This window comes from Nipponia nippon, unplaced genomic scaffold (assembly GCF_047370975.1).
Source record: "Nipponia nippon isolate SJK-2023a ecotype South Korea unplaced genomic scaffold, ASM4737097v1 scaffold_4, whole genome shotgun sequence".
Lineage (NCBI taxonomy): Eukaryota > Metazoa > Chordata > Aves > Pelecaniformes > Threskiornithidae > Nipponia > Nipponia nippon.
In genome coordinates, this window is record NW_028262358.1 from 46,316,755 (window position 1) to 46,460,933 (window position 144,179).

Genomic DNA, 144,179 nt, shown 5'->3' on the forward strand with positions numbered 1-144,179 from the left:
GGAATTTGAGAGCTAACATCGGAGTCCTTTAGCAATCGAGCCTCTTCCCTGGCCAGCCAGCTTGCTGCAGAGAGCCAAGTCCCCGTCCTGCCTTGGGGTTTACACGAGACCCATAGCCACAGCAGAGGTGCGTGGAACGGGAGTTAAGCACAAGAAAACCTGTACGTACGACTGGGCTGGCCCATGGCCACCCAGAGTCTGTTGCAGCACAGTCCCTGTCTCACCACTTCGGCTATAAGGATATTACAGGTGCCTGTGCTGAAAGCCTCGCTAAAATCAAGATGAAGAACAGCAACAGCTCCCCCCTGTCCTATGCGCTAGACCATTTTCTTTCTGCATTGGAGTAAGGCCCCCCTTAAAAGGGGGAAAAGTAACCTCAGAAGTAAGTGCATGTGAAGATGGAGGATTATATAATGTATAAAATATATTAATATATAGGGGTTTGGGCTTCCTGGTCTTTTTTTCTTTTAATCAAGGATCTTGAATTTAAAGCTAGACCTTGCTGCCTTCTCTGACATGAGATGTAGATATGTTCGGCTCTGTACCATTACAGCAGCTATGGCAAATCACTTATGATGCCCTGAAAGCTGTGTGAGCGGTACATTTCCTAATGTGGGTACACACAGACCCTGTTAGCAAGAACTGGCTCATGCTGGGAGCCCTGCCTGTCTGCTAATAGCAACATTAATGGGGAACATAAGAGGCGTTTTTCATAATTATACCACTGGAAAAAAATAAAAATCACTTAGCTACAGAGTTGCAGTCTGAGCATGCTTTCCTACTCCCTCACAGAATCAAAAATCTCTCTTTAAAACCTGCCGCTAACGCCTCAGGACAGATGTTAGCGGGGGCTGGCTGCTGCCCTGGCGCTGGTTGTCTCTCCTCTGCTCCCCTGCTGGTTGTCTCTCCTCCCTCCCAGCAACCTCAGCTCCCCAGGGTGCTGGGCAGTGCTCAGAGACACGGCGCATTTCTGAGTTGAGAGGAACAACATCAGCCAAGGCGAAAGGGAGGGGATTATTTGGAGCTTGTTCCTAGCTCGGCCACCTCCACCACCCTAACCACCCTGATGGTAGATTTGGCAATGGCGTTCTCCTGTCTTGAAAAAGGTTTCCTGCCCAACCTGTTGCTGAGGCCAGAAGGGATATAGTTAGTGAAAACTACTATGAAAAACTGCCATAAAAAATGTAAAGAAACTGAAAAATAGTGAAATTGCATTCTGAAAACTGAAATTTTGCACAAGTGTGGGCAAAAGTATCCCATGCTGCTTCGAAAAGCTCCCAGGGAGTGGCTCAGCAATGCTGTCTTCAGCAGCGATACTTGCCTCAGAAAATCATATTTTTTTCAGAGGCCTATTTTAATCCCTACTAGGTTTTTTTGGGGCCCGTAAACTCATGTGTCAGCACAGGGGGTGCATGAGGCATCGTAGGGGTGGAGAGGGGTGGAAAGCAAGAAAGTGAAGTCTAGCCGTGCCACTGCTGGCAAAGCCTCCATATTGTGGTGCTGTGGTGTGAGGCAGGAGAGTGATGTGGCGGTTCACCCCATTTATAACAGTTGTGGTTGCTTCCAGTCATGGAAATTAAATATTTGTGAATAGATACCAAGTTATCTAAATCATTTTCATTTCAACTACATCATCTCTCCACTTCACCCCCGCCTCTCCCCTGAAATATTTGAGTCTTTCTGCTTTTTGACTCATGGCAGCTTATGTTTTGAAAGTACAGCAGAGTGCTGAGGGCAGTTTATAATGTTCCCAGTAAGGCTGGAACTTCAACATTTTAAAAAAGAATTACAAATACTTGCTGATTGAGGTAAACACACAAGCTGTCAGCAAACACTGACAACTATCTTTTGCACGTCAGCCACTTCTAAGGGCAAGTGTGTTATAAACTGCTCTCCTAAAAACTCTAATTAATTTTCATCCCTTGCCCTTTGCATGGGCCTTCAAGGGAAGTCAGCTCTGCTGAGCAGGGTTTGGCCTCCCTGGTAGCCTGGATACCTCTGTGAGTGTTATCCGCAGAGGCAGAGGAGTCGAACAGGGCAAGGACAGCAGCAGGCACTAGTCACCCGCCTGTTCTTCTGGCCCAGCAAATATATAGCCATAACTCTTCATTGCCATTTTTTCTTTGTTTTTACTTAAAATGCCCTGAACCAACGTAAGACGGTGTATTCACTCCCATCTCCCCCAAATACAGAGTCAGGAATGGTGAATATTTTCATTTTCAGGTACTCCACGAGAATACTCCAAGTGTATTTTTTTCCCTGGTCTTTCAGAGAGGAAAAAGCATTTATCTACTCAGATCCAACAAGGCGTCATGATCAAGAGTGTCCATGTTTCATCTGCCCCCAGGGTGCCGCCTGCTCTGCAGGCAGCCGGCGGGGGGGGGGGAGCTGCCTGCACGCCTTGCCTGCAGTGCAGCGTTCGCCATGCGTGAGGGGCCAAATTCCCTCGCACCTTTGGGACAGCCCACCGCGGGGGACAGGGACAGGGACAGGGATGGGGGTCCTCCATGAGCACCGCGTGCCCACCTCGCCTGGCAGACGGCCCCCCCCAGAGACACAGCCCGGCCCCTGCCCTGGTGAGGAGGGCGCTGCCAGCGTTTTGTGACAATTTTATCCAGTTGCTAAGCAGCTGGGTCCCAGGGACACAAATACAGCGAAAACAAACTGCCCCGAGGGAAAACGGCTGCGCTGCTCTGGGAGGGCACTCCCCACTTCGGACCCCGTGTCTTCCTCTCCCCTCCTCGCCCAGGCGCGCACGGTTTCACGGGGCTGTGCCAGGGTCCGTCCCACGACCTGAGACAGGGTGATTGCGTGTGCAAGGCTTTGGGAAGGGGCTCTGGCAGCCAGGGTCCAAGCTGAGCTGTCACCTCTGCTGGAGGCGGTGGCAGCCCATGCCCGCCTGCAGAAGGCTGAGGGCACAGACGTGGCTCTGCCAGCCTCGCCAGCTGCGGCCGTGTCTGTGCAGGGCAGCATTAAGCACCGCTGGGGCCAGAGAGCAAAGCCGCGTCCAACTCTCCAGCCCAGCACTCAGGGCACCCGCTGCTGGGATGCAGTTTCTGCTCCTCTCGATGGTTAAAAGTGTCTTACGGCAAGTGTTCTCCTTGTCTAACCAGCAGGACCAGCAAATTATTCTTTTAAACACTTATATACTCCCTCCACCATCCCTGACCTCTCAAAGGACTACTTCGTTTCAGTGCGCAGCAGAGTAGCTCCGCACAGGGAGCTGAGAAGACCCCTCCCACCACACCACAGTGTCTCATATCCCAGTGGCTGGAGCAGAAACAGGAGATCTGGGCTCAAAACCCTTGAGTGATTCAAATAACATTTATCTTTCGCCAGTCTCCTCTAGTTGTTAGACACTCGGCCTTTCTGCATCAGTTTAATACCCAAATCAAAGGCTGTCAGCCATCCAGGAATTAATCTGTGGGACCTTTAGAAAGATGCATCCTTTCCATGCAGCGTGCAAGAGTGGGATGTGCCATACCTCAGCACGGCATTTTAGGACACAATACTGTAGAGCAAAACCATTTATTGTACAAGGTGGCACCAACACAAGTCTCCAGGGATGCAGCCACATCGCACTACAACCCCTTTGGTCATCCAGCAGCAGGCTGCCAGGACGGGCACCTCAGCACCTGCTCCAGCTTGAAAACAGATTATCTAGTGCCACAGAGAATGGCTTTATCGTGACTGATCCCATTCGTTTCCTAGAGGACATGCCAAGTGGCTGAAATAGAAATGGGGTCAGCAATTAATAGGGTAGCTCTCAGCCACTGTCACCATATGTTCGTATGATGATGGCTGGTTTACATATTTACCTGATAAATAGCTTACTGAAAGTTTTAGCAGGACACAGGTCAAGGAGAGTGGAGACAAAACTCGAGGGGCCATTGTACAGAAACTGCCATCCTCACAGATTTCTTCTCCAGCGTGAAAGCATGCATAAATGTATCTCCCGTTTCAGGGAGGGTTTCTTCATGTCACTGGGGAAAGGGGAGTGGATGAGTCGCAGCCAGCTGCAGCCTCAGCTCAGCTTTCTGCCCCACCAGGCTCAGCCGAAGTGTCTGACGTTATTCCTCACAAGGACATCATATATGCTATATTTTCTTGAACTGGGGTAGGCAAACTTTTGAGCACAAGGAACAAAGGTTGATAAGTGTCTCTGTGAAGGTGGCAGAGTGGCAGTGACCCACGCTGCGTCTTACGCTGAGGCCAGGAGCTCTGGGACATCTTTAGTACTGCCACCACAAGGGCTGTTTCAGATTCTGATCCTTTTAATAAGTCCAACTTTCTCTGCAGCTCATGGGTAATACCTCTCCAACGGAACCCATGGCGCTCTTTCAGAGAGATGTTATTCCTTCCCGAGGCAGGAAATTTCAAGCTTGTCAAAGCACTTTTCTGAGCCAACAAGAGCTACAGTAGAAAAATTTTGATTGAAAACAGGTGCACAGCTGGCTGGCTGGCTGAAAAAGTCACAGCACAGTTTGCCTAACCCCTGGGGTGAAAGGCATGGACTCCGTGCGAGGAAAAGAAAATGAGCGCTGGGCTGAGTGTGACACGGTGAGCCTGCAAGGAGCCGGGGAGCCATGGCTCCCTCAGCAGCTCGCACTGCAGTCCACAGACATTTCATTGCAAGTCTGGCTTAACTCGGTGGTGATCCAGTTTGCTTAGCCTGCTAGGGAGCAAATGTGCTGCTCCCTTCCGCCAGTGCAATGAAAGCGTGCGAGCCATAAAAAGCCACAATGGTCACGGGTTTAAGGCTTGGGAACCAGAAGCAAAGGCTCCATCCCCACCCCGAAGGGCCTGAGGAGAAGACAACTGTTTGTCAGGGGGCTGAGGTCCCCACAGAGCCCACTGATGTCAAGGAACGATGGATGGGGCAAGTCCTTCTGGGAAAAGGAGGCCGTCTGTATGCAGGTTCTGGACTCTTGTCTTTGTTATTTTAGCCTATAAAGACCTCCAGTAAAACCATTTAACCTGATGAGTCAAACACCTATGGACAGGACTGGAAAGAAACTTTCCCAGTTGTGTAAAAACTTTGCATTTGAGCTGACCTCATGCTCTTCCAGGCATATCCCAGAGGACAGCCATCTAACTTCTGCATTGCCTAAAAACAGATGCCTATTTGGGACTTTAAAAACCTCTTATGGTGTCAAACCCCTCTGAAGAGCTGCGTGCACAGAGCGGCTTTGCTCCCGGGATGCAGCCACGTTGCACCCCAATGCCCTGATGAGGATGGCGTGAGGGGCTGGGTAGGCAGCAGCTGGACCCCGCCACTGCGGGCGGCGGCAGGGATGTACCCGCGACACCCCAGGCACAGGGACAATACGCCTGCGTAAGGCTCCATGGACCACAGCAAATTTCTCCAGCAAGGTGCCATTACTACACAACATCTGGGACCTAAGACGGCCCAGGAGGCCCCAGACAAGGTGCCTCTGCCCTGATTGTGGCGGAAAGACACGGCCCGTGATTTGGGCTCGCTGAAAAGATGCTCTGTGCCTCATGTGGGGTGGAAATCGCTCCACTGCTGCGCAGAATTTCAATCTGCATTAGAAAGGCGCCTTCCTTGCTGGCAGCCTTTACGGTTGTGCTGTCAGTGCCACAGAATTTCATCTTCTCCAGAAGCCTCTGAGAAAGTGAGAATTGCCAGCTTTTTTACTAGAAGTTTCAGCTTTTATGATTACAGAGAATATCTAGAAAATGGCATTTGAGCAGGCCTTAAAGGTTCAGACGGCAGAATACAAATAAAGATCAACCCAATTTATTATTTTTTAAAGTCTAAACCCTGTTGATAATTTTAGTGGCCCTAACTCACGGCTTGTGAATGCTTTGATGTGTTGTTACTGCTCCTGACATGAAATAACCCTACACTGGCTTTGTTACAGGCAGGGATTTCCTTCCCTAATAAATGATTGAAAGTGTTCGGACAATTAAGTCTCCAGAGTTGTTAATTTAGTAGTTTCCCTGATCACTAACAGCCAGCTCTTGAAAAACATTGACACCAAACTGTCCCAGGAGTGGGAATTAGTGGTTTAAAGACCTTTGAAGACCTAGTAGTCTCTCTGCTCTTGAGCATCTCTCAGATGCACAAACAAGGGAGGTACACATGGAAAACTACTGCTTCAGAAGCATATTAATATATGTATTAAGTTAGGTGTATATAGGTTATATAAAATATGTAATATAAATAAGGATTTTTTCTATATATACATGTATTTTATATACACATAGGGCAGCTTGTGTACAAGGCTTCAGTAACAACGCCCAGTAGTGAGGCAGTTGGTCCCCTAAAGGTACTGACAGCCAACTTTTGATTTGCCATGCGTGAATTATCCAGTTTCATAATTAACTGGGAAAGGGTACGAAAGCCCCAAGCCTGCTCTGCACAGATAATTGCTTGTAGTCACAGACCCACCTCTGTCCCAAGGGGAAAATTCAGTTTCTCCAGTTACTCAGTAACACACTGGGCTTGAAAAGCCAACAGAAATATCCCATGGGTTTCATGGATCCCTGAAGGGAAAGACGTAGGCACGTGCGTGTGTGCCCACCGGGGGAACCTGGATGTGGTGGCTGTAAGGAAGAGCCCACTGTGGCCGGTGCCCGCATCGAGTGGGAAGCCGGCTGTTGTGGGTGCTCTCCATCAACAAATCCCATCATGCCAAAGGCCCTATCTTGCATTGCTTGTTTTGCCTCTAAATGGGAGCCAGCCTTCAAAACTCTAAATATTGGCCAAGTGGCTGGGCCAAGCAGGCAATAATGAATGCAGAACTCCCAGCAAAACGCTGGTTTTTTCCAGTTGGTCCCTTTGCTGTGTAGGTTGGTGAAGCCTCTACAATGCAGCTGGTCTTCTTGAAACAAGGAACCAGCTGTCCCTGGTGTTCGTCCATAGACCTGAAGGATGCTCTGCACCCTGCGGGCATTTACTGCTCATTTCCGTGCTTCTAGCTTTCATCCTGCATATACATTGCACACGTAGATTTATTCTCAGTCAAATTTGCATTAGACAGCAAAACAAAAATATCCCAGGCATTTTTGCCTCTTCTTGGTGTCTTTCTTAATTCCCAGTCCCTGCAAGCCTCAGACACCCTGGGTAACTGTATGCTGAAGGCAGACGCCTTCAGCTTTAGTCAAAATTATGTTTAAAATTCAGCACTTAGCCTTTCCTGCCTGAAAGCCAGCTTTAGGCCAAGCAGCATCGATTTAGATGATTTATCAAGGTATGCTGGAACTCAAGAGGGCTTTCAGTGCTCCTGAGCCTAAAATTAGATGTGCCAGCTACGTTTCAGCACTGGCGGTGCACGGTGCCCTCCTCTGTTCCAGCTGGCCCTGCCGGCTGTCGCACGGGGGCAAAATGCTCAGCAGTGGGGTGACTCCCGGAGCCCAGCGGTGCCCCCCTGACCCAAGGAGGCCTGCCCTGCAGATCACCTGGAGAGCTGCAAAACTGACCTTCAGTGGGACATCATCAGTGGAGAGGCCGCCTACCGTCTCTGGGCATGGGGCAGGATATTTAGCTGTGTTTGCGAAGGAGGTTAAAAATAAAATAAACAAAAAGCTATAGATCCATGAGTAGAAAGTGCATCCAAAAGCGGCTCCAAGGCTGGCCCCGGGTGCGCACCGCGGCAGGCGTTTCGGAGGTGCTGCCTCTCTTTCTGCCAGCTGTCAGCACGAGCACGGGTGAAACGCCAGGTCTGCCTTCCCTTGGAGGCACAGTAAGCCGCTGTTTTCCCAGCACAGGATTTCAGGGCAGCAGCCGCCTGCCAGAAACATGATGCACAGAAATATCAGGGAGAGAGGCTCTCTGTTACCGCCCTGGCTGAGAGCTGGGCAGCCCTCCCCCAGAAAGGGCCACCACGTACGCACAACCAGGATGTGTCCTGTCCCCCATTGATCCCGTTCCTTCTATGTGTGAGTGTCCCGAAACACCTGTGGGCTATAGAAAGCCCCTTTTCAAGTGTGTTTGGCAACTGAGAAGACCTTTTCTGTGCATGAGTGTATTCTGAATTTAAGTTTCTCCATAAACCGTACTGAGAATGTCTTGCTCCAGCAAACACTTGCTTTTATTGCATACTGGTGGGTGCCACCTCTGCAGGACACCTCAGTGTGGGAAATGCTTTCGGGTTGCTGGTGGTAAACTGGCTGGCCATGATTTTGTACCGTGGCAGCAACCCTCTGCAGGCCCCAGCATGAAGCCTATCAAAGTGTGGGGACATTTACTCCACTGCTAGCCCGTGCTTTTGGCTAGCGTCCACAAAGACGTCTTTGCCACCGTCTCAAGTGACTTACAAAGGTCTATTTATTGCACTTCCCACCATGAAGCTGCTTCCAAGTGACTTCAGCTGATGCTTTTTGCAGCTTTTCAGGAGGTTAAAATCATGCTTTGAGCTGCGTGTTGGCATTCAGCCTGAGGTGAGTGTTGCCGTTTGATACCAGGATCAGAGCTCCTGCTTTCAGTGGAAGCCTCAGAATACGAGTCTCGATGTCCTTTCCGTTATCAAGAGAATATCCGAAGGATTTCAGTGCAGAAAAGCTCTTTGGAACAACTTCAACACTGGAACAAAATGATGTCCTGTAATAACAAAATTTTCAAGTTCATTCATTGGGCCACAGCTCATACAGTTGCCTGAGAAAGGGGCGTCCTCTTTGGCTCTTCACAGCGAAGAACTGTGGGCTGTGTGATTTGGGAAGGGAAGCTCTGCCATCACTACTCTCACGGAGGCTGAGACGGGGCATGAGCACATGGTCTTTGCCATGGTTATTAGCAACCGCTTTTGCCGAGAAGTTTTCATAATCTATTTCTATTTTCATTTTCTATTTCATATGTAAAGAACTAATTCAAAGGGTCCCGTGGCCTTTATCTGGCTGGTCCTCAAAAGATGACAACAAATGTCAACATTACTGTCCTTAGGCTCGTATGTGCTCTACACACACACGACCAGCATCCCCGCAGGACAACCTGTAAGGGCATCTCGAGGTGAAGCGGGTGATCTGAGGCCACGCCAAGTTTGCGGGCAAAGACTTGAGTGGAGGTATCCCGCAGCAATGCCCCGATCGCTGCAGCTCGGCTGTCCGCGGCTCCCATCCCAGGTCACCCCTTCAGCACCGGAGCAGGAGGAGGCACTTCAGGGTGGGACCCCTGCCCTGCCACCAAAAGGGATGGCAAAGAGCTGGGCTGTGCCGCAATCTGCTCTGGAAACAACGTGACGGATGGAGCTGGCCCCGACCCTCAGAGTTTTGCTGAAAGGGGAAACGCTGGCAGATTTTAAGTGTTTTGATGGCTGTTATCAAGAGTGAGCATTTCTAAGCCCTGATTTCTTGAATTTAAAAATATACGAATATATTTGTTTGCATCCTGTTGACACTTGGTGGCATTCAGAACCGTGAACGCCCCTTCCCTGCAACCACCACTGATTCTGAGTCCTGCTGTCCCTTGCAATGACTGGGCACGGGAAGAAAACACATGTTGTTACACAAAAATGGATCAGCTATAGGTAAAGGCTTTTGAACTGAGCACATTTTGCAGGTAGCTGGTTGCAAGCACTGAGGCTGTTGAACTTAAAAGCAACTTTAAACGTGGCAGAAATAACTTGAAGCCTATGAATTTTTAAACAGCATAGCTCTGGATCAATTAAAAATTTTTCAGTGCACCTCTCCAGTAACAACTTGTTTATATGCCACGTGCTTTTCCTCTCTCTTTAATTGGGTTATAATTGGTCTGTTTACACTGCTATGTGTGGTGAATGCACTTGCAGGTCTTGCCTGCTCTTCTCGAGTCAATCTGGCAGCTCGGATCTGGTTCTCCCCCGTCTCAGGAAAGTCGCTGCCCTCACTGGGGCTGGTTTGCAGCCGCTCAGCCCTGCACAGGCGGCTCAGCTGCGCGAGCAGAGCAGGGAATGGAGACGCATCACCTGCGTGCCAGGAGGATGCTGGAGCTGTTGGCTTCTACCTTGCTTTTGCTGCCTTTTTTTTAATTGAAACTGTGAAATACCTCAGCCCCATCTTGAGGCAGTGGGAAGCTCTGAAATGCTGGAGTGGGAAACCCTTTTGTGAGGCAGGAACCCAGTTTGCTCCCCCACTGGTCACAGTGCCCGACCCGCGTCTCTCCAGGGTGGGTGAGGATGTGGGGTGGGTATGGTGCTGGCCTGGAGGCCGAGACACCGCGGGTGCTGGCAATCACCTCTCCCAGCCTCATGGAAGCCACTGGCAAATGTGGCTCCTCCGGAGCCCCTGTGTTTTGGTTGGGTGCTGGTCAGGCTGGGCTGTGTGTCCTAGGAGTACCCGGAGAGCCCGAGCTCCGGTCCGTCGTGGTCTGTGGGCTGGTGGTGGTACAGAGGCGGGGGGAAGCTGCAGAGGGGACAGGACGGACGGGCGCTGCTGGCTGCGCGGCAGCATGGCTGAGCAGCCGCTCCAGCGTCTCCCTGCGATGGGAGACTGCTTCTGAAACGCTGGGTGCAATGTGTCCAGCAAAAACGGTTTTTTTAGTTGGAAGTTTAATAATTTCTTCCCTAAGTATTTCTACTGCCTGGCCAAAAACGATGTCTAAAATTAGCTTCCCCAGATAAAGACATTTTTGTCATATTTGGTACATTCCTATCCGAACACTGAAAGCCAGCTGTTTGGGCTGGGTTATGGAGACAAATCTGTTTGTGACTATACTGATCTGGCATTGTTAGTCCTGGAATTAATAGCTTTTTAGTCTGTCTACATCCTATGCTCATTTTTTCCATACTAAGAGAGTGCCAGAGGAAGCATTATAAGGGCTATATAATTAAAACCAGAAGTGCCTCCCAGTGAACTTAACAGTAAATGCTAATGGCATTTCTAGCAAAAGTAATGCCCTGGGGGACTCATTGCAAATAAACCAAGAAGGACGCAGCGCTGTTGCTTTTATGGGTTTTAACTGAATCTGTACAGTTGAAAGGAGTCAGGATTTGGATTTTTTTCATGTCAGTTGAAGTCCTCTGTAACTGCGGTCACCGACTGCTGTATAAAGCCTGTGAGACCGGATTCAGAAGCCACCCCTGGTTCTGCTGTTTATCATCATGTAACTTGCCTTACCAAGACGTTACCATCACGACCCAGTTTTTCCATCTACTCTTCTGGCTCTACACTGGTGAAAGGCATTTGACTTCAGGGAGCGGTGCTGGAGTGAGACATGAGCTGGGCTCTGGTGTGAGGAAAGGGCAGTGGGAGGCTGGTGACCTTGCAGTCCCTGATGCCCAGCTCTGGGCTGATGCCAGCAAAGGGACCGAGGGCTGGCTCTGCACATCTCAGGGCTCGGCACCCTTTAGGGCGGAAAAAAAGATGTTGAGAGAGACAAAAATAACATATTTAAAGAATGCCCACAAAAATCCAGCGGTCTCGTAATGGCCGTGCTTTGCAAATACTTCTGTGCCTGATTTTCCAGGCATGCGTGAGAAGTTTGCACAGGGAGTTTTAAACGGAGTGTTTTAGGAGACTTTGCTGTAGCTGGTGAAGCCTTCATGTGGCCTGGCCACCGAGGTGCTTGCTGCAGGAGTGGGGGCTTTGGCAGGAAGGCAAGAAAATTGTGGAGCGGATAACAGCTCAAGATGAAATGCTTTTCTGGGCTGAGGGTCATGAGGATCGCACCGGTGGGCTGCAGACGGGCTCTGGAGCCTGGCTTGCACGTTACTGATGGCTAAATGCCTCAAAGGGAAAGCGTCCCGTCCTGGCACAGGGCCTTTCACTAAGCTGCTTCTGCAATAACAAACCATGCTGCTGGGGAGCGAGCCGGCAGCCCGGGAGGGGAAACCTTCCTTTAAAAGGGCAAGCCCAGTGTTGGAGCAGGCTGGGCTGGAGGTGGGTGAGCCTAGTGCCCACCTTGCCGGCTCCTGGTTCCTGCTCCATCCATCTACACTAACTGCCCCCCCCGAGCCCTGGAGAGCCTGGATAACCCAAAATGGACAGCTGTCTGCTAGCAGTGACCTAGAGCAGTGACTGTCTCAGTCACTGGAGCATGGCTGTAGGCCTGAGGGATCTGGCTTGGTGCTTGGGCAAGTTTCTGCCATGCTGGGAATGGGAGGAGAAAATGTTGTTTCTGGCAGAGAGGTGCTGGACACGTCAGTGATGAGGGACCGCACGGGGGTCCACAGGGCAGAAGTTGATTCAACTAAGTCATAAGCAAGCTTTTCTTGCTCCCAGCCAGCACTGGTTTTGAACCAGCTGGTGGAAAGACCATACAGGAGCGTACGTCACTCTTTGCTAAGCTTGTTCTTAGACATCTGTGCTCCTGTAACACTACTGGTGAAATCTTAGTGATGAGGAGCTTCCCTGGGGCTGTTGCAGATTTCCACACAGTCAATTGAGTTGATATCACAAATAATGGGTCGACCTAAACTTGGGTCAAGGCTGGTGGTAGAGATATGGTACAACTTGACTAAAGATTGGGCACTCAAAATGGTTTGATCTGGGATTTTTCTCCCCCTTCTTCAACTCCTTTAGTGGTTTCTGAAGGAAATGCAGCCAAGGTCTGTATGAAATTTCATACACCAGGTATGCCTCGGTGAGAGCAAGTACCTGACACCTAGCTATGTTATTAAAATGTCTTGCAACTTTACATCTTCTTGCTAAGATGACACTGCATGACTTCAGTGACAGCAAGACCATTCTCTCAGTGAGCTGAGAGCCAGAGAGGACAAAACAGAGGACAAGCAGTAAGCAGTACCCCTGTGCTGGCAGGGCAGCGGGCCAAAAAACTCTCATCTATTGGTACTTTTGCTGTGACTTTGGCCAGGCTCAGTTTTTGGAGGCAGCTCAGTGTGTCTCAGACTGCAGGTCACGGGATTTGCTGAAGGGCTTAGAGGCAGCGGTGCAGACCTGGGCAGCAGCTACCGGCAGCTCAGTGCCTCCAGCAGCCGCTGGTCGCTGCCTGCACTGCTGCCAGCCTGGTGGGAGCTCCTAGGTGCCCTGAATCACCGGCAGCAGCTCAGTTTCTCCAGGATGGAGAAGCGAAAAAAAGCTGTAATTACTGGCCACAAGCATTTGCAGTATTCTGTGCTCTGGAGGAACTGAGCTGCAGCCAAAGGGTTCGGTATGACGCACGGGCCAGAGCAGGGTTTCTTAAACATAAGCTTATAGGCACACAGCAGAAGTTTCCTTCTTGGCAGATGTAAGCTCTGAAAAATGTGGCAAGGAGAGCAGGATGTTCAGTCAACCCTTTAATAACAAACAGCTGTAATGAAGTCCGGGCTTCCTACAAGTCAAAATAAATTTTGCCACCAAGCTTAACCGGAGCCAGTGCTTCAGCTCACGTAGCTGGGAAATGTCAGAGTGGAGAGGACCCACACAGTGAATTTTCTTCTCCCATCTGAGCTTTGTTCCTTCTTCTGTCACCTTTCTTTCTTCTCCTGTCTCCGTTGCGACGCTGCATACCACTGCATCTTTTCATAGCAGCTGGCATTTCACAGCAACAAAAACAATCCTTGTAACATACTTTGTATCCAGCTGCAAGTGGGAAATTTTCAAAGGTTGCCTTCACTCTGGCTATTGGAGTTCAGAGAACGAGCCCAGGAGACAAATGGGCAGCTGAGCTTCATGGTCGCTGGCATTCTTGCCACTTTTGGTAAGAAGGGAAGCTAAGGCTGAGGTCAGGCCCTTGTGTAGATCTCTGGTTGGTCACTGAAATCATTGAACCATCCAAAAAACACAGAAGACTCTTTCCCTCCCCCATCCATTTTTTTTTTTTTTTTCATTCCCTCATTCGTTTTGGAGACAGGCATTACAGGGAAACGGCAGTAAGCTATTTTCAGGGCAGCTACATGTTTTTTGACTTGTTGGCATCCCAGTAAAATCCTGACCTGCCAAGGGCATTTAGCCCTGTATCTCGGCCGTGTATGAGGTCCAAGTTTCGCAGCCATCGGGCAGCAGAGCTGATAAATGCTGTGATTTAGAGGTTGCCTAATGGAATCTTTTGCCCCAGAAGACATTCAGAGTAAAATCCACAGCGATGCTTACAGGAAAATGGTAAGCTTTAAAAGTAATGTGTTGGGCTGAAGGCGAGTAGAGACACGGCTTCCAGGCTTCAGCCAAGCCTGGCTCAGGGGTAACGGGCAGTTGTCCACCCCAGCAGTGGCCCTAAGAGAAGGTACCTTTACTGTGCTCAACACATGAACTTGTCCTGGCAAGCAAATCGGGCTGCTGGTGAGGCGCAGAGTGAGCTGTGGCCTGGCCCTGGCATCTGCACCTTCAAGAGCAGGGAGGAGAACAGGAAGGAGCAACGCCCCGGGGAAGAGGATCTTCGGGGACAGAGGGTCTGTTGAAGGAGGGGGATAAGCTAGTCATGAGATTTCCTTCTCTGCTCCATTAGGATGGAATAAACTTGGTCTCAGAGCAGCATCCTTTGGGTGCAGCTCAGTGCCACTGGGGAACTGCTGGACGAGGGATGCAAACAAATCTTGTGATCATCTCTCACCTCACATTCATTGACTCTAGAGGGTGCTGTCAAAGCTCCCCAGACGGTGGGAGGTCAGATGAAGGTGTAGATCCTCATTGTGACCTACTTGGTTATATCATGTGTTGAGGTGTAAAGCCCACTTGTGAAAAGGGGACAATAACAGAGATTTTCAATAGAAATGTAGAAAGCGTCCTGTTGAGAAGAATCAGGTGTGCCTAGCGTACCTCCTCTGTAAAAGCTTTCACTGGCATTAATTCATTAACTCACAAATGTAGGACAGCCAAATTACACGTTTGTCCTCACAGCAACAAGAACACACTGATTCAAGTGGGTCACAGGCAAACTTGGACAGCAAAGTCCGGGGGCCTGTCTGTGAATAATGCCTACGAGGTTGGGTTTGTATCTCAGGGACGTGACTTGCGACCTCTTTGGGGGATGCTGGTGCTAAGAAACCAGCAGGACCCTATCTGCTGGGTGCTGCTCCAGCACCCACAGCCCTGACTTCTAAGACAGCTCTGTGCTGTCTGAACCCCAGCAGCTATGACTGAAGTCACCAATAAACAAATTGATCGCTATCCTTCGGCAGGCAGCGGCAGCGTGTGTTCTACTCTGCCTTTAAAAGTCCTGCTGACTCCACATGCCGAGACAGCGCCCAGATGCTGTGGATTTGCCTTCATTAGAGAAGACTTTCAAAAGTTAAGACGGAGCTTAAACAAGACTGAAGCAAACTATGCGTAGGCCAGATCCTAAATATAGTTGGAATGCCACCCCTTAATTGGCTTCTTCAAATGCGTTTTTAGTTGTTGGTAGAAATTCAGCTCAAGTATAAACCAAATTGAGTTGTTTTTCAAAATACATTTCTGGAAGAAGTGGATGTAGGCATGCAGAAGAAAAACTCCTTGTAGCTGCACGTTTGATTCTCTTACACTTTAAGAAGTCGCTGCGTAAGACAAAAGGCAGAAAGCGAGCCCACCCAGCGGCCTCCGCTAGCACCTTCCTTTTCCTGACATGCTTTTAAAACCCGTACGTAACCATCAACTGACAGGAGAACTGCCTGAGAGTTTGTCATTGCCAGTTCTGGTCATTTGCACTAAGCACAGTCAGCCTGCTGATGAGAAGCAGTGAATTAATTCCTTATTTTGCTTTGCCTGCATATGTGGCTTTCACTCTACCTATTAAACTGTCTTTAGCTCAAGCCATGAGTCTTCTCACTTCTACCCTTTCGATTCTCTCCCCCATCCTGCTTGGGGGAAGCGAGTGAGCGGCTACGTGGTGGTTAGTTGCCTGCTGGGGTTAAACCACGCCATACAGTTTTCACATTGCTCCTGCAATATTGGTCCAGATACTGCTTTGGATTACCTGAAGATATTGGGGGTGGGGGGTGTTAGGTTTAAGTCTATTACAGTGAAGCACAAATAGATTTTAGCCTTTATAAAAAGTCCCAAATCTCATCCTGTCCTCAGCTGTCAGATAAAATGATAAAGCAAAGATACTTCCCCAAATAGCCTCACTTAAAAGCTTGAAAAACAGCTGCAGTGTACTGATTTTTTTTTTCTGATCTGAAAAATTCAGTTTCTAAATTCTAGACCAGATCATTCTTGGCTGGCTCTCAGGCAGATTCAAGATACCCCAAACCACTCCAATGGCACTGAGGAAAACAGAGTATAAAGGACAATACACAAAGCAGCACAAAAGCCTTGAATGTTCTATTTAAAGTGACTTTATTAAAACATTGTTAATATAAAATGTGACCAAGTACAATTTTTTGTAAGAATGTTTAATAAAAACATATTAAAGAAAGAAGGAGCATCAACTCTTGTCAAAGCACAGGAAAAACCTACCAGGATAAGTAAAAAGTTCTGCAGCATGTTCTACCAGCTGGTCCCAATGTGTATTAGGGTCGAGTTAGCCGAGGGAAGAGACAGGCAGCCCAGGTTCTTCCCTAAGAAGCTTTAAGGTATTTAGCAGAGGTTTAAAATAACACTCCTCAACAGTAGGAGACTTTGCTTTCAGATGTCCTCATATCAAAGTGGGATTAGAATGCGCATCTTCATGTTGGATTTATAACTTTTCAGCAGCTGAATGTACAGAAAACTAAATTCACTGGTAACTGTAAACCCCAGGGCTAACATTTGCCAGCTTTGAAAAGAAGGTGCAAGTCAATACTAGCTATACACCTGAAGAATTTGTGCGGAAGTTGTTCTAAGCTATATTAATGCTGGACGCTTGTAGCAAATGCTAGAAAAGGTCTGCTAAGAAAAAAACAGCAGTAAAGTCTAGGCTGGTAGAAAGAACAAGTATTTTCTGAACTGCTGAATGCAGAGACAACATCCACGAATTACAGGAGTTTGTACATCTCAGGAAGCATGTAAAGAAGCTTTCAGAAGTCTACAAATAAGGCTACGCAATGACTTATACTCTGTGGCAATCTTCCCCTTAAGCTAAGAAACCTTTTAAGAAAACACTAGAAAACCTGGAGGTTTTGGGCTTGGTGGTTCTATTTTCTGGGGGGGTGAGGGAGAGTGGGTAGCTTACAGCATTTTCCTTGATCAACAAGTAGGTTTTAATGCTCTGTCAGCATCCTCTGCTTGTTCAGAGCCAGCAGCACAGCCATTAGAGGCAAGGATTCTTCCAGGACATCTCCAAGTCTTCTTGTAACAGGCAAAAGAAAATCCTGCAGCATCCAATCCTGCACATTTAACTGCCCCTGGCACTGAACCAAATGTCAAGTGCTAATCCATGAGAAGCCTAGCACAATTATGGACTAGGAGATGGTGACCTTCTTATAGCCTTGGCTGGGACCCATTAGACCCATTAGAGCCCCGTGTTTTGCCTTCTACCCCAAACAAATGCTCTGGGACTATTGCTGAGGTAAAGGGAAAGGTCAAACCTTTGGCATTGGAGCAGACCAGTCACCGGCTGTGCGTAGGGGGAATTAAGGCTTCAAGGTGAGGTAAACACAGTGAGAGTCAGTGTGTAAATCATGCTGCATTTCAGAGACGACAGATTCAAACGACAGCTAGTCTTGTTCTCTACAGTTTAAACACCAAACAAAGGTCATTCGAAAGCAGAACTGGAGGCAAGTCTGCTGAGGGCCACCTCGAGATGTCTCTCTGCACCTCACGAACAAATGTAACCCAGATGTTGAACACTGAAGAGAATGTACCCACAAGGAGGAAAAAGCACCAAAGTTGATGAGTCCTTGAGACAATAAGCTGCTTAAAAAACAAAGAAGCCTTATACTGCTATGACCTCCCATAAACATAGTGGTTTCCTGACACAAACGTAATCTACACTCCAGCAATTCCCAGTGCTGTATTTCCAGCACTACTATTATGAGGAGTTATGCTCTATAAGGAGGAAGTGAAATCATTAGGCTTGTGTTCCCTGAAGACAGTTTCTCCCATTCATTAGGTGTTGTCCCATTCCTCTCCACTCACCCCCAAGTCCTTAATCCAAAGACCAGAAACACCTGTCATCTCCCCAGGTCATTTTTCTAACACTTTTATGTTATTTTAGTGATTTGTAGGGTACAAACACAGTGCTTCTTTGGATCCACCATTTTGGCAATGCCTTTGGCCTCTTCAAAAGAAAAAAGTGTTTTCAAATAAGTGGTACAAAAGTTACTTTCAAACTAAATGAAATATAGAAATCAATGCAATTCTTCTGTACTCTTATTTCTCATACTGTTTTTGCTAAGTTATCTGAAGTATGGAATTATTTGCTTATTTGGAACCATTGCATGTGCAACGCTATTTCTTACAAGCCATGCTAGCAGGGTTTCGACTGAAAACAGCAATCTGGTCCTGTAGGTTCCATTTCTAGGAAATGGAGGCTCTCATTTGTTTTTCTTTAACATGTGTATGGTAACTTCTCCCATCCTCTCAATACAGTAGCTACTGAAAATTTTAACAAATATTAAAAAAATATCCAAATGAAACCACACTTCTATCACTGTTTAAAAACCAAAAATGCATATGGTATTACAAAAGTTTATACAAAGGCAACATTTAAGAGTTTGAAAGTTACTTCTAGAAAAAGACACAAATGCTAGTAAATTAACATACAAGGAGAAAGACATTCCACTCCTTCCCCAAAATTGGTTTGATCTATTTTGAAGTATCTTTTACCAGTTGTCTAGAAAATCAAAGCCAGTCTTCAAGATAACATTGCTTGTACTAGTCTGCAAGGAAAATAAAGAAATAAGACGTGGTTGTTAATTAGGGTATTACAAACTCAGTACTTGACTGCCGATCTACAAAAGAAAGTTTAAAATGTTGTCTGCCAATATTTCAAGTTCTTCACCTTGCTCTAAGATACCTAAGAACCTACACCAGAAAATGCTAGACATGGAAAGACACTCACAATGACCAAAAAGGCAATTCCAGGTAAAAATAAAATTCTTGTAGTGGTCTGCAGGCAAAATGTTATTTTCTTCGACATAGAAAAATTCATAAAGATCAATTTTTAGACTACAGTTGGAATTGCAGAGAATGAAATAAACACAGAATGTAAGCATCGCTAATTCAATGGCTTGCCTGTTACATGACAGCCAGTTGTTCCCAGGAAACTACACAGTTTAAACTCTGTTGACAAGTTATTTACTAGGCTATCAAGAACATGCTCACTCCTGCAATGCTGCACTTTTAGCCATGACATTTAAGGTGATTTCAATGTTCAGGAAGACTATTCAAGGGACACAGTTGAGACTCTAGATTGTCTTCCTAGATCACGGCTCTCTTCCCCAGAACAGGGAAGATAATCCAGAAAAGAGGAAATGAAGAAAATTCTATCATACTATCTTCTCTGCTACTCTGTTCACATTTTGACGTGGGAGGATTGTTTCTCCACAGAGAAAAAAAAAAAAAAAAATCAGGCTTGTCAAACTATTTCAGTTAGCTAGAAAACATTCACAAAGGAATTAGAAGTGTAACAAACCATTAATTTGTAGGAAACCATGATAAAGCCTTTAACTAAAATTAAAGGACTACTGTGGTCACAGTTTGTAGCAAAACAGCTCAAGAAGCATTATGTCTTAGCTTCAGAAAAAAATAACTAAACACAGGGCTCCAAATACTGAAGAGTTACTCAAGTGTTGTTCTCTCCTAAGTGCTGCCACTTACTTCTCTTGCAAGTATTTACCTCATTCTGCATCTTTCTGACCTTACATCATCTTGTTTGGAATTTAAACAATCACTGTTGGGAAAACATGGTAGAGAAAAAGCCATGCAACATGCTTAAGGTGTACAGGAATATGTCAGGCTTATGCCAGAGTGATGTGCCAGATTCCAAACGGAACTGCACAGCTCTGTTTGAAGAACCGCCCCTCTTCTCTACTTCACAGTTTCCAGGCTTCAGATCTCTTCCTTTTCTTTCCCTCACCATGTCATATTGTGTTGTTCCCTTTCTTTTCTCACAGATCAGCATCTGCTTTTTAAATAGCTTCCCCTGGCTACTGAGCTGCTTAAGGTTATATTTTGTTGTTGGGTTGTTTGGGTTTTTTTATTAAAAAAAACCAAACATTGAGAAGGCTAATTCTGGAAGCTCATTCCATTTCCATTTTGGACTTCAAGAGAAAACATATTTTAAAGCAGCCCAGCTGCCTGGGACAAAGCACTGGGAAGTGGCTGTTGGGCTACCACTTAAAACAGCTGAGAAACGAGTTTGGCATTCACTGCTACGCTGTGTGTACCAATAAAGTATTCTAGGCTCTAGTTTATCTACTTTTCAAGTTGAAAAACTTCTTTTTTCCATTAAGCGTTTTGCTGTTTCAAAAAAAAAAACCCAAAAACCCCCCCACAACTCTCTTACTTGATATAGCAAGCTCTTCACCCCAAACTGTTAGGTAGCTTGCTGTCAATGAGCCACTGGATGCCATGTCAGTGTTTCTGGTATTATATTTACATGATGCCTTTATCCTATGCACTTTACTACATTAAAAAATACTTGATTGAAACAAACAATAGCAGTTAATGTGTTGGTTAAATAGACTTCTTTGAATTTGCAGACAAAAGGCCAGCAAGCTTAGCTATGGCTTAATGCTTTACGGAGTCCCTAATCTTCCAGAGTGGCCTTGTCAGATTTTAATGCGCTATACAGTTTTTAAATCTATGGACAGTGGATATAGCAGTCCTTACCTGTCCAGGCATCTGTGGATCTGTAAGTACAGTACCATCAGTATCTTCCTTGTTTGTCCTAGAAGATGCCAGGTCCTGTGGCGGGTCAGGAAGAAAGAAGTCATCTAGAGAACTAGCAGGGAGTTGAGCGGGTCGAGGTTTTTCCCATTCGAGAGATACAGAAGGTAGGCTGGGGGCAACAGGCTTCTCTGGTTTAGTTATGCTGGGCTTCTCAGCTTTTACCATCTCCTTTGGAGTAGACTCTTGTCTGTAAAAAGAGGGAAGGGGTTTCTCTCCTTTCTCCATGGACTTGATCTGGCTGGGGGTCAGGGACTGGAACTCAGACTTGTCTCCTTCAAACTTTGAGCGCTCTGCATTGATCTTCCAGAAAGAGGACTCCTCTTCCTTTCTGGCTGCTATCAACCCATCAGAGCCAGGGGTCTTATTGGCCTGAGAAGATTTAGGGACTTGGACACCAGGTGCTGCTTTAACGGGCTGCCTCTGTTCATTTTGCGACTGGGCACCACCTTGTTCTTGTATGGACAGAGATGCAACGCTGAACTCCATCTGACTCTGTTCAGGGTTAAAGAAAAACAGTATTTCAAAGCCCTTCTCAAACACACAGTTTTGAACTTCTGATCTTGGTGCATATAGATAACACCTTTGTCCACAGCTAGGCAACTCCCAGGCAGTAGATACCACAGCAAAGCTAACTTATTTTCTCCATAAATGTCTATCTTTGTAGCTACAAAAAAATAATAATTTTTTAAAGTCTGAACTGCAAGCAAACATAAGAGTCCCAGACCTGCTACAGAGGAGTCAGAGAAAGCAATCATATTCGAGTTACTCAGTGCCATCCAAGATAGCGGTGCATAGCATAAACATTAGAACAGCAGCACTAAAACATTAGAACAGTTGTGGATGCATTTTGAAAGCCATAGATGTTTTACATGAAATTACAAAGCAAAAAAGCTTTACAGTGTAGTTTAAAAGGCAATCTTCCATTATAGTCTTTGAAACAGTTGGCAACATGTTACAACTCCATCTACTTCCAAGATAAGGGATTAGATGTAATGGGTATGCGTAGATAAGTGGTTTTTACAATTCTAATGCCCCTCTGAAGGAAGAGAAACAACTCCAGCAGGAACAGTTCTTCACTTATTCCAGAGCCTTGTTTTGTTTCTACTTGCAGTGCAGATGGCTGTACTCATTTCTGAGAGGTAACACTGGGTCAAGAAAGCAAGTGAGCACAGTTAAAGCATGATACAGACCTTGCAAAAGCCACCCAAAAGCGAACAGTACTTCAAAATGTTCATTTTACTTACCACCACTTCAGTGATCTTGATTGTCAACTAGCTGGACACTCTTTAGGCCAATAAAAGTTAAGCCTTATTTCACTCTGACATACATGTAAGCATAGGAGCACAGCACCATAGCAAGTGCCAGAAAAGAACAACCTAATGTCTAGACTTTTATTTGTAAAATGGAACAAACAATGCAAAAAAAAAAAAAAATTAAAATTACATTTACCGTTAGAGCTACGCTGTTGTCATTATGGGTCTGATTAATTTTGAAAAAATTCCAAGAGCATTTCAAATACTAGCTTTTGCTACAAGCGGCTAACAGATGCTTTTGAAGTTCATTACAGATTTGTGATGTTTCCCCCATTCTATTTCATCACCTGGCATTTACTGAATAAAACCGCAACAGCATCTATGGACCTGAGTCTAAAACAAGTCCTAGTTGCATATCATTTCCACTAGAAACGTTTGATCTCAAGTCCTATGTTATTGTGCATGTTAAGTTCAAAGGGACTCTAGATCTAGCAGGTCTTACACGCCTAGTATTTCATATTCAGAAACTTCTCATCAAAGTGCAAATGTTAACTCAGCAACTGATTATTTATAAAACTTTTTTTTTTAAACAGTCAGCAGCTGACTACACATAATTTGATTCCTGGACTAACATCTGATCTTTCTAAAGAATTATATACATTAGATATTTTTCCAAGGTTATAGGCAAGGAAGCACCAAGTTCCGTGTTTTCATTAAGAATATACTGTGTTACCAAAGATGCAGAACATAAACAAGCTGTAAGTAATTATAGCTCAGCTAGAATAAGGTGAGTGCAAGGATATGTGCAGCTCTTACCAAACAGCTCAACACCCCACCCTGCCTGCAAAACCTAAGGGGAAAAACCTTAGTGCTCAAATTTTTATTTTTTTTTTAAACAAAAGTCATGATGTAAAGCTAAGAGCAGGAGATTTTTCCTTAGATAATTTCTGCATAAACAAACTATGGATGCAATGGTGTTGAGGATTATTTACAGTGACTGCCATTCCCTATATTAAAATATAGGGATTTATTTCCTTAAGCTCATTTGGCAATACTACTGAATAGAGATTTACCACCCTGAAGTCAAGATGCTTTAAGACTTCAGAACTGATAAAATCCCAGCTTAAAAACCCCACAACACAATATAAGATAGACTTGCACCTCCCCAGTATCCAAAGGTGGGGGGTGGTGAAACTTCTGTCTTGGAAGACTTAAGTACCTTGTCATGTAGGAATTAAAACAGTGCTACTTTCTATCCTTCAGCAGTCTTCCTTCTTCTGAGTAGCCTGTCCCAGGACTCACACTAGAGATAACAGTAGCTAAAGGCCACCACAACAGCAGTCAATGTCAGTAAAATGATTCTTTCACCCCCCAGCCTAAGAGAGAGGGAAGGTCAGTGCCCAGAGGACAGAGGGGCCATCACAGCCCCAGATCCACCAGAATAGTGTTGGAAACAAAATCCAGGAAAAACGCTGATGGAAGGGAAGCAGGGGTCTGTTAGAATAAAAATTAGAAAAAGGAAAACCAACAAGATGGCTTTGCCTTTCAATGGCAGCAAGACAGACAAGCAAATCCAGGCCTCCTGGGAAGTTCTTCCGCCATGGAGCAGAAGCCACTACCTGTAGTCACGTTTTATGTCCTTTCGTATGGGTTCAAATATCAACTCAGAGGTCTGGTTTGGAAGTGGCAGACCACTTCTAGTGTAGAGAAGAGCGTGGTACTGCAGCACAACTTCAGGCAGTTGTACCCTTTCCAACCTGCTCGTGGGTGCATGTTCTGGAGAGGATGCCCTTTTTGTCCTTTTAGAATGGAGACCGTGGGGTCTACCGTTCCATTTCAGAAGACAGGACCACCTGACACTTAAGATTGCATATTTCTGTCACAGTATGCTTTGGAGATCAAGCAGTTCATAACCTGACATGGAATACTCTGAATGAAAATACTCTTCAGGAGTTTGCTTTCTCCCCCAAGGAAGGCGAAGAAGACAAGACTACCCCAACAGGTTCCGAAAGCACTACATCTCAGCGTGATGTAAATACAGCCCTGAGAGGTCAGATGTATAATCCTGCTTCTAGCATTTAGCTCGAGAAGCCAAGAACTTCTGTGGACCAGTCACAAGTTATTTTATTTTCCTTGAAATATATAATGCTTCTATTTGACTTTCAAGGTCACTTAAGACATCTGAACCTCTAAGAAACGTAGCTGATGAAAGAAAATGATTAATATGCAGTATCTTTCAAGTCACAAAATTGGCAATAAAATACTATAAACACCCTCCCCCCCAAAAAAAACCCAACAGAGCAGCAGTATAAGTAGGGAAATAATTTCATGTGGAGATGGAGAAGACCCATGTGTGAAACACCCCATGCTGACATTTAAGTCATGAGTAGTACTGTACGTTCTAATGAGTCACTAGACACCAGAAATGTGAGTTTAATTAGTGTTCTGCTCTCAATTTCTTACATCAGATTGCAAATTGGCAATTGACTGGGTCAGCAGGAGAGGGAAGGAAACGACATTTAAAAGACAGTTTACCCCCCAAAAAACATTTCCTTTTCCTTTAGGTTTGCCAGCCATGAGAATATCTTGATGCACATCTCTTCTGGCCCCAATCAAACTTATGGTGGCAGCTAGTCCACAAAGGGCCGTACCACTTGTTTGCTTTCCTTGGGCTGAAGCAGAGCTGCTGTGAGCTGCAGTTGTGCACTTGAGCATTTAGCAGCAGAACCGCACTTGGGGCGTTCTACCAGCTGCCGCCTTGGGGAAGCAAACACTGAGCGCTGCGGTAAGATTTGATGGTCACAAGTGAATTGTCATTTAGGCACAGCTTGGGATTCTAGAGACAGGGTTTCAGTCCCCAGCTGCTTTCATAGATTTTGTATGACTTTGAATGAGCTGCAGCTTCTGTACTTTATTAAATACTTTCTTTTTCCTACCATTTGTCCAAACTGTATTTCTGGGAACTGTTCAGCCCAGAAAGTCTCAAGAGTTTACAGACAGGCTAGTACAGTCCCAAATGCAATTCCTAGAAGTTATCAGAATTCAAATAAAAGCTATTAACAGCAGTAGTATTTTCAAGATACTGCAAGAGCAAGTTATTCTCAACACATTAAGAGAGAGAGGGAGAGAGAGAGTGCATGTGAAAGCAAGCACAAAGTAGTATTTTGAAGCAAAGCAAACCTAGAAGTCTGTCTTCTTTTCAGTTTTATCCCTCTGGTCCCAAACCACTGCAGGGGTTAAAATAAAGGATGCCTAGGTCTTGAATCATCTCTCTGTCTAATAAATATAAATAATATTTAAAATTGCAGATTTAAGGAAGCTGCATGTCCATCTTTCCTTGAAAAGACCATGTTAAGGGATTTAGGAATTTTCTTTATTGGATTAAAAAATTTAGACCTAACTTCTGTCTCAAGGCAGGGATAACCCACCAAATCGTTAACACTGGCTGTATATACTCATGGGAAACAATGCATTCTAAAAGAGAGGCCCCACATACTAAGAACACAATGATTTAATAATACTGTATAAAATCAGGTCTCAGTCCATAAGTCTATATTAAAAACAAGATGACCACAAAGAACCCAGGAGCTTTTTTTTTTAAGCATCTTATTCACTCATCAGGAATGTGTAGTATTTTACTAAACAGTCAAGCAAACACAGCCAAAACAAATTGTTTTGCTTGGCAGCCTGAAAAATCCAAATTGTTGAGACAAAGACTGCAGAAACACTGTCAAAAACAACTTGCTTTAAGCACAGCCTGATATATGCAGAGGTAAGAAAGCCAAGTTTAAAATGATTTAGAAGATGACTTTGCTTTGCTGAAGGGACAAAACCAAAATAAATATGGGACTCAAAGTAGCTGCAGTTTTTGCTTTGTTTCCTATGCCCACCGTGGGTGTTTTCAGCATCTTTTCAGAGTCAGAAAGAAATCCTTAGGTCAGCAGACACCAACTGCAGGAGCAAAAATAGAGCAAAGCACTCAAAAACAATCTAAGTAATTTTAGTCCACACGGAAAGACAACACCAAAGATAGATAATGTGGAGCTTCGGAGGAAATTTCATGATCTACTCTTTGGTGATATGAACAGCATTCTAGTCTGCCACTGTTACTGGTTAGCCTGAGCAAACTCATAATGACAGTATCTGGTATGTGCATGGTTTTATGCTCAGAAACAACTGTCTAAAGATTGATAGAGGTAATTGAATCCTTAGCTGAGAACATCTGGCCATGCAGATTAAAATAAACGTTGAACACAGCTACTATTACCAAAAGTTGGGGTTTTTTTTTGCTCAAGAACTAATAGTCAACAGTAGTCTTATAGCACTGTGTTTTAAACATCTGTAGTCTGGATGAAAAAGGGAAGGGAAAACCCAAAACCTCAGGCATCACTCTTCTTTCTTTCCAAGGAAGCATTGCCATTTATGCCAGCTTGATAAAAATAATCACACCAAAGTATAGTTTGTAACAAACAATTCTAATATCAGGTTGCTAAGGAAGGATGGGAAAAAAAAAAAATCTTTTCTGCCACTTCCTTCCTATTTGAAAAAAAAAAAAAAACAACCAAACGAAAAACCACACAAAACCAATTAGGACTTGTACAAAGAAGGCTATTGAAGACCGTCTTTTAGTTTTAGATAAAGGAAACAGTTTGCAAACCATGTTTTTTATAAGTGCAACATGATTTTTTTCTTTCTAAATCATCACTGGGATTAGATCACTTCTGTAGCAATATAATTAGGGAATTCAGACAGGAAGGCAGCAACCAGATTATGGAAGAAATTGAAGCCTGACACTTTCTCTTTTAGCTTTTTTTGTTTGTTTGTTTGTTTTTAAACACACCTTGAAGGCTTCCCTTTTCCATCAAATATCTATCTGAGGGCCTGTTAGAAGTCGAAGAGAGCTGAAGGAGGAAAAAGCCAGGAGTTAAAAAGAAAAATAATACAAAAAGAACTCTCTAAAGCTATCCTCGCAACTATTCTACCTGTATCAAGACCAACAAATTTTTAGATGTGCATGTGTCAATTTTAAGCATTTGGAATAAAACCTATTTAAGCTAACAGCATTAACTGAAATAGGTTCCAACTTATTCCTATGCTGCTCTGTGCATTCAATGTGTTAGCTGAGGTGGCAGACTAAATTATAGTTTCTGCCTGCTACTAAATTATTTAAGAAAAAAAAAACCAAACCACACCGAAACCAGAAAGTTCTGAGTTCACGAAGAGTTGCAAAGAAATTTGATTTCCGAAACCAGGCATGATTCTGGTCTGTGCTGAGTTTCACTGAATTTTTACTTCAAACAAACCAAGAAACCTCAAAGGCTAAACTCAGCCAAAATGTCAGCTTTCATCTCACTTAAACCTGAAGCCATAAATAGAATGCCCTAAATTCATAAACCTGGCTTTAGCTCCAGTTAAAAATGTAACCCACATTTCAAGATGTGTTATGTTCATGAGGGCTCCACCCATGAACCAAATCACTCCCTCCAATTCAATTTCTAGTTTTAAAATGACAGCTTATTTGCAGTGCCATGAGAACTTGTTGCTTCCCAAGTAGTCTTCCTTCGGGGAAGTGCTACAGTTTTCTACAAAAAATGTTAGTATTTTAAGTGCTGCCTCACATCTAACTCAGGAATTTACATTGTATTTCTGCTTTGTTTGCTTTGTTTGACGGTTTAAAAATAAAGAGGTAAGACAAGAACTTTAAATACACATCAAACAGCTAAAAATGGTGCAGGTACTCATGCAAGTGTTTGCTGTGATACAAATGACTTAAGCCATATCTCGCATTTGTGTTTAAAACAGGAACACAGAAAGTTTACTTTCACAGAAGTTAAGTTATCAAGCCCTTCAACAACGTTCTGCCCAAAATGACAGCAATTTAGTCCACTGTTCTCTGGGTAAGTTTGACAGCCATGGAATTAGGGAATCCATTGCACTAGCTACGGTGAGAAAAATTTGTCCATACCTAACCAACTGGAATCACCATTGACATCACTGTAACAGCTGAGAGAGGCTCCAACTTGCAGAAAACATGCCCTTCCCTCTTCTCTACTCTTCTCACCACCCTCTCAGTTTTCCTGTAGTTAGTTATAGACAGATACTGATTTTGCTGCTTTATTTTCCTTAGTCTCAATGTTTTAAGAAAAAAAAGAAAGCCTAGCCTATTGGTTTTACTGATTTAGATCTCTACTTTCTCCTTCTCTGCAAAAGCAGAAAGTGAACATCACATTCCCTTCCTTGGGTAAGCCAGAGCACATTCATGCAAAGCTGCAAAAGAATGAAGGAATTTAATCATCATGGCAATAACATGCAAAAAACCCAAACCAAACGAAAAACTCTGCATTAAAGGGATATCAGAGAAAAGAATATTACGGAAAGAATAATCCATCATGGGGTAGAGCTCATGGAATGGAAAAAGCCTGACAGCTTGAAATAATAGTGGGAACAGATTTGGCTCACAAGACACTGAATGTGCATTACAACATGTCAACCTCATTAAACAGCTCATTCAGGTTTCTTCACTGTTTCCCCACACGGGATTGATTGGGCAAGGATACTTTTTCCTCAACCGGTACCTCATGGAGAAATTGCCTTCCAATATTATCTTATTAAAGTACTGGTTAGGGAAGAGATCAAAGAGTAAGCACAAAGCAAGATCTCCACCTTTAGAAATGGAAGACTCAGCAGCTGAAGGATTTGGTTGAAAGACTGACACAATATGAGGCACTGGGGAAAAACGAAATCGAAGAACCCACACAAACCAACCAACCCACACCATGTAAAGCCGAGCAAACTGGATTCTTTGGAGGTTTGACAAAGGAAAAGATCATGCAACTTTTCAACCTACAGCTGAGGCACAGCTTTTATCTCTAGTCAGGAAGGAGGGAGTGGGGGAAAGAGGGAAGCACAACCTGATTAGCTGAGACAATTCTTTCTAAAGCAACCTCCTCCCCACCTCACTTTTCTTCAGCGGTCACGTGCGTGTTCCCGTATCATTTCATGATCCTCCATTCATTACAGAAAAGTACGAAACTAGAGCATCTATCCATTGCAGTCCCTCATTTTGAGACACCAGGAGGGTAGTGAAAATTATCTTAATCAGCAAGGGATAAACCACAGGCTGGGTTGAGAAACACTTCACTAGACATACAGCATTTAAAAGAAAAGACAACTATCAATTAAAGAGAAAATCCATTTGAGTGCAGATGCATCTAGTCAGTGCATTACATGGAATACTATCTCCAGGAAGTTCAAGTATTCAGAACTTACAAAACCCTATCAAGACAGAGCTTAGAAATAAGATTACAGTTCCCACATTCCCAAAACTGAGCTTTAGGGTTTGCACGCAAAAAGTAGGGGAGAGAACACTGCTGTCTCCAACATATGATTTATTTCACCTCATTGTCAATGAGGTCCACACTCTTCTCACTACTTTTCTTTTCTTGACAGCTTCTTCTAAGGGTCCTTAGAAGTCCCAGGAGGGCTTGCCTGAGCTACCAGGCTTCCACTGCAGCAAATCCTCCACTGGCTCCTGAACCACCACAACTTGTAAAGGAGTTTTAAGGCAAGTGAAGACTGGCAATGGTTTCTCTTACATTGCAGCACTGTAGGCTGCAGGGACCCAGGAGTCACATCAAGTTATAGGTTAATCAGCATCTGAAAAGCACAGATGGTGTGCTAGCTACAGGCAGTGACCTTGAGCAGGGAAGGCTGACAACAAGTCTAGGGTCAATCAGATTAATTTAGTATTCACTGGCATTTCCAAAGAATTACTCTGCATTACGCTAAGATTATATTCATAAGCTCATACATGATTATCTACATGGTTCAAGGGCAAAAAATGGAAGAGACAGGAGAGAAGCAGCTTTCTCTGGCAGATAAAGCCAGAAAACACAGTCTGAAATGTGTGATTAAATTCATATGCCCACATACCCAGTTGAGAAAGGCAATGAGCTATGTTTTTGCTCCAAGATTTTCTTCAACAAGAAGAATTAAACTTCATTTCCCACCACAAATATGGCATAACTATATTTCCTCACACTGCAGGTCCAGAAAGATGGAGAACTCTGTCTCTGTGTTAGCCTTATGAGAATCCCATCATAAATAATGCTTTAACAAAATACCAGAGGTAAAGCAAGGGGGAGGAAACCAAAAGCAACCCACCACAGAAAAATACATTATTTTTTGGAGGAGCTGCCTTTTGGAGAGGAAATAACACAATGCTTCTAGCATAGCCCCAGGTTAACAAGTTTCATTACATTCGAGTACATAACAAGAAGATGAAACGTAAGACAGGCTTTAAGAAAGAATCCAATGAAGTTACTAGATATGCGTAACTTTCTCACCCCATTCCCCAGCTACTTTATTGCTGACTTCAAAAGTGAAATGCAGTTATGTTCATATAATATCTGAGACACTGGTCTTGCTAGACATGGAAAGTTGTTTTAGAAGTTTACAATGAAAAATCAAGTAATTTCTAATGAATCAGTTTTACACCTGCACTTGAAGCCAGAACGTTAGTTCATGAAGTACATTTTGTGTTTCTGTTGATGTAAATCGAAGCACACCAGTCCTGTTTCATTTGCAGGACGGTCACTTTACACAGCTCTCATAGAATAAAGGTGACATTACTCTATGAAGTCTCAAAATGAAGACAATATAAATGCACAAGGAACAGTACAAAATGACAAACCAATATTAAAAATAAAATTGCTGCATATTTACCTTCGTTTCCCAGGAGAATGGAGCCGAGTGTTCATCTTGCCAAGTTATGTCCTGAAATAAAATTCAAGAATGACTAAAAATCATAAAAGCAGCTTTACCTGCTCAGGAGCATCACACAGATGACATTACGTTGCACTGCTGGAAGCATAACAACCACTACCACAGAACTTGCTAAAAAGTGAGAGCACTACTTAGAGGTGGCACTGATTACATTTTAAGACTGACTGAAAGCAAGTTCTCTGAGGAGAAGATTATCAATTAGTATATCAGTTTAACCTACAAAATATATGAAGGTTTATCCTGGTCTAAACCTCTTGAAACGGTTTCTCTACAAAGAGCTTTAAAATGTATTACATTTCCAGTTTTCTACTAGGCATTTTCTTTGGTAGCCACTAGCAACACACCGGGACAGAAATAACAAGAGGAGCAGGGGCCTTAGGGAAATAAAGTCCCATTTCCTCCCCTCTGCAGACCGAAGGGCACGCGTGCAACCAGGCAGTCGCGGGGCAGCAAAACAGCTGTGCGTCCATCAGGCCAAGCCACAGCTGGATCCAGCCCTGACAAGACACATCATTGGGCCACTTCAATGACAATCAGTCTGAAACAAGCATTCTGTACTGTTGAAAGAACCACACAATGTCCACAGTAAAATCCCAATCTGAAATAGCTTATTTTAAGAAGCTATTTTTAAGAAGCTTATTTTCCTGAAAATAATCCCAATTTGAGAAATTTAAATAATCTCTTCATACACGGCATGCCCTCCAGCAATACATGCGACCCACATCAAAAAAAGAAGGGGTGAAAAGTAAACAAACAAACAAACAAACAAATAATGATGTTCACATTCGTTCAAGACTTGCAACAAAACGATCACACTTCTGTGTCTAGTGGTGGATGAGGCTCATTTGTACACTGGATGTTCGTGCTGGTAGAGGTATTGAGTTGCACGCTCCATACCGAGCATACCACTGCTTGGCCACCAGGTACATCAGGGGAGGAACAGGAGTCAAAAGAGCAGATGGAAGGAGAAAGGCCAGGAGTGACCATGCACAGCAAGGAGAGGACAGGACAAGACCTGGAGTGCTTGTTTCACACTTCTGCTGTTCAAAGAATAACAGAACTAGACCATGTTTTAAGCTAACACAGGAACACCACATCTTACTTACCATGACTGCCCTTTTCTTATTTCTGACCTCTGCCTTTATAGAAATACATTTCTCAGACATCTGATAGCATTCTCCCCATCTGCCATCTCTTATTTCACCCTAGGCAGATTTTGCTGGCCAAGAGCTATGAAATCACAATTAGAAGTGTCTGAAACCATCTCCTAAACATGAAAATGCGTCATTCTCCAACTATTACTCATCTGTGAAACACAGGGTTTCTAGCAGCGAAGTATTTGTGGTATATATGAGGGCGATCCCATGCTCTTAAAAAGAACTGGGCTGATAGAGACCATCTAAAAGGAAAGGCCTGGGTTCTGCTGGACCACACATTATGGCCAGAAAGGAAATTTAGTACAGGAAATTTTTGCCAAGAACACAAGTGTAATACCAGGCTCTCTCATTCCAGGAAACGGATACTCCTATTTATTAACATTTAATGGAAACAAAGGGAGTAAAAGTCTGCTTTGTAATACCTGTTCTGACTTCTATCAGTATTTGCACTGTGGAGTGCTGCTGATCACGTGGGAATGCCACACCACTTAGGTGGGAAGCCTCACAGCAGGTAAATGTCAACTTATTTAAAAATCATTTTAAGACCGTATCCTTTGCCTCTGAAACCGGTGGAGCTGCTGCTTCGTTTCTGAAGCACACGTGACAGGAATCATGGTCCAGGAGGGAAGAGAGACGGGAGAGCCCAGCCACTGGATTGAGTCTCACGCACAAGGTAGGACCATCACCCTTCTGTCCACATGCGGTCTGGACAAATCAGTACTGCATTTCAAACAGAGCAGTAAAGGACAGAAATGAAGTCCACCAAACAGTATTAATACTCCTACGTGCTGTCACAGCACCTTACAGCTCCAGACATGTTGGCATAGCTGTCAGTGAGTTTTACCTAAGGAGTTTAAAGGAAGCTCTGACTTCTTGCCATTTACAGGACATGCAAACCAGCCATGGACCAGTTTTCAGTTTGGGCGCGAGCCAAGACCGTTCTTGTCCTGGATCTGAGACAGCCAGTTCTTTGTTTTCCTGCATTTGAGGCAAGTGTAGACAGCACTGGGAGGGACACCTCTTCACCCAACGCTCCCCGCACATCCTCAACTCAGCAATGACATCGCTGCCGTGAGCAAGCCCTGCTGACAAAAGGCTGCCCACAGAGGGACAGAAAAGCAGCACAGGGAAGGCAGAGCGAAGGTATCAGGTTGCTGTGCACCAGGATATGTCATTCCCTACAGGACGGAGCAAGTCAGCTTCCCGCTTCATAGAATGTGATGTCTTCTCAACTGCCGCTGCACTTGTTGGCACCTCAACTTGTAACCTCAACCTCCAGCTCAGGCAGACAAAAAGCTCCTGAAACGAATCAACGGTACTTTGGTACCTGTTGTTAAAAAGTTCTTGTCAGAGACAAAATCTAAGACTTTCATAGGTTATTTCAAAAGATGGAAGTAGTAGACACTTGTTAGGCAGGAGCAATTCCCTGAAAGAAAAAGACCATAGATTTTTCTTCTTAAAAGGATGGCTCATTGTACCTCAGGCTGCACAGCCCAGCACACCTCAGAGCCAGTAAGTCTGAGGAGCTTTGTCTACATTTAAGAGATCTTCCATGGGATCTAGCAAAGGATAAAACAGGATAAGACATGGTTTGAGGATACAAAGCTTCAAGGAGTTGATGTCTGTGGTTATTTGAAGTGTACTTGAAGCTAGGGTGAAGAAGACAGTTGTCAGGTTCTGTCCATTGTCAGGGAAGGGAAGGAAGTTTGTGGCCTCCACCTCTTGTGCCCTCACACACAGGACATGCAGAGGACCAAGTGAGAAGCAGGAGAACAACACAGTTCAAGTTTCCTGTCTAATGCACCTGATTCATGTTTATCACCAACCAAATCTGAGAAATAACTTTGCTTTCTGTAGAATAAACAAGTTTTCACACACTTGAAGAAAATGGGAGCAAAAGCATCAACTATTTCAATATTCACAAAAGTAAATTACGAATGGAAATTCTAGAGGAAAGGGCTTCAAGGCTATTTATCATCAACACAGATTAGAAGAGATCTATATCTGATCAGCTTTTGTTTTCAGCACACAACAAAGCCTTCTTCCAGAAGGAAGGCAAATAAATAAACTTTTGTTCACCAGCGTTAAAGAACCTATTTGTAAGAAACAGGGCCTCATGCAACATATTTCATAGCTAAAAAAAGAAAAGAGAGAGAGAAAGGGAGGCAAAAATCCAGTCATACACTTGACTTCAACAAGCAGCTGCAGAATATATAAAAAAGAATCACAAACTACGTTTGCTATAGGCAGCTTGTTGCAAAACAGCATCTGAATTTCAAAATGGAAGACACTGGGAGAAACGTGCCAGCCTATCTGACACGAGCATTGCTCAGAGCAGCTGACAGTAACCAGGCAGTCACAAACCCACCAACAAATGCATCTTAGAAGTGTTACCAGCTACCCTGCTTTTTTCATTTTTTAAAAAACACAGATCTATAGCAGGCCCAACATAAAAGTTATTACTATATTGAATATTTATGGCTTTAAAGCATTTTTAAGTAGGAGATAAAAGGATCGATCCTTTGGCTTGCTGCCAAAGTTCTTAAGGCTAAGCAAAACAAATACTGTATCTGCCTTCAGGTAGGTAAGTCAAGCTTCCCGATTAAAAGATGATGAATGAAGCTAACTGAACTCTCTTACCTGTCTTTCCTCCACATACAATGTTTACCATTTCCTAAAGCACGTGGCATTTTCTTCAATGAAAAGTTTAGTTATTTCAAGTCCAATTCTTTGAGCTGCTGAGTAGCGCTCAAATACTCAATATCCCTTTTAAAAAAAAGAACTGAAAAAAAGAAAAATCAGACCTTAAATCCATGTGTATGTCAAATGCTTGTGGATAAAGAGGGACAATATTAAGAGAAGAGCGAGAACTTGTTGTAAACTGAATATCTACACTATCTTTCACTGAACTAAACAGGGAGGATCCAGTGGCATCAACTAACACCAAATCAGATGCTTAACACAAGCTGAACACTATGGTGGTCAAAGGGTGGTAGCCTCTCACACACTGCTGGTTTTCCACCTATTCCCCTCATGATGACTCATAATTTATGGCATATTTCAAAAAGAGCCCATTTATGTTACATTTATATTCAATCCCAGATTCTATTTCCAGATTTTCCTCTGCTCAGTTAACCTTATTTTCTACCACTACGAGCATTAGACATAAATGGATAAATGCCAGCAATTGGAGGCTTGTTGGGAACGAGGAAGCTCTGCTTGAAGGCTGCAGCCTCCAAAAGCCCTCAGTCAGAAGGTCTAGACTGTCTAGACACAGAAAATGATGGTGGAGCAACAAATAGCCTCCTGGTGGTGGGCCCGTGCAGAATGATAGCAAGTCAATCTTCAGCAAACAGGACAAAACTTCTTTCATGGGTGTGTTAAATAACCCTATTAGTCTGGAAGAGATGAAAAATATCTGCCTGACCTAGACCACACAGCTCTAGAAAACAGAACAAGATAGGAGGCAAGAGATGTTGGGTTTCTCTAGGAGGAGGTGTTGGAAAATACCAAGGCCTGCAACCCCATCAAGGTTATTGAGCTGGTGCATTCAGGGGTCTGTTTCAACTAGGAAGTCTTAACTTCACACCGCGAGGCCGACGGTAGGCACGCAATGGCTGGTGTTAGCAGTTGCGTGCATCCTCATCATGACAGCGTGGTGCACACAGGTAGATGGCAAGTGAACCGGGTGCCACCCAACCCAACTCTGTGCTTGAGAGGGAAACGCTGTTTGGGGAATCAGGGAGCCTGATTCCTGTACTTCCACTTTTTTCATCATGCTTTTTGAGACTTTTTAAAATACTTTCAGTTCTTTGACAGCAAGATAGGAGACTAAGAAAGCAGCTCTGGTCTCCTGGCACCGATCCTCTTTAGAAATTGCATTCACAGTGTGTGTACGGCTTCAGTTATTAACTCCATGACTAGCAATGCTGCAACGAGGATAAGATAACGGAAGAGAAGGAGCAGTGGCACTCAGCTGACTCTAGGCATCTGCTAAGAGTGACACATGGTGCTGCAGTGCTCCAGCACTACGAAATGACTGGATCATGGCGACCGGGTGTCACGGTCCTGTTACTGCACATCTATTTTCTGTCACAGCCTTTCCACACAACCAACATACTGAAAAGTGTTTTGAAAATGTTAAGAGATGCTTATACTTTGAGAACTTATAGTCCTGGGCTACAAGTTCAGGAGATGAGTTTGGTGTCAGAAAAGACCTGGGAAACAGTGGGGACAAGAAAGTGAGAACCAAGTTTCCAGAGATACAAGACCGCTACATATATCCTCTGGACCACCTCACGAAAGCGCTCACATGCATGAAAGTGGGACCGAAACGGTGAGAGTCCTGGATGGGTAAATCAGTATCTTCAGCACTCATCCTTGTTTTGCTTTCTCCCAAGTCCTCCAAAGAACACGAGGTGAAAGAGATCAACTTTCCATGCTTAAGCAAGCACAGGTAGATCGCTACAGATTTCAACATCAGTTAACAGGGAAGATGAGCTGCGGCTGGAAACATGAAGCTTTTGGAGCAGGTGTCAGCAAGAACACCATCAGACCAAAACACTCACACCGAAAGCGCTGCAACACCAGCAAGTGATTCCGAGGTATGCAGACTGCTCTCCGTTTCCTTGCCTCAGGATAACATACACCATGAGACAGGGACGGCAGCCAGGACCAATCTAATTGCCCTGAGCGAGGGCTGGGTGACCACAGTATGTGCAGCAGTTATGTCTTACAAAGATGGCAGCAGTACAGCTCAGTAAACTGTCAGACCAGAAGACAGCAAGATAACAAAGCTCTGTAGGCAAAGCATTTGCAAGCCTGGAAAAGTTGAACCGAAATGGCAAGAGATCGGCCGCAGTGGCTTTGTAACAGCAGGACACGGAGGAACAACTAGTGAGCCAGGGCAAATGTCCAAGAATCAGGTCGAATGCCAGCAAGGGAGCGGGAGGGAGAGGAAGCTATCAGATGAGGAGCCAGGAGAGGCTCCAAGGCTCAGTACTGCAGTTGGAAGAACTAAAATGGAAATGGAGGATGCCAAAACGAGAGGAATCTCTTTTCTTCAGAAGTACGATTTATATTAACTTCAGCTTGGAAGTCAAGGAGGAAGTCAGTTGAGGCAGATGCTTCCAAAATTAAACACTGCATCAAATATTTTGACGAACCGTGCTTTCTTTGGTTAATGGCTACACAGACGCTACCAACAACGTTATTTGTATCATAGCTGTATTTTGCGGGAAGAGGGGAAAGAAAACAATCTGCCAAATTTCAGATGGATTCTCTAGCTGTTTTGTCAAGCAGGAAATGATTATTTCCATACAGTGCTGCACAACAACCTACAACAAGCTTGCTTTCCTTCCGGATCCACATAATTCAAAGCAGAAAGCACAGCAGAGCTGCCTGAGACTGGGAAAGCTGAACGTATTTACTTTCCACAGTCATTAACCTAAATCCTTTCGCAACTAACTTCAGGTTTATGTTTCCTTTCAAAGACTGCTTGCACAACCAAATTCGCTGCCTTGCACCCTTCTATACCTCTTTTTCACCAGGAGTTATGGTCTATTACTAGCAAATATTTACCCAAAATTTCTGGTATCACAGACTAAACAAAACTGAGGTTGACCATATGTTCTCCAACTCTAGATACGACGTGTGCGCAGCACGTCGTCACACCTTCCCGACAGGTGAAACACAGGCAGCAGTCTTCTAGCACAAAGCTGGTCGGGAGCCATGATGCCGAGTATCTATGTGCTTCAAACGCTGCTTACAAATCCCATTTGCAAGCGATACTGGTGAGAAGGCTAAAAGCAGCCCTGTTCTCTTTAAATTGGACTGACGATCACAAACGCAGAAGCAGTTAATTGACCATAGGTCGCTTTAAGATATTACGTGAACACAGTGAAAGATACCAGCTCTGTAATCGTACCAAGATGTAAAAGAAAACAAAACAAAGGAAATCTCACACGCAGACTAAGAGAGATACAGTATCTGAAGAGCACCGTCGGGGCTTGGCAAGCATCGTTAGACCTTTCTCTTCAAGGGATCTCGCTCTGTAACGGGACCCACTGCTCCGGACCAGGCACCTTTACACCCATGGATTTCTAGAAGGGCTGGCACGCTTCGCCATTAGATAGATGGCTGTCGGAAGCTTCAAAATCCATACTTTTTGCCATCTATCTTTCCACACCCTTGTTTTTCCTGGCATGTGACAGGGAACAGGCTGCATTTTTTTAAGGTGCCAAAAATACCATGAGCTGGAATGTTTTCAGTATTGTATTTTTAACCGTGTCTAAAATTAGAAACAAAAAGGAAGAGATTTAATTCGGTGAAAACACTCCCTACGGCCCATTTTCAGCGAGGGACGATTTCCAGAGCCAGCCGCGGCCATGCCCCGCTCTCGGGGGGAGCCGGCACCGGCCGCTACTGCAAGCCCCCGGGTTGCCAAACCCAGCGCGGAGTGACTGCTGCTGACCGCGGACAAACGCCGGCCCGGCGCCTCTCCTGCCTTCGCGGTCTGGCCACGTCCCCGCGCCCGCCCTGCAGCGTCCCGCCCTCCCGCACAGCCACGCAGCGGGGGGAAAGCCGACGACTAGAAACGCCCGCTCCTCCCGGCGGCCCGGGCGGGCAGAGGCAGCCGTGAAGCCGGGGCAAGGCTGCGGCCACCCCGCTCGCCCCCAGGCCCCGCCACGCCGGGCCCCCCCTCCGGCCGCCGCGCCCCGGCCGCGCCAGCGGCCCCGGCCCTGAGGCGGGAGGGGCGGGCCCCGCCGGCGGCCCCTTCCTCCCCCCGCCCCCGCCCCCGCCCCCGCCGGTACCTCGTCGCCGAAGCGCACCACCTTCTGGCCCGTGTTGAGGCGGAGGCTGGGGTAGGAGGCGGGCGGCGCGGCGGGCCGGGCGGCGCCGCGGTGGGCGGCGTAGCGGGCCTGGATGTGCGGCTCCACCAGGCACTTGTCGATGATCTCGTCCTGCTGGCGGGGCGGCAGCCGCTCCCACTCGGGCCCGTAGCGCTCGCGGATCCGCTCCTTCTCCGCCATGATCTTGCGCGCCATGGGGCTCAGCGAGGAGAAGTAGCTGAACCGCTTGCGCTCCCGCTCGTCCAGCGGCCGGTTGCCGTTCATCACCGCCGTGCGGGAGGCGGCGATCGCCGCCGCCATGGAGGCCATGGCCACCCCGCCGCCGCCAGCCCCGGGCGCACTCGCACGGCGGGAATGGGAATGGGAACGGGAACCGCCTCCTCCGCCCTCCCTTCCCTGCTCCGGCAAACGCCGCCTCCCTCTCTCCCTATAAAGGCCGGCCGCCGCCCCGCACACCCCGCCTCCCGCACGCCCAGCGCCCGCGGCAGCCCCTGGCCGCCTCCCCCGCGGCGCCGCCCGCCCGCCCGCCGCTCTCGGGAGGGGGGAAGGCGGCAGGCGGCTCTTCTTTTCCCCGTCTGCCTGGCAGCCGGCGAGGCACCGGAGGCCGCCCCCGAGCCTGCCGAGCCGAGGCCGGGTCCCAGGCTGGGGCCACAGCCGTGCCCGCCCAGGGCCCTGCGCCGGGCGCGCCTCGCCCACAGCCCTCCCCCGCCTTTCCCGAGGGGCAAGCAGCAGTATTCCCCGCTGCCGGGGCCAGGAGCACCAGGAAACGACTCGCCTCAGCTGGCAGAGCAGCGCCAGAGCCAGGAACCTGCCTTTCCCTGCTCCCAGTAAGCCCCGTTTCCCCATGCGACGGAAGGTCCGGCAGCTCCTGTCAGAAGAGCCATCGTGCCTGGGATGGGCTACTTCGTCCAACTCAACAGGTTCAGCAGCAAGTCGGTCCAAAGCCTCTGTGGTATTTTGGTAAAATAAAAAAGTTGCAGCCAAGCATAACAAGTCTGTGTATCGGTAAAACAGATTTCCTACAGGCTGAAAGAACTAGGTTTTTTAGTCGTAGGTGTGCTGCCAGAGGAAGAATGCTTTCTTCCAGCTGTTCAGTGACTTAGGAGAATGGGGGGCAGAAAGTAGCTGGTGAAGGATAATTGCAGCACAACACCCAACATCTCAACATTTCATTTCCAAACTCTTCCAACTTTCTGAAATCGAGTTGCCAGCATTATGACCAGCTTGTGTCAGGAGCAGGGTTCTGTTTAGCCTTAACTCTTTTGTCCGAGTCTGTTTTTCTGACTCATGTACTTACAGGGAGATGCTGTGTTAAATCAGCCTTTGCTCCAGCACCCTTCCCCACGCTTGGTGCTGTCTGAAGTCATCTTTATTGACCACGGGTGGACAGAGTTGTCCGCCAGAACTCCCCAATGCAGCAGTATGGCAGAGGACAGCCCATCAGCACTGTGTAACATCTTTAAAAAAAAATCTGGACTATCCTTCCTGGCATATGCAAGGGTTTCTATATGCCTTTTCCATAGCAACCTGATCGTAGCAAGTTTTATTAGTTGCAACTTGTATTACCCAAACTTGGAACTCGGTATTTGGAAATTACAAAATACTTGGGATGAAATTGTATGCAATAAAATAATTTCAGGTACTTTCAGATGTTGAGTTCTCCCTACTTGCTATTCTCTGCCGCATTTTATTAACACACCAAACCTTCCATAACCTGCAGATTTCATTGGCAAACCACACTACGAAGCTTAGCTTGCCTGGCAGCCCACCACCTTGTTTCTCCCTTTCAGATAACTCCTCATTCACTGTACAAACATCCTTTTTTCCTGTCTAAAGTCCTAACTTTGTGTGTGGTACCTCAGCAAATGCTTTGCCAAACTCCCCAAAGACCCCCAAAGTCTCCTGGGGTGGGGTGGGGAGAAAGCATAGTTCCTCTCCACAAAAACAAAGCAAGCTTACCAAAGACAGGTAAATATGTCAGAAGATTTATCTGAGACTAAACCTGTTTTGCCTTTTGTCCTAGGTAGTTGCATGGGTATTTTTGTTATCTTCAAAGTATATTACAAAGTCACATAAATACTGATGTTCAGATTAATGGGTTTTCACTGCTTAGCCTATTTTTTTTCCTCATTCTGCTTTCTTTAATATTATTCTTAATAGATAAACGGTTGGGGCTGCAATACATTAATGTTCCCATTTAAGAGTTCAAAGGATAGCGCTAGATCAGCTGTCTAAGATGACAGAGAAGAGGATGGAAAATGATAATTAGATTTCTCCACATATCTGGTTCTTCGGCGGTAATTACAGTTCTCCAAGTCATCACAAACCAGCCCAGTTATATAGCCCTGTTTTGTTTGTTAAACTTGTTTGAGAGCATTTGACTTGAGCTCGCTTTCTTTCTTAGTCATCTGTATCACGCCCAGAGAAATAAGCCTCTGAAACACGTACACACATACACACACTCATAGAGGCGGAACACACATTTCACCGACCCTCCCTTGATTCTCCCATTAATATCATCTTTTTGCCTGTCAGCAGGGGGATGGGTATGGAGTCAGTCACAGGAGTAAGAGAAGTGAGGAGAAGGAAACCCAGACAGCTGTACATGGTTTGTTTGTCCAGGGAATTTTCTTCTTCCCCACCACCCCGTCTCCACTCCCTCTAGTCTGATCCCTAAAACAAGAAACCTCTTATTTTATAGCTCCAAGGCCTGGTCAGTGCCGATGTAGATTTCCCCTTTCTCAATGAATAACACAAGGTATAAGAAAACTTACAGGCTTAAAGGAAAGCTCATACTATCAGAATACCATGAAGGCATAAGGTTAGGCATCTCTTCCTGGCTACTGTACCGGTTTCTCCATTAGGTAGGCAGAAAATAACAATTCCTCTCCTCCATAATGAAAGCTAATAGAGGTTTCTGAAACTTCCAGACCTTTAAATAGAAGACACCATAAAAGCAAATGGTGCTTATTTCTAGTGGGGGAGGGGAAGGTACTCAAGCAAAAGAACAGTAGGAAAATGCCTTTGTCACAATTGGACAGCAACCCAATTCTTTCAATGAAAACTCACAAGCCTCCTTTATCCTTACTCGGAAAGAAATACCTACTTTTGTCCTTTACATAAATTCTGATCAAGAAAGTTTAAAATGCATGTTCATTAGTACCAGCCAGCCAGGTGGTCATATTTGCCTTTATTATGGTTAATGAACCTTAGGTCTGCATATGAAATTCTGCTTTTTTTTTTTTTTTTTCTAATGAGGTTTTACTTACTTACTTACTCAAAATTATACCTATCCTTCCAAAAGCTTAGCAACATTATAAAGAGCATTAGTGTTCATTAAGGGCTAACAACTTGCGATTCCAAACAGGTGTTTCCCCAGTTTTCTAGATTTCCTTGCATTTTGGGCACTCATCTTTATGCAGCCCTTGATCAGATACATGTACCTGCAACTACTGAATAATTTCTCCCGCAAACAAGTGTGAGAAGAGGCTTTAGGAACAATGGGCTCAGACAGGGGCACACCATTTGCTTTCTGATATTTGCAAAACAAAATGTTGATTTCTACAGTTCAAGATATTGCACATTAGATCATTCTTCCCTTGGCTGGGAGTTGGGTCACTATTTTTTTATCACATCTAACCACGTTATCACTGTAGCTCCAGTACAGTCCATGCAAATTTTGAAGTGTATTTTAGACCAACTCTCAGACATACCAGAATCAGGATTAAAAACATCTAACAAAAAAAAAAAAATCTGTTTCCTATTCCTTCCCCTGCCTTCATACACCATTATTTCTGCTGTGCTTACAAGTCTGGTGACAGAACCGTAAGTTAAGCACGGCAAGAAGTTAATACCGTAACAGCGCTGGTTCTTAGGGAGGAAGAGTTACTACACAGACAGCAACATTTGTTTCAGCAATAGGTGATAAAAGGTGTTAAGTGGAAGGAAAGCACATTCTTTCCCTACCCTTGTATTTTCAACATACAATCTTAGAATATGAGAGTTCATGAAAGAGTTCCCAGGGGTATATATGCACCACTGGTTTAATTTGTATCGGGAGCATACTTTTGAAGCAGGTCTCCTCATTTTCTCCACTTCTCACATTTTGGTTCACAGTGCAGAGAGGTTTCAGAACACACATCGTTTCATCCAAAAGGCATCCAAACTGGAAGATGCATTGCTAACATGCGCTCCAAATGCAATGAGCAGCCAGTTCACAAACTACACAAGCAGACAAAAGTAAAACCTCTGAAATGCACATAGCGTGGGAAGTGAGCTGCTCATACTGGGTGGGACGCACTTCCTGCTAACGTAGACGTAGCATACATCCGCTTCCCAGGATTCATTTTCTATCTCTGTGAAAATCCTTTATACATGCGAACACTCAGGCCTAGCTACCCATGGCTGTCCTACTCTGACAGTAATCGAGGTAACAAATAGTGAAAGCTAACTTTAAATCAACAGGGCTTTTCTTATAATGGATTTCAGCATTCACAGCAGCTTCTAACTTACCTTGTGGCACCTCACTCCCCCAAGAACTTAAACGCACACACACAGAGTCCACTTCAAATCTGACAAATACTTGTGTAGCATAATCAAAAAAAGACCCTCCATTCCATAAATCCACCCTGTTTTCAGTCCCACTATTAAAGTAGGTCACCTGTATCAACATTCTTGATGCTTTGCTGCACTTCTTTCCTCATTAAAGAGGGGACTGAGATTGCCCTGTGCTGTAGCCAGAGAAAAGCAACCACACCACTGCTATTGGTACGCTTGGGGTATGCAGGATGTTTTTTTCCCCTCTCCCTCGGTAAATAACTCATTCTTTAGCATATCTTGTATTACATGGTTAGGACAGGTATTTGCAATTGCCCAACAAAGCCCTAACCGCTGGAAAACTGGAAGCAAGCAAAGTAAACGAGTATTTGTATGAAAGATGACAGCAACAGAACCACAGTTTAGACCATCAATATTAAACAAGTTGAAAGCTATATCTAAAACAGAACAGTTTTGTACATTTTTCTGAAATGCTGAATATTCAGGCAGGAAAAAAAAAATTGATCAAAGCCACTGAGGAAACCAGACCTTTGCCCCACCATTGCTTGCTGTTTCTGAAATCACTTAGCTTGAGCTCTGTGACTTTAGAGTTCTTTATCAGGTTAAGATGAGTATAATTCAGTTAGGACTCACCAGAAATAATACTATCCCTATTACAACCAGAAATTGGTTCACAGTACCGTCCATGTTGTTTGAACTGAGTTAGCCCTGCCCTACAGGAAGCTTTGCCTTTCCAGAATGCTGCCAGGCCCTTCCAACAACAACAACTCAAGGAGCCCTAGCTAGCTCTCCCGATAAACTGTCCATCTGTTGGTATCTTTTACCAACCACCGCCACCAATGGGTACTTGGAAAGGGAGACTGATGTACAGTTGCTGCGTTTCTGACATTTACTCACCAAAAGCCCAACTCCAAATACATCATTTGTTTGTTTTTGTTTCCAAATGATGTTTTCCTGAAACCCATTCTTTTAAGCTGACATCTGTTCCTTCAATGGATTGCATTATATGAAACGCCTGTGTTTTTACCAATTACTCACACATGTACAGCTCATGAAGTTTTCCATGCAGAAGACAGAGGCTTTGAAAAAAAAAAAAAAAGCAAAACCCAAATGCAAAGTACTATAGCGGTATTTCCAACACAGATTAGTCCTCTTTTTCTTTTAAATAAATTTTCACCTGAAGTATGTTTAGATCGTAACTCTGATAGAAGTTTATTACTGCTCTTCGGTTTGACCCCTGAACAACTGTATTTCCTGTTAGAGCATGTCTCAGTACAAGAAATCAGCTGTTCTACTTCTTTTTTTCCTTTTTAATATTATTGGTCACGGAAAGATTCCTTTTATTCTAGTGATAACTAGTCAAATAAGTTTACTCTATTTAAAAACAAAACAAAACCAAACCATTTTGACCATAATTTCCCCTTCAAAATAATTTATGAAGCAGTACCTCTTGGCCTTTTATTTGTATAAATTATACAACAACTATAGTTTTTTTTAGACAATGAGATGAGTCTGTATTTAGTACTTCAATCATTGTTCTCAGGGTTGGAAAAGTTTCTGATACTGATGGTAGGCTCTTGTAAGAAGGTGAAATACTGAAAGAGGAGAAAAAAAGAAAATTATTTATCTTTTGCCAAGTTTTATGATTTACCTGGAAGTTAACACATTAGCTTATACTTCTCTTCATCCCCTTCTCCAACAAATTTGGGACCTGAAGTCAAGAATCTGTTGCCCACAACCAGCTCTTGCTTCTCGTGACTCCTCACTCACTATACAGAATGAAAATAATGACTACATAAAAGAACCTTCGAAAGCAGCAGAAGTTAAAGCAAAATTTTATTGCTTTAAGTCTTCAAGCCTTACTTACCTTACCCACTATTATTCTTCTACCACAGACAAATTAACCACTCAGGTTAATTACCATCATGTTATTACTTCAAGTCCTTTGGGCTGTGGTTCTACAGATATTTTTCTCAGCACCAAGCAAAGCCAATTTTAGCATTTTCTCCAATCTGGCTCATTCCTCACCCATTATACATCTCTCATTTGAGCCAGCAATGCTATCAGTGGGACTATGCTACAAAATGGTTTCAGTTAAAAATAAATTTTGGTTTTGGCAAGGTTATTTTTAACACAAATCAGTTCCCTGATCTGGTTTGCTATGGATTCCCACAAATTTCAACAGTACAACTGAGAAGGTCAGAAACACATAGGTAGGGTTGAAAACAGCTTAAGCTGACTTTGCTCCCAAGAGAGAAGTTCCCCTTTAGTAAGATATGTCTTAAAAAAAAAAAAAAAAAAAAAAAAAAAAAGGGACATGAACAGAAGATTAAGAAAGAAGTTGAGTATATAAATTAGGAGACTTAGAGTAAAAAAATTGTGGGAACAATAAATATTTTATATTTCCAAGACAACCAAGTCACAATATTTGTGCAGACTACTTTTAACAAAAACCACAACTTGCTACACTGTAGTTTAAAAATGTCACTCCTTAATAAATGCTGAATTCGACCGCATTTCCATGTAGATTTTTAGCCTGAGTCCAACAAAGATGTCCTTGAGTTTTCTTAATAGCCTTCCTCATTTAGGAAGAGATTTTATAGCCTAGTGCAATTTACCAGGTTAAGAACCACGGATAATGAAGTTAAACAACACTAATCAGTATGAGATATTTGGCACTAACAGCAGCTGCAGAATTCCTCAGGCTCTCAGAATAACTCAGGTTGGACCAGACCTCAGGAGGTCTGTGATCTAACATCCTGCTCAAAGCAAGGTCAGCTGCAAAGTCTGACCACGGTGTCAGGGCTTTATCCTGTCAGGTCTTCAAAATCTCCAGGGGTGGAGACTGCACAGCCTCTCTGGGCAGCCTGCTCCCCTCAGGGTGAAAAGATTATGCTCAGTCTGAACCTCATTTCAAGTAAGGTGTGTTGCCTTTTGTCCTCCCACCAAGCACTGTTCGACTCCATTTTCTCAATATTCACAAGTACTGCAAAGCTGCTGTTAGGTCAAAGCCTTCTCTTCTCCAGGCTGAACAAGCCCAATTCATTCCTGTTAAGGCATGTGCTCCAGCCCCCTGACCATCTTGGGGGCTCTCTACTGAATTTGCTCCAGTTCATCATAGCACTTACTGCAGCTGCCCCCAAACTGGATGCAGTATTCTAGGTGTGGTCTAAAGTGCTGACTACCCCCTCAATCTGATTGTCCAAACAGCTTTTTACCCATCTAGCTGTCCATTCGTCCAGACCATAATGTGCTATCTTGGTATGAGCATTGTGAGAGTCCTTGAAGTGAAAATAAAGAACATCAATTGCTTTCTTCTCATCCCCAAATCTAGTCGTTTTATCACAGAGCAATCGCATTGGGTCACACAACGTTTGGTAAGCCCCTGTTGACTGTGCCCGGTCACCTTCTCCTTCATATACCCTGAAATGCGTTCCTAGAGGGCTCACTTCATGACCTTCCCAGGGACCAAAGTGAGGCTGACCAGCCTATAGTTTCCCTGGGTCGTCCTTCTGGCCTTCTTGAAGATGGACGCAAGATTTCCTTTCCTGCAGTCACCAAGAACGCCCCCTGACGTGCACAACCTTTCAGAGATTATAGGTGGCCTTGTAAGGACATCGGCCAGTTCTCTCAGCACCCTTTAAGTGTCTTGACCCTGACTTGAAGGATACTAAAACTGGTTTTGTCTCTGGCTAGATTTTTAGATTTTGTATGGGGAATAACCACTAAGGAACAAATCAAATGCACCAGATTCATAATACTGACAAGGAATTAATGTGTTCAGTATTCGAAAATCAATTCTTATGAAAATCAAAATTCTAAAGCATTATACAAAAGTCATGCAGTTATACTAAGTAACTTAATTCTCTATATTCAAAACTTCCATCTGCTTTGAAAATACTTATTCTCCAAACTAAAATAGCACTAAAGGATAAGTAAATGACTTTTGATATATAGTTTGAAGAGATCCCTAAGAATGGGGAGAAAAAAAAAACAAAACACCCACAAGTTAAAATTTTCCCCTGCTTTGTTCACTCTGTCACCAGATTTACTACTAATAAAAAAATGATAAAAAGGCAAATTTGACCACTGGACAAAATGAGGAAAATATTAACCCAAATAATTTTCTCAGAGGATAACACTCACATAACAATGTCTAGGCTACTAACTACTCTGTTAGACTAGAAATAAATTACTGTCTTAAATTCAAATCTTGTCTTATCAATTCCTAAACAGTGTTAACAAACACACTGAATCATTTACTAAACTCAATTTCTAAGAAACATTTTTTAGTATAGGTTTAAATTTTACATATAAAGTCTTTCATATTTTATTTCCCCACCCCCCACCTGAACAAAAAGATTTACCTTTTTAGATTCATCCAGCTCCTTGCTATTTTGCTAAAAGCTTCAGACCCTGGTGCTGTCATTGCTTCAAAATCAACCAGCTGAAAATGCAACAAAATAGAAGAGATCTTAAGAAATTAGAGACATTTTAAGTTCTCTAATTTCAGGAAGTTAATCCTCAAATATTCTTAATACATAAATTCAATTTTAAAAACATATCCTTCCTTCTGTGACAAAATCCAGTTATTTATTTTTTTATCTCTTAACAAGATGTTTATACTAATGAGCCAGTGCCAGGAAACATTGACTGTCTTCAGCCCTTTATTACAATGTCCAAATAAAATGGGGATATCTCTCATTTCTACATACTGTATTCTGCAAAATATTGTATCACATGATTGGTAGATTTATGTTGGACTTTCCAGGCATTCTGTATTACTTCCTTCCACAGTGGATTTTCAGACAAGTTTGACTACCTATAGCCAAAAACTCTGTGCAACTTTATATCTACAGCTGAAAATCAGTTTTCAGCAAGACAATGTTCAGTCAAAAACACTGGTTCACTAATACTGAAACATTTAAGCTGACACATTTGTGGTTCAGTGAACTTTGGTTGAATTCAAGGAAGGGTTCTGAGAGCATGCTACCTCTATTCTTGGTAAGGCAGGAGTCAGCTTACTAACTAGTCTGTGCCCAGACTACTTCGTCCCTCATCACCAATTTGGAAGTCAGCACGCATGCCAGGCACTGAAGCTCTCTGTGGGTTTGCACACCCCACCACAACCAACACTGGAAGCTACACTGGCTGTGGCTACTGACTGACCTGCCAGGCAACAACAGGACTCTTGACTACTGGGCATCTTTGTCTTCAGAGCAGTCTGATAATGCATACTGTCATAAGCTTGGGACCAGAAATATCCTTCTAAGGAATCGGGTAAAAAAAAAAAATAATCTCCCATTTTCATTCAACTGGGGAAAACAATTTCTTCCAGCTGGTGAAAACTTTTCTAAAAAATGGTTTTGTTCTAATTCAGGCACGCTGTTTCAGGAAAAACCCTCAAATGTAAAAATGTCCCCAAAGCTTCCTGTAAGTCAGAAATCCTGCTTTTTAGTAACCCTGACACTTGGCTTGCCTGCATAAAATCAGTCAGCAAAACGCACTACCCTATTAAGGCCTAAGAAGACGCATAGGAAAACCCACATAAGTCTTTTACCTTAGCTTGAACTCTCACAGAACAGTGAAGATGCCAGCTTAATGGCATACTGAAAAGGAAGCTTTCTTGCTACTAGGCTAGTGCAGTTTGCTCTTAAAAGCTACTAGGAATTCATTGTACTGAAAAGACAAACTTCATTGTTTTCAGGGCTTCCTAGAACAAAAGGGAAAGTTGCTCTTTCTTCAGTTATTCACACAGGATATTTTCTTCAACAACTTTGATTCTCACTGGAATTTCACTGATTCTTTTGACAATACGTTAAAGAGTCAGAGGTGCTCTCACCCCTTTCATGCTGAAGAGGTTAACGCAGTTAACAGACCAACACTTGAAAAGGAAACCCTTTATTGAGCAAGGTGGTATAATACTCAAATGTAGTCACTTAAAAACTAGGACTTATTTTAAATTAAGCAGAATACAGAGGGGAAGGAGAAATCAAGAGAAGTTGCAAATACATTTCCACTTACCAAGTGCTAAATGCTCTGGAATACATTGAGAGCAAAGACAGAAAATTTCTGCTGTGTGCCAGAAGTCACTAATTCTGCCCAAGTATTCTCAGAACCCTTCTCAAAGAAAACTGAAAAGAGCAGCTCAGCACACTAGAAATGCTTCAGTTACAAATATGTAACTACTGTGGGACACAACCTGCTACAATTTGACTAACCAAAATTATTGCACACACTAGCTCTAAGTCTCACCTGCTGTCAGAACAGCAATGAAATTTTCAAAACTCTCTCAGGCTTCAAGACATCGTAGTGTGCAGCTAACCCATTTCCAGTAAACAAGTGTGCAACTTCTGTTCATTCTTACAGCCCCTTCCTCACATATTTACAAGTATTATTTCTTCCATCAAGGGTGATTTTGATACTTGCCTTTCCTTTAGGGATTTTTCCTGATACTTCTTTTCCACTTGCCATTAGTGCTCCCATGATCACTGAATAAGCTATCACACTAAAAAAAAAAAAAAAAAAAATCAAAACCAACAAAGTACAGTAGAATTCTTTCCATAATGCTATTTTAGACTACAAAACAAATAGAATATAGTACTGTTTCATGGAAGGCTAGTAAAAGTTACTGTGCTAGTTACTTTGTTTTAGAAGTAAAAACAAGCATGAAACACTTAAAAAGTGAAGTGACAGTTACTTTCCAACACCCCTGGAATGAAGTTACGATCCTATGGAGTTTAACTACTGAAGAGCACTATTTCTACAGTAGTCAGAATCATAACTTCAGACTTACAAGTTCTTAAGACTCCATAGACCTGAAAACAAAGCAAACTCCTGTTCCCAAGAAGCTTAGCTGTAGCCCAGAAGAGTTTATGAACTCTACTGCAACAGAGCTGGAGACACTGTAAAGCTGTTCAGTTACTTAACTTCTTTTTTAATTTACTTTTTTTTTTTAATTGTGAACTGAGACGGAATTTCTGTTAGTTTTTACGTTCTGTAAGATAAAGGCAAAGTCTGATTATAAAAATCTCTCAGGATTTTTTTAATTTTATTTTCTACTGAACTATGTTTAATAATAAGGTTAAAGATCTTAAGTGCTTTGTGGAACAGAGATTCATAATAGTATTAGATGTAGCCAGGTTTGAATTAAACTAGAATTTCAGTTGGAGAGATATGTCACATATGGGACTTTATTCTAGGGTTTCACTTGGTGACCCTAACAGTTGCAATAAATTTCTAAAACAATATTTTAGTGTATTTTATTAAAATAAGTTATCTTAAAGTATATTTCATCTTAAATACATGTTTTGGTAAAGCTTCTTGAGTGAAATTACAGTGGTGTAACATAATATGGATTAGGAACCCAAACATTACTATTTAAAAATGACACTTTTCAATGTGTGAGCTGAAGTCTATAAATACAGACTACTCATCATTTTACACATACATGCAGCTATGAGTAGTTACCATCAGCAATTACAAACTAGCTTTTTAAACAGTACTAAGTCAGTATCCATTGTCATGGCAGCACAAAATGAGAGACTGTGCATACACAGCTTGACCTAGAGCTTTTTAGCTTTTTTATATTAAAAAATATATTAAGATGCTGAACACAAGGATGTTTTACAGTGTGCATCCAAGATAACAGACATGATACAGACAATCACTAACCTAGATCCTCTTGAAAGTGGCATTAAATTATAGAAGTAATAAACTAATGACAGGATCAAGTTGCAAACAGCATCTACTTCCTAAGCAAGAGGAAAAAAAAAGTTAATTAAAGATAATTTAATAGACAGGTAATACCATATAAAGGAATACATATTGGAAAGTCTCACAGTACTGTGATTTTTTTTTTTTTAAAGAACCATTTCAAATCTGAAAAATGTTAAGCTGAGAAGTTGAAGTCTGATTAACAGATGTTTAAGCAAATTGTTTTGTTCTAACTTCAAAATTTAGGTGAAACACAGTTCATCTATACTGTGTTAAAGGACAAAAACCAGAAAGCGCAAGCTCAAATGTAGTCAGATTCTCATTGCAATACAGATCAACACAAACACAATTCTAGTGCTTCTCATGCAGTCGTGTTACTTCTCATCTGATATGTAGCTACCACGAGCCAAATCCTAAGCAGTGCTTATAAGGATGATGAAACAGTGAACACAGACCCATGAGAAAAACAAAGAAAACAAGGAGGAAGAAAAAGAAAAGGGGGGAAAAAAAAAAGGGGGGGGAACACTGTGATATTAAGACATTGTCTGGACTCTCTCTAGTACTGCAGCAAAGCACAGCAAATTTTAAAGTAGCAGACAGAATTACAGCAATTTCTTATAACATTTGTCGTAACTGGGTTTAAGCAAGCAGTCGATTTTATTACCTAAGATCTCTGTCAAAAATTATTAGAACATTGACTGTTAAACAGAAGGTATAAAAACATAATAGAATTTTATCAAGGAATTAATAATTTCCATTAAAACAGCCTTACCCCCAGCTCTGCAGACAGAATTAGAATTTTTCCTTTAGCTGTTAGATCCTTATATAGCGCATCTATTTCTGCATGATACAGCTGTGTTCTCTCTTCTGTTGTCTGAGTTTCTACTGAAAACAATATGTTCCCCACCCTATCAAGTAGATGAAACAAAAAAGGAGGTAAAAAATTTTTTGAACAGAACTTGAGGCATAATCTAATATCCAGGGTAAGTTACAAATGTACTGCAGTTAAATACCGCATCATAACCTTTTTCCTATAATTTTTCCTTAAGCAGAAGATTACGTGCATTGCCCCTCTTAGTTACAAAAAAAAAAAAAAAATCACTGAATTAAAAACATTTTGTCACGTTGTAAGTTTGTCTGAAAGAATACATAAAGATTGCTATCTAATCACAGATGAAGTATTTCCATTGAAGAATACCTGACAAGTACTAGCGTTTCACTTAAAAGTGTAGGTAAAAAATAAGAAATATGAAATTTTAAAATATCTCCATGAGCTTGAGATTTTTGTACAGAATATAAAGCGTAGTTTTGTTAACTTTTAAACTACCAGAATGGAATTGTGCTGGTATAAAAACATAGTTACAAACTATGGATCAAAACAGGCTGACTGATACAGAACAAAGCTGGTGCAGAACAAAGTCAGACCATTTTACTGACACCAAAATATTTTCCCCAAGACAGTGAGGCCGTATATTTAATGCTATTTCACTGTATATAGGCATATGATTTAGAATGCAAAACTAAAACTCAAGAGATATGTTAGCATTTTAGATGAGAAGTTTGGCCTCCACACCACTCACTGGAAGCACGCAAGTTTTGGGAAAAATTCCAATGCATAGAATTTTAAATCCCATAAGCCAAAGTTTTTTAGTTAGTAGTGGGACAGAGCTTCTGAGCTTCACATTAATGCTCATTCTTCAGGAAGACAAGGAGCCAGGATCCATAAAGTGAGAAATTTACTATCTCACCCAAAGAGTGTCCCAAAGCCTCTTGATTGTATCCTCATACATTGAGGTACTATCTAAACTAGCAATTGCAGATAGAAGGTCTGCAAACATCTCAAAAATAAACATTAAAAAAAGGCCAAAAATGCAAATAGAAGAGAGTCTCTTCCATTCTTAGATTACAGAAATTTCCATTCCACTCAGGACTTTTCAGTCACCGTAACAGACAAGGTCTCACAACAAGAAATGTATTTTGATAAGGATAAAGACTGAGATTTTTGAGATTTTTTTTCTCCTTTAAGCACTTTATAGCTGTCTCGGTTTCAGATGGGATAGTAAATTTTCTTCTTAGTAGCTGGTATAGTGCTGTGTTTTGGACTTAGTATGAGAATAATGTTGATAACACACCGATATTTTAGTCATTGCTAAGCAGTGCTTATACTAAATCAAGGACTTTTCAGCTTCCCATGCTCTGCCAGGTGCACAAGAACCTAGGAGGGAGCACAGCCACTACAGCTGACCCAGACTGGCCAAAGGGCTGTTCCATCCATATGACGTCATGCTCAGTATATAAACAGGGGGGAGTTGGCCAGGGGGCAGGGATAGCTGCTCAGGGACTGGCTGGGCATCAGTCAGCGGGTGGTGAGCAATTGTATAGTGTATCACTTGTTTTGTATATTATTATTGTATTATTATTATTATTACTATTACTACTATTCTATTTTATTTTACTTCAATTAAACTGTTCTTATCTCAGCCCACGAGTTTTCTCACTTTTACCCTTTTCAATTCTCTCCCCCATCCCACCAGGGAGGGGGGAGTGAGCGAGCAGCCGTGTGGTGCTTAGTTGCTGGCTGGGGTTAAACCACAACAGTGGTTTAATAGTCTAAAACGAATAACAAGGTCTCTCTTCACTTTTGTGCTGTATGTTAGAGAATCATCTCAACTTGGCCTATTCCATCAATGTTACCCATATTCCCTTTCTGTTAGGGAACACAACAGGAATCAGAAGTCCTCAAATCAACAATTTTTTTCGTTATTTACAAAAATGCCACTACTGAAAAACAAAACCCACTTTATGCAAGTAGAAATGGCATTTGAGAAGATTAATTGCTAATACTTCATCATTACTTAATGTATGTGAACCTCTGAAAATAGCAAACATACTTATCTCCTGTTATTGTAATTGTGAATCCATCATATTCTTTCCCTTGATCCTTGAGGCTGGGGACTTTTGTGTTCACAGTAAACCCATCTCTTGTTTTACTGTTAAACTGCTTTCAAAAGAAAAAAAAGTAACATTAGAGTGAACACAGACAGACTACCTAGCTATTGTTTTGAAACACCTAAAATACATGGAGCAGAAATGAAAACAGACAAACTGAGGGAACAGGACAAAGAGTTACTGTCAACTACCTTGTTTCATTTATCTTTTGTTTCCTACTGAATGGAAATCATAAATATTGAATGAGGCATATTGACATTCAACTTTATAACTGTATAGCGAATATAAAGTGGCACTGTTTATGAAAAGCAACTGTACAAAGCAGTTTGAGTTGTACAGATTTCTCCCCAAGTTTCATGGTGATAGTAACCTTTTGGTGTAACAATGTAAATGCAAAAGCAGGAATTTGAGAGCCTGTTTTATGTTTACACTAAGAAGTAGCTGCATTAGTCTAAGTGTGAATTCCACAATACAGCTCACAGCAACAATTTCTTAACTGTGATCCAGTTTCAACTAATGTTTATCCTCATCAGAAGGAAAAATATCACAAAGTTTAAGAATTTTACAAAGCCACATTCTCTAAGTGTAATACCATAGCTAGCCAGAGTTGCATAAACCAGGCAAAGCTGTATTTAAGTAAAGACAAAAGCCCAGCTTTTGGCATACAACATTCCCCAGCTACCCGAATAACCAAACTACATCAATATTAGCAGACATTCATTTTACACAGGCACTATTAATGACTATTATGCAATAGTGTTGAATGAATTACTCAGGCAATTATTTATTTTAAGATAGAACTTGTGATCCAGGATGTTTTGTTTAAAGAAAGAATCTGCATTTAAAGAAACAAATCTAAAAGCCTCTATTGAGAAACAGCATTCCACTTCAATACAATTTAGAATGGGATACAGGAGATTCAAACCAGAGCAAAATGTACAGGTTATGAAAACCAAGAAGAATATTTGCTGCGAGTTGAGACATTGCAGTTGGGACATTTATTTTGAAATAAGTCACGTATAGTCCATTATGTTTATATATTTTACATCATCCTCTTGGACTAACCTATATTTTTAACTCCACTAATAGCATTTTTTCTGGCCGACAATTCAACAGTAGACATATTAGGAGCTCTACAGGGCCCTGTGTGTACATTTATGTGTCAGTGGGGAACACTTAATTGTCTATCCACCCCAATATCTACTACCCCTTCATCACAAGTTTTTGTTTAGGTTCAGTTAGTAGCCACTTGGCTTCATCTTTCAAGGCCAAGAACAAGACAGTAATATAAAAAGGACATCCAAAATTATGGTATGTTCTTTGAAGACACTTATATTAGTAATACATATTAAAAAACTCCATAAAAAAATTTAGTGCTTGAGCCATGTAGCTTCTGTAAAGATATCCACAGTGCACAAGTGAGCGAGTACTATTACCAGAAACAAATCCAAACTCAGATGGCCTACCAGTAGCAGCAGCAATATATCTTCAGAGAGCTCTGTCCTATGGCAATCTGTCAGCTTTGCTTAGACATGAAATAGCAATGTGGACACACTTGATAAGAAAGCAATGAGCTTGTCTGTATTTAGCATGAGTGTTTCTTTCAAGTTTTATTCCATTCTAGACAAAATCCTGTCCAATCCTTTAAAAAGAAATACTTTGTAACTGTTTCCCCAAACCCAAATACTTACACACTGCTCATCCTAGATTAATTTGGGCGAGTGAGGGGAGAGCGGGAGGACCTTTCACTTAAACCCAGCTCAAGCCTTATTACTTGCGTTGGCATAAGAATATAAATAATTTTGCACGTCATATATTCCAAGCCTTTCTACAAAGACCACCACCACCGAGAAGAAAACCTGCAGGTTTCCCCATTCCTGACAGTCTTCCAAAGCACAAGAACGTAAACCAAGACTTCATTTCAGATCAGCTATCAATCGCTAAGGGCAACTACTTCCCCGTTTCCCCCTGCCAGCCCCACCATGTACTGACCTGCACCAATGAACCTAAGGTAAAAAGAGCTTCCATGTTCCTCATCTTTCAGATACACATCTTCAATTTTTTTCCTTCGTACTGCACAGGCACACCATGAGCCCATCATGGTGGATCTGACCACAAACCCTCCCGGTTGATAAGGCTGGCTTCAAAGAATTACATTCAACATTTTGTTTTCCTGTCATTTCTTTACCAATTCACAGTTAGGCCAAGCCTTTCAAATATATATCACATGGCTGCATATATCAAAGGGAAGGTCATACACTACATAAGCAGATTTGAAATAAACTGAGTTAGTGTTTCCAGTCATTCATTTTAAGCTTATACACAATGGTTATATTCTGAGGAACTGCGTATCTCCTGGAATACCTTTTATTATTTTTATCATATTTTGAAGTTTTTCTTTAATTTACCTTCATTATGGGAAGAAGATCTTCTACTTTATGTACCTTTTCCAAAGCTTCTCGAACCTCTAATAGTCCTTTTGGATTATTAGCACTGGAAAAAAATTAAATATGGAATCGCAATGGTTGAACACATGTAGCATTTCTGGAAATCCATCTAGCTTTAACCTAATTAGCCATAGTGGAATAAGTTATTGAAAGTTATTTAATTATTTCTTTTCTGAAAATTAGGTCCTTCATACTTGGCCACATGCTCTCCTATTCTTCAAAAAGTAATTTCCTCCTATATCAGCTCAGCTTATTTTTTCAGCTTCAAACCTAAACTTCAGGTTTATCTTATTATTTGCTGTTGGCCACTCTAAAGCATTAAACAGTGTTTGCATGAGTGCATGTGGGCAGCGGGTTGTTGATGAGGAAAGATGAAAGAGGAACAGAGTCAATGTTAGAAATATTCTTCTCAAAATATATGCATCTGTGTAGCCTCAAAGGTATGTAAATACTACAGATGCAGGCACAGCTGGACCGTGAAGAAACCTATTAAACTCATGCTCTAATATTTAGTAATTACTGTACACACACCTTTTAAGAACAAAATTATTTTAAAAAAATAACAGCACAAATTGCTCTGGTTTAAGGTTAAATGCTGCTGGCTCACTCTGAACAAACTTTCTCCCAACAGAGGACAGACTTCCCAGTTACTACAGAACTTAGGTATCCTCAGCAACTATCATAAATTTTCTAACACTTAAATGTTTTCAACTCTTATAAGGATTTTCTGCACTCTCATTTTGTGATATTTAAGTAGCATAATGAGATTGAAAAACAGAACTTAATATTTAATAAAAGTTACCAGGCCAAAAAAAAAAAGAGGGTTTAAAGCTAAAAGAGTTTCTTAATTTTTAACGTTATCAGAACAGCATTGCCACAAATAAGCCACAGGCAGGGAAGACATTTTACTCATAAAAAAACTGATCAAAGTTTGAAGAAGATGCCAACATCAATTTTCAGATTACCTTTAGTCGCATTCTTTCATTCAAGATTCTACAACTGTCTTCTGTTCCAGGACAAAGTCTACCAACCCATCTACATAACAGGTAGTAAAGATTCTCTGCTCCTTTAAAACCACTTGTCAAACACCAGTTTCAATTAAAATTACCTTCTATAACTTTTTTCTTTTTTCCTTACTCCTACTATTTAATAAATTAATCTCAATATTCAGAGAAACTGTACTCTATTCTACCAGGAAGAAACCAAACATCTTTAATAAATCATGTTTTTTAGAAATAATTGAGACCCATTCATGCCAAAACTGTGAGTACAAATTCAACACCATTATTAGTTTCTAGGTATACTGTAATTCAAAATGGTTTTTCCCATTAGTTTATGTTTCTTTATGTGGCAATGAATAGGATTTTTCATTTTCCAATAGAAAATATAGATACTAAGAAAACTCAAACGTACTAAAATTAAGAAAATATCCCTCAGACTTTCTGAAATGAGTCTTATGTAAATTTCAAATCAGTATTACAAGTGGAGTGAAGGGGGGGGGGGAAATCAGTAAATTACCCATGATAAACAAGGATCCTATCTTTGATAAAATGAAGAATTTTCTCAAAATATTCCAGGTACCGCATGTTAATGACCTGTCCCCTACAAAGAAAAGAAAAGGTTTTTTTCAAGTCTTGTTTTTCAACCAAACATTCCAGGGCTGAGACACAAATATTACTCGTTAATATTTGACAGAATTTTATCCACAGGTGCTTTGTAACTTAAAGGAATGAACTAGAGGTTTATCTGAAGTGGTGAATTGCTCATACCCCACTTTGAATATAGACTCCATAGTGAGCTTCCAAAAGCTCATGTATCATTAGTGGTGGTGTTCTCTGATAAACTACATTTCATGCATATTTCCCATGTGCATTGTGCCCATGCCCAGTAAATCTTACCTATATGATAATTATCAGTTTGTACAAGGATATAATCTTCCCTAGACAGTTATTTACACTTGCAGATATTGCAGAACTAGGAGAGAATTCTCAATCTGCACATTGATTTACTTTGAGAACCAACACTCTCCAGTTTACATATTTGCCAATAGATATGCTGATCTGCTCTGACAGTCCACATACATTTTTCTTTATTCACCTACATCCCTCTATATTGAAGTAATTTTGCTTTGACTCCTAACAGTTACAAGGAGTAACTGTTAAACAAAAACATCAAAAATGTGTTGTTTTTCCCCTTGGACTACTGAGGAAAAAATATACATTAAAAACTTGGTAGAAACCTGCTAGGATTATAACCACTCTGAGAGGAAAAATTACATACCATTATTGCATTTGTAGGAGTCCTTGCTCTTCTCCCAGTCTACAAAACAAGATTTTATAAAGCAAATGTTATCACTCTCTGAGGAAGCAAAACCACTGTCAATCACAGGAAGGTGTGTACACCTAGCTTTTTTTCCACTCCAAGCCATTTTTGGCAGCTTAAGCCCCTGTCTAAGGTTTCACTCGACAGTCTCACACTTTAGTAGGCCTAGTCTCGGAATAATGGCAGAATCAGTCTTTAAAAACTGAACAGAATTAGAACGTATACATATCTGCACATAGGAAAGGGAGGTAGGGAAAGCGAAAGGATGAAGACAAACCCATATACATAATTTGCCCTTGTTGTACGTCCCATCATTTTCCATCTGTATTAAAAATATATCTGTACAACAGGCAGAAGCGTGTCAGTATAAGGAACTGGATTTTCCTTTAGTGGCATCTTGGAAAATACATTCAAACCAGACCTATCATTATGTAAGGCCATCCAGAAACAGTAGTACCAAGAAAAGACTTTTGGTGGGAGGTCAGAAGTGATTTGTTTTTATTTCCACTCCTTCTCCTTGTTTAATAAACACTACCACCAAGCATTCAAAAGCAGCAGTATTTCAGAGAGTGTCTTCATTTTTTTTATAAGAACATTGAGTATATCATTAATGTTTAGCTGATCCCAAATCCTTATTTTGCCTATGAAAATAACTTAAGCTTTCAAAAACATTGTCTCTACTTCAAATGAAACTTGGTAGCTTTGATCATTTAAGCCAGAAAGGAGATAAGCCAAAGCTGCACTTCTCTATAGACCCACGACAGCCGATATACGTGCATCTTGAGAATGTTAAGATCTGGAAGCCTATCAAACATTGTGAAGTGCAAGATGTTTCTTATACACCTTTAACAAAAGGTCCCCAAATTGACCCAAAACAAAGTTTTCATTTTCTGACACTCTCCAAACATTTTGCCACTCTGACAAAGAATCTTTAATTCAGCAGTCACTGAATGCTAGTGCCTCCTTGCCAAGACTCATTTGACAGGAATCACTGAACAATAATGGACTTTAAATGCAAAGACTTCTGAGTAAAGAAAAAGGTTATGTTAAGAGATATCTAATCCAAATATTTTTGCACACAGAAATTACTGGTGCACAATTTAGACCAAACAAAACCTAGAGACAGCTTGAGCTCAGCATGACTAGATCTGTTATGAATACCAGAAGAACACCCAACTGCTATTGTTACACTACTTATTTGACTGAACAGCTGATATCTTTGTATATTTAATAACCATGAAGGCTGCCATTTGTCAGCCTAAATAATCTACTGTTACACCTGGTTTTCAGTAGTCATGCTATAGAAAGAATTCAGCCTTAGTTATGAGAATAACTTTCAAATCATAAGGCAAATATAAAGCAACGTATATGTTCCTGAAAAAGAGTCACAAGACCATAAAGCGATCTCAATTATCAACAAAAAGGTGCTGGCCCTGTAGCCTATTAATATCTTCAATCAGCAGCCACTTTACAGCTGAGTAACACAAGAAGGAGATTATACAGATCTGTATAATCCATTAAGAGTAAATTGTCATTTAGAAATCATAGTGGACTAGAACATGCTTCAAAGGTAAAATAAATTTAAAAAAAACCCCTATTACTACTTAATATATTAATTTCTTTTATCCCTCACCTCTTGTGAAATCATTGGGAGGGAATCCAAAAGCAGAAACAAATCACTACAGAAAGCTGACCAATGAAAGCAATGAAAGCTGACCAATGAAAGCAGCTATTACTTGTGAGGCAAACAAGTACGGGTTTCCAGAATCAAAAAGGATGCAATCACCATCCAGTACTAAAGTATGATCAACAACTAAGGCAGCAGTATTTAGGCTGCTTCAGAGCTATTGTTCCTTCCAAAAAAGCGTCAAATCAATAATTTTCAGACAACCACTACTTAGCTATCAAAAAAGCACAACCAAAATGCTGATGAGATCCCCAAAAGTCAAGGCTGAGCCAAAACCAAAAGGTTAGAATTAGATTCACTGTGGGCCTACCATTCTGAGTGTTCATGAAGGTCATTTCAGATTACTATGAAATCACCAGAACAGCTAGAACAGTAAATCATGAGTTTTGCTAGCATTCTCTGATGAGAGGAAAACAAGCAAAGTACTTTGGCCAGTGAAAAACAGAGTTGCTGACACAAAGATCCTGTACAGGGACACATTTCCCCAGATTAAATGTTCAATGTTATTTTCAGCATGGTAATCAGATGTTGTTACATGAATGCCCTTCTGCCAGCACAGATCACCTAGAAATTAAGCTTTTACTCTCCCATTTAAAATAAAAACAGGAAGAAACAGATGAAGTATGGAATGCATCCTTGTCTCAAAGTACAGATGGTTGTGGTTTCTGCTGCATGGTACGTGTGAGAAGAGAGAAATGCAGCAACAGCAAAGATGGACAGAGCTTGGAGACCAAAGGTAACACTTGGCTTGAGGGAAGACAGAAGCCTGAGCATATGACTGCTCAAGAAGCAGCACACCCTGCAAGGCAACTACTGATCTGCATTGGAGTTTAACGCTACCTTGTAACCACTCCCTAAAGTAAAGAGGAGGCTGCTAGGGTCCATTCCCTAGAGTGGAAGGAAGAGCATGGACAAATTCTCACTAGCCTCTGTATGTGAACATTAGAATATCACTGTTTTTCTCTGCCTGAAATAATTCTTGAGAAGGCTTTGCTTCCCTTATCCTCCTTTTTCCACACAGCTTCTCAAAAAAGAAAGAAATAGATATAAAAGCAGAATGACAGATCAAATACTTCCCATGGCTGGTGGCGGGGAGGAGGGAAATAAGATGAACCCTGGCTACATATTTACTTACACAAACACACTCTGCTCCTGTGATTGACAGTGATGTTGCCACATTGAGTCTCAGACTTCTACCCCTTCATGGGAGGTAGCACTGTCGTGACTACAATACTGAGTCTTGCAGCATGGGAGAAGATGGAACGTACAACAGTGGTTGAATCTTTTAAATTTTACCTTTGTTTGAAAGTGCAACTCTTACCTTTCACAGGTTACTTATTTTGTCATTTTTGCTTTACTTTGGCCTGCTTTGAGAACAACTAAAAGAACTATGTTTTTCCTCTCGATTATAGATTGGTATTAAAGCTAATAGAATGCATTGTTTCATTACTGCTACCACTATCTTTGAGAAGCAGCATTTGCAAAATTTACAACTGTGACGAACTTAATCTAATTTTTACATTTCAGGTAATCTGGGAATTAAAAACAGCACGTAAAAATATGCATCTTCTGGATCCTAGTTAGATCTTGCTATAACTGAGTTGTACAACTGAAATTCAGGAAAAAGAGGAAATGTCATGAGGGAACATTTGAGGTGCACAAACCCCAAATGTTCCATTAGAAAATATAAAATAAATACTAAAGCAAAACAATAAGCACAAATACATTCAATACTGTAATATGCTGTTTCATGAACAGCCGGTAAGTTTTGGTACAATCCCTTAGTGTGTGGGAAGGCTGTTTGGTAAAACTCTCATACCTGATTAAGTTAATGTGATTATTGAAACCTCTGCTAAGGCTTCGGGCAGGCATTTGGTCCAACCAAAGCACAGGCTGGTCAGGGTCAGCTATCCTACAAAGACAAAGGACATTAATGTTGGCACACATTTCACTCCATGTAATATTTTTAATTGAGCTTTGTTCACACACAGAATAATTTTAGGCAAAAGCTAGAATTTGGAGATCACAAAGAAGAAGTTTTTATTGAAATGCATGTATGATTTCCATAAGAAAAAAACCGAATCATAAGTATGTTATGTTGCTGGAGTTGGGAACTGTTCGCTTTTGTTAGCCTAAGCTGCAATGTATCCTATGGTCTTTCACAACTTTGCCTCAACCAGAAAATGCTATTCCCAACTCCCTCTCTCTTTTAAAAAAGAAGAAAAATGGAGTATTTTCAGAAGTGCACTCCTTGTACCTAAACCCTCCTGCTGTTTTTATCAGAACAATTTCTAGTTACAGAGTCGTAGCAAGCATTCATTTTGTCCTCTGTGACTTCAGCCTTTTGATTAACTGAAGCATGCACCGTTATTGCAACTAACATAAGGCTTGCTCTCTCTCTTCTTTTACCATTACCTTCGCCACTTCACAGCAATATCAAACATATCTCTCCACTGCATCAATCTGGTTTTCCCATTCATCCGAACTTTTGAGTTTGCCCAAGTCCGCTGCACAGCTTGCATTACTTCTAGAGTGGCCAATCCCATCGCTGGCGTGTGGGGGAGAGGAGAGAGGGACAAACAACAGAAAACCAATTAGAGCCAAACATTCGTTTTTGTACAGACAGGAAAAATGAAGCAGGAAAGTGATGTATTTACAGGAAGAGAATTGCCAACATCAATAAAATCTGGGAGATCATGATTTCCAGTCCCTGATTAGGTCAAGACCCTGCTGACATAATGATTATTTTCATTTTAAACTTTTTACCTGATTTGAAAGGAACAGAGCATAAAACTAATTTGCAGATAGAAAAGGTATAGCATTAAATTATCACCACATTTATTTCCCCCCCCCCTTCAAATTTACAGAGCATTTTCAGTATACCTCTATGTATTCTTTTATTTGGAAGAAATCCTGGTGTCTCATACTGCATCATGGAACCCAGATGATCAGCTACACATACGAGCTCTTGCACATCAGGCTTATAGCTTTCAAAATTCTGAAATAATACATCTCTTACAAAAGGAGAAAAACAAGCATCAGACATAACTTGGCAACAAAAGTCCTGAAAGTTGTAAAACACAGATTTATTTATTTTATAATTAATACCCTTTGTGTGAGAAATACTTAAAAGCAGTATAAAGAACACTCATTCCCCCTCCCACCCCACTGAACATACACAGTACATGGCAGCTACACTCAATATCTCAAATGAAATCCTGGTCTTACTGAATCCAATGGCAAATCTTAACTACTGTCACAACCAGTATTTCACCTTCAGACTTGCTCATAATAACTGACGCTAAATAAAGTTCACAGATAATATATTATACTTCAATGTTACACTCACCCTGAGGAACTTTAACACTATGTAAGAAAAGAATATGTATAGAAACTGGTAACCTTACTCTGTAACTTCTCCCATAATTCTGTAAAAGCTTCTTGTGCTAAAAAGGTGGATTCTATTCCATATACACAAAAGCCGTAAATTTTTTAAGACCTAGCAATTTTTTTAAAATTGAATAAAGTGAATACATGAAAATATATCTAGAAACTAGTTTACAGCAGAAGAAATTGCTATCTTTCCTTTAGGTACATATTTTTGAAGCCTATTCTAATAAATCTCCTGCTTTGTTGACTGAAATCACCCTCCTCCTAAAATACTGGTTATCTAAATTACTCCGGAGAATATTTTTTCCCCAGTGAAACCCAGCTGCCATTAAAAAAAAAAAAAAAAAAAATCTATTAAGTATCTAGGAAATTACACCTATAACAAAATAAAAACTTAACACATAACAAGAAACTGTAATAAGGGTGCAACATAACGCTACACTGAGCATCTCAAACTTATCAATTCCTTAACATTAAATGCAGGAAAAAAGAAATAGAATAGTTAATCAGTAACGCCACAGAATATGAAACAACTTTATGTGAATATTATTGATTATGTGAAGACATAAGTGAAGAAAAATCATTCTAAGTTTCATTCTTCCTCTTTTATGAGCTAAACCAACTCCACTCCCTATGATTTTGAAAAGGATTTACACACTTAGTGGAATTCCACTTTCATATAGTATCAAACATTTACGCTGTTATAATGCCTCAGAATAGCACTGTAAAGAGTCAAACTGAAAAAAACATTCGGAGTAGGCTTTAAAAAAAAAATATCACTTACTTTATATGTGGCTGTAACCCTGGCTGTTCTTCATAATTTTCTATAAGAAATGGAAGATTTTTGGCCCAGTGGTCTTTGAAATTTCCAGGAAGATCTATATCAATATTATACTCCGTAAGAGGGGTATCCAAATGCGCATGCAAGTATCTAGAATACTCTGGAGGAAAGAAATAAAGTTAAATACCGTTTGCATAATCAGCCTACTTACGTAATTACATAAAAACAAAAACCAGATTATATGTTTGTCAGTTATCCAACATGCCTTTAGTAAGTCATTACTCTTAGCTAATTTAATTTTGCTATTAGCTAATTTCCAAGACAGAAATAAGTCTATTTCAACTAAGTATCTTCACCATTATACAGAAATGTATATTTCATTTGTGGCCCTAGTTTTCAACTGTATGAACAAATAAGAATCAGCGTTCATTTTTTTTTAAACGGACATACTCAACAGGGCTCATGAGAACGTACGACAGTTTCTTTAAAATGGCCATAACTACAAGCATGTTCGCACTTTTGGGGTTCTCGAAGGATTTAAGAAAATGAAAAAAACTGAAAAACAATTCCAACTTACCTCGGAGGTATTTCACTTTCAGATATTCTGGACTGGCCTTCTGACCCGGTAGTGGGTCATTTAACATAACTTTAGTCTGAGCTTTTATGCCTTCATAAAACTGTCCCATTGCAACATGGCTGAGACCTTTCATGTACTGGCATACTTCATTGTATGGTTCTAGTTGTAGACATCTCTAGGAGATCAAAGGAACAAAGCACCCATAAATCAAGACAGAGAGAATGAGTATCTTCAAATAAATTAACCTGTTTGATCAGAAGACTGCATGAAAAGATTGACCAGTTATTAAGATGCACTTCCATTACCATTTTCTTTCAAATGATGCTTAGCACTTAAATTGCTAGCAAATGTAAGAAAAAAAATATTTCCAGCTTCATTAAAAGGGAGAGGGAAAACAAAAACAAACAAATAAAAAAAAAAGAACTGCCAGTGCAAATATGCTTTTGATCACACTTTAATTGTTATCAAAATAGATCATGTTTGCTCTAATGATATTAGCACTACAGAACTTTAAACATTAGTTTAATGAACTTAGACAAAACATGCTCCTGACAACATTAGGCACAAGTCATTTTTGGCTAGTTCAACATATATATCGTGTCATTTCTTCCACCCATATCTTCACTAGTTCATGCATTAGTACACTTCATTATGTTAGTTATATTTGTTAAACTATAACTATATATAACTATAACTGTTAACTATATGTTAAACACATAGCAAATTCATATTTATCATTCAAAAATTAATGCTCTGGTTCTTCTAGCAATTACATGTCTTTAGAAGAGCATCTCCATCTTAAAAGTTGAAATATCTTTTCAATTACACCAGTATCTACAAACTGTGTTGCAGAAGGTGAATACGTAATAATGCACATAAAGTGTTCTCCTTGGGATAAGCACACACTCATTCAGAAAGGGATACAATCATTTCCACATCTTATTTCATTCCTTGTTTTAAGGATATGGACATATGATTAACATATGCCTTTATTGTTTTGTCTACAAAATGAGGCCATTATTTAATGCCAATGGAGAGAGGCAAGATTTTGTTTACCTGTGGAAACATGCACATTTTTACAAGCTCAATGAATCGCAACATATTCTGAGTTTTTCAAAACAAAAAAAATACCTCTGAAAATCAGATAAATATTGGAACTTTGTATGCTTATTTTAAGCTTAAAATTAGAAAGACTACATTCCTTCTTCCATCAGATATTAAAAAACTTTAGGTTTCAACCCAAACTAAAACATTAGCAAGAACACAATTAACAGTTTAAAAAAAACAAACCAAAACAAAACAAAAAAGAGATAAAACATTTCAACCAGAGCTTAGTTTTAGAAATTCATAAAACAGTTAGAGGAAGTATCTTAGTTTTAGCAAAATTCCATTTTCAACTAAAAACTGTATGGTTTTATACATCTTTTAAGACAGACTTCACAAAAAAATAATTTTAGTTCAAATGCACATACACATTCAGAATGAAAAACTTTGATATTTGTCCATTTTATTGCACTTGTTGAAAACTAGTCCTTGTCAAAACTTCTTAATTTTGTATTTACTTAGGGCCTGCTTACCTTAAAATTCTTTAGTGCTTCATCTAAGCTACCATGATGATAAAGCATCATTCCTTTGAGCTGTAATGTCTGAACATGATTTTGATTTAGCAGCAAAGCCTTCTGGAAGTTCTCTGTAGCAGCATCGAAGTTGCCAAGTTCTCTAGGCGATTCCATAAAGTGGAAAGTGAAGAATATAGAAGGAAACAGTGACAACAAAATTGCTTGTTAGAAGTTGTTTTAACACATCCAAAGGGGTTATCATTAAAGAGGAACACAGTACTAATGGAAAATTTCTTTAACAAAAGCAGTAATTCTGCAACTGTTCTTCAGTGGTAAGAAGAGAACAGCTGCACAGAGTTTTTCACTCCCAGAAATGTGTACTGTGAAACACAACCTGATAAGACCACAAATCTTCACAATCCTCAGTGTGAGGATTAATGTTTTAAACCATAAAAACACATACCTATGGTATTTCTTCAAAAACTAGAAGAAACAAAACTTTCACAGACAGCACTCTTGGAAAACACTACCTATGACAGGTTTTTTTAACTTCTAGCTATAAACACGTTTTTAAAAAGATACTAACTACTTAAATGCTGAATAAGAAAAAGCATACAGCGTTTGAAAGCTGAAACTAACTAAAGAAGTATTGACTGCAATTACTCCATGTGCAGGACAGCTTTTAGTAAAAATAGCCATGGAGAAACTATCATGAAAATAATTAAAATAGAAACAGTACACAACTTAATTTTTCTTTAGTTGTTTTATCCAGTACACTGATTTTTTTTTTTAAGATCATGAAATTCTTTCCACATCAAATTATATTAGATGAAATTAATCCAAACAAGAGCAATGCTAGAAAAAACAAATAAGACTTACTAGTTTTAAATAATTTGCCAAAAAGAATTTTTAGACAGAAGAGTGATTAACCACAGCTCTTTAGTTTCAAATAAATGGACAAACATCGAAGTCACTAGATTTGAAGCAGGAATTAATAGGTAGAACGCTATAACTCATGTTGTAGAGAAGGAAAAAATCAGACTAGCAATTATCTGCTTCCACTATAAAAAGAATTATTTAAAAGGTATTTTTAAGCATTGTATTTGAAATTTATTTGATGGAGAAGAAAGTGTGAACTTAAAATATAAGATTTTAGAAAGAAAGAAGAATTTGACAGCTGAAGTTAACAGTGCCCTGGAGAAAGGTGATTATTATTATGCCTGTTTTAAGACCCGAGTGTTCATGGGAAAGTAATTCAGACTTATCATAGTTGGTCACTAGTTACAGTGTCCTCAGTTATTAAACAATATTCTATTCAGCTTCTGGCCTTCTCTAACCACCGAGCATTTAAAAGATTTAACAGTAATTGTCCTTTGTACATTAAGTTCTTTTAAAAAAAAAAAAAAAAAATCAGTAGATTTCTTTACATTCCTTCCCCTATTATTTCCTGAGAATCAGAGAACTTTTGGAGGCAGGGGACAGTGAGAGGGAATAAAAGCAACAGATCTAAGCTGATTAGGAATACTCTGGTTAAGTGACTTTTGCTTTGTAAAAAAACAATGCAGTGCAAAATGAGACGACATTTTAAGGCTTGCTTTTTTCTCTCCTTCAAAATAAAACCTCTTCACATTAAGGTTTCTTGGGCACAGGGTAGAACAGCTGATCAACTAGAGAGGCAGTCCCACATCCAAAAACAAAACAAAAAAGTTAAAGCATTTATTGGAAATGTAAGAAGGCAACTGCCCATCTTCCAGGCTAAATGACTATTATTTAGTACCTTGAAAGTACTTACACATTGCAATAACAAGTATCACAGAAAAACTCATGAAGAAATTAGTGATTCTACATTGAGTTCAGAATTTAGATACTGTGGTAAATAAGGCACAAGTCCACAAAGCAAAAAATAACAAAAAAAATTTAATTGACACTGCCTTTAGTGAATATTGCATGTTCTGTATGCTGAAGGAAGCATAAAGCCTGAAGAAAAAGAGCACACGATCATGTAATGCTTGCACACCAACCCTACCCAACTTAACCCTTGCTACACAAAAGCCATTTATGTTGCAGCAACATCTATGCTGTAGATCAGTGCTCTCCAAAAATAAAAATTTAAAACAGGAAGTAAAAAGCCGACAAGACACAGCAGGTTGGGAAAAGAACTACTGTGGGCAGAGATACTCAGTTGCTGACTATGTTATATTCTTGTCTTGTTATATACAAGCTATATTTACTTCTCTCCTTAGTGATTATCTGCAGACCAACTTTAAAGTAATACAATTTATTCAACTATGAATTATTTTATCTTTAATTTCAATTAAAAGAGGAAAAAAAGTGACTAGTTCCCTTCTAAATGGAAATTGCCTTTTTTTAATTATTTGATTAATAGGAAAGAAACTACATGTCTGTATTAAAAAAAAAAAACCCTAAACAGGAAATTAGCTAAATTCTCAGAACTGTAAATCTCTTTGGTGAGAGATTAACTGATATAGGATCTAGCAGTTCTATAAAATTATATGCGCTACGCAATGAGTTTTTAATAAATTTAAGTAGCACAATAATCTCAGATGGCAACTAATGAGCATGTTAATCAACAGTTCATACTAAACATTTTCATCATTTAGAAAAATCATTTAGCATACCTAAAACATGTCCTACTGAAAACTGCCATTTACCTAACCTTTGAGTCTGGGAGACTCAAACAGCTACTGGGGACTGAATTAAAAATACACAGCAAACCTAGAAATTATTTATATTGAACATATCCTGACATAGCCATTCTGGCTGTAGGAGCTACCAAATACACATATGATTCTGCACGGTTTTATAACAAGCATTTAAAACTTGAGAGTGCATTTTAAAGAACATCATCAGATAGAAAACTGACTTTAAAACTATTTCTGAATGCAATTACCTGTAGGCTTGTCCCAGACTTTTATATGCATCTATGAAGTCTGCTTTCTGCTTCAGAGCTTCTTTGAATGATTCAATGGCTTCCTATAGAAAGACATCAACAGAAAAACTTGTCCCTTACTGCATGCATTTAATTTTAGCATCCTCAGTAGTTACTAGATATGGATTTAGAGTTATTTGGCAAAACCCTTGGAAGAAATAAACAAGGCATGAATTTATTACGAAATCTATAGAGTAATAATAATCATCTAACAAATGAAATATTGCAACATTCTTTACGGTAATGACAGATTTACCTGGAATTCCTTTGTCTAATATGCTATGGGAAAGAGTGATTCTTTTAGCATTTTAATAACATTCAGAGATTAAATCCCTACAGAGTTTGCTTTCAAAGCTCAGTCTGGTCCCTAAGGCAAAGCAGTCTCTCCTTAGTCCTCCTTCTTCATTCATAATACACTTCTTATTTTTTGCAGTCCAAAATACTCCTTCAAATCTGTACTCTGCCTTTCATTTTTTATTGCATTCTGTGTTAGTTGCACAGTTAGCAAACTCTCTTAAGAGGGATTAGAGAGTAAGTGATCATCTTCACACAGTAGCATGTACTGCTGCTGTGAGGAATATAATGTAATAAAACAGCTAAAAATAATTATATGCATATGTTCAAACAAATCTTCCGATTCAAAGGATTTGATTAAGAACTCAGGTTTTTAAACTGGACTGGCTATATAAATTGGCAAATGCAGTACTGAGACTTAGAATTAAGGAAGGAATAATCAACTATATTATATTATGAAGGAATGCCTGAAAAGTATCTTGAAGTCTATAGTGCAAGAAATTAAATGCTGTAAGGAAAGCATCATTAGTATCTTCAGTCAATTTAGAGATTCTTATTCAGAAAAACTATCAAATATATTCTGAGCACTACAACATGCACAAAAATATCTACTGAACAAAAATATAAGATAATCACCTACCATTACTGATAGGCTCATGTCCTCTAGATAAGTTTTAAATCCAAAAAGATTATTCCCAAAAGTAGTGATCCAAAACCAACAATCTCTTTTGACTGAAAAATGAACACTCTGCTACCCTCACCTCAAATCTCAGTTTTCAGCAAGCCTGGTAAAACCTAACAGATGATGTGTACAGCCTTCCTTTAAGAGGCAGTCTGAACCTGACTGGAAGCTAAGGTATACCTGGGGATGAAAAGCCACTCAGTCACAACCTCTCAGAACTTGAATGTGAGAGAGGGAAGACACTTCCTTTGAGAAAAGAAATTGGAGGGAAGGAGGTGGTGGTGCAGAAATGTGTCGATCAGAAAGAAAACATTGTTTCTGTTTCGCAAATTGAGATATTATTTATCCTTGTCAGTTATATTTCCACCATCACTTTCTGGGCTCTCTGCTGCCTACACCAAAAATCAGAAATTCAATCAGACTATTATTTGCAAGTAACTCATTTGACTGCAGTAAGATACAGACAGTAAGTTCAATGACAGCCTAAAGTTCTCACAGCATACACTGAGAGTGTGGGGAAAAAATACCAGCTTGGGTACTAAGAAAATGGAGAAGGAGCCTGTTTGCTGCTAAAGAAAAAAAGAAAAAAAAATAAAAGGAAAAGGGAAAAAAAAACAACATGCAGTGATTGCCTATGAAAGATAGTGGACTGAAACTCAGGAGTCCTGGGTTGTCTTCAGGTTCTGTCAGGATTTCTTCACACAACCGTTAGTGAATCCCGAGCTGTTAGCAGAGGTTAAAAAAAAAAAAAAAAAAAAAAAAAAAGGCTTCCACTCTGTTGGAATTTAGGAATCACACAGTTGCATCCTCACTTTCCAAACTGATGATTTCGGACAACTTGTCTAATTACTCTCCCCTCAGAAAAACTGCAGCAGTATCTCTAAATACTTTACAAGCAAGAAACAGGTGCAATATTACTACACCTAAAACATAGAGAAGTTTTGAGTCAGAAAATGGTGAAATATTAAAAAAAGCATGGGAAGAACTTACTTCCCTGCTGATTTTAGAATATGAGAGCGCAATTATGTTCCCTCAATTTAGATACGAGCATTTCAGAATCAACATGTAACTGAAATACACACACACACACACACAGATGCAGGGCTCTCTATCAGCAATTTCCTTGATTATCTTCTAGCTTATTCAAGGAAGAATTTAAAATTATTTTCCTCTTCATCCCTTTCCCCTTCACAAAACCTAGGGAGTCTCCATTTCATGGAAGGAAATTTTGAATTTACCATACAGATATTAGCAGAGGTGCCAAATACAAACATCTTTCAAAACACTCCATAAACACGTCAGTTATCAGTGATTTACCAAGATCCAGCAAGACCAGCAGTATTTACATGTCATACCATGAAGTATGACAGTCAGCAGTGGCACCTTTCATTTTGGTTGCACTCTTTTGCCGTAAAAAGTCTTCCTTATGTGAGAGAAAAATATGTATATCAACACCTATGATATTTCTACTATTTTGTAGAAGTAACTTCAAATAGAGAGTATTGTCCTACATGAACTATTATTCAACATAGCTTTACCTTCAGAAGTCCTCTGTGAAAAAAGGTTAAGCCTTTATAAAGCATAGCTATAGGCTGATTTTTGTTCAGTTCCAATGAGTGCTGAAAATCTTCATGGGCTGTTGCATAATCCTGTAATAAAGTAGATTTTAAATGACAGAGGAAACACCATACAAATAAAGAGGAATACATAGTTTTATTTTCACAGAATTAAACTACAGAATTTTGTTTAATATATGAAGTCAGTCTCAGGCCTAAGCAGCAATGACTGTTAACTGCCAGTCACAATATCAAAGAATAAGGAATGCACAACACACTTCCAACTTTTACAGCAAGCACTACATAAAACATAGTAAAGTAGGTGGAAAAATAGCTGGAAACAAACAGAGTGTAATCAGAAGAATAAAGTGGGAAATCAGCTATTTAGTATTCACACAATCTTTGAAGATAAAATTACTTGTTTTACATTAAAGTGTAAGAACAACACACACAGATTACATAGCAAAATAGGATGCTAGCATTTTTGTAGGGTTTTTTTGTTTGTTTCTTGGGGGGTGGGGTGGTGGTAAGTATATAGGGCAGTTACTGCCTTAGCCATAACTGTTTTCCTTTTTAGACTGGCATTTAACAATACTACTCAAATGCAGCTGTAGGTTATAAATCAAGTCAAATTCTTTATCCATACCTTACTCCTCAAATACACAAAACAATCTGAGATGTGCATGCAAGGTACTTGCCCTCTGATTCTCTGCATTAAATAGATATGCAGATTAAATACCTGAAGAATACCTCGGAACTGTCAGAAAGTCAACTACAAGAAAATCAGGGCTTTTGTTGTTATTTTGTTTTTTAATTTAAATAGGAAAGAACCTCTTGAACAAAAGTAACACAACTGGCACAAACAACAAGAAAATAATCAACAACATCCACACAACCAAAACCAAACAGAATCCCCAAAATCCACTAACCTCAGATATGAAGTAAAGGGTACCTCTGTGCCTGTAGAGCCGTGCTGATGGTTGTAGCTGAATAGCTTTGGTGAGATCAGATAATGCTTCACTGATTCGTCCTAGTGGGGACAATATCTAAGAATATAAAACAAAAACATAGTTCAGAGCAAACAGGCTGAATAGATTTGTTTTAGAAATATGAAAATTATTCTTTTTCATGTTCAGCTGTAACAGAGTAACTGTATTTGCTAGAACAGGCTGGAAAGTTCTACTATAAATTTCAGTACTTATTGCTTTTAAGCTCCTATCAAAGGGAAAATTTGAAAGCATTTTTCTCCAAAAAAATATTAGTGTACATGAAAATCACCAGTAACATTCGCAGAAACCTAGTATTCCAAATAAAAACAATTCAGCCAAAGCAAAATACTCTATTTTAAGTTATTTCAACACATTCAACTGAAAATGTAGTTGAAGTACTCTCATAAATCTTTTTATTTTGACAAAATATTCTCCCCAATGGAAAATAGTCTATTTTCCAATTACTTGAATGCCTTTCACATTTTTAGATCAAGATTATTAACAAATGTATTAACAAATCATTAAAAACATGAAAATTGTGAATTATAATTTCATATTATGGCAGTTATCATTATACAGTGTGCTGACTTTAATAAATATTTATGCTTTTGATTTGTCTACAAAGCTGCTTCTTGAAATCCATTTTCTGTAATTTAATCGGTAAAACAAAACATGATTTTCAAAATGAAAAATATCTGTGTATTTGAATGATATTTAACTTATGCGCACAAATATAAAACGAAAACATTTGATTAAAAACTCATTCTTTACAAGTTTGGCATTTTACCAACTAGTCCCAACAATAAATTTACTAAGGTGACACCAAGTGCAAACAATAAGGTTCAAGTGATATTTTGATTCATTATATTAAAAACACTAAAACACACACAATCTTGCTACATAGCATGTCAAAAACTAAACATTTAGACATAATATATGCTATTCTATTGGCTATAGTAACTCCATATGGTGTATGTTTCACTTTAAAAACAAACATTCCACAGATTACACTGTTTGAGAACAAATATGTATATTTTAAAAGAAAGGAGGAATGGCCACAGAAAAACACAAGAGCTTTAGTCATTAAACCAGTGAAGAAATACTTGAAAATACTGTATAATTGCAACTTCTCCAAAAATCTGAAAAGAGACAAGAAATGCTCACTTCTGCTCGCTGTTCAAATACTTCAGGATGATCTGGTTCTAGACTAATCACTCTACTGAGCTCAAACAGAGCAAGTTCAGCATTTTTCATATCCTGAAAAGGAGAAAAATAAGGAAGGTAAACAACTGTGCATACTTAAGAGTAATATACTATGAAGAGTGAAGGACAACTAGATTGGCTAAGTTTCTGAAAGTATATCAGTTTACATTAAAAGCCCTTCACACCTTTGCTAATAGCATTACAATGCGGTATTCTACAAATAGCTGAACACCTCCCCCCCATCTGCTATAAACAAGAAAAAATAAACTTTGCTTGTACACATCATCTTTGTGCTGTACCTCTAATAAATTATTAATATAACTCTGTGAATAAACATTAGGTTTACGGCTCCACAGGTACCTTTCTTGGCAGCAAAGCTGACTCAAGCTCTCACACGAACTCCAACACACACGCATACTCTCACCCACCAGTGTTTTCATCCGTACTGTCTGTAACTTAATCCAAGTAGTACTGGTGAACGGGTTGATGTCATCACCATCTCGCCTATCTAAATTTTTATATTGTCCTCAATAAACTGTAGGATGAAAGCAGTTACTTAATTGGGAAAAAAAAAATCCAAGCTGGTTATATAGCAAGTTCTGTATTAGACTTCATTGATCTTTTTCTTCTTTTTCAAGGCAAAGAAATTTTGCATGTGCTAACATCATCTTTGTATCTTGAAGGTGTCACTGACAGAAACTGTTACGAGGTGAAGCTATCTCAACATCTAGCCGAACTGAGAAAACAAACTCAGGCTGGTGTTAACAACATGCAAATATGAGGGACTTCAAGCTCCAGTCAGCACCACTAAAGAATTAAATATTCTGCACAAAAGAAATTTTCAAACAGTTATTTAACTATTCTTTCTTCTAGAATTCCAGCAACCATTCAATCACGATTCAACAGGCCACAAACTCAAACTACAAGGGCCACAGTCTACTTTTAAACTTATTTTTGCTCAGGAAATTGTTTGAGCAGTCAGCTGTAACTGTAAGTAACTTTGAATTTTTTTTTTTTTTTTTTTAACAAATTCAAGGTGGTATACGTATCAAGAGGCATAGGCAATCATGAAGCAATATAAAGCCTACTGGATTGCAAGAGTTGACGATGTTTCCAAGTTGCAATAAAAGACTTTTTTGTTTCCAAATACAGACTAGATGTGGAGACAAATTCAGTGGGACTTCATAAACCTGCCTCTCAGAGGCAAGGTACTGCCTATTATCTTATTACGTAACTCCTTCAAGTGGTTGTGGCTCCCAGCCTTACTATCTACCACTCACAACTGTGCCTATATTCTCCTTTGGCACCCTTGCTTCACGCTGCTTTACTTCCACAGTCCCACAAAGCAAACGTACCCGTGGCTTGCGCAGTATGATCTGCTAGATCCCTCTATGTTATGAAGACCTACCAAGGGATGGACACATCATTATAGTAGGACAGCACAAAGACTTCGGGATGTACCTATCAAGTTCTAATCACTCTAGCTCCTCCTGTTACAGGCCTTCTTATAGTTTGGATTCAAATAATTTAGTCAGATGTTAATTTAAATAATTATCTACTCACATGTAGTCCTTTTTTTCCATATGCTATCCCTCGTCCATAAATGGCACTAACCAGCTCTGGTTCTTCCTGTTAAGATTAAAAAATGAATACAATAATAAGTTGTGTGGGGTTTTTTTGTTTTGTTTTGTTTTTTTTAAAAAGGTATCTTTCTTCAATATGTATTTGAATTTCTTTGCCTGACAACTGTGATTGCCTGGAAGATAAGCTAAACAGAGTGCAGTTATAGTGTCAGTGACCACCTATCAGAAGCTATGTACACATTAGTAGAGTCTGTTGTCCAAACTTCATTATCTGTAACCTTATTGGTAATTATATGACTTCTTTTTTCTTGTGTCACTGAAGTGATAATAAACAAGTACAATTCAGCCATTCAAAGCTTGTTTTGTTCATAATTTAAATTTAAGATTTAAAATTAGGAAGCAGGAAATTGTGACATCCTGACAAAATCTGTACTCAGGTAGCAACTAAAACTAGAGGTATTCTGCCAAAATAGTTCTGCAAAATTCAAACACACCTTCCTTGGGTTAGATATAAGTCCCTGGCTTACCAACTCAGGCACTTAAGGGGATGCATCTTACACAGTGAATCTACTTCTTGTTCAATGTTATTTACTCCAGCCATGGTTCGCCATCCAAATTTGAAGAACCACAACAGCAAAACCAGTTTTCTTGGCACAACAATGTCTATGCAGTCAGTTTCCCTGAAAACCAGTCATGAATCCCGCATCTTCACACCTGCACCCAATACCACAGCTGTGCTACAAAAGTTTGTAGCATAGACCTGGTCTCATTTAACTGGGACAACTGCCAAGAAACAAATTATTTCACTGACAAAACAACAGATACACCAATGCCAGCAGCTTGCCAGACTTGAGCTGATTCCAGGTCTACACTTGCCAACATCACCTTCAGGTAACTTCCCTACTTTTAATACAGCAGCTAAGTAAGGCTGTTTTGTTCTGTTAAATGTTTTAATATTCACTTTATATGTATTTAAAATTGCCTTATGGAAGACAGAGTCAACAACTTTACAGCCTTTCAGGCACACAATAAGCACGACATTCATTTCAACTGAGAAGTGTGCATTGCAAAGGGACTCTACTATATACACACTTCTCACAATATCTTTCTACAGTTGCTGTATCTTGCTTATCTTCACATATATTAAGTTCCCTTCTTAATGAAGAGAAGGCAGGAAACATTGTGTAAGTCCAGTGGTTTTTGAAGCAGGATTACTCATTAGGGTAAAAAGAAAAAATCATTCCTCACATAAAAAACAAATCAGAGATCACTAAACACCTAAACCCAACAAAAAACATTCTGGTCCTCTGATAAATTCCCTGGAATAATTCACTAAATTGCCACACTTTCACTCAATTTAAGTACAAGCCATATGACATTTGAGTTAAAAAAAAAAAAAGCATGCTAGTATTTGAAGTATTACTTCCAGCTTGCATTTATGTACTACAACCAGTTTAGATCAAAAAGCAGGTCCATGCTTCTGGTAGTCCCAGGTTCTTAGCCATAAAAACACAGTATTTTGAAATCAGCTTTAATTGAAGCTTTTAAACTGTTGGGGTTTGTTTTGTTTTAGAAGTGGCTACCTTCTACGTCATAGAAGATTCTGAATTCTTTACCTTGGTCAGAAAAAAAAATGTTGAAGTATTAGTTATGTTTTACTGGCATATTAAACTCATCAAATGCTTACCACTGAATAAGAAGGATAAACCCAGCATACAAAATCATTTATCATCGTGAAAGCAATGCAGTACTTGCCACTAGCAACAAGTCATCTCTGTTGGTTTTTTTTTCTGATGTTACTGGCAACATGCTGACAGTCGCCCAAAAAAAATCCACATCAAAATATCTCAGCCTACACATTAAGAGGGCAATTAAAGGAACTTCAATTTTGCACAGGTCAGGTTTCTGAAGATGCTTTTTTTTTTCCCCCCAAAGTGCCATAAAAAGTACTCAGCAAATAACAAAGATACTGAATCACCTGATTTTAAGAGTATGCTTATGTTTGGATGGAAAAAAAATGAGCAAATAATAGAATAATTACTCTCATAGAATAATTACCCTCATTTTAAAATGCTTAATTGAATCTTTGCTTTAGTAAAAGCTGTATGTTGTAATGGATAATTTCATAAAGTGATTTTTTAGGGGTCCAAACAGAAAACTTACCTGCAGCATTGTTGAAAAATGTCGTATGGCTTCATCATGCAAGCCGTTGCCAATCAACACGTAAGCAATTGCTAACAAAAAATTAGAAATGTAAATAAAACAGAAAAAATCCTGATTTTTTTTAATACATTTTACGATTTGGTTGTACTTAATGTAAGTTCCTACATTGCACTGAAGATTTAAGTAGTCAAATGATTTCTGAACTGCCATTGAAATGACTTCCCTCAACCATTACCTAGGATTTGTTAATTATTCAGTTCATACTGTGCTGATCAGAATTGGGTTTGGGGGTTGTGGTTTGTAAAAAGGAGAGAAAAAACCCCAAACAAGTTGTTCAGGAAAAGGTCTGTGTTTGCTTCTGAAGTATTTAGGACCAGGAAAGGTACCATGATCCCATTTAGTAGCCATAGCTGCTTTCTCAATTATAAGTGAGCCTGGCTAACACTGGCTAACATTTTTTTACAATTCCATCAGAGAACATCTGATTGTACTTGTTTGTACACATTTTGCTAAACTTTACTAGCTCACAGTAAGTCTTTCCTTCATTTGAATTATCTAGAAAAACCTCAACTAAAGTGATTCCATTATTTTAAAAATGAGACTGAAAAACTACAGAATCTTTACCCATGTTAAAATTATGAAAATCTTTAAAGTTCTTGCATATCCCCCCTGCTTTGGAGTAGAGGCCAAGTGTTTGAAAAAGAAACAGACCACTGTTTTAGAAACATGTTCCTGTAATCTCCACAGGATATAAAAATACAGTCAAGTCACAAGACTGGAAAGCTGTAGTTGTGCTTGCATGACTGAAGTTCAGTTCTGACAGCTGAATATCTCAAGATTGTTTCATTTCACATGTTTTAATCTCTCACAGTTCTTAACTCTGGACTAAGCTCTGTCTACACTGCCCACAAAATCCAAGTATCTTGCAGACCAGAGCTATGAAGGTTAAAGTACAACTTTTCCCCAGGCAGTTCGCACAAATGGCTGACAGTGGAACTAAGAGTGAGAATTCACCTTTCCTCATACTTCTAATGAGTTTTAGCAGTCATCCAAACAGAATGGAAGAGGCACCTATCAGATTAATTATTTACTCAAACATGAGGAGAGACGAATAAGCCAGTTAGAACAAAGGTATTTTTAATAGGACACAGACATTTATCTTCCATATAGGCAGAGCCACATTGTTTTGGCAGTGTTGCCAAGCACTGTTCATTAAAGGAAGGAAAAAGTTAAATGAAAGAGAAATAAGAAATGTATTTAATCCAGAGCTTGCCTCATTCTTGGAGCATTTCTGTTATGCAGAAGGAAGTATTTGTGTGCAACATAAGCTTTTTCCTCAATACATAAAAAGCCTCACTTGGTACAGATACATAGCATTGCCAAAAAAGGAAAGAAAATTGGCAAGGCAAAGGACAGGTTGAAGAGCTCTTGAATTTTCCTCATTTCATCTCCTCCAAGACTACACAGTTCTTAGTATCATCTTTACAGTTCCAATCCCAGAACACAGAACAGTTGGCACGTAAAATAAAACCAACTCAACCATGCCAGTATTAAGGAAAAAAGTGGAGGAAGCAAGATAAGACTCATTGTCTTGCTGATAATGAGTTTATTTTGTTTATCCAAGACTCTTGGCAAAACGCAGGAGGTTGTAGGCTATGTCTGTAAAACTACGGCAATTGATGGGCAGCTAGTAGCTGATACAGTATCAGCTTCTTTTTAAATGTTACCTCTTTGATTAATCTTTTCATCTTTAATTAAATACTACGAAAATACAACTACTTTATTATGAAAAATCTAAGGGTTAACAATGGTCCATTAGCCCAAGTGTTTTGGTACCAACATTGCTTCAGAATGCCCCGTACATCTCACACTACTTTTCCTCAGAACAGTTAAAAGTAACACGCACAAACAAGAAGGACCCAGGTTCCTCACACCATGACATACTTGAAATAAAGTGGGTAGGTAGGTGCCAGCCTACAGGTCAAACATGAGCATAGGGACCTTCTGGCATAGTCTTCCACGTCTACAGAGCAGATACTAAAAGCATCAAATATTTTCTGCTGGAAGGAAGTTCGGTATTCCCTGCAGGATTCTATGAACATAGGTATGCTAGGAATATGAAAAAAGATTAAGCCCCCAAATTATCCTGGATAAATCTGTGAAGGCAGAAATTATGTCAATAAAAAACTACTCAATTGTTTTAATTTCATTAGACAACCTATCAGTGAAGTCTCCCTTTGCTCTTATATAAAAGACAGTCTGCTGCCTTCCTTGACATACATCCTCAACAATCTCTTTGCTGCCTCATAATACCTCTGCTTCCTATAGAGGGTACCAGTTTGGAGAAGCAGTGCAAGTAACTCCTTCCTCAAGTCCTCTGAGAAAAGTATTTCCTGTTGCTTTATTTGAAATGCCTCCATTTTCTGTGCTGAGTGTGCTTTGAAAAAAACATCGAGTAGCAGCCTGTATAAGGACATAATTCAGAAAGCCTTCCTGCTGCCTGTAAGCGTTGATGGGAAGAGTGTGTGGAGATGGGAATACAGATCCAAGATGTACACTTGATAGAAAACATATTCCATTGGTAAAATTTTCTGGATGTTTGAATAGTTTTAGTCATCAATAATGACAGAAAAAGGGAAGCAGGAAATAGCTGAGACTGTTTAACAGGATTTAATCAAAATGCTTTTTGAACACCTGCTTAAGCAGACATGGTGAAGAATTCTAGTGAGCAAAGGAGAAAAGATTTTTAGGAAGAGAGATACATATTTTCTTTGTATGACCAGAGAAAACTCACTGTATTTTCAGGTTTATTAGGATCACTTTAAAATTAACGCATCACTAAGGAATCATCAGTTTAGTTTCAAAACATTCAGTGCTAATAACTAGCACGTAATTCACCTGCACAAACCTTATATAAGGCATCTTACCCAATTCTTCATTTGTGTTGTCATTATCAGTAGCAAATGGAAATCGTTTTTGCTCTGCAAGCAACTTCGCTTGACTCTGTAAAACATCATGTTTTTTAAGTGTTCAGCAAACAACAGTAAAGAATTTAATAGAAAACCCATGTTTTAAATCCTTAAGAGAATGCCTTAAATCAAAAAGTTAAGACTATTGTGATTGCTTTAAGGTAACTGAAAACAAATTCATTCCTAGTTTTCTACAGGGAGAAAAACTGCTCTTCAGTCAGGTGCTGCTGTTATCCTCTCTAACATAAGGCTAATCAAACCTTTCCGATGAAAGGACATTGTCAGCATTTTACCAGTGGCTGATGTTTCTATATTACATCTACTTAACATGAAGTTTTGGAAGTCTTTTTAAGACACATGCTACTTCATAGGAAAGTTTATACTCTTTACCCCATTAATTATTCCTTTGTCTCCTGCGAAGGGAAGGGTACTACAGAGGAGTAAAAGAAACACTGAGAAGAATATCACTCCAGCAATAAAGACAAGTTTAACTTAACACTGCCATACTAAAGTAAAAAGGCTGTCCTTTCAACAATAACCTTCTATCAGTTATAGACTTTGTTCAGCCAATGGTAGCCTCATCTAAGATTTCTATTCCCCAAATAATGCGCCTACAGAAACCAAGACTGCCAAAGACAACCCCTCAGAAATACATTTAATAGACAGCTGTAAGCCTACCAGAGCAGTTTATGTTAGAAAAATACAAAATGCTAATTTAATTAATAAGCCTTCCAAACTGTTCTAGGAAGCAAGAAGAGGAAAAGATAACTTCTCTCACTGCTCAGTTCTCTTCTTTTGCTTCAGCTAAACAGCACATACGTACATCTTTAACTTCAGAGAAGGCAGTTAAACACCTTAAACTTCAGAGAACATATTTAACTCATCATTTCCTCTACTGAGAGGACTGCACTTTGTCCTCCTCCCTTCCACTTTTTTTGGCTTGTTCAATAGAAAGTAGCCTCATTACTTGTGTCCATGACAGACATTTCAATGATCTACAAAGCACAAAAGTAACTGGCCAAATCCCATTGCACAGTTTCTGCCCTGTTCATCTAATAATCTTAGGAATGAGAAGAAAGTTTGGTCTGCTCTAAAACTTGAGTATTTTGGAGGGTATGAACGATTAGCAAATTGGATTTTACAAACCTTGTTTGTTAGAGATCATGTATGAGCTCTACATTACACTATAACGTTCTGAGAATTATTACTCCACCTAGTGCTGCACCGACAGTAACAGAATGGAAAAGTTCTTTTCCTCATAGAAAAAAAGTCATTAAAAAACAGCACAAGAATGAGCAGGCTTCAACAAGTATACCAGTTAGAGAACTAAATCTACATTGCAGACCATATATATTTACAAATCACACACCTCCAAACACAACCTTTTCATATCATCAATGGCCTTTAGGTAATTTCCAGAAAACCTACTTCAGAAAGTGATCTTCAATATTTAACTCTGCAAAACATTATTCATCTGTAATTGTCTTAACATTAGAAAAAAATCATTTTACTGAAGTACAACCTCTTCTTTGGTGGATTTACAAAAAAGGCCTACACTTCTTTGCCTGCGGACACAAGATAAGATACAGCAAGATTCCACACTGGGTATTGGAAAATAAGCTACAACCAAAAGAATCTGGCATTACATTAATATCCTATGAATTACAGAGCTGCACTCAGCAAGAGAAGTACCACACAGTTTCCCCCGCCCTCATCGACCTCATCTGTTTTGTTATCATAGAATAACAGAATAGTGTTTGGTTCTTGGGGTGGGGGAGGAAGGGGATCCATACTTCTTCAACAAATTCTGAATCCAGTTATAGGTTAGACATCCTGCAGCTCTAGATGCCAAAATGCGAGTCATTCTGCCTTCAAGAAATGAGAGAATTTTCATCACAGTACCAGCTCCCGACAGGTTGAACGGTTGCTCTCTTCAAAACAATTTTTTTTTTTTGAAACAGGGAAATTTCTAAGAAACTAATATACATTTCACTGCCTTAGAAAGAATTGCTGGTGCCGCTAGACTAGACTAGACAGAAGATCAGACCAATATGTGATGAGGTAATGTCTATGGAGAATATTGAAGTTAAATAATTGGCTTGGTGGATTTGCGGTAGAGTAGTTTTATTTCCAAATGCCACCTTTGGAAAAGTCGCTTTGAAATAGAATATTGTTTCCACGCTCCCCCATAGCCAATAATTTCTACAAATTTGCCAAGGCTTCTTTGTATATTCACATGGGAATTATTTGAAGATTTTCAATATTTGTAACTCTACTGGACTGAAGAAGTAACATCAAACCTGTGTTCTAACGTAGACTGAAGATTACGTTTGTTCAAGATCAATAGGTTAACAGTAGCATTGCAAGAAAACCCAAATTCCAAAATAATCCTCTTGAAGTCTCTCTACCAAGAGATACTCTTCTTTTATCAGAATATTCTCCACATACCATGTCTGTATTACGTCTAGTGAAATATGGTCTGAAGCCTATAACTCTATCATCTGTGCACAATGTTATTTCTGTAGCGATTGCATGTTATCACTCCTACTCTTACACGCATTTTGTGGTAAGCCTCGTCAGGTAGTTAATCTGGGTAAAAACTAACACACCTTTCCCTTTTTCAGTCATAGCCCCTGCACCCCTAAAAATAAAAAATTGGTAGACTAATCCAGGTGAAGGTTAGCCTTCAGTGGAAACATCAGCTTCAATTAGTTGAAACTGCTGACAGCCCTAGAGACTCATGATGAAGTACTACGAAATCATACTTTCATGAGCAACTTGAGTTCATTCATTCTTAAGCCTTTTGGGGACCTATGCCTACTGAACAACAGATGCTATTTGTAGTTATTTGCCTGAATTTCGTTCTAACTGATTATGCAGCTAAAGTGATCTGCGACATCAACAATCTATTAAAAATTGTTTTGTACATTATATTCTTGAGAGCATACCAGAATTTTTTCTGTGTTGAAAGAAACCACAGATTCACAAGATGAAGACCCTCCTATGTCGCAATCCGATTCATGGAAGTGCAAAAATGATGAATCTGGGGGAAAATAGAGAAAATACCTTTAGGAACTCAAAGAGTTGCACATATGTTCTATTATCACATCTCACATTCCCTCATGTTCATCTGAACAGCTTCCCCATTGGGCACTCCACAGGGCAGAACTTTAATGAAGAGCTTTCTGCACACAGCACTACATCCACACAGCCAGGGAAGCAAGAGCTGACATGACTGCTTTTATATAATCAGTTTTATCGCTACTTCTGCTTATGCTTTTGGCTAAAAATACATTAAAAAAAAAAAAATGAAGGTGCTAAAAAAAAAAGGAGGGGGGTAAAAAACGGAGGAAGCTGGAAGCTTGAGAAAAGTTTGGGGTAGACATGTCCCCATTTGGCATTATGATTCCATTTTCTGGCCCAAGAAATTAAAGACAAAATTATCATTCCAATCCCAGAGAGGAAAAATAATTGGAATGGACCATACAGAGGTAGAAAAAGAGCTACTACTGGAACTCCAGGAAACAGAGGTATAAAAGACTGTAAAAAGCAGACAGAATAGTAAACCATAATTGACTGAACATATACAAAGGTCCTCACAGGTATACTACTAAGACGACCATTACAAAAAGTATAAGATTGATTCAAATCTATGAAAAGTCAAACCGTTATTGGCATAGCAGAGAAAAAGTTTAACAAAAGAAACAAATAAACAAGTAACAACAATAATCAACAAAATTCCCTAGATTGATAGACTATAGACGTCACTACTTCACTTACATGGTACATTAACTGCTATCCTAAAAGAACTATTAGCTTTTAAGTCTTCAGATCTTAAAGCTTCTATTAACTTGAAATACTTCAAGAGTAAACAAGAAAAAGTAAATAAACAGTCTTATCTCTTTGATTGCACGTCACAAACACCAAATTTTCTCATCTCCCCTAATGTTCACAAATAGAAGCTTGATGCTAAGTTTGAAAGGCTGGGGGGCAGTGTGTTTTTCTAATTCACTTGTACAGGCAGTGCTATTCTTATATTTTGATTACATAAGGGTTGCAGTTAGTTAACTCCCCATTTCTCACAAGTACAGTGCTAAAAGAGAAAAAGAAACAGTCTTCTTATAAAGAGAAGTCAAAATAGCATCTAAAATCATTCCCTGGAAATAGAAACTTGGAACTAAGTTGAGCCATAAACAATAACTGGTGGGAGAAGTTTTATAACAGAAGCAAGAGTGGTGAAAAGCAGAAGGTCAAAGTTTAAAGTCAGAAAGTCCTGTAAGAACAGTGGCTCAACAGCCACAGTTTCCAGTAAGAGTTTTCAATGCTACCCTTTGCTCTTCACGTTGGCCAAACCCTCCTGTGCTATGGCAGCATTATTAACACATTACTTGTTCTGTGTTGATGCTCGTAAGTCAGAGACAGTTAAGAGCCATCGCTGTGGACTCACTGAGCAATTTTTGCTTCACAAACCAAAACAAAGAGGTGCAGGCACGGCCCACCTCCAGAATAATTTTCTGCACAACAGCAAGAATTTAGCGAAGGACTTTTTTAATAAGGTGGCAGGAAATAAGAACAGCCTACCTGTTACAAGCTATAGGGGGAAAAGAACCCTTCAAATCTTGCAATTCTTGGGGCAATAAACTGCTTTACTCATAGGGAAGAACGGACCTGCCTTTGTCTGCGAGTTAGATAAAGTCAAACCCGTACCACACTGCCTCATTAACAACTTTATGAAAAAGTAGAAACACCAACCAGAGAAATTACCCTGGACCTTGTAGTAGGCTACAAGAGAAACTACTTGAGATAAAAAGGTTCTCAGCTTCTGGGAAAGTTGTACTAAAACAAAGACTAAGAGCGTAAGGGAATTTTTCAACTAGCAATTTATTTAGCCACAGGATTTAAATAGCAAGGAGTGAACTGGTATACAGCTATTTCCGGGTAAGTATGCTGTTCTGTAACTAAGGGCTATCACATTATCAGTGTACGCAAAGTACCTGAGGCACCTGATGATTTAAGCAGAATTCCTTATATCAATCCCAATTACACTGGTCTCTTTAAAACAACGTCCACCATTAAATCAAAATCTAATCTTCCAAACACACCTCTGGAGTATCCCAAGTCAATCATTCATGCCTTAGTAACAGAAGAGATGTAATCACGCTTTGCCATTTATTAACTTGTGTGATATACAGATTTTATCTTAACACTGGGTGAAAGTCTTTTTGGTTTTATTCTTAAGCTTGAATGATTTGGAGCAATGGTCAACCGAGATAATTTTCACGATCTGATTTAGTGTTTACATACTATGGCTCTCAGCCACTGTAGCCACCCTGCCCCCACCCCCAAAAAAGAAAGCAGCTGATGTAAAATACCTCCTTAACACAGACGATATAGATAAAAGCTAACCAAAGAACTTTAAGCTGTAATGACAAAAGTGCACATACAGAGGGAAAAAAAAGCGGACGTAGGAAACTCGTAACAAGGTATATCTAGAAAGTTTGTAATTTTGTGTGGATTACACTAGCTGTATATTGTCCTTAGGGGCCACAGCAGTTGTTGATATGAGCACAGACTTTATGAAATAAGGGAAAAAAAAATAAAACCCTGCAGACAGCTAAGCAGTCATGACACATCACTGGTTGTTCTCATATAAATAATTGAGTGCCTATATTGCACTGAATTGATAAAATCTTTTTCTTCATCTGTATTACATGTACATTGTGATTCAGACTGGCATTTTTGTACAGCACATTCACACTATGCTCACGATCAAAGATCATAACAGACTGCTTAAGTCACATGATCCTGATGCAACAGATACTTAAGCACATAAAAATAGTTTTAACTGTGCCTGTCTTAAAAGCCACCAACTAACTTGAAAAAGACCAGAAGATCTGCTACCTGAACTTGGCGCTCCTAAAGAAAAGCACCTGGTTCACCAGCAGGAGATATGTAACCGTAGCAGAAAATGAATCGAGCCACATTCGATGCAAAAATACGAGCACAAGGGGCTGGGGGGCCTGCGTGCCCCTGAGCGCAGGGATGACGAAGCAGGCAGAGTCCAGCAGCCGGACTTGGCAGGCCGGCGCGCGGGGCAACAGGAATCCTCCCGGGTGACACCACAGGCCCCAGGGTCCACCCGTTCAAGGGAGAAGGAGCTTTTCCCCCGCCCCGCGCCACAGCCGTAGCCCCTGCTCCGCACCGCACCGCGCGGCTCGGGGGCGCAGCTCAGACCGGCGATGCCTCGCTGTGAGGCGGCGGGGCGGCAGCGGGGCGCACAGCCGAGCGCCCCCCCCCCGCCCGCCCGCCCGCCGCCGGGGCCCCGCGCCGGCGCCCCCTCGTGAGGCGTGAGGCGAGGCCCGGCCGCGCGCTCCTCTTCTGCTCCCGCCGCCCTCCGCAGGAGCGGGGCAGAAGGCGCCCGCACCGGCGTCCCCGCCACCACCCCCGGCCTCAGAGCTCCGCGGCGCCGAGGGGCTGCCGGCCTCCTCGTCCCCGCCCGGGGGCTGGGGGCGGCCACCACCGCAGCGCCCCCCGACTCACCGCACTCGGCCGAGTAGTGCTTTGCCCACTCCCCCGCCGAGGCGCAGCCCCCCGCCGGGCCCTGGCGCTGCCGGTGCAGCTCCTGCTTGAGCAGGGACAAGGCCGAGTACTGCTCGGTCAGGGCCAGCGCGGCCCGGGCCAGGGCCAGCAGGGCCAGCGGCACCCACAGTCCCCTCACGGCACCGCAGCCGCCGGCAGGTGCCATCTTCCCAGGGCGCATGCGCACCGCTTCCCCCGCGGCCGGGGACGGGGGCGCCCCCACCTCGCCCTTCCCGCGGGCGGGGCCGGGAGGCGGGCGCCGCCGCGCTGCCCCCTGGGGCGTGGAGTTCCGCGCCGGCGCGGCCTGGCCGAGGGCGGCGGCAGAAAACCACGACTCCCAGGACGCGCCGCGGCGCGGGCCGGGCCGGGCTCCGCCCCCGAACGCGGAAGCGCGGCGGTTGGAAGCGCTGACAGGCCGGGGCGTGCTCTCGCGTGCCATGGCGGCGCTCGGCGCCTACCGCTGCATCGAGTGCAACAGGGAGGCGGCGGAGCTGTACCGGGACTACCAGCGCGGGGTGCTCCGCATCTCCATCTGCGTGAGTCGGGGTGGCGGCGGCCGGCAGGGGAAGGGAGGGAGTGCGAGCGGGGGGGAGGGGTGCGAGCGGGAAGCTTCGACGTCAGCAGCAGGCGGCGGCGCGCGCGGCACGCGGCGGCGTTCCCTCCCGGCCTGGCGGCGAGGCCCGGGCGGCGGGCGTTTTCCCCGGTTCCGGGTGCAGGCCGGGCTCCCCGCCGCCGCTTCCCCCGGGTCCTCCAGGGCACCGGCGCGGCCCGGCTGGCCCGGGCCAGCCCCCCGCCCTTGGCTGGCGGGGAGGCAGGGGCTCCGTGGGTGGACAACTTCGGTGGAGCTGGCAAACAGCTGGGCATAAACGTCGGGTTTTGACTGATGGTCCCGCAACGTGCGCACAAGGACTCCTGTGTTCCTTACCCAGCTACAGCGGCTGTGCCTTCCAGAATGGCACCAGCGTGTTCTAGGCTGTTTACTGCTCCCCCTTCCCGCTCTGCCTCTCACAGAGTTCATTTTTTTTTCCCATAGTGTTTTCATAATGTTAGAGTAACTTTCTTTTAGCATCTCCCACGTTTTCTGGGAGACTTTGCAGCCACAGCGAAAAAGCATTTACCTTTTCAAGCAACGTTTTCAACTATTTCTAAATTACTGTTTTCAAATTTTGGTAGAGTTTACATAGACTTGTCTCCAGTGGTTAGTTTTGACTTATTTTGTTTTTTGTAGCGTGTAAAACATTGGGTCACTTAGCACCTGATATTTTAGCGTGGGGAAAAAAGTAAAAATTTTGGAATGGAGAGATCTGCAAATAATCTTGACTAAGCCTTTGATTTTATCTGTGATTATGTTTCACAACATCCTGTTTGTTCCTTATAAAATTGGGAAACCTTGTTTTTGAACAAATTGTTGAGTATTTTGTGTTTTGTAAGGAATTAGTTGTGTATCATTCAAACCTCCTTTGTGGTTGTCTCCCCCAGTTTTGTAGCCTTTGATACTTTGAGAATGCTACTAGAAAATGGTTTAATTTACTAACCACAAACCTATAAACATAACAGCTGACCAGAAAGCTTTCTATATGAAACGTGTGATGAATTCCTTTACAGCGTTATAACTTTGAGTCATTCAAGCATTTTTTAGATCAAAAATAGAGATCGTAGGCAACCAGATCATAGAGGCCTGTGGGTAGTTTGTATTTGGGGAAATAGTGGTTAGCTTAAGCTGAAAGTCATACATGTTGGATCTCAGCTTCTGTTATCAACAAGAGGCTGTGAAAACAAGATACGTACAAATTACTGATGACAGTAGAAAGAACTGATTCACATCCTTCTCTTTTCCCAGCCCAGCAGTCAGTTAAAATGGCTTGTTGCTGTAGAGCATAAACCAGCTGAAAATGTACACAAAAATCTCTGCAGACGTTTCAAAAACTGGAGAGATCAGCCGTTTTCTTAGGTAAAAGACAAACAAGGAAAATCAATTTTTAGTTGCTTTTTCGTGTTAGTATAATGTATCATGTTTAGTAGGAGATATGAGCTACATCAAATCATTGGTAGTCAAATCATGTACTCAAAATTCGTCATTGGTACATGATAAAAATATAAATGTTTTTCTTTGGAGCTCTTTCATGTGGAGCTTCAAAATCATCATTGAAATCAAGGACAAGTTGGATATAAAAGGACGAGTATAAAGCTTATGCCTGCAGCCATATCACATAAGATGTAGCACATCTGTAAACCCAGGTCATCAATTATGGTTATTAATTTGGCTATGATAATCTCTAAGGGAAACTGGGAGCCAGTAGATGGCACCTGTTCCTCTTAGCATTTAACCATTTGAAGACTGCAGATCCTGGTCTTCGGAGCTGTGGCATCTCATGCAGAAATAAAGACTTAAGTCCCAGTTGCTGTGTTCATCGCAAACACCAAACTCTTACAAAAAGAGTAAAGAAAAAGTAAAAGAAAGAGTAAAGGATCACATTTTCCTAGCAACTTGGAATTCTGTCCACCTTTCTTCATGTAGGCCCAGATTGGTACCATTTTTCACTTACTCCTACCAGTCTGTTTCCTCTGTCTATGTTGTGGGTTATCATGGTTCAGTTTCAGTCTTAGTCCTAGTTGCTCTTACATGGTGCCGTGTCTCATCGTCTCTAACCCTTTCTCTCCGTTGCTGGCCACCCAGGAAGTGCTGAGAGTAGGAGCGGTCCACATGAGGAACAGGCAATACAAAGCATGTTACTAAGAAACGCATTAGCTCACGGTTTATAAAGTGGAGATGAGAATGTTAGAAGATTGCCAAGATCAAAAGATTGCTTCAGTTGAACTGATCTGAATTCAGCTTTATCTGTGTATTGCAGGAAAGCGCTGCTGTCGTCTCCAGCTACCAAGAGCTCGTGGTTTCTAATAGGGCAATTCTTGTTTTACTTTTAATCTGGAAGAATAGTTTTGCCACTGCACTAACCCTCTGCGGGCATTCTACTCCACGCAGGCAATGCTGTGCTCCGGCCAGAGACCTGAAAAGTTGGTCAGCATCATGCTACTGACAACAAAAAGTAGTCAAGTACAGAATGTGATTTGATGCCCTTCACAAACTTTCACGAGCAGTGTTATAATGAGTTTGTCAGTGTTATGAGTCATCTTAACCTGAAAATAATGATAGCTTAGAAGTTTTTTCCACTTCAGAAAATATGAAGATCCCAGTTATCAGTGTGAAACATCATTCATATCAGGTATTTATAAAACTTAGAGTGTAGGCCTCTAAAAATTTATGGAAAGCTGAAGGTATTTAAGAAAAAATTGAGGTCTGAGGTGAGATGAGAAGGTGTGACCGCTCAGCCTGAGAACAGTTTTCATCTGTCTTTGTGGAATTAGAGCATTGAGTACTGCTACTCCCTTGTAGCCTAAGGGAGAAAAAGTGAAAAGTTAGATAGAAAGATTGTATAGTGATACTCAAAGTGAGGCCAATGGACATTGTCAAGATAATTTTTTTGTTAAAAAGTTTTGGGATACTTGTGTTTCATTCCCATTTTCAAGTAGTACATGAAAATACTGACACACTAAGGAAAAAAAAAAAACAACCCAACATTTGTTCCATATGATATGTAACATAAAGCGTTTCTTTCCTCATTTTGGCCCCAGAAAATTAGGAACAAGCAGAACATTGCCAAGATCATCACTGTTTTATACTGACCTACAGACTTGCCCCATGCTAGTTTAAAGTTATCCTTGATAAATTAATAAATGTGCATCTAAAATGTCTTTGCCATTCTCGGGTCATTCAACACCTTTTGGAATATCATCTTGAGGTTGAAGAAGCTTAAGTTCTGCCAACAGCATCTTCTATCTGTCCTACATTTGTTTTTAGGATGTGTTTAACCTGATCTAGGTCTGATTTTTCAGGTGGAAGATTTAAATTTGAATGCCTAAGCAAAATACCATGATTTTGTATTTTGTTATTAATCTGTTGAAGGCAAGAATTGATTTTTTCCAGAGGCAAACACTACAAGTTTCCATTAGGGAACATCTGTTGCCAGCCCACAATATTAGAGTACAATTTGGGGAATTCAGCCTGATATTCATGGTGCTGCTTTAGTTTAGTTCCTGCAGCATTTGTTGTTGCTCTGAAGAGAATTAAAAGTTTCTTTGATGTCCATATTGTAATTTTAATGCAGGCAAGCATTAAAGACATCATTAGCGTTAATTTCCACTCTGGAAATAAATTTGCAACGGGTACTGAAGAAGCTGAAGAAACCTTCTTCTATCAAACATGGAAGTCCACTCGGTACTATGAAACTCAGGATGGAAAGGTCATGTCTTTTCCTAAGAGCTCTGCAAGGGGGCTAACTGCCACAAATTCTTCAAGTTCTGTAACTTTTTTTAATCTGTTTTGTTTAATCAAGGCCAGTTTCAGCAGAAACCTGGCCCATTCCTCTGCTATTGCGCATTCCTTCTTGCTTGAGATTCGCATTCAGCGAATGAACCTTTTTCTCATCCTGCCTGTATTTTGCTGTGGAAATGCTATTACAAGAGACAGGTGGACTATTGCTCCTTAAAAAGAACTTAAAGGTACTTAAAAACGGATAATAAAATTCTGAGGCAATTCACCTCCTCAGGGAGACCTGTTCAATATGTTTTTTCTTCAGTGTGATAACGGGGGGTGGCGGGGGGCGTGTGGGGGGTGTGCGGGCGTATTAGGATTGCCTCCAACGAAGGCGACTTCTGGTGGCTGCTTTGCAGCTCCTGGGTCTGGTTCTAGTCCTGTGCTGTGAATGTGCTGACGGTTTTCCTATTCTGAACCAGAAGTGATGGTGAAAGTAAGCCTAGGTGGTTCTTTATAGAGATTTTTCTTAATTATTTTGAGATCCTTAAAACTTAAAATGATCTGTAAGTAATACAGCGAATCTTCACTGAATATGTTATGAAGCAACCATTAACAACAGCAACAAAAAATACTGTTCAGATAACATTGCCACTACAGTATTAATGCTGTAGGGGAAAAAAACACACATTCGGCTAACCTGGAATAAATTCTGCAGTCAAAGTGCAATGAATAAAACAGGAAATTATCAAACTTGACTTAGTCAAAAAGAGAAGGAAAAACATGCATTTTTTTAAAATTTAGTTTTAAATTACATGTATGCTGTTGTGTTTAAAAATAAAGTTTCAAAAATGTTAATCGTTCCAGACCCGAACAAAAGGAAAGAAATTATTCATTGCAATATGTAGAGCTCAGTCAGGATCCCCCTTGTGTTTTGTAATAAGAAAGCCAAATTGCCTGAGCAGTGCACACTTCATTTAGCTTTACTGCAATTAAAAAATAATTGAAAAGCTCTTTTATTGCAGCAAGGCAGAGAGACTGTAAATGCTTTGAATGCAAAGCATTTATGTGGTAACATAAAGAATCTGTCCAGAGTACAAAGATTATCCTGGAAAATAAAGTATGTTATTTTTCTTATTTATGTAACTCAATCTACAGACCAACTCGCTACTGGAGAACAGATCATATAGGAAAAATTATAAAACAATATTTTTTATTTCAGTTTCCTGAAATGGAATGCATCTGAAACTGGGCTGTTTTGTTTTTCAGCTTATTATGACACTTAGCTGCATCCCTAATAAAGAACTCATTCCTGAAAGCAGCACAGCTAATTACATTTTATTGTTTAAGGGTGCAACTGGGATTAAGGGCATTCTCGCAAGATGATGGGTCTGTGTTAGTTTGCCCTATGAACCTATGTAAATGGACCTATGCTCATGTTGAAGCTATGTAAATGTTGTTAAAATTTGCTGTATTATGTAGTCCAGCAAAAAACTGTAGCTTAATTTTGCCAAACTCCAATCCCTGGAGAAAGGAATACTAAAATGAGACTGTTTCACTGTTTTTTCTAATACCCAGAGATTTGCAAACATATTCCTGGTGTGGTTTTCATGTTTATTTTTAGTTCAGGATGAAGCCTGGTTATTCAATGTATATTTTTTTTTTTTCTGTAGTGTCCTGTGGCTTCCTCTTAAAGAACATTTTTCCCTTCCACCACCCCCATCCCAAAATACTTTTGCTTAAAAATTCAGTTATATTTTAATATTGGAGAGAGCACTCTAAAGAAGTCATGTTCATATACTTTGGGAACTTTACCCTTCAGTGATAGTAGGCATTTCCTCACGTATTTGTACACTGTATTGCATTTGGCATACGTTTGTGAACTGTGTTCCGGGTTGAGTATCTTTGATGAACAAAGAAGAGGTATGTCTTTTGAGCAATGTTCTATAAAAGGTTGATAAACATGCAGTCAAAGTTAACATTTCAGTACTTCGTTTTATTTAATACAACTGAGATGTTAAAAAATATGTTACTTTCCTTAACTGTTTTGGATTGCTTTGATCAGAAAGAATCTGATACGCTACACTATGAAGAACATGGTTGTACTAGCTTTTGAAGATTTTTTTTTTTCTTAAAGCTCTCTTTGCTATATTTTAAAATTTATTTAAGGTAACGGAGCAAATTTCTAAGCTCTGAAAATGGAAGATTTTTTTTTTTTTAAACAACAGACAAGCATAGTTAAATATTCCTAAATATTTGACTAGTCAAACAATTCCTAAACTAATATCCATTTAAATCCATTAGAATATTGAAATATATTCAACACCTTTTTTTAATGTGTTTTTGAGGATTTTTTTACAGTATCTATTGGACTTCTGTGTGTCAGTATCAAACATTTGTAATTTCCTTAAATTTACCAGTTTAGAAGAAGATGCGTAAATAGAATTTATGGTGTCAAGCTTGATCTTTCTCTTCTGCAACATAATCTAACAGTACCTTTTAAACAAAGTAATGTCTATATTTTCAAGGAAAGATACCAGTTATTTCCCGTTTCTGATGTTCGTTACACATTTAAGGAAGAAATTAAAAACTGGTTAAGAACATAGAGAAATCCAGTTACTTCTTTCTTATACTTATATATAAATACTTACTTATTTTAGCACTGGTTATGGTAACTGAGGCATTTATTCGAGAAAGCCCAAAGAAGATTGGAAAAGCTCGGTTTCGTTAAAGAGGTGCCTTCTTCAGTCATGCTGAACAGGCTGTTGACTACAGCGGTGCAGAACTGCAACTGGGAATGAGACGTGAGCACACCAGGATTGTCGTTCACTCTCAACTGCCTGACTAAAACCTTAGAAGTAAGCGTGCAAGCAGTTCTCCATAGCTGAGCTGCTCGTACTTATCTTCTCTGAAAGCGTTAGTGATTATTGATGTCCGTAAAGTTAAACCACTTGAACTAGATAAAGCTATCTAGGTAAACCTATGTGTACTTGAACTGCATTAACCCTTGCTTGCATTGGTTTTGCTGAAGTCAGGCTCTAGTCACAAGTTTCCTTCCTAGGCATTTAAGGTTAGTGTCAGATGTTTTAGTCGTACAGCTGGAAAAAATAGCAAAAAAGCTAGGTATGGAGAAAATTTCATCCTAGAGGGTGTGTTCATTCTGTAATGTTCTCATGGTATAGCGTCATCTTCATTTTGTCCAATTAGCCTATGGCAGTGCACACGCAAGTCTTTTGCAGTAAGGTGGTTTGTAGGTCTCACAAGTGCCAGAATGAACTCTGGTTCACTGGCCGGATAAGCACAAAGGACCTTTCCTTCACACACTTAAGACTCAAATAGAAATCAAGTATATTAAGAATAGGGCTCTCATCTAGCTCTAGAAGACAGGCAGACATGAATATGTGTGTGTGTCTATGTGTGAAAAGTCCTTGAAGACGGCTGCTCTTTTGTGATAGGGCAGATTTTCTTTTCCTGTTGAAGTAACATGAGAACTAGGATTCTTAAATGGTTGGTGGTGGTATGCCGTAATACTGAATTAAACATCATTCTCACAGCTGCAGAAGATTTGGTTGTGGCTGCCAGAAGCTGTGGAGCAGAAAACCCATTCTTATGGGTAACACCATTTGTAGCAGGCTTCTTATATACCTGCAGTAGAATTTCTGTATCGTTGGTTTTGCCTGGAGGGTTGCTCTGATATATTTTAATTGTCTAAAATTCATGTCAGCTGTCAGTGAAAATTTTTCAGTACCAATTTACTGCAAGTTTTTTGATTGGTGTTTGGTTGGGACCCTCCACTTGAAAAGATCATTCTTTACTCTTCTCAGAAAGATTTTTTTGACCCTGGTCAAAAAATTGTTCTGTTGTAGGAAAATTTGAGAGCATAGTAAATGCTGGGGTATGTAGGATATCCTCTATGACACCCACTGTGTTCAAGAATCATCTTCTTTTGTTTGTGCTTGTCCAGTGCTTGTGTGAATAAGCCTATTGAAAAAATTGGAGTTTTCCTGTGCTACATCAACCCAGAGATTTGACATATGTAGATTACCACCTATAAGAATATCTGTTCGTGACTCCCCTGTAGAAAGAAATGAAGCAAGACATTGCCTTTAATTATAGTTGCAATTTCTTTTTCACTCTATTAAATGCTGTAGCTGTGGTCTTCTGGTAATTATGTCCTTTCTTCCATCTCTCTAATTTTAGACCTATCCAACTGCTGGTTAATTGAGTCAATTTTTGAATTCATTACCTCTAACTTGTGTACTGTCATATGCAGTATGTTCTTTTCTAATGCAAATGAGGTTGTTGGGTTTTTTTCCTTGAGCTGGACCAAGAAGCACTGATCAGTGGTAAGAACATTCCTTAGACACTCTATTCAACTTATGCATTTGTTTGGATGTTTTTCTTGATATGGGTATTGGACTTTTGAGTCAGTTTGCTAGTGAAATTTTGCTTCTCAAGTTCTCCAATAATAAATCTAGTAAATAGCAAGGCAAAGTTAACTTTGGACACAAGGAATCCCTATAAAATTGAAAAAAAACTTCTTGTTCTTTCGTGGGAGTTTGTCTGTAGGTGTGTGTTGTCTAATGCTGCATTTTTGACTGCTCAGCATTTCAGAAGGCTGTGTGCATAGATTTCTCTTCTGGCAGTGCACAACTGTGCACTCATTAAAATGGAAATAGAGATCATTTCTATGACTGATGTACTCTAAGCATGGCAGCTAATGTGAAGGCCCAGGGGACTGGGATTAGCTGAGGACAGGTTGGAACAAGTAGCTGAACTGGAGGATTGGCATCAGAAAGCTGACCTGCAGGAGAGCACCCTTCTGCAAGTGCGCTTGTTTGAGCTGAAGGGGTTGCTGTCATCAGCTGCTGCTGCTCCTCAGCTCTCTGCTAGAAGTTATTTCCCTCTCAAGTCTGCTGGATGAGCCTTTTGTAAGACTGTTACTTAACCCTCCTGGTCACAGTTAGTGTAATAGCCTCTTGTTAGCCTTTCTCATTTAACTCAAGTCAAGGAGTGACCACCCGTGCAGGTAAGTCAATGAATCTCAAGGGGGTTGATGACAAGCAGTTCCCAGTGGTCTGGGTGAAACCACCTCTCTAGTAGGCACAGTGGGAACCAGCAGATGTGTTGGAGAAGTAATGGTCTAGCGTCTTCCGCTGTTCAGTAGCAACTTCCCACTCTTTGGCTATATCTGTGTGTGAAAACTACATTATCAGTAGTCTAAATATATCTTGTTCAATAACGGAAAATGAATTGAAACATCTGGACTGCTTAGCAGTATGGAAGACCAACGCAACAGGAAAAAACATTTACTTTTTTTCTTGAAAGGAGGAAAAAGGATAGGAGGATAAAGCATCTCTCTTAAAAAAAGGAAGTAATAAAAGAAATTAATTTCTTTCCAAAAAATAAATTAAAAAAAAATCCCCAAATAGCAGTAGACGGGCCATGATCAGATAAACTTTAACAAGATACTGGTGCATTTCTTCATTGTTGAGCAGGCAGTTTGGTTTTTTTGCATCGGTAGGACACAAAATAATAACTAAATACATCCTTGCATAGTTTATTATCTGTGTTAATCTGAAGCCTATAAAAATCGATAATGTATCTTTGTTTTGTAACATAACTGTAGTGTCAAGGGAGGGAAGCAATTTTTATGAGTGGGTTAAAAACTTATTGAAAATGAAGATTACATTAAGGAAAGACTAATAAGAATTGAATAGTTACTTTGGATTTATGCAATTGTGCTAAGCGTAGAGGAACATTTAATAAACGCTTGCTTTCTTTTTCTTTTTTTCTTCTAACTCTTGTTATTTTGTGACTTTCAGAAATCCTGCCAGAAACCCGTGGACAAATACATTGAGTATGATCCTGTTATCATCTTGATTAATGCTATTTTATGTAAAGCACAAGCATACAGACACATTCTTTTCAATACAAAGATAAATGTAAGTTGCTACGCCCCCACCATGTGACTTTGTTTGTTAAAGATATGTTTAGGTTTGGTAAGTTGATTGTAATAGTTGTAAAGTTTTAGGAACTGTTCCTCTGCCTTTCCACCGGTTCCATCAAGCTGAACCAGTTTTATTCTCGAACAGGTTAAGGGTCTAATATCGTGAATAGAACACATGAAATCTCAAACTACTAAGAAGTTCCTGTCTCCCCAGTAGCAATACCACAATACCAGCAAATACAGCAGTCATCGTATATGTTAAAGAGAGTCCTAACTGGACTCATTGGAAGAGAAAGGTCTAATTTCATTTCCAACTTAAATTTCTGTTGGAAACAGTTCTTTTTGAAATGAGCTATAGTGGTATAACATACTATATTAACAATACTATGCCAATTAAACCTACTGTAGTGATTTCTTACGAGTTTCCTCCTGAGTAATTAGCCATGTCCTCAAAACTATAGCAAAAGATAGTGGCTTTCATGTGAAGCATTGTTGATGCAGAGTTATGTAGTCAACTTAGTTGTGCTGGCCCAGCCAGAGTGTAGAGGTGTAGCTTTTCTGACAGAATTGCATATTTTTACTTTAAGGATTGATTTCCCAGGAGAGGGAAGCTAATCTAGAGCAAGCTATCCAAGCATAAGTGTATGCTGTGTTCGTGTTGATACCTCTTGACCAGTCCAGTATTAAGCAATGTAGATAGATACACTCACCTCGTCTTTCAAGCATAGATCTTACTAAAGGACTTAATGAATTCAGTGCTTCTGGAGACTGGTAATGATGTTTTCCATGAGGCTTCTGGAAGAACTATTCCATCTGTGGAAATTTTGTCTATTCAAATAAATTGAGTTGAATTTTAAACTGGCTTAGCCTGTGCATGTGTGTGCAATTGGCATAACTAGTCTCTAATGAAAAAAGTAGAATCCACGCACAGAAATTGCAGTGGTTTATTTAAATCTGTATAAAATCAGAATTCACCCCGCGTACACACTGGCTTGCAGGCTGTTTAATGTGGAAACATGCTAACTATGGACCCTCACTACATCATTTTTGTAGTCACTTCAGAGGATACTTTTAAGTTTTGTTTAGTTACGCGCTCCATTTATTTTTGGTTCTTCACCCTTACCTGAACTAAGAAATGTTTTGGGTATAACTACACTACCAGTTTCTTCTAATGGAGATCGTCCCAGGCAAAAACAGAAACTAGGCTATTTAAACCAGTTCACTAAAGGGAGGAGTTGCCCTGAAACTAAAATTTTTGATAGTATAGTTTTGCTAGCTATGGCACAATTTTGTTTTTATATTCCTAACTGAAACACCCTTCCCAATTAAAAGAAAAGTATAAAGCAGGCTTTACAAAATACAGTTATGTGCTTTATTCTGTATGGAACTGTTCATGCAGTTTCCTACCTTCTCTAACTGGCTTAACATGTTAATTTATGTTAAAAGGATGATGTGCTAAACTAGTGGCTCAACAGAAGTAATTTGCTTATATTTCTAAACAAACATAATAAAGCTACAGAGCTTGTTTGTGTGGAGATGTAGAAATTTACTTTAAATACCAATTTAATACTTTAATTTATGCTGATTTAATACTAATGCTTTTATTATTCTTTCATTTACCAGATTCATGGGAAGCTCTGCATATTTTGTTTGCTCTGTGAGGCTTATCTCAGGTGGCTGCAACTACAGGATTCAAGCCAAAATACAGATCCTGATGATTTAATCAGATATGCCAAGGAATGGGATTTTTATAAAATGTTTGGTATAGCTTCTTTAGGTAAGATCAATGATTAGTTCATGTAACGATTTTCTCTTTAAGCACTGAATGACTTCATGAGTATTTCATCAAGCCTGTATTGCAAAAATTAATATAGAATGGATGTCGTGTCCTACCCAGTATGGTTAAACAATTATACACATACTCTCTCATTTGCCTTCATTTAATGCAGATGCATATTTCGATCCTGATTACAGTTCAGACTGATAAGTAGTAGATACCACAACACTGAAAAGTGCCAATATTCAGAAATCTTCATCTGAATCCATTTACATAGTTTTGAAGACTAGCGCAGAGCTCAGCCTTATTCCATATTTGATGTTGACTCCAAGGTTTATTATTCATTAAGGTGATGCAACATTAAAGATGATCCTTACAGAAGTAAACAATAATCGGGAAAAGCTGTATCTGGGTTTTATTTTTACATGAATACACAAAGATACAGAGCAGTGTCATCACTGGTAAGGAGTAAATACTTCTGTGCTGCAAGACTAAATTTGAAGGCAGGGGAAGGTTTTAGTTTTATTTTGGTTATTCTCATATTTTTTCCTGGTGATAAAGTTTAAATCAAGCCTGCAGACTAAAACTAGTATTTCCCTTAGACATTCAGAGTTTAACTTCAGTCATTTATTATCTAGTGTTGCTCTAAGTAGGCTTTCGTAACAAGTCAGTAAAATGGTTGGAATTCGTTTTTCAGTAGTAGTTCATCTATTACAGTTGTCATGAGAGTTGCTTTGACATCTGCATTAATACCATTGTTATGCAGGGATGCGGTGTCAAAAAAAGTCTAATAGCTCAATGATATTTTCACCTTAGTGTTCTTTCTCATGCCGGATGGAAATGGTTCATTGCTGGTGACCTTTTCGAAAAAGACAAGTATTGATCTTGTTTTACAGACTAACAGGCAGTTGAAAAAAAGTAAAGGAAGTTCATATGCTAAACTTCCTGTGCTGTATGGTGTCAGAAATTACAAGTATGACAATCCTACAGACAGAATTCTGTGACAGAATTATTTTGAATGTCATGAATGAACACAGGAGATGGAGGACATGTTGATGTTTGCAGATGTCTTTTAAATAGCAGTGGCTCAGTTGCATTTGGGACACATAATTTCATTGAAAGTCATTGAAAAAAGGACTTGAGTTTGGCACTTCATTCTCTCTTTCCAATTCCTCTTATTTCCTCTTAGAACAAACTTCATTTTTGCTTGGCATTTTTATTACCTTGTGGTGGATGAGACCTGAGATGCTGAAAACAAAGTCTGACTTCGTTTTACTTCTCAAAGCACTGCTGTTGTCCAGCTATGGAAAGCTTTTGCTAATTCCAGCTGTTATTTGGGAACATGACTACACGCCTTTGTGCCTTGTGTTTATAAAAGTGTTTGTCTTGATATCAAACTCTCAGGCAATTAGAGGTATGTTTTTGCTTTTTTATTATTATGTTATTTGTATAGAATGTGCGTGAGAGAATGCAGCTGTTACAGAAATCACTATTATTGCTGTTATTTAGACTTTAATAGAAAGTGAATGAAACAAAACGCTGTTAAAGAAAGAAAAAGCACCTCTTATCTCGCCATCATCTCTTTGTATATGCTGTATTATATCTATCAGATCCATCAGTTAGAATTTGAGACAACTCACTGTGGATCATTGAAACGTAAAGTAGAATTCTTTGTGTGTCTGGAAGATGAAAATTTCATGTTAATTTTATGCATGGCTTTGGAATGCAGACTTTAACAGATCTGTGTGATTTTTTTATACATACAAATTAATATGAATTCTCGCATGGTTTCCATGATGTTCTTAAATGGTGATAAATTTGTTCTGTTTTCTTTTGCAGTTACACTGAACTTGAACCGAATGCTCCCTTGGTTGGCCATCATCTTTGGATTAATTTTGGAAAATGGTGTGGTCTGGTTGTTCCAGAAAATGGGATGGGATGTTTGAAACATCAGCAGAGATCTGAAGAAATACCAACATGATTGTAATTTTCTAAGAATGATCTCTGTCAGCAAGCTCCAAAGACACTATTTTCATAGTGATAAAGAAGGTGGTAGATAACAAAAACTTGCATTAGTGGTAAGTGTAGACAGTTTTAGGATGAGTTAAAATGAGAAACTTCAGAAGTTTGGCTATTTAATGTGGTGAGCCATAAAACCTCTGCCTTAGCTTGTTTATTTTCCCATTAAAAATATGATTGTGTCACTATCCTAATAGCTTCTTAAATCTGGCTGCATAGCTATGGCTGTAACAAAAAAGGTACACTACAAAAACGAGCACTGCTACCTGTCACTGCATTTTGGCAGAAAGAGGAGGATGAATTGTTCCTTTAAGAGGAAAGAAGAGAGCCAGTGGAAAAATGTAAAGGCCAAAATTGATATTTCTGCAAAAACAGATTTTCAAAGAGAGAAGTGAACATGTGCAAACAGATTATTAGAGAAAAGGCACGTACTCCTGAGTAAAACCACAGTGGGAAAACTCTGGAATGTTTACGTAACAATCTATAAAATAAAATATCTGGTTCTAGAGTAATCTCTAGGAACTATAGATTTAACTGGGTTGAAATTTTATGTGATCTCATGAACACTGCTGCTTTGTTCTGAAAGCTGAAAAGAGAGTGAAAGGCCTCTGATCCCTAGCATACAGAGTTGTTTGGGATACTGCTACTTCTGCATTTAATATTAAGCCACATCTCCTGCACCCAGCCCTCATCTGGCAGCAGGTTTGGTGGAAGCAAAAAGTGAAGTATGAGGCTGCTCAGCAATAGAGTAGTACTTGTTAAAAAAACAATAACAAAAAATGTTTAGGCCTAAATTAATGAAGAAACATTTATAGAAGTTCTGCACCTTTTTCCCCAGCAGGCAAAGAGAGGGCGAGATGGCCGACAAAGGAACTGGCAGAATTGGTTTCCGTAAGACAGTAATTAGGACACAAACCTACTTCTTTTGTGCAGAGCACTTTCCATGATGTTCCATCCAATGTTTAATTCTCCTGCTTCAGTTCTGGAAGGCTGTACTATCTACAGGTACTACTTCCATTCTTCATTTTCCTCAGATGCAGGCTCCTATCTGTGTTTTGCAAAATGCATGAAATAACATTTTGCAACATCTTCGAGTGAATTCCAAGCAGGTTTAGAGTAAGTCTAGATTATGACCCGACATCAGACATGTTTGTCTGATGCAGCTGCCCATGCCACGGTAAGTTTTTCGGTCAGAAAAGCAAATGGTTGCTGGTTCTGTTTTAATAGGTCAAAGGCTGACACCACTCATGTGCCATTTGTGTTACATTTGACCTCTTTCTGAGCATGTGACGGTATGGCTAGAGAAGGCAACCCCCCCCAAATTTCAATCTCTTTTAAGTACACGAGTACTTGCAGTTTAACACTGCAACAGCCCCAGCAAGCACATAGTTGTGAAGGTGTATGAGGGATCCACCTTGCTACTGGTGTGAATCAGTGGCCAGACAATTGAGTGTAGGTGTGCAGTTGCTCCCTGGCTGAGCAGCAGCTTTGGCAACACGTACCTAGAACATGCTTTGCTTTACATAATTAGATTCAGGGAGATACTCCACCCCCAAAAGCTTTTTTAAAAACAGTATGCTGCCAAAGGTGCTCTGAGTAGGGCTTATCTTCCTCCAATAACGTCAGCACACAGCGTTGCAGCAGAGGCTGCAGGTTGAGAGGGTGCAAAGGGAAAAAGCAGTAGACCTTTTAGAAAAGCTTCAGGGATGCTGGTCTGGCCTGCTTTTGTTTTCCTCCTTCACCTTCTGCCTTGACTTTAAGAGGCAATGAAATGCTGCAGCAGAGAGGATGGCATACAAGAATACATACTAGGAAAATGCTGGTGCCTGCTGAGCCAAACCCTGTTTGTTATTGTAGCCATCATCTGGTTTTTACCCAGCTCTCTGTTCATCTTAGCATGACCTTAGCATTGCAGCTGATAAAGTTTCTCACCGCTCTATGATGTCCCTCTTCAGGAAATGTACATTCTTTCTACTGCCAGTTTTGGTTTTCTAGTGATGTAACAACAGTGCTTTGGTTTGTTCCTCTTAGGTTAATTTTTTTTTTTTGTTACACACAAAAGATTTTTTTTTTCCCAGAAATTTCTGCTTTGTCTGCTCTGGCACTGGTGTCAGTCTGAGTGGAGCACATTTAAGTGTGACTAATGCAAGGGGAGATTTTGCATTCCATGTAATGTAAATATTACCTACTCAGCAGCCAAATTGTAAATACAATGTATATAAGTTTTGTTTGGGAACAGTTTTCTTAAATTAAAGTTTATTTTTAATTAAAAACAAAATTATTTCAGGACGTTTTCTGAGTTTTATTCAGAAGACCTAAAATGGACATGAACACATTCCGAAAGAAGAAATGCTTATCTGTTGTGTTACATCTGCCAATAACGTATCAGTTATGCACTCTGTAATGCTATCGGGAGCCACCACTGTCTTTATGCAACTTTGAGGGTGGAGAAGAAAATTAAGAGCTACAGAGCTGTGGAATGAATGCAGGTTTTGTACAGGTTTTCAGTCTTCAGAGGCATCATTATTGTCTAGTAATGTAGGACATTCTGCCTTTTGTGGTTTTATGGATACTCATTTACCAGAACTAACATGACAAATACACTAATGTTTCATAAATCTAGGGGGAACTTGAGGATGCCCTCTGTGTGTGTGGGCAGGTGTGTGTGCATTTTTGATGCCTTTGGAAAAGGATTCCATATGGTGCTTGAGAGAACCTACCCTATTGGTCCTGCCTGTTTAAAATTCATCTCGCTTTTATTCCTTTTTGTCTTTTGAGCTCCTCTTCTTTCATAAACTCGTTGTAATGAAATAGTCGTCTGTGCTGGAAGATGTATGACAAATAGCCTGCGCTTTCTATCTGTCTTCAGTTGTTGCCTTAACGTATGGGAAAGGGTTTACTTGGGTTAAAAGTATAATAGCCTGCAAATGAACCCATGTAAACTCTTTGAGTTTTGCTTGGAATCAAAAGGGTTATCGTGGCCTATGGGAAATTCGTGGGCCTATGGAGCAAATTCCAGAATTCTGTCGGATGAAATGCACAGAAGAACCAGTGATGTTATTCAGACTGGGGCTGAGCAACAGTTTAGTGATTGCACAGTGGGAGCTGGGAGCTTTAACTGGGTCCATAGGCCGGGTAACAAGTATTTAGAAATTACTTTACACAAAATTGGATAATTAGAGTATAAGCTAGGAAAGGTTAAAAGAATGTAGGTGTCAGGCAGACTTCTACAAAATTAAGAGTTGAGAAGACTATAAAAACTAAGGGGAAATTAATATGTAAGAAAAGATGCAGTATAGATGAGTGTATGATTAAGCAAATGTATGAACATCCTACTCCTAAATTTTCAAAGGATGAACATGAAGGAAGAATATTATTTATTGTAGACATTTTTGTAATAGTCTAAGTGATAACATGAAATGGCAAAGGATGTCTTCCAAACAGTAAAGTCTATGGGTTTCCCTAGAAAAGTTACTGGTAACCTCATTACTTCAGTGGTTTGCACTCCATCCTTGAAAATATACTTTTATGAGCAGAATTACCACTTGTACAGAGATAGAATTAATCACTGTGAATAGGAAGAGCTGTGGAACAGCAGACCTTCTCCCTTCATTCTGCAATAGCTTGTGTTGGATTAGGTTTTACTGCTGGAGGCAAGGGCTGTGACCCTCGTGACCGTGTGCAAGTACAGACAAGCGAGTCCTTTCTTCCACAAGTTGTATCTCAGGCATATAAACTGCCATTTGTTTAGCCCAGTCTTCACCAAACTGAAAGTAAAATAGGACATCTGCACTGGAAAACTATTAGCAGCTGATTTCTCATAGAACAAGAAAGCTGTTGTTTTTCAGGAGCTTGCATGCTTTTGCAATCCATCTGCTCTCCCCCAGTTGGGTAGTGTTAAGCCCCACAGTGCCATCTGGAGTTGAAAAGTAAAGCACTATTGTTTCCAAAACTGGAAGGAATGTAAAAGCACTATAAGTATGTATTCTTTGATTAATTTTTGTTTTGTAAAATCACAATTTCAAGCTTTTGAAATTAATTATTTTTAGTTTGGAGAAATGTTAGAGTGAAGTTAGTGATGAAAAACAGATCACAAAGTACTTGTTTTGGTGACTTGGTATCAAGGTCAATTTAATATATCACCATGAAAGCTATAAAATGCAAATTATTTTAGCACAGCTTCTCTTTGTTTAAGACATAAACAGTCCTGCAAGCTGGGATTATTCTGAGTAGCCTCGCTGAGCTCAGAGAAAATCTGTGGGGCAAAAGACATAGTGAATGCATTCCTCTGCTGCTAAAAGTCAATAGGAATTTTGTTGCTGAATTAATTTGAAACCCAGGTTGCTGCAGTTAGAATTTGCAGGCAGGTATATATAACAAGATTCCTGTTTTCTCTCCTGTCTCTTATAATGCTGTTCTGACCTTCTTACTCTTTCCAATAATGCTTACTACGTTACTGAGGTGGCTAGAAAGAAGATCTGAACATGAGGAGCTTTGCAAAATCTTTTTCCTAAACATGATCTGCTGTCCTAAATTTGTAAAGCTCTTTTGAGCCCTGTATAAATAAATGGGAGGTCTGCAAAAGCTGCTAAGAAATACTACCAGTGATGTTTAATTGCTATTCATTAGGATAATAGATATTAGTTTGTTTGTTTGTTTGTTTTTTCCCTGAGTAAAAATGGGGTTTAAATTCCTTTACACAGTAGCATAAAAGTGTAAACTCACAGTTTGTAGATGTGCTGGCTGCTGCAGAAATAAATCCAGATGACCCCCATAATTTCTTATAATCTCTAACTGTAATCCTGAGTACATTTTTAGGCAAAGAACTGTTGTCCATAAGATGCACAGAAGTGCCTGCCATAGCTATGTGAGCAGACGAGTGGGGACCTGAACTGAGACCTGAATCCTAATTCTGGCTATAACACTGACTACTGATGCGACCTTGAACAAGTCCATATATGTGGCTCCATAAAATGATTGGACCTTCACCATCGCAGGATTTGGGGGGAGGATTAATTTGTTTGTGTCCGTTTAAAAAGATGAAAAGCATTATGTTCTCTCAGCTGCAGGTTGTTGGGAATCAGTCAACACCATGAATGTCAGATATTGAAACAGATGTGCCAGGAGCCAGAGAATGTGAATATTGAAGGTGACATGTTTAAAGAAGTCATTTTTGTTATGTTACGGGAAGCTTTAATTCTGACCCTTGCTGGCATACAGTTCTATAACATACATATCTGAAAGCTTTTAGGGGCGTATACAGCGAATCATGAATCCCTTATTGTGAATTTTAAGTTACTGCAGCTGCTGTGTGCCAAAATAAATCTGAAATTAGTTAAAAAATGTGGTGGGGAGGGAGCTGGCACATTAACTGATCTTACTTTCAGCTATCTGAAAGGAAAATTAAGGTATCTTATTTTGACAGTTGGAGGCTTTGAGGTAGAAAGCACAGGTAGGTCTTGTGTAAAAATTATTTTCTTTTAAATATTACAAACCATTGGTATCTTTTCAGTAAATGAATCCAGTACATTGCACAAATTCAAACAAGAAAACAAAATCTCAACAACACAGAAGCGCTTCTACTCACCTTGCATTCTCTTCTTAGAACTGCTAATTCACTCTGGAAGCACCCGTGGGTGTTACCTTTACAGTGATTCCCTGCCACACATGCTGTAGCCGATGCGATGCTGTCATACATGCATCGCTCCTAAACTTTGATCCCTTCTTTGGTCTCTCTCGCTTCACTTCCAGTATAAAGCTTTGGTTCTAACCTTCAAAGCCACTGATGTGTCATGTCTTGGCTACTGCAGAGATAGCATCTCTTTGTCTCAGTAGGACTACAGCGTTCTTTTGATCACCAGAAATTAAAAGCCAACAAAAGTGTGATAATAATTAGGAAGAAAACATTCTCCATTGAGAGCATCCACTGCATAAGAAAGTGCCACATACCAGCACCAGGAAAAAGGGCTTGGACTTTGCAGGACAGGGAACAAAAGTGAACGTAGCACTTTGAGCATACTCCTTATCAATTTTTTTCAACAACAGGAATCTCTCTTTCCCTATGAGGACATTTTTCCTACTTAGTAGTGTGGAAAAGGCAGGTGGGTTGCACAGCAAGGAAAACACAATCCATCTCTTTCTTACTCATTCTGTCCTGGGAGAGAGCAAAATGAAAATATCACAGCGCTGATTAGTGAAGAATTTTTTCAGCAAGGTGGGACAGATTATTCAAAACCTTTCCTTTGGAAAAGCAAATTAACTTTGCTGTGGATGTACACGATGGTAGGTATACATTTCTTTACATAACCACATGACAAGACTGTATTAAAACTCGCATCTTTTCAAACTTTATTTTACATTTCTTTCATTTTAAGTGGATTTTTCCCCAAAAACTTTCCTGCTCAGTTGAATTGTGCAATTTATCTAAATGGGGGATGTGTGTGTGTGTGTGTGTGTAGGTGGAGAGAGAAGGAGGTCAATCCTACTCTTTCAGCCTGTGCATTTTCTGCCTTATCTATGTATTAAATTATGCAGCTTCTGACCATATAAAGGTCCTACACTGAAAGAAAAGGCCACCTGGGAGAAAGGCACCTTATCCTCACAATAGTTTGACTATTGTGCAACAGGACAGATTGTATCAGTTTAAAAAAAAACAAAGTCACGTCCCTGATAAAACGGCATCAGAAACATGTACAGATCACATCTCCCTTCCTTTGTTGTTACTCATCTGCTTTCATTTAAAAAAATGCCAGCATGGTGATGCTAATCTAATTCAGCTGCAGGAGTGCTTTGATAGAAAGTTCAGAGAGGTGTTTTTCATCGTCTACAATATGTCCTGATAGAGGACAGCAAAACAGGAAGCCCTCGCGTGCGGATCCTTCCTCGCTATAATGGCAGGGTGGAAGATGCCGTCTGTAATTTCATGCCATTATACCAAAAAGTGCTGGCTCCTCTAAACTCCTCGCAGCAGCTGCTCCTGAAGGCTCAGCTCTTTGTCCTGAGCTGGCAGCTGCCTCTGCCATCGCCGATGGGAACAGTTTTGTTTTCACAGAATTGGATGGAGCTGGAAGTGAACTCGGAGGTCATCTGGTCCTTCCTCCAGCTGTGAGGCTGGATGGGCGCTCTTGACAGATGTTCTCACTGGCAGCCAGAGATCCTGGCTCTGAGAGACCAAAGCTAAGCCGCCTTTCCTAAATTAGGGGGCCTGTCAGCTTTTACTGTGTGCAGAGGCAGTCTGATGCCCAGTTGTTTTTCAGCTTTTCAGCTACGACCATTTATTCAAGCAATACGATTTTGTGAAAATATAAGATTTTACTTGAGGAATCCATTGTGAAGATGGTGGCTTGATCTTTTAGTAAGTTTGTGTCCTCTACTTTTATACTCCAGGTTGCGTGCTTCAAATTCTCTGCTACCCTCTGCAGCAGCCTTGCTAAGCCAGCAAGATGAAAATCCATCAGTCAGATTCCTTGGCTGTAGGACTGTGAAGCATTTAGGACTTTTAAATAAGGCAGCCTGTACCTCTTCAAATCTACTACAGGCTTCTTGTAAGGACTTACACATTGGGTTACACACAGTTAAGTTGAAACAAAAATATGATCACTGCCTACAAACTAAAGCATTTAATTCAGAACGGAATGAGAGAACGGCCATGGTGAATTGAGATCTCTGTTCCTGGAGAATAAACGCATCTGTACAAACTCCCTTCTAATTTGCAAAAGAAATTGTAGTGTAAATTTCCATAGCCGGCACACTTTCAAGCAGACGCTCTTACAAATTAACGTCTGCGGTAATAGTGAGATATGCTTGGCTTCTCTAATACTGATTGACGTATTTTGTCCATACACACCTGCATTCGAAGGCATACAAAAGAGTTTTATTCTCTATGAGAAGTGACATTGAAAGCCTAGAACAGTCCTACATTTGCAACAGAAATAGAAAGGACTTTTTGAATGACTGGCTAGTGATAAGCAGGGGAAAAATGTCCTATTGTGTAACCACATAAAGCACTGGACACAAGACAAATCTATTTACATATGAAAACTCAGACCTCAAGCAAATCTTACTGAAAAGGACATGAGACAGGATAAAAGAAATGCGTAAAACAGAATTCCTTCTTCCCCACAGAGAGTACCTCAAATTTCTACTTCTCTCATTTATCATTAAATTTTAATCCTTTATGCAAGCACAATGGCGGTCCCCAAAATACGCTGAGCCTTGTTTATAAATGTCTTTCCTCTTCTAAAAATGCACGCAAAGAGAGGTATAAATTATATAGTGAACAGGTGCTATATATTCCATTTCTCTCTACAGGTTATATTGTATGATGCAATGTATTTAAGGAAATGCTTCTCCAATTTGAGCAACATGACTAAGTATTAGTCAGAAAGAGCAAGGGTAATTCAAAGATAGAAGCAAAGATTATGTATGAGTTGTACAATATTAAACAGAAGAAAAAAGGAATATCGAGACTCTTAGAGAGAATGTAGACATGCTGTGTTCAGACAGGATAGAAACCAAATGGTAACAGGACTTTGATATTCTAGTGCTATGAGAAATTAATTTTCACCTTGATTTGATGTATTATTTTTCTTTCAGCTGATTCTGATAAAATGGCCTTCCCCTATACCAAACAACTATTTTAATATTTCAGTAGTTTACCTTTTGTGTAATGTAGCATATAACAAAGAATTTTATTCCATGATATGAACAGCCTATGATGTTATTTAATAGTACTGGAAAAAATTACAAATGTAGTCCTGTTTAAGCTTGTACTTTACCTGTTCAAAACTTTGCATCACTCCTTGTTATTCGCCTCTGCATACCCTGCTTGAACTTTCCGATATCTTAAGCAACCCTAATGAAATTGTAGGCCGTGAGGGCTTTCAATACAAATAATTAGCGCTACAGGTTTTTGTTAAATTCCAGATTCAGTTAAACCGAACACACTGTAAAGGGCTGAGTTGAGAGGAAAAATAATGAAATGTACTGTCCCTATCATCCAGGTGCTTTTATAATTGAAGTAACAACCTTATTATGTTGCCTTTTTGTAAATGATTTAAAAGGTTCTGCTGTTTGATGAGTCAGAAGAGTTTAAGCAAGAGCTGGTAGGGCTCAGACAGGCAACTTCATTGTTTGTGACAGTGCCTGGTATCCTGACCCAAAACGAGCTTTAAAACTCTTACTCATGTGTCTAGCCAGATAATCACAGGGATGTTTCTGACCCATGGACGAAATGCTTGCGAGTTCTGAAAGAGAACAGTTAGCGCTGCGAGGAGGATCGAACTGCTTCTGCTAATGTGAATTTAAGGCAGTGGCTTGACACAGGATTGAACTCTCTATGCATGATCAATTCTAAACAGTCTGCTTCAGTCACATTTTTTTAAATTCTAATAATCTACGATTTGCATGGGATTTCTCCTCTCATTTTAAATTGAGGAATTCTCAAGAATTACATTCTCTTAAAGATGCTATCTTAACAATGTCTTAGCATGAATGCATTTAAAACCGTGGCAAAAGTTCAGTGAAAAGTTGAAATACTCACAAGCCTGTGTATTTCAATAGCAAATGGGCTTGTCTCTTTAAATTGCATACCAACCTTATCTGAAAAATGTAAATTCTACTGCTAAAAACACATTCCTCTGAAATCAGATGTGGGCCTCGTTACTCAAGGCTGGTTGTTTCCACATTCATCTAATGAATTTTCCTGAATAGAAAGGATGAAAGGGAGCCAAAAAAGTAAGGGAAACAGACTTCTGCAGTGAATATTCATCCCCTCTAAAGTTCCTCTGTCATTTAAAAACAAATGGCCAAACTCGCTGCTGGTCATCTGAAGGGAGAACTTGCTAATCCGACTGCATCCTTGTAAGGTGTAATTGCCCCACGAGCTGCAGGCACCAGCCCAGCACACATCGAGCCTCACCTACGGTTTAATCCACCACATCTGCCCTGGAGCACACGTGGCTTCTCTGGGGCCACCTCCGCTCTCCCAGACAACCTCAGCTGGGGAGAGTTTGTCGCCATGCACAGATCGCTACGCACAGATTCCCCAGGTTCTTTAAGCCATGGCAGAAACTAGTCCTTGCAGCAGACCTTGGATGTTTGCAAAGCTAATGGCATAGTTTTGGTCGCCAGGATCATAGAACAGCCAGTTAGGAAGCTTTAGCACTTAGGTTAGGGAGCTTTGAAATTTCCAGAAAATGTTAAAATCAATATAAGATGACTTTGCAAAGAAGACAGAGCTTTTAACTAGTTTGCTAAGACAACAAATTAGTTATTTCCTTACGTCATGCAGTGTTGTCTAGACTTAAATTTAGTAGCTTCAGATAAACCAAAGATAACAATGGATGGAAAAATGTACATTTGAGGAGTTGTTTTCTGAGAAAATGCATGTAGCATATGAAAAGTAACCTCAAACTACTGTGGTAATATAACCTCTACAGGCAGGCATCACGAAAACAGGAGTAAATTCTTTCGAAGTGGCTGAAGAACACAAAGCTGCACGTTGGAGAAGAAAAGACCTGTTCATAGGGTTCCTTTTGGCATGTACCCGATTAATCCTCCCATTTCACATTCCTCCCCAGCAGTCAGCTGAATGACAGAGTGGGGGAATTAGTTCCCCTTGCCCTCAGAGCAACCTAATTCCTCAAGCAAAGTGAATGGCTTTAGCTAGGCAGCAAGGCAAATAAAACACGTTCTTTCCCGTTAAGCAAAACTGTGTACCTGCAACAAATGACTGTAACATTAAAAATACGTGACAAGTAATGTATACCCAGACTCTAAAACACGTTGAAAAAGGACATGAAAAATCCCAAAGCTGTGGACAGCAGAATTAATGAAACATGGGGATCTTAAACAACTTGTGTCCCAGGACCTCAGCATCTCCTTCCAAACTGTGTGAAGCTCCATCCTCCAAAACCTCTGTGGCATCCCTCGCCACAACACTCACCCCTTCCAACATCCCATTTAGTCCCGAAGGCAACACCTGGGGGTCTTGCTGTATCCCCAGTTTTCATCGGCACTTGCTAAAAGACATGCTGAAGACTCTCACCTCCTTCCCACACCACCCACTGGCACCCAGCACCGTGGAAGATATGGCACGTGTCCCGGCTGCTGCAGAGCTGCCAGCAGCCGGTGACCACCTGGCTTTTGCTTTCTGGCTGCTGGGTGGCCAAACAGAAATCAAAAGGTGAGTTTTACCCATGATCCTGTCCGTGGAAGCAGCAGTCTCTCTCCTCCTCCAGCTGCTAGTTTTTACAAGGTTTGTAAAAACAGAGCAACTTTCTAACTTCTATCAGAGTGTAATTTTGCCACACCTTTATTGGACAGCTTTCTTTGAAGCAACACTGATCTTTTTTACAAGTTACTCAAATGATCGCCTACTGCGTTTCACTGCGATACAAAGTAGTACCTTTGAAAAAAATGGTAGTGCGTATTTGAATACCTCTTGTATAGATACCATGCAGCTCTTCCATAGTCTTGGAAATAAAAGAGACCAAGCAGCAGTTCTGATTTCAGGAATAAGATCCCTTCTTTGAAGTCCATCCCCAGTAAAATCAATAGGGCTGACAGTGAATTCACCAGGAGCCGAAGCTGAACCTAAGTGCTCGTCTGTTATAGCTGCCAGGGCATCAGCCACCCATTTTTTATGACACCTGCTTTCTCCAGCGTGGAGCACTTCTTCCAGACTCTTCTCTTTTCGTACACCAAGAACATTTCCGAGGGACTAGCCTGTAATGTAATTATGACTGTATGACTCTGCAGTTGTCACAGCAATAAAATGCGGGTGGTAAGTTGTTAAAAAAAAAAATCTTCAAATATAGTTAGCACAGATGTAATCATTCCTTATTTCTAACTGCTTTACCGCATTTGTAGGCCCTTTGGAGGAAGGCCAGTGAAGAGTTACCCATGGTAGATTGCCTTCTGAACCGCTGCAGTCAGCCTTCCGTCTCGGAGCAGCAGGCACCTGACCGTCCTTGTTTCCTTGAAAACCTGTCTTTTCCTGCGCCTGCGCAGTGCCGGCTAAGCTGGCTGCGCTGTGTGGGACTGAGAGTTGTGCGGTATTCACTGGGTAGGGAAGTTTTTCAAGAGTTTCTTTCATTATACCCTTAAAAGGTATCCTTAAAAGGTTACATGTAATTCAAACTGGGGTTACGGAGTAAAAATAGGAAAGGGATTGTTGTTGGTATGTGGTTTGGACCAAGGGTGGCAAGCTTTTGTAGTAACACAGCTTGTTCTGTCATGCACACAACCAAACTCTGACTTGAAGCTGCATGTAACAATTACTCAGTATTTAAGCTATACTTTCCCACGAAACACTTCTCTTGCAAAGCAACTTCCCTACTTCATGCTGTTTTAATGTGGTGAAGAGATACAGCTCACAACTGAAACACCAGGCACAAAAATCTGCCTTTGGAACAACTGCTTATTGACTTCATAACAAATGTATTGTTTTTAAAACCTTTGTCTAGCTAGCCAGCCTTCACAATGTTTGAATTTGCCTTAGGAATATAGATTATAACTCCTCTCACATGCAAGAAGGTGTTATTAAAAGGGACAAGGTGCTGAAAACTTAGCAAGTCCTAATAATCCATCCTTTTTCCAGTGCAGATGATGTTGTGGACTGATGCCCTGAGACTTTTCGGCTTTTCTTGGTACAGCGAATACCAGCCAAATATTCCACATTCCCCAACTCACAAGCATACTGCATTTTGCTTTTTAAGTCATTTATATAAGAGAAAGTACTGTGAATTTCGCTCAGTCCATTCTCACCAGTGGGACTATTAATGAATGGCACCGTGTAAGGATTTGTAAAACAGAATCTTTAATTCTAGTAGAGACAGGATTTTCTCTGCTGAATTCAAAAATAAGTAAAATCCAATTGAGACAGAGAAGTAGGAAATTCCCATTCCAAATACAGGCAGGTAGAACCTTTTCCACTGTAATTTAAAAATTGCTTGCTTCAATCCAGGGGTGATGACTACTCCTAGGTTTTTTAGGGGGAGGCTGGGAAGGGGGGAGGGTTTGGATTCATGGAAATGGTAAATTAAAATACACACAACATTAAAAAGTTATGCTAAACATCATGCTTTTTATTTTGGGGGAAAGAGCAAGAAAATAGCAGTACTTCAACAGACTAGAAAAAGCCTCATCTAAATACCAAAAGCACAGCAAATTATATTCAAAGCTGATACATTCTTAAGTCAAAGCATAAAGTTGTATGTACGTATGCATGTATATATACTCATACATATATACACACACAGCTTTTTAAATATAAATGTAGCCATTTGGATTATCTGTGTTTGCCTTATCGTTCACTTTAGTTTTGGGTGAGTGAAGTAATTAGACCAGAATTAACATAAAAAAATGCAACCATTGCCACAGACTAGATTAAGAACTTATACACATACACAACTACAGCACAGTCTTTACTCTTGTGGCCTTTAAATTCCATTAAAATAAGCCGGTTTTAGAGGGAACGCACAAAAACTCCACCCTGGAAGTCGCTTGGCTTTTATCACTGCAACATCCTAGCCTTTGCTAAAAACTAAGAGAGGAGCTACCCCAGAATGTGATCTCCAATTCTTTCTGTAAACTGTTTGCATGCCAGACGTGAACCATGCAAAAACCCTTTGAGATTTAAGCCCTTAATTATTAGCTTGTGTCAAGATTCAGGCACTGTGCTTTGCAGCAATCTTTAGAATTAAAGTTAAGAAATGAAAATCGCATTGGGAGCTGATTTTACTTAAAATAGAGAAGGGTGAAGACTCAGATAGTTGGCAACTCTCATTTTCCAAGCTGATTAAGCATTATGTGTACAAACTATGAAATAATAAAAACTTAACCGAGTGCTTTAGTAAGTTCTGAAAACAAAAATAAGTTACACTTCAAAGAACAAGTTAGTATAAAAAGTTTTAACATATGCAAAGTATGTGCTCAAAATACTTATTTTGCATTTTTAAAAAGAGGTGTAGTCTACCTTACAGAAACAAAGTTCACTCAGTATAAAATATTGCAGTTTGTCCCATTTTGTCATGAGAGGTTTCCTTATTCTTCATATGATCGAGAACACTTGCACAAGAGTTCACGTTATTCCAAGCCACATAGTGGCAGACAGACTATGTTTGAATCTGTGCTTTTACTATGCAGTACAGTAAAAGCTAAGCAAACCATTTCAGAACAGAGTTTAGCAGGTCAAAGAGCTATGTTGATGCGAGAAATCCAGGCCATAGTATAAAAGTTAATGCCAAGTGGCAGTACCAAGAAAGTGAATTAGATCAACAGAAAAAAAAACCTGCTGATAACATTCACTATCACATGTACAGCTTGTAAGCTAGGAATAAGGAAAAGTCAAAGTTAGCTTACGGAGGAAAAAAAAAATTAAACTGTGTAAACAATCCGCCCAGTATAAAACTGGATGCAGCTGATAAGAGCAGAACTAGCTTAGTACAGCTGAAGATGCGCGTGCATCCAGCTGCCTGTTCAATATGCATTTATCAATACCGTTGACCAAAAAAAAAAAAAAATCACCTATAGCTATTTACACCACAGCGGAGGCTTCCCTCCCCCCTTACAAAGTTATTACAACTCAGGAAGTCGCTGCTGTCTTCCACGTTTAAAATTCCAGTTAAAAGCTACCAACGTTTCTAAGTTGAAAACACCCACCTTGCAAATTAAATTGAAAACTCTTGTCAAGCATGTTTGAGAACTCTTCAAAAGTTTTGGAGTACAGCACTTTCCTCAAGTGGTATTTGCATAAGTAACTTGTACTGACAGCCTGTTAAAATAAGTGAATTTAACACAACTCGGGGTAGCTGGGTGTTCCTCCTCAGGAAGGGAGATCCGTACAGATTCCAGTCGTTCTTGCTGAGGTGTGTTACAGGGACAGGACAAAAGAACCTCGGTCAGCCTGGAGGTGAATCTTCCTGCTTCTAGAAGTATTCCTCCTCCTCATCAAAAAAACCATTTTCCAGAGCATACGTGCAGTCTGCGTTAGAGTCAGCTTGGCAGGCACCTTTGTATTCTTGAATTGATTCATACAGGGAGTACAGCTGACACAGTAATGACATATCTAGCTGCCGAAGGCCAACCTGAGCGGGGAAGAATTCAAACAAACAAACAGTATTACAACTGTGATTTTTCTGGCAGTATAATACTATATATCTTTCATTGCTAAACAAGAGGATCAAGCTTCTTTCTACCTTGAACAGTTGTGAAATACAGAAGTATAATTCATTTTCTAAGGTGACAGACTCCCTATGGGATAAACTGGAAGAAAGAATAAGGAACAACATGATGCAATACAGCAGAACACGAGCAAAGTGTTCTTCAAGATTTTGTCATATTACAACACCCTGCTTAACTTCCAATAAGCAGCTCACTCCTATCTGAAGCATCACAGATGAATTCATACGCTCTATATCCCTCATTATGCAAGAGACATACCTTTCCAGAAACACTGTGTCTTTCACACATCTTTCTGACATAGAATCAGAAGCTCTGTTTTTGTTTAGAACGGTCTGGATTAAAAGTTGCAAATGGAGCTCTGCCTGGTTTTCCACTACCTGGCTAAGCATCTTCTACTATAATTTTCTTTTCTCTATCGACATATGTAGGCATCTGACAAGGCTAGGTATGTCTAGCACAATACAGCCTGCGACTTGGAAGCAGCAAAACTAAAGCAGAAGTAAGATAAGGACGTACATTGTAGCCTGCAAATCTTCAGAATATTTAAATGTGCTACTCAAGCATAGGTTTGATTTATAATTAAGCGCCTAATATTTTGGTCCCCAAGCTTTTAAAATATTAGTTCCAGAGCTAATTAAAGATTTGGAACAACATTAAAAAAAAGGCTACCTTGTATCCCGCATCTTTACATCAGGTACAAAACCAGTACATTGCACCACAAAGCAAAATAAAGCTAGTCACTTAACTCAAAGCAGTTTCCCTCTCTGGCAACAAAATGAGAGTTCGTTTGATATTGTCACCTATCCAAGTCAGATCAAATTAAATCTAGCTTTTGTCTTGCAGTAAATTAAAACCACTACCTAATTTAACATTTTCAAGAAGCAGCCATTTCTGCCTAAATTTTCAAATAACTGTTAAGCTGACAGGCTGCTCCTAGCGAGCCTGTTTCATCAAATAAAAGTTTTTGCTACAACTCATATTCAGAGGGAAAAAAAAAAATGTTAGTAGCCTTTAGTGCAGCCTGAATGCCAGGCTACATTTTACCCAGAAGGAGAACTCTTACCTCAAAAATCTCTCCTTACATGTCTAAATTCTAAGGACGGATACGCTCAGCACACGAGAAAACCACCAGAGGCTAGCATGAAGATCTTCCTTTGGCATTGCTGAACTATCCTACCAGATCCTTTTTCTCAAGATGGAAGGAGAAGGAAGAAAAAAAAGTATCGCACACCACAACACCGTTTCAACTCAGAAAGATAGGACAGGCACCTTTCAGGACCAACACAAATCAACACAAATTACTTGGGGAGGTCATGGAGTCAAGACATGATGTCTCATACAGACCGAACATGAGGAATTTAGGACAACACAAGGAATGATACGTGGAACGCTGTGCTAGCTGCCAGGAGGTTACAGACAAGCTTTTCCACCACCTCGGATCTAAGCTGCTTGTCTTACCCACATCCATTTTCCTCTGTAATGAGCACGACAACTTTCTCTCCCCTTGTTGTTTAAGTATGCATTCCGCAGAAAGGATATACTACTCTTCCTTGCTTTCTATTCCATAAGAGGGAACCAGCACTTGTGCAAATCTCCTTCTGCCAAAAATTGTAAAGCAAAAAACAACCAAACAAACATGACTGCAGGAGGAAAAATAAAAGGGAGGTATGTGTACCATATCCAGATCCCTCCACCTACCCTTGCTGAAGTAATTTCTTCAGACTTGTTAAGCTAATGACTGTTTACCTGCCCAAGAATAAAGTCTGAACATCAGCCTTTGGAGGTGGCAGTCGATGAAGTCTGGCTTGCCCTACCTAAACAAACTGCCCACCTCGGGTAAGAAAGGATGCTGTGAAGCTGGACTTAAGGCTAGGACATGTGAACATGAGAGCCACCAGCCAGACTTGCATCAGAGCTAAACGTTTGGAGGACAAGACTGCGGTGAAGAACTGTTCAAAGAGCGATTAGGAGCAAGTTGAGCCAGAAAACTCAACCTGGAGACAGACGACTGGTTCTTCATCTCCTGAGGAAAGGGGGGGCGTTTTCACCAGCCGCTCTCCCATTCAGCTCTGTAAAGCACTTCAGCGCTTTCTGTGAAGATCAGCTCTACGCCAAGTGCAATCTCCAAGACAGAAATTGCTCAGCAGAATTAACTTAGCAGGCCTTAACACCAAATAGTTACGTTTAGTATCTTGTTTCTCTGTAGCTGCCACCAGTGTCAAACAAGCAAGCAAGAACAATAAGTCTATTGAGAAAAACACAGCCTCTAGCTCTTCACAGCTTTCAAGTACGATCCCTGCGGCAGCAAAAGCCTGAAGAAATGTCCAAGCCTGCTAGCACAAGCATAAAGTTTTTAAACCCAGCCAATCTGCATTTGACACCAGAGTTTTATCATAGCACCTACAAGACAACCTAATGCACAGTCCCACGCAATTGACTCTTTTCCTCAAGATTACAATTCTGAAGTGACCTCTCCTTTCATCCCTCTCCCTCCGGAGCATCTAAATCCATCACTTTCTCATCTTTAAAAACTTATATACATAGTGCCTTGCTTGATCATGCAGGAAAAGATGCTGCTATGCGCTTCTTCCTCATTCAGTATTGAAAATTTGAAGCAAACTTGTTACTCAATAGAGATGCTATCTTTGACTGCTGGAAGAAAGTATGTTTAATATAAATATTGAGGTACTATTACCTACTTGACGAGAGGCAGCTTATTTGTACATGAGAGTGTCTCTAATTTGTACAGGCCACAAAAAAGTACACCTGGAACCGAGGAGACTGTTTCTTGAAAGTCTTTCATGTGTTCAGAGGTTATTTTTTTTCTTCAGAAGTGTTTTATCAAATTATCATCAAGGATAACAGAGTATCAAAGGGGAAGTCTACTCGTCAAATGACTTTAACAAGCATCTCATTTGATTTTCCATTAGGAAAAATAGATTAGACTTCTGTAACGAGTTATCTTTGCTTTTTTGGAAAGGATTAAGATGACCGAGATCATATCCTTGTTTCCCCTTAGACCACTGTACAAAAAAGCCCCAGCAGTCGACAGCCACTTGGGCTTCCTCTGCTTCAATGCAAACTGGCAACTCTAATGCCCAGTTTTAAGACTGCCTCAAACTGTGTTTGAACTACTTGTTGAAACACTGGTGGCAGACTAAGATTTCAGCACATTACACTGTCCTAAATCCACAGAAAGGTCTTTCAACGGAGTTTCTTGTGCTTTTAACACCTTTTTACCATGAGAAAAACAGCCTTTAACCAGGCAGATTTTCAGCACGATCATATTTTATATGTTTCAGAACACTAAGTGCACAACGCTTGGGTTGCTATTAGTCATTACAACTGCAGCTGGCACCAGCGCAACACCAACACCCGAATTAGCGTTTAATCAAAAGGTGGGCCAGGTCGCCCGGAGGAATTTCACTAATAACACCGCGCTACGCAGTCAAAGTCCCGACGAAAACTATGTTTAATGGCACTTCACTCGAACCGAATGAATCGGTGCCGATGCTTTTTTTTCTTACCGACAGCCTTTTAAAATGGGTGCCAGGTTCAAATGGATGCCACCGAACGAGGCGCTCGCTGAAGGGCCCTCGATCCGCGGGGGGAGCAGCCCCACCGTCACCGACGCGGGCCGGCGGGGTCGGGGGTCCCGACTCCCCTCCGTGCCCCCACCGGTGCCTTCCGCCCTACCTGCAGCCCGCAGCGGCCGGGCCGGGCTCCGCGGGGCTGCACCGGCCCGGCCCCGGGCCCGCTCCCACCCGGGCCGCCCGCTCCGCCGCCGCCGGGAGCGGGGCGCCCTTCCGGCCCCGGGGAGGCCGTGGGGCGGCGGCGGCGGCAGCGCCCCCCGCCGCCGCTGGCCACGTCCGCCGAGGCCCGGCCCGCCCCGCCCCGCTCACCATCTCCTTGCGGAGCAGGGCCAGCGCCGCGTCCAGGTTGGGAGGCTTGGGCGGCCGCGGCGAGCCCCGGCCGCCGCCGCTCAGCTCGTCCTGGATGCGGGACTTCTGGGCGTAGAGCCGCTCCAGGTCCCGCCAGCGCCCGCCCTGGCCGCCGCCGCCGGAGGAGGAGGAGTTCAGCAGCCCGCTCAGGCTCTTGGGCAGCGGCGGCAGCCCCGCGCCGCCACCGGGCCCCAGCAGCCCCGGCCCGCTCATGCTGCGGCGGCGGCGGCGACCGACGGAAAGAGCCGCCTCGCCCCCGCTGCGGGAGGCGCCGCCCGGAGCCCGCCCCGCCTACGGGCCGGGGCCGGGGCCGGGGCCGCGGGGAGAGGCCCGGCGGGCGGGGCGGGGGCGGGGGCGGGGGAGGCCGGGCGGGGGCTGGCGGCGGGAGGCCGGGCCGCAGGTGCCCGGGGGCGCGGGAGGCGCCGGGGGCGGGCCCGGCCGCGGCACGGCGGCTTTGTCTGAGCCGAGGCGCGGCGCGGCGCGGCGGCCCGCGTCCCCTCGGGCGAGGCCCGGCTGCCTGCCGGCCTGCCTCCCGCCGCAGCCTGCGGGCTCGGGCCGGGGCCGGCGCTCCGCAGAAACGCCCCCGCGGCAGCCGCTCGGCCTGGGGCTGGGAGGGGCGGAAGGCCGCTGCGGGGCCGGGGCCGGGGCCGGGGCCGGACCTCCGGGCTCGGTCCAGGGGTGCCGGGATGAGGCTGGGGGGTGCGAAATGCGGGGAAAGCAGGCGTGAAAGCTGACGGAATGCTACAGGCGGAGGGTAGCCGGTTCTTCTGTGGCGATGGCGTTAGTTCAGTCACCTGATAGCGTGAAAGGGGCTCTCCCCTTCGCATCCTCACAGCCAAGCTTTGTATCAAGTCTTTATCTCCAAGCGTTGCAACGAAACAAACTTCGGTGTATCCGTCCGCTCTGGGAATCACATCTCTCGACGTGAGCGAGGGCTCTCTCTTTTTATTCTGGGTTTATTCACGGAGCGGTTTATTGCTCTGGCTTGCAGAAGGACCCACGCACTTTTGTGAGAGGGTGATGGAGAGGCACTGCCGGACAGGGGGTTTGGCCAGGGGAAGGCCGTGAAACTGCCGGTGCGGCCATGGCCACGGCTCTGCCACCACAGGAATGCCACCTCGGTGTGCCAGCTCTGAGTCCCTTTCTGCGCCTTCTATGTTTCCCCCCGCTTCCCTTGACATGTTCGTATCTCTGGAGTCTCTTGAATAAATGGTGGCAATTTTGGATCATTCGAAATCCAAACCGAGGCAGGGTATAAAAAAGGACTCCTGGGAATGCGCTGCCATTGCAAAGCCAGGTTGTTGAAAGGTGCGGTCCTGTTCCCTCAACCCTGCTTTGTTTGTGGGGTTTTCTCTTCAAGGCGTAACCAGATTTAGCGATTCTGAGTTAAGCCTCTGCGTTATTTTCAGGTTTGTTCCCAGACTCGCATGGCTTTTTCATGGATTAAATGTCATCAGACTCTGTGACAATTGTTTTAACGCTGCTTACGGTGGAGGAAGCTTTTGCCAGTCTTTATTCATGTTTACATGCTACTTTAGGGATTGATTTTTGAGACGACCTGATGTGCTTTTTAATGCTTTGTACACTGGAATCAAGAAGATATTTTTTTCCCGTTTGTCATGATGCCACTTCTGCCCAGGTCGATTGTGAACAATGAAACAGTGCTGATAGCTTTTATGAAACTAAAGGCGTTTAAAACCATCCCTATTGTAGATTAAAAGCATCAACAAACCCCTTGTCCTTCCAGGCCAAGGGTGTCTGACAGCAAAAATACTGATTCAGTTTGCTAAGGATGTAGGCACTGTATTATCTTCCTGCTTATTAGCAAATACATGTATTTGTCCTCCTTCCAACCCACCCCCCTTTTTTTTCCAGATGACAGCTATTTGGAAAAGCTTGTGAATATTCTTATTTTATCTAAACCAGCTTATCTTAATTATTTTTTTCAGCTTGCCTGATCTCATTAGATTCTAAGTGCCTTTTCTTCACATTCGTGTCCTTTAGGCACCTTGTTGCCATATCTTTACTATTGCAAAAATATGCTGGCTTACTGCTCAACTTTGTCATCTGAAAAATAAAAAAAAAATACTTTTTGGGTTCTCAGTGACCCTTCTCTCAGTTGGCAACCTTATCTAGCCTTCATTCATATTAAATTCATAACTATCCTTTAAAATCTAAATCTCCTGCTTTATTTAGTCTGACCTAGTTATAACATGGTGATAATGGAAGCTGGAGCCTTTTGCAGTTATGTCTTTCGGTTACGGAGTTATCTTTCGTTAGCTGTATAAACCTCTCAGTCTTTGTTGGTTCCTAGAATTGAACTACAGAAACACGTTACTCATCTAAACTGTCCTTTGCTAAGGACGTTACCTAAAAAAAACCACATTAAAAATACATGTAGTTTGTGTCATAAAGAATTAGGAAGTGCCAGAGGAGAGGTGTCCCGTAACGTTTCCTTACACAAATGCATTATGGTATATTTTTAATTTACATATCCATATGTGATGTTTTTTCCTTTCCTTATTCCTTAGGAGGATACACAATGCCTGTGTATCATTTGTACATCATTTAATAACGTTCCTCTTTCCAAATGTAGTGATCTATATGCATTATAGTGTATCTTGAATTGATATACTAAGACTGTTTCCTACAGCCTTTTCTGTGATGCTTTCCTCTCTAATAACTGACTTATCTGCAGATGTTGATGAATTCTTCTTTATGACAACCTTGTGATAGAAAGCGGTATTGTCGTCCACACTGGAACCAGCACACGGGGAGCTAACGGTAGGTCATGGTAAAAGGCGTCTACTGATTTTAAGTTTGTGATTCCTAGGGATGATTTTCCACCTGATAGAACTGACAGAAGGATGTGTGCCTCTGCTTCAGGCTACCCTGCGCAGAGCAGCACCTTTGCTTAAAGCCACCTTCATTAGAGATTTAAAGTAAGACTCCAGATTTTGCAGTGATGCGGCTAATGCCACATTTTGTCCGCTGTGCAGCAGGGATATCTTAAAACTTGCCAAACAAGGCGCACCAGAGCTCACCTGTCAGTGCCATCGGCCTTTTTAAGTCCCTTTTGTGTTTGCAAGGTGTCTCTCATTGGGTTAACGTGCCGTCAGGATTGCTTGTCAAGGACAGGTCAGGATCCAGATATCACAAACTGGGCATATGCAAGACGAATTAATAATTGGTGACGCATGCTTTACTCTTCCATTCGCTGCTGTAGTCAGAGTGCCTGAACATGCTCTGTTTCTCATGAGGCCTATGGTTTTTATCGCTGATGTGGAGGAACAGAGATCACGCTGTTCTGTGGTGCTCTGGGAATGACACGAAATTCAGTCCTTTGGCTAAGCAGAATTTAAAAGATGCTGGGTATAAGTGGCACCTGGTATACACCGCTGCGTAGTGGCATATCCAAACAGAAGTTAGATTTTCAGCTGAAGATCATTCAATTCTTAGGCATCATTTTTCATCAGAGAAGTGGTTTTAAATGAAAACGGTCGAGTCCTAATTTTGACACTTTTTTTTTTTTTTCTCCAGGTATATTTCCATATCTATGCCTAAAAGGTGAAAACCGAAGTATATTCTAGCACACAGAATATCACAGTGGCTTCCAGCTAGGTCCCTAGCAAAGTGGTATCCTTAGATCTGGAGCAGAGATCCTCCTGTTTAAGCTACCTGAGTAAACAGGAGCAATAGTGGGCTGTTACCTTTTTTATAGGTCTGCTACCACATAGATACCCAAGAAGGACCGCTCAGCTTTTGTCTGTGGGTTCAGAACTAACTGCTAGAAAGACGGAAATATGGCGATTTGGGGATGCAGGCTTCAGTTTGAAGTTCTTGATGAAATGTATTCTTGTGGTTATAAACCCTTGTGTGTGCCACTTGCTCTCCCAGCCTGTTCCTCTTGCCTTGTTGCTGGTTTTCCACCAGTTCCTGTCCTTGTCCTTGCACAGACCCTGTTCCAAAGCAACGTCCCTTAGCTGTGCTCTCTGATGCTTTAGTTCCTATCCCTGCCTTTTGCTTTTGTCCCTGTTGCTTCAGCTGCCGCATGTGCGTTCTCGCTGCTGCCTTCCTCAGCTTCTCTTTGGTATCTAATGCTGCCCTTTAGCCCTCTGCAGTGAAGTCAGACTGCTGATTCTTCCTTTTTCATGGAGAAACAAAAAAAAAGCAAAATTTTGATGACAGGAGAGAAGGAATGTGTCTAGGGCATGGGGGGTAGGTGTGACAGAAAGGTGATTAGGACTGGACAGAGTGAGGGCAATAGATTCGGAAGAAAGCAAGAGTCAGAGGTTCCACGGAGGGACTGGTCTCTAGAGATCTGTAAGTGTGTGTGACTAACAGTTTCACCACTGAAGGCATCTTCTAGCCAGCAATAATGTGAATGTAGGGTTATTTTTTTTCCCTTTTTATTTGCAAGTGGCAGCTACTCAAAGCAGAGCTCTGTTTCCTCTCTCCTTTTCACAATGAGGATAGTATGGATTTTTCAACTAATTTATGCCCGGCATAAAGCAGTGAGAAGCAGTATGGAAATCCAAAGAGCATGTGCCTGTGGCAAATAGGCAGTTTCTGCAATGACAAGGGATCTAATTCCTTTCTCGCGCTTTTTTTTTTTACATTGCAATCAGTTACCAAGTGCTGCTGGTTTGTGTTGTGAAGGGGAAAAAAAGAATCAAAGTCTGTACTTTCATATCAGAAATTCTGGTTCAGGATTATAGGAAGGATCGTGCTCAGGAGAAATAAGGACTTGATCTTATAGTAAAGTTGATGGCACTTACAGTAAAGGTAACCAACCATTTATTTTCCTGATGATGCCAAAATCTGGCTTGTTCACATCTCTCTTTAACCTTAGATCAAAATATGAATCTTCTCCATAGTACATCACTCAGTGCTCTGCAACATTGGTTTTAAAATCTCCTCACTCTGTCCTCTCACTTTATTAAATTAGATGTAGCAGTATCAGTCTTTTTTTTTTCCTGCTTCTCCAGTCTCATAGATTCTTCCCCATTATGTGAACTCTAGCAGAAAAAAGAGTTGTCACTTAGACCACACCAAATTCATATTCCTGCAATGTGTCCTTGTCTTCAGGATTTCTGTTGTAATTAAGAAGGCAAGCCATTTTCGTATTTCGTATCAGCTGGTAAAAGCAAATCCCCCGAAATGAAACGAGAAACAATGGTAGGCTGCAGGAATTAATAATTTCAGTGTTATGTGAAAATTCATAGCCATGAAAGAACCCAGCAGAGTTTTGTGAGATAATTATGTAATAAACTAGCCTCATGCCCACAGCTCTTAATGGCTCTGAAGGGATCTTCCCTTCATCTCCTTTTACTGTGTCAAAAATACAAAAGAAAAGGACTTCAAAGTGCCTTTTGATATTTTTTCCCCTTTTCTATCAGTTCAGTGTAGTTCTGATAAGCATTTGCCTCTTCAAAAAGACGGCTCGAGGGGGCATTTATTGCTGCTGCTCCGCCGTTAGTTCAGTTTGTTAGCCTCGCAACACCGCACTTCTTACTCTTAGCAGTACCGACTTGACTTACACTAACAGCTTTCCAGAATCTGATTACTGAAAGCAGATAGCCAGGGGATCAGAGCTACAGGCTTTAAGGGTATTTGTCTTATTATCCTAGTGACACTGAGCAGACCCTTTCCTTTAGTGAGATCTGCATCGGGGTCAAATCTGGAGGGTGCTGTCTAAGCCGGGCCGAGGTCGTTTGAGGTAAAAATGACGGGATCTAAATCTGCAGGCAAAACTGCACGGCGGAGAGAAAGCGCTGCTGAACAGGGATGGCTGCAGGTGTGCAGAAGTAAGAAGGATTTGTGCTTGCAGAGTGCAGACTGTTTCAGATTCTCCAGCAGCGTGGTAGCTGCCTTGAAGCATTTTTGAGTGAGGAGTAGTAGTCAACCATTTTTTTAAAAGAATAATTTATTTCTCTGCAAAATGGTCAGTTGTAAGCAAACACAGAAGCTTCTGTATAGTGTTATGTTCAGCTAATATTAATAAAGTTATCCTATTTCTTGCTTCTTTCTTCTGCGTTCTCCCTTAGTAAATGTGTATATCAGATTTTTTTCCAGGCCGAATACAAAAATCTGTTAGATAACACGTCTCCATAAGGTAGATGTAGATTACGCTGCTCAGGAGATAAACACTCCTCTTCAGCTGTGAATGGCTATAATGTTTGCTGGGGAGGGGGGCATAATTTTATATTCAGATGTACCTGTGTTCTTGAAAAATGACCTTCCTCTCTCACAGTGCAAGTAGACAGATTTGTGCCTGACTGAATTGCTGAATAAACAAATGCAAAACTGAGGGCATAAAAAAAACCAATTCATACTCTTCAGCTCAGCTGGGCCAAATGCCATTATCCCGTACTGCCCTCCTCCTGCACCGGCCTACTCCCTGGTGATGCAAACAGCCTGTGCTCCTGCGCAAGCTCCCCGAAGGGGAGAGCGATGAGCAGGTTTCGGGAGGGTCTCTTCCTTCCAGCAGCCGGGGTTGCACAGGGTGGATGAGGCCACAGCGGTGCCTGAGAGCGCAGCATCCGGAAGCCGAATCGAGGCTGGGCCAAAGCGTGTGTGGAGCATCCTTGTATGGACCTGGGTCTCTTTGTCTCGTGCTGAAATTGAGCCACCTCTGAGGTGGGACAAGGGCAATAATTTAACAGTGCGTAACATTATTTCTAAACAGTTTAGAGGAGAAAAGTGCTCTCTGTAATTGAAAGTTCATTTAGGTAGAGAGAATGTAATTACCTGGCACAGTTAGAGGAGCAAAGCTATCGCGAGTCTCTGATGAAAGCTGTCATCAGTTATTTAATGGCCAACAAGTGATTAAAATTTTTGTTTCATATTTCATACAAGAACAGCCCATTCAGCAGCCCAGTGACCCCTAAATTCAATGCAGGGGCACTCGGTAGTGACTGACTCAGAGGCAGATGTTCTACTGGCAGAACTATGATCATTGCTTCTTGCAGCATTTTAGTATGTGGCACCCAAACAGCAACAAGACTGAGCCTTATTTAGTATGGGCAATCAACTTTTATAATGGTATAGGCAAAGGAATAACTTTAAAATACTTTCAGTATTTAAAAATAAAATATATTCCATGCAGCAAACATAACGCTTGAAAATAGCTTCTTGGTGTAAGCAGTTACGATACCAGATTTTTACCTGACGTGAACCTGTCAGAGAAATACTGTCAAAGCAGTTCACGTTTCAAATAATAGCACAAAACAAATCCACCCCTCTTCTTTTCCCTCCTTTTCTATTAGAAATGCCCCTCCCAGGCCCTGCAAACTGCGTGGTCGCTTCTCTGGCCCCTACCGAAGAACAGTAGCTGTGCCTGCCCAGAGGGAGGATGCTCCCTCTCATCACGTGCTGAGCTCTTGCGTGCTTCACAACACGATCACTCTTCTCAGTTCATCGCAGGCAGGCGTCATTGCCCCAGACAGACGCGTAGACTGAGAGAAACACATCCTGAGCACTGGGGGATCCAAAGGCTCCCTTCATCTTCCCTCCACGAAGCCTCTCCAGCTTTTCAGAGTTGCTCTTCCTTGGCAGAGCCGTTGGGGAAGAGCTGTAATGCCGACAGCCGTCGCTGCCAGGTGGGAATTGTGCTGGAGTGCAACGATTCCTGCGCACACCTTGGGCACCTGTTGTATCGTTGGCGACAACTCACGCATGTGGCAGGATCAAACCATATGATGATCCAGTCATTTCTTTGCCATTTTACAACTTGGTGCCTTCTGGAGCATGGCACAGGCAGAGCCTAAACCAAAAAGCAATATCTGCAGTATCTGTTAAGGTTGCAAAAGGAAACAAAAAACTCAAGTAAAACAAAAGAAAAAACTAAAACCCCTGCAGGGGGAAATGCGACAACAAATATCCGCAAAGGGGGGAAGCTGTGATAACCGAACATCTGTGCTGGAAATGAGGTCAGATCAAGCCAATCACTGCAGCCGTAATCAGTTGCTGACAGGAACAAACAGGTATACAAACGAGTTAGAAGGAAAGAACAGGGATTTCTGAAGTATTTTTGGCAAGTCTGGAAAAATAAGACTCATTCTGCCTGGGCAAATGCTAACTAAAGGATTCTTTGTCTGTCTTTGCTGAATTGGCCAAGGAAGATGGAAGCCTGCAGAGACTGCCTGAACAGGAGCCATCAGAAATACGATTGCTAATAAGTCCAACACTTGCCATGAAAATGCACTTTGATAACGTGACGTTGTACAAGCTTATTGTTTCGTAGACTCCTGTTTATTTCTGTGTGCTTAGTGCATCAGTAACTAGCAACTTTGTACTGATGTATGAATGTAGGTAATAGTTAAAAATACATCCTAAAAGCCAGTTTTAAGGCCCATCAATAACTTGATTTCCACTTGCATCCCTAAAGAGTGCTAATGAGACAAAAGTGGTGGAGATCTTTTGCAGCTCTTGAGTTTACAGGTCTGATGGGCAAAAGAAACTTGTTCCTTCTCACTCTCCTTACTCTCTCAGCTTCTTTTTTAGAAACTGTGACAGGGTAAACCAAATGTAATTTATACAAGGCCACAAACCCCGACAGTGTGAGAAATAAGATTTGGAGTGCAAGGTGTACATGCTTTGAGTTCAACTTACCGTTTTTACATGGTCACTTTTCAGAGTGCAATTGCTTTTTAATTAATTAGGAGTTTTCAGAACTTTTTGGAATATCAGTGACCTGAAATAACTTTAAAATATCTCACAATTCTTGTCAATTTTCAACTGTAAGCAAAAAATAACAGGAATGAGCTCTTTTATGTTTTTATTATGAAAATTTTTAGAACAGAATCGACATAATTCTGTCAGTGCTCTGAAAACAGGTTACTTGCGTCCTGTGGCACTCACTCTTTTGATGAAGCCATTTATATTTACCAGCTTTATTCTTGTCGAGTCATGCTTTGCTCTGATATTGCTTTGAGGCAGAAAGAGAGAGAGGTAAGATGATAACTTTATATCACTTTGGTGTACTGTCATAGGTCAGAAAATAAACAAGTAATAACTTATAAATACTGCGATTTAATAATTTCAGAACTTAAATACTTTGCTGTCTCTGCTCTAGACTTGATTCTGAAAATTAATTACTTTTAATTCTCCTTCATTTAATGAAATATCAGCAAACCCCTAGCTAGTTAAAACTGCAAGAAGCGTGCAATTTAAGATAGTTTCCAAGATTTTTGTAGGAGGATGCTTCCTAATATGTTCTGGAGACCTCTCGCATTCCTAAGACAAGCCTCACGAAGGCTGATCCAAATCTCACAGAAGTCAGTGACAGTCTGTCCACTGACTTCAGCTGTAGAGGGCATTGTGTTAGGTCCTAGGACTGAAATAAGCTCCGTATCGAAGGCCTGTGCATGTCCTGCTCATTGAGTAAGTGATACTCAACTTCAAAGACGAGCTTATGTCAGTTTTTAGTGGAGGCAGCAGCCTGGTTGTCAAATGCATCCCAGCAGCAGCGATGACTCTTACAGCTGTTTGTAATACATAAACACAGCACAGCGTAGAGCCAAATCAATGCGTACGGGGGATTTTTGAAGCCAGCATCAGATGCAACTGTATTGTCAAGGGAGGTATGGCCTCTTTAGCTTTTCATCCTGTATGTCCACACCTTCCTGAACTACAACTTGGGCTGTTCTTGGTGAAAAAGGGGCTTTTTGGGACTAGTGCAGACCTGTGACATAACAGCCTGAGATAGGTTCCTATAGCCCTGCTGAATCAGTGCAGTGATGGTGTTTGGGGTTTCTTGTTCACCTCTGGAAGAAACAAGGGTAGATTGAGCTGGAAGCGGTTGGTCACACAGGCCATTGTGACCAACCCCTTCTCCCTGCTCTTAAAAAGCAACTGGATGTCTGTGGTGTCTGAATGCTGAATGTTTCAGAGAAGAGCTGACTAACAAACTCGCTGCCACCCTTTTACCCAGGGAAGCTAGGTCCTTATAGCAACGCTGATTTACCAAACAGAGCTGGGAGGTGCGTAACAGTCACATAAACAAGGATCAGGAAAGACAGCGTCATTTGTAATACTAGGCTACATAAAGGACAGCATCAGCTAGTTTTATAACAGAAAATGTAGGGACTTTGAAGAAGGATTTCATTAAACTAAATATTAATAGGAATGTTTTATCACATTTCACAAGATGTTTATGGTTTTTTCAGCTGAGGGCAAGCACTTAACAAGTGTGATTTACAAATGCTACTTCCCATACTGGCGGTGATATGAGATGATCTGAAGGGCTGCAGGTGACTGTGCCCTGGGTTGCTGGTGTACGATAACACCACTGTTTCGCTGCCAAACACCCAAGCTGTGCAGGTAATGTGTCCTCAGTCTTGTCCTGATTGATTTTCATGCTATTACTCCTTCTTGCTGATACAATTGAGTGTACTTCAACCTTTCTGTTTTAATCTTCAGCTTTCCTCAGGTATTTTCTTTATTTTCTTCTTCTGCGCCCCCCCCTCGTTTTTTTTTGATAGCCTTATAGCAATGCCTTTACCATCACAGACTGAAGAGCCTGGTTTGATATAATCACTCCTTTTCCTCAAAACTTCTCCTAGAAGTGCTAAGTGCACTGCCACATCCACTTGAACCTCAACATAGCAGGACTATAGCCAAGCAGTTAGTTAGGTTGCATAATGCACTTCTCTAAATCAGCTTGAGCAGATGGGAAGGAAAATAGCTTCAGCTAGCAAAGCGCAGCTCCCCTTGGGCACTTCTCAGATGGCAGTGGAAGTGCAGCCTGGCAATGCCCTACTGTCTTAATTTTGTCCTCTCGGATGAAAGAGGCAGCCTAGCCTGAACAAAGGATTATTCCCCTCTGGCTCTTCCTCTCGTCCCAGTTTACAGAACTGTTCAACTACATACTTTTAAACATTGCTTGTATGGTAATTTTTCCTCAATCATCATGCATTGCTTCATTTCTGCTGGTATTTAGTCAAAAAATAACATAATGCATTAATAAAAAATTAAACACTCGAGTGAAATATAAACAAGAACAACACAGGTTAAAAGATGACTAAAAATAGTGGTATTAGTAAGTCTTGGTTTATGCTCATCAGGTAGGGAGCCCACAGCTGTAAGAAGAAAGTAGACCTTGTCAGTTTATTAAAAACCCATGATCACAACTGGTTAATTTATCAAAAACAGAAGGAAGGGAACACGACCAAGCGAGGCTAAACACATCACTTAATTCAACTCCACTGAAGTCACTGAAGTCATACTGGCATAAATTTGTGTTAGCTGGCATTATCTGTCCTCTGGTGTAGAAGCAAATGGTTATACAAAAACAGTGGGAAAATCTAGTTAAAGCTGACTCTTGGAAAGGACCTTTAGAGAAAACAAGCAACATTTTAAGACAGTTGAAACAGACTCCATTGGTTTTGAGCCAAAGCTTCACCTGCAGAATTTGTTAATGCAAAATGAATTGCATGCATGAATGCCAGTGGTGGTGTCATGGGTTTTGAAGTCCTGGGTCAGCTAGTCAGTGAAGGAAGGACACATCCATGATCTGGCTGGAGGTGCTGCTTGTTCAGGCTGCCTCGTGCTAAAAGGAGGAAGAGCTCAAGTCTGTTTAGCACCCTTGCCCCAGAGCGAGCCAAGGTTGTACCTAAGAACCTGCCCGAAGGGCAGCTTTTTATTCCTATGAGAAGGTCACAGACTTTTCTCCTGTCCTTGCTCTGATAAGACAGCAGCAGTGCCTGCCCTCTTTTTCTTCTCATACTTCATCCAAAGATTCAGTTCATTTCCAACCCGCTTTCCTCATATAATTTATTGATGTCAGTGGTTGGGAAATTGCTAACTACTTTAAGCTTTTATGATTTTCAAAAAGACTACAGCCCTGTGTGCAAGGATATTCCCTTATGTGTGTCCTCTGCAACTTAAATTGTGCTAGACCTATTTTAGGATGACGGCAATATGGGCCAAAGAACTGATAAAGCTACAGAGGGTTTAGGGTGTCAAATACTTTATAGTCTAGGGACAAACATTGACTATTAGAGAGCCTGAGGCAGCAGACAAGTGCCCCCAGAGAGCAAGTGCCGAGACAGATTTAAGCCTTTCTAAGCCAGCTTGGTCCTGATTGCCTATATATGCAACAGTTGGGTTAACGTAACTTTGAATTTCCAGGCTCTGATTCCTCCTGATCTCCTTTTTTTTCCTATGAAGTTTCCCAACTTTTATACCACTCTGCTCTGGATCACCCTTGCATCTTAACCCAGCGCTGTGTATTTCCTTCACATTGCTGTAACTCCTTTAAATGAGTCATTCTGCAACATTTTGCTGTGCTTCCTTGTCTTGCAAAGGTTGAATATATTTATCGCTACGTTTCTGAAGCTTCAGCGTAATGTGAAGCACCAGGGGAGCCCTTCCAGCTTTTATTTTCTCTGCAGGATTCCGTGCTTAGTTTATCGTCTTTGCAGGATACCATGTGAACAGCAGAGTTCATGATTGACATGGGAGGCTCGAAAGGGCTATCGCTATCAGCGCAGGTAGAGCCGATGCATATTTCATCAGTTTGGCAGGGGTTTCTATGGGTCTTGTGATCTTTGCAGGGATCCTTATGGGAAATTCAATGAGGAGAGTCTCGGGAGAGGCTAGAAGACGAGAAACATAGGGGCAGCTTTGAGGTGGTTGTGTTGGTGGTGGAACAGAGAGATAATGACATTGAAAAAGAAGCGGTGAAATAAGAAAAAGGTAAAGAGAGAAAAAAAACTTTTTTGATGTTAAGACCTCTGCAGGGAAGAAGGAGCTGAGTTGAAAGATCATTGGGGCTTTGGCTGGAGCAAAGATAATGGGGAGAAATAAGCAAAGTTGAAGTGCATGTTTGGGGGATATCGACCCAGCAGTAGGGTGAGATGTGTAACCAGTGAGACAAGAAAAAAAGAAAGAAAGAAAGAATAGAAAGAAAGAAAGAAAGAACAGAAAGAACAGAAAGAAAGAATAGAAAGAAAGAAAGAACAGAAAGAAAGAAAAGAAAGAAAGAAAGAGAGAAAGAGAGAGAGAAAGAAAAAGAAAGAGAAAGAAAGAAAGAAAGAAAGAAAGAAAGAGAAAGAAAGAGGAAGGAAGGAAGAAAGAAAGAACGAAACAAAGAAAGAAAGAAAGAAAGAAAAGAAAGAGAGCAACAAAGAAAGAAAGGAAGAAAGAAAGAAAATAACAAAGAAAGAAAGAAAGAAAGAAAGAAAGAAAGAAAGAAAGAAAGAAAGAAAGAAAGAAAGAAAGAAAGAAAGAAAAAGACAGATGTGGCAACAGGAAAGAAAATTTTGCTGGAAACAGTGCTGAGAAAAATAGCACCCTTAAAACAGTTATTAAAATGGTCAGCAAGGCAGAAAGGAGAAGCCAAAAGAAGGGGAAAAAGAGAAAAACAAGAACAGCTCTGCTGCAATGCATGCAGGAGAGAGGGGGCTCCGATTCCCCCATTTCTTCTCAAATTTCTGTTCACGTACGTAGCGAAGAGCTCTTATTTTTCCACTCATATCTCTTTGTTTGCACCTTTACATGTAGCTTTTCTGTGTTTACCCATATATATATGTGACTTACGGATGGGATTACCCCATTTTGCATCACCCCCGAGCGTTTTCAGAGAAGTTACAGCCTCAGCAGAACACAGCTGTCAAAACCATCTGATGGTTTCCAGTGTGAGCAATCTGGTGGGCAGTAACTGATGGACATTTCCGACACCCTGATTCTCAGCAGCTGGAGGGGTTTCTTGTTTACTTCTGAATATACCTCAGCATTTGATTTTTGACTGCTACAGAGTCAATTCTTTCCTTAAGAGCCGTTGGGGCTTTACAAACCACGTGCCTAGGTCTAATGTGCCACAGCTAGGCAACGTTCCCAGTGAAGACCTCCGCTGTGCCATGTCCTAGTCAGGCAAGGACTGTGAGTGGCTTGCAGGGAAAGGCTGCAATTTCGTCTCTTTCCCCAGGTCTTTGTCTGCAGGAATATGGAAGGATTGGATAGATGGGGGATGTGTTTATTTCAGGAAATACTGTCTTTTCTTCTGTCTCTGAGAGGGAATACATTTGGCGATGTGTTATTGTTAAACTATATACGTGCTCTCTGGAGAGTCTTGTACACAATGTACCATATCTGTCTGTAAGAGGAATAAACAGTTACATGCTGGTACAAAGCCGGGATCTGTAACAAGAGCTCAGCTCTTCATTGACAAGGAAAGTGCAAGTGACATTTGCACAGGACTTTGCAGCAGCTTCTCACACAACATCATGCAGACTGGGAAAAAACAGCCCCTGAAGAAACAGATGAAGACGCGTTCCTCGGGGATTACTGCGTGACGAGACTTGTTCGTCATGCATGCAGCATCGGTAGCCAGCGTTCTGAGAGCAATAACAGTACCCTTGCCCAAGGCACTGCCGTCACAAATGGGCAGCCTGCCTCTGTAAAACTGGGGGGGGAGAGAGAGTTAAAGGCAAGTTTTGACATTTGGAAATTAGTCAGCCACACCGTCTCACTCCTGCTTGCCTGCCTGTTTGGCAGCAGAGCAGGCTGGTGAAAATGTTCCTCTGATCACAGACAATGTGGAAGCAAACTGGCAGATCTACAACTGGAGCATGTGTCAGCAGTACCTTCAATCAAAATGCTTCACTAAAGGATTCACTTTAGTATCACAAAAAATAAAGGCGTTTTCCCCCTCTTATCCTTGTCTTGCTCCTTCTCCTGGGGGAACCTCGCGCACACCCCAGTGAAGGGGAGTGAGTTTCAAACAAGCTTTTCATAGAAGAGCCACACTCCCCTCCCAGGACTTGTACTTGCCTCCCCCCAGCTCAGTCCCATCCCACAATTCTCCAAGGCACCCAACTGATGCTCAGGATAAATCGGTTCCAATCCCAAAGTCTGTTTTATGTCCTTATATAGCCCAAACATGAACTCTAGGCTCATTCTTCCCCGAGTTGTTGCACATCTCTATGTCAAATGCTGCCTTTGCAGAAATTCTCATCCCAGTTAATCTCCTTTCCCTTCTCCCTCACTGTCCCACCGTTTTCTCTCTGCGATACCACATGTGGCTCGGGCTCTTATCGCCAGCTCAGCCTCCTTCCCCGCAGAGGTGACAATTCCTCAGGGTGGAGGAAGCTGCTGCTGAGAGATGAGGAAGAGCCGAGAAGCAGGGAACCCCTTGCAAATGTGAGCTGGAGAGGGCTCTTCTCAGCTCTCTGCTTGCGCTCAGATGTGCTTCTTGTCAGTCTTGCAGATCTTGGGAGAAAGTGGCAGAAGGGCTTTTTTTGTCTCAATTCGGCAGGCAACCAGACAGTCAGATAGGGCAGAGGGGTGCATAGCTACAGATTAAGAAACAAATAAATATCTGAAGTCACTGGAATAAAGTTGCACAAAGCCAGAGAGTGATTGTGAGAGACAGAGACTTCAGACAGCTTTGCTCTATGGTAACCTTCACCAGGTTAGAAAATAGGTTTTTGCCATTGTTGTAATAGAAATGTCGGGCTTTGACAAACACGTCTTTCAACTACTTGTTTCTTCTTCCTCTGACAGAGCTCTCTTTCAATAATTCAAATAAATTCTCCTTGGGAGCTGCATTTCTGTATTGGAATAATTAAGATCTGAGATTATTCCCCTAAACTGTTAGTGTGGCATCAATCATGTCTGTCAGCAAGACTTACCTCTGCCGTAGCAGCAGGAGTATTGGCTCAGCAGTGCTCTGCGAACACAAGAGAAACAACATAGGTAGGCAGACACAACACTTTTTATTAGGCCAAATGACAGACCTGAAGAAAGGCTTTTGTATCAAAAGTTGCCCATTTTCTCCAATAGTGTGCGCCGGTCTAATAGAAGACAGGATTTCTTCCCACTAGCCTTGTGTTGCTTACATTACCTGTGCTTTGATCAGGGTCTGCAGTTCACTTCAAACACTTCCCCAGGACGCTTGCTTGTTTTAATCACCGCTGGCTGTCTCTTTTGCTATCAAAGGAGCTCCTTTTGCTAGCTTTTGATATGGGGAATGCATCACCCTGTAATCAAAGTGATGTTTAACTCACCCCTGAGCATCTGGAAAGAAACCTTGAACAGCAGTTACTGGCTAAATGTAAAATACATATTTATTAACAGCTGTGCAGGCTGAGGGGGGTGTGTGTGTATGTATGTATATGTATACGTATATAGTTTGTCATGCTGTATTTGTATTGCTGGAATGTGAAGGCAGCTGCTTTTCTATATTACAGATTCAAGGCATACTATCTTCACTTTTTAAATAGAGATGTAAAATAAAAAAAAATAATGCACAGGAAAAATAGTTCGAATTTCTTATATAATGCTGTTCAACTGAGTGTCTCAGAACATCACCAAAACCCACTTTAATACTTACAGTGATGTTGTGATTATCATTGTAATTATTAGTAGTGGACTGAAAAATGGCTCAGTAAAAGTAAAACTTTAAATAATAAAGAGGAAGAAGCAAGTGGAAGGCGAGTGCCTTTCTGGTCTGACCGGGGTCACCTCAGCAGCCTCTTCCAGAATTCCTGCAGACCTCAGTCATCCCTGATTCCTCTCCACCTTCTCTGGGTTGTGATGGAGCTACAGAAAAGCAGGCTGAAATTACTCAGAGCTGATCAACAAGTATGTCTTATGGATATATACTCACATAGAACAGGTTTACATGCATGAAAAAAAATTCTACTACTATTTTGAGACCCCTGTTGTCTCAAATAATGACTTTGCTGATGACGTCACTACATGTGGGTAATAATACAGGCCAACCTGTGTATCACCCAAGTGTTAGCTTAGAACGTCCTCTCTTTTGCCTGAGCGGGGGATGTTTGTCGGTGGCAGTTGCACCTTAGATTGAAATATTGGTAATTATGGCTTCCGCTGAAGAAATGGTTGAACACATTGCCCTACCAAACGAGCCATGAAGTGAGCCACCCAGGATAAGTAACAATTTCTGAGAAGACAAGGAAGACCAGGGGAATGTCCTGCAGCACGCTAGAGGTAGTAGAGGGGACCTGTGCCCTCAATGGGGCTGGTCCTGGACCATCTCCGTGGGCTGGAGGAAGGCTGCACAGCCATGCGGCTGCTCCTGCATGCGTGCCTGGGACAGGCGCTGCGGAGAACCTACAGTCTCATTGAACCCCTGAGCAAGACGATGACAGGAGGCATGAAGGGCTCTCCAGACGAGGATGCGTGGCCTATTTCAGTGTATTTATAGCATAGCCTTTCTTTGTTCTGCTCTGTGTCCTTGAGGGATGAGGGTCAATTAAGTCTGAATGTCAGAGCTAGCATTGCTACCCACAGTCATTGTATGAACAGAGATGGCTGTCAGCAAGGCCAGAAATAACCTGACACCCAGAAGCAGACAGTACAGTGAGTAGAGTGGGGATCTGTTGCACAAACTGGTATTTTGCCAAAAGAATGATGCCCCCGTCTCCTCCAGTGCTCATGGCTACGGTACCTCTCCAGCCCCTAGCCAGGGGTGCTGCTGTCACTTCAGCAAGCAAAGTCCCCGGAGACAGCATTTCCCTCATCCAGCTTGACGCACCCGAAGGGTGGGTGTCAGGTCCAACCTCGCCAGCTGCCTGGAGCGGCACAGGCGGGGCGGTGGGCGACTGGTCCCCGCGGCCGGAGGTGCCTGTCCCACGGCGGGATGAGCCGCGCTCTCAGGGTGAAATGAATCCCACCCTCCACCTCCCGCTCGCGGACCTGCACTGTGCGCAGATCACAAACAGAGGTTCAGTTTTACCAAATCAGAAAAAAAAATCCAAACTAGCAGCATTCAAATTGGAGACGTTCCAATTATTAGGAGCAAATAGAAATCACCGCACTCTCCTCGTGCAAAACGTTTGCGGTGCTGCTAAATGAGCCGCCGCAAACGTTGTAACGCTCCACTGATTTTTTGTTACTCAGCAACTACTGTGGTGGTTCAGCAGTGAATAGGCTAAACTGCGTTTTCCTAGCAGAAAAATAATGAAAGAAAATGGAAAGATCAGGACGTAGAAAGGGACCGATGACACCAGTGGCACAGCAGGAGGGAAATGAGGAACAAATGAAAGTTTGGCAGTCTGGAAAGGTTAGGTTGCAGGCAGAGCTCCTGGAAAGGGATCGGGGGTTGCCATCCTATTAGGAGAACAAGGGAAGGCAAGTTGTGAAGCCGAGTGGAATAATTTAAAAGAAGGCTAGTGAGAGGGAGAGATGAGGACAGAATAGCGCACTGCTAGGGCAGAGATCTGCCTGATTTGGGACAAAGGAGTTTGGTAGGACTCGCATAATCTTAATCTTCCCATTAGCTGAACAATTACAGAAGATGCCAACACATACTTTGAAGATACATGACTACTGCTTGCAGTTAAAACTGGTTGAATCTTGGGGGCAATATCTCAAGTTAAAAGAAAAAAAAAAAAAATAGAAGGAATGGCTGGCCAAATCCCCGCTGCTCTGCCTCTGCAGGCAGGAGAGCTGATCTCCATTTGCTGCTGCCCGGTAAGGGAGCACTCATGCACAGCCAAGAGCGCTGCTCCCTGCAAGCACCGCTTCTGCTTGGGGCTGCCTCTCTAGAAATCCATGGGCACTCACCCATGGGAGCAAAGCCTCGCGCATACCGATATAGTGCATATACAGCTGTCTACAAAACTAAGGGAATTACTTTAGTTTTTCCACCTGCCTTAAGCTATTTTTCCTCTTCCTCAAATTCTCCTTAGCATTTTTTTCCCCATCTGTTTTGTTGCAGCCTTAGTTTGTAGTCTTCCCTCAGTATGCATTACTGGCTGCTGTCAAAGACAAGGTGAACCGGGTTCATCATTAGGCTGATGTGATATGGCCTTTTTTTATGTTCTTCCTTGGGTAATGGCTTGCTAAAAATTAAATCATTTAGTAAAAGGACAAATTAATTAATCATCTGGGGCTCTTTAATCCTTGGGTAACATAAGAACATGTATGTTACATTTCATTTGAATTAAGGCTATAATCATATATATATTGCTGAAACTGTTATGTTTCATAAAGTGGCCTTATTATTTTCTGCATATTTTCCTTTGTGTGTGGAGCTATTTCTTTCTATTAAATTGCATATCCATGGAGGATTTGAGGGCACTCAGCCAGTCAATCCAATTTGGAGTTGGATGGTGGTTGTAGTGGGCTAAGTCCCTTATCTGTCCCCTTCAGCTGTTTTACTTCTCCGCTATTGACGGAAACATAAAATTAAAAGTGGAATCAACTCAGAGGCAAGAGCCCAGCAAGAGACTTGGGAGGGAAAAGTTGAGGGGGGAGATTCTGACTAATCTCTCTGCGGCTGGGGTAATGTGCTGACAGATTCGCTTTTAAATATGCATGCAGTGGATATTGGGTATTTCGCAAATATTGCCATTTCGTTTATCTTTGTGGATATCAAAGCAAGTATAAGAAGAAAACTGAAATCAGATTGGTAATGGCTGGGGTTTTTTTGGTGACGTGGGTTTTATGGAATTCTGGTTTCCCCCGTGGCGTGTACTGGGAAACGATGAAGCTCTAGAAATGAATAGGAGGCCTGAAAGTGGATTAGCCGTTCCTACAGGACGATAGCAGAAGCATAAAGAGGAACTAGTCAGCGAATACACTTGATTCCGTGCATACTTCATGTTATGTACACGCTATGGTGAAAAGCAGCTCATGCTATTGAAATCAGTGGTTAAACTGGTGCAAAATTGATGTAAATAAGAATTTGAAGCTGATGGACCAGACTGTCTGGTGTGCTTTGTAGGATTCATCATTGTCTTTGTATCTTCTGACTCTGGACCAGAGAGGGCCTTGCATTTCTCCTAGGTTAGTACTTCCCAGTAGGCTAAATGGTGACAGCTTCCCACATCGCTCGATGACCTAGATTGCTGGAGGTGCACAGGAGTCTGGTGATGCTGCTTTCTTCATGCAAACCGCTCTGCTGTGCTTCTGTTCGGGGGCTGGCATCAGGCAATGCACACTGACGAATAAAAGCTCTCATGTGAAGGGTTCTCCCCAGGGACGATCCTCTGCCTCTTGTATCACAGTGATGTGAGAAAGAAAGCCTTACGGTCAGCATTGTACCCCATCAGCTGGCTGGTCCTTCCCCTGCAGGGAGGGCAAGAAAAGGGCGATCCTTTAGTGCCTGAGGGACCGGTAGGCAAATCTTCCTTCTCTTCAATGAGGGTTTCTTGCCAGGGCCGGTACAGAGGATTGATGGGATAAACCCCACCTCTTTGTGTAGGAATCATGTTCTCCACATCGATTCCCTCTTGTCCATGGGGGAGACAAAGGTGCACCTGGGGCAGGGCTCGTTGCAAGGTGGGGAACCAGCGGAGTACTGGAAGGTGGAGGTGTCTGTCTGTGAGACGAGTGGTGTGAGCAGGGCAGAAAGGCTGCAATGGGTGTCAGGAGGGGAGGGTGAAGGAGCAAGGGAGTTTCTCTGTGACAAGAAAAGAATGAAGTGGGGAGTAGCGGGGGAAAGCAGCATAAGGAAGAGGGAAGTAGAATCTCTGTACTTAAGAATATTAAAAGATACTATCATAGGTGAAAGGAAAACAGCAAAGGGAAAGAGGACAAAGGTAGAAACAGGTTGTTTTTCAAATCAAAAAATGTAATGCTAAATGAAACAATAAAATACTTTGCTGGTGTGTGTGCAATTGATTTGGCTGATTTCCATTTCCTCCCTCCTACTGGGCAGCTGCTGAAAGAGAGGGGCACATAAAACCCAGGTAAGTGAGGTGATGTGTTGATGAAAAAAGGTATATAAAGCTTGGCATCTTGTGGCCTTGCCTCCACACTTGATTGATGCTGATGTCTCAGGCCACGGACGTTGCTCTTTGGATCTGGGATGAATTCTCAGTGGTGCTACAAGGGGGCCACTCCTCCCCACTCCCGTCCTTGTGCAGGCACGGGCATCTCTGAATCGAAATGCTGATGCTGATAAAGAACTGTTCTGGGCTGGATTAATCCTTGTGGCTGTGTGAAAGCTACCGTGAGCACAGGAGAGGCAACGAGAATGGGCAGCTAGGGGTGGTGGCAGAAAGCACCTCCCTTTACAGCAGTGACACAGATTTATGCCAGATTACAGTGCTCGTCTCATCACCAACTGGCAGGACACGAGTCCCCACGCTCGTAAAAGGCCTCTCCTGTCTTGATTCTCTGGTGTGTAATAATGTAGGAGTTCTTGTTTACATAACAGAAACCAAGCTAAGAAGAGAAGGGGAAGCCCAAGGCAGCCCCCATTTCTGCAGCCTGTCAATCCGGGCCTCTCATGCAATTATCATGTCCTATGTTTCTCTCCAGTGATCCCTCTTTCTCGGCTCCTACCCCTTGTTTCTCTATGCAGCTTCCAAGTCTCCTCCTGATTTTCAATGCTCTTGGATGACATTGCAATAAATAGAGGCAGCTTTGGTCAAATCCACTAGAACTCCCTGTAAATTTTGTCCTAATAGCTACAGCCAAGGCAGGTTTCACAGGTCTCCTGGTCTTTCAAATACGTGTTCAGGGCACCGTTTCTGGAGACCTTGTGGGAGGTTCTGATCTTGAGCTACTTGCAGAATAGAAAAGCAAAGCCCATCTCTTAGGGTATTTATAGATCCTTTATGGCTTGGGGAAATTTCCTCACTAGTTGTCTTTTGCTAAATAACAATAGCACTTTTTATCTTTTCTTGTGTATAGTAAAGCTGTAGAAAGGATACTTAGGCCTCCCTTCTAGATAAAAGACCTTTCTCAGTGAGTCAAAATGGATCAGCTCCGTACCCCCATTTACAGAATACTGCCTGCCTTTTCAGGGACAAAAATTCACCACCCCCTTTACGTATGTATTTTCTTTACATGTGGAGAGATTGCCACATGGTGGCAATTTACCTCCACTTTACAACTGTATACGCAAATACCTAGCCTAGCCTAGCTTCTTTTCCAACTGTCTGTTTCCTTTCAGCCCGTCCTGTGCTCTTAGGAAACGCCAGCACTTCAAAGTTAAGGTTACTCGCTCTTCCTTTGTTTTTGTTGGGGGTGTTTGCCCGTCTTCTCTCCTTCCCTCCCTCCTAAGTAATGGCTTAGGATGCCATTACTTTTTCCTACCTCCTTCCAGTCTTCCTGACAAAAGAGAATACTGGGACAGGTTTGAATTTTATATAATCCTTGGCTAGTTTCTTAAAAAGCAAAATAAGCTTCTTTCCCTTATAGGCATGAGTGGGATGACCATGGGGACAGCTGGGGAGAGCAGGGAACCACGGCAGGATGGGTGCAGAGGGTTGAGACAGACTGCAAGCCCGTGCTCAGGCCAGCTTCCTATGACCCTCTCCTCAAGTGGGCACGGAGAACAAAATGAGGAGCCATAACCCAGTCTCTGCCATAATACCACTGAAACCAAATCAGCTCTGTGAGAAGTTTACACACTTTAAAAAAAGGGCAGCAAACGCGACAAGAGCTCTCTACAATAATCGTATTGGGAAGACGCTGACCATCATCCCATCGCCAATGGTGTCCTGAAACGGGTCCAAAGCGTGGCACAATTTCCTCCTTTCCTTTCCAGGCAGCTGCTCAGGGTCCAGCGCTCTCATCCTCTCGCCTCTCAAAAGAGCAAGCAGCCTTCTGAGGCCGCTGCCTGCAGGCTGAACCGTAGCGGCGAAGGAAAGGATCTCACTCCACTGCAGGAACAGTGACAAAGAGAGGGCTCCTCGCACAGCAGAAAAGCCAAGATGTCCCTGGAGTAATTCCAGAGGCTTTCAGGCTGAGGTATTTTTACAACATCACAGAAACATGAGATCTTCTTTTTCAAGAGTCCTGATTGTAGGTTAGTGCCTTTTGTGCTTTCTTTTCAATACAAATTTGTTAAGAAGTGTTGAAACCGACCTGTTACTGAAATTTGTCCATGCCAATGTACCACTTTTTGTTGGCATATACGTTTAAAGCAGTATTTTCCTCTGTATCGAATTTCATTCATAGGTTGCTGAAAGAGATTTAGAAGTGTGAGTATGTGTCAAGCAATGTTTAGGATCAAGCATCATTTTTTGCCATTTAACCATCATAACAAGCATATACCTACCAGACAGTCTGAATAAAATTCCATTGTATAGAATTGTCCTCTGTTGTGAATTATATTTTTTATGGAAGATTTACTCCTCTGACAGAGAAAATTCAATATGTAGCTGCATTTCTATTACAGATACAGTCTTCTGCTAGCCAACAGATAAGCTTTTTATCAGCAGCCATGCTTCTGTGGCACTCTTCTGGGCTCCTGCCAAGCTCTGCCTTCATTCCTTTCATGAACAGATCAATGTGCAAACATTTGAAAACCCTAAATAACATAATAGCTACTTGAATGCATGCTCAAAAAAAAAAAACCCCAGAACCAAACCGATTTCAAAACTGCAAAACTGCACAAATGCAAATCTACAAAACCAAGGAAAGAAGGGAAAGGGGTAGCACATAACTACCATTTCCAGAG

At 41.3% G+C, this 144,179-nt stretch overlaps 4 protein-coding genes across 17 annotated transcripts; 1 reads left to right on the plus strand and 3 right to left on the minus strand.

Annotated features, from left to right (window-relative positions):
• Nucleotides 1-16,112: 16,112 nt before the first annotated feature.
• Nucleotides 16,113-39,143, minus strand: CUNH1orf198 (chromosome unknown C1orf198 homolog). Its single transcript, XM_087777135.1, has 4 exons — nt 38,614-39,143; nt 30,585-30,635; nt 20,548-21,099; nt 16,113-18,593 (listed from the first exon to the last, which is right to left on the minus strand). The coding sequence occupies exons 1-4, from the start codon at nt 38,959-38,961 to the stop codon at nt 18,537-18,539; spliced, it is 1,008 nt and encodes a 335-aa protein (XP_087633261.1). The 5' UTR covers nt 38,962-39,143; the 3' UTR covers nt 16,113-18,536.
• A 5,510-nt stretch (nt 39,144-44,653) lies between these two features.
• TTC13 (tetratricopeptide repeat domain 13) lies at nt 44,654-87,862 on the minus strand. Of its 8 annotated transcripts, none has more exons than XM_087776361.1 (23): nt 87,567-87,862; nt 83,975-84,069; nt 80,985-81,060; nt 78,058-78,128; nt 75,875-75,940; nt 74,273-74,365; nt 73,049-73,165; nt 72,102-72,212; nt 69,549-69,631; nt 66,656-66,797; nt 65,079-65,253; nt 64,505-64,661; nt 63,214-63,344; nt 62,746-62,878; nt 62,150-62,242; nt 57,840-57,923; nt 56,283-56,367; nt 53,821-53,923; nt 51,698-51,840; nt 50,884-50,963; nt 49,639-49,717; nt 47,577-47,656; nt 44,654-44,804 (listed from the first exon to the last, which is right to left on the minus strand). In XM_087776361.1, the coding sequence occupies exons 1-23, from the start codon at nt 87,784-87,786 to the stop codon at nt 44,681-44,683; spliced, it is 2,541 nt and encodes an 846-aa protein (XP_087632487.1). In that variant the 5' UTR covers nt 87,787-87,862; the 3' UTR covers nt 44,654-44,680. The 8 variants fall into 8 exon arrangements, with proteins under 8 accessions (XP_087632487.1, XP_087632485.1, XP_087632488.1 ...); XM_087776359.1 differs by having other exon boundaries at nt 53,821-53,926; XM_087776362.1 differs by having other exon boundaries at nt 51,698-51,833; nt 53,817-53,923; nt 87,567-87,861.
• Nucleotides 87,863-87,975: 113 nt separating this feature from the next.
• ARV1 (ARV1 fatty acid homeostasis modulator) lies at nt 87,976-113,880 on the plus strand. Of its 7 annotated transcripts, XR_015708376.1 has the most exons (7): nt 87,976-88,141; nt 97,743-97,862; nt 99,491-99,644; nt 100,834-101,058; nt 101,484-102,668; nt 106,727-106,812; nt 113,535-113,880. XR_015708376.1 is itself a non-coding variant. In XM_087775532.1 (5 exons), the coding sequence occupies exons 1-5, from the start codon at nt 88,043-88,045 to the stop codon at nt 101,588-101,590; spliced, it is 705 nt and encodes a 234-aa protein (XP_087631658.1). In that variant the 5' UTR covers nt 87,976-88,042; the 3' UTR covers nt 101,591-103,949. The 7 variants fall into 7 exon arrangements, 1 of the variants encoding a protein (XP_087631658.1); XR_015708377.1 differs by lacking the exon at nt 106,727-106,812; XR_015708379.1 differs by lacking the exons at nt 106,727-106,812; nt 113,535-113,880 and adding an exon at nt 106,482-106,712.
• A 115-nt stretch (nt 113,881-113,995) lies between these two features.
• Nucleotides 113,996-121,072, minus strand: FAM89A (family with sequence similarity 89 member A). Its single transcript, XM_087775533.1, has 2 exons — nt 120,752-121,072; nt 113,996-116,752 (listed from the first exon to the last, which is right to left on the minus strand). The coding sequence occupies exons 1-2, from the start codon at nt 121,001-121,003 to the stop codon at nt 116,594-116,596; spliced, it is 411 nt and encodes a 136-aa protein (XP_087631659.1). The 5' UTR covers nt 121,004-121,072; the 3' UTR covers nt 113,996-116,593.
• Between the last annotated feature and the right edge of the window lie 23,107 nt (nt 121,073-144,179).

Bases quoted from the DNA above. Each gene is read 5' to 3' on its own strand.
- CUNH1orf198 (XM_087777135.1), bottom strand. From the start codon at position 38,961: ATGGCCTCCATGGCGGCGGCGATCGCCGCCTCCCGCACGGCGGTGATG. The intron at 21,100-30,584 runs GTAAATATGCAG...AACCCTGAACAG, and splicing joins CATTCTCCTGGGAAACGAAG to AGTCAGATGGAGTTCAGCGT. The intron at 18,594-20,547 runs GTAAGGACTGCT...TTTTCCTTGCAG, and splicing joins ATCCACAGATGCCTGGACAG to ACTAGTACAAGCAATGTTAT.
- TTC13 (XM_087776366.1), bottom strand. From the start codon at position 87,786: ATGCGCCCTGGGAAGATGGCACCTGCCGGCGGCTGCGGTGCCGTGAGG. The intron at 84,070-87,566 runs GTGAGTCGGGGG...ATTTTCCCCCAG, and splicing joins GCACTACTCGGCCGAGTGCG to ATTCATCATTTTTGCACTTC. The intron at 66,798-69,548 runs GTAATTGCATTC...GGAATCGCCTAG, and splicing joins AGTCTGGGACAAGCCTACAG to AGAACTTGGCAACTTCGATG.
- ARV1 (XM_087775532.1), top strand. From the start codon at position 88,043: ATGGCGGCGCTCGGCGCCTACCGCTGCATCGAGTGCAACAGGGAGGCG. The intron at 88,142-97,742 runs GTGAGTCGGGGT...TGTGACTTTCAG, and splicing joins TGCTCCGCATCTCCATCTGC to AAATCCTGCCAGAAACCCGT. The intron at 101,059-101,483 runs GTATGTTTTTGC...TTTCTTTTGCAG, and splicing joins AAACTCTCAGGCAATTAGAG to TTACACTGAACTTGAACCGA.
- FAM89A (XM_087775533.1), bottom strand. From the start codon at position 121,003: ATGAGCGGGCCGGGGCTGCTGGGGCCCGGTGGCGGCGCGGGGCTGCCG. The intron at 116,753-120,751 runs GTGAGCGGGGCG...TTCCCCGCTCAG, and splicing joins CCCTGCTCCGCAAGGAGATG to GTTGGCCTTCGGCAGCTAGA.